At 52.4% G+C, this 117,824-nt stretch overlaps 4 protein-coding genes across 4 annotated transcripts; 3 read left to right on the top strand and 1 right to left on the bottom strand.

Annotated features, from left to right (window-relative positions):
• Nucleotides 1-14,680: 14,680 nt before the first annotated feature.
• On the top strand, nucleotides 14,681-17,693 carry HYI (hydroxypyruvate isomerase (putative); the record flags this gene model as incomplete). The annotated part of the gene is made up of 8 exons (XM_082002834.1): nucleotides 14,681-14,876; nucleotides 14,957-15,068; nucleotides 16,230-16,344; nucleotides 16,488-16,566; nucleotides 16,755-16,804; nucleotides 16,996-17,065; nucleotides 17,255-17,389; nucleotides 17,586-17,693. The coding sequence occupies 8 exons, from the start codon at nucleotides 14,681-14,683 to the stop codon at nucleotides 17,672-17,674; spliced, it is 846 nt and encodes a 281-aa protein (XP_081858960.1). The 3' UTR covers nucleotides 17,675-17,693.
• Nucleotides 17,694-18,924: 1,231 nt separating this feature from the next.
• On the bottom strand, nucleotides 18,925-77,190 carry SZT2 (SZT2 subunit of KICSTOR complex; the record flags this gene model as incomplete). The annotated part of the gene is made up of 72 exons (XM_082002831.1): nucleotides 18,925-19,068; nucleotides 21,653-21,721; nucleotides 22,134-22,250; nucleotides 22,553-22,858; nucleotides 22,943-23,054; nucleotides 23,324-23,446; nucleotides 23,755-23,938; nucleotides 24,216-24,429; nucleotides 26,793-26,867; nucleotides 27,282-27,362; nucleotides 28,734-28,824; nucleotides 28,949-29,154; nucleotides 30,912-31,037; nucleotides 31,380-31,459; nucleotides 31,686-31,953; nucleotides 32,405-32,587; nucleotides 33,078-33,208; nucleotides 33,502-33,629; nucleotides 33,746-33,878; nucleotides 34,693-34,790; nucleotides 35,233-35,399; nucleotides 35,585-35,754; nucleotides 36,119-36,316; nucleotides 36,438-36,626; nucleotides 40,275-40,359; nucleotides 40,982-41,146; nucleotides 41,557-41,675; nucleotides 42,117-42,228; nucleotides 42,461-42,578; nucleotides 42,966-43,068; nucleotides 43,183-43,335; nucleotides 43,451-43,580; nucleotides 43,826-43,943; nucleotides 44,181-44,319; nucleotides 44,528-44,602; nucleotides 44,983-45,103; nucleotides 45,242-45,580; nucleotides 45,651-45,836; nucleotides 46,217-46,280; nucleotides 46,398-46,514; nucleotides 46,770-46,908; nucleotides 47,275-47,556; nucleotides 47,686-47,767; nucleotides 47,952-48,044; nucleotides 48,127-48,292; nucleotides 49,724-49,982; nucleotides 50,437-50,549; nucleotides 50,760-50,964; nucleotides 52,362-52,503; nucleotides 52,993-53,105; nucleotides 53,226-53,423; nucleotides 53,918-54,031; nucleotides 55,460-55,574; nucleotides 56,067-56,235; nucleotides 56,487-56,587; nucleotides 56,951-57,029; nucleotides 57,450-57,674; nucleotides 58,088-58,293; nucleotides 60,849-60,963; nucleotides 61,316-61,468; nucleotides 62,102-62,244; nucleotides 63,514-63,643; nucleotides 64,271-64,502; nucleotides 69,545-69,715; nucleotides 70,778-70,988; nucleotides 71,168-71,274; nucleotides 71,746-71,905; nucleotides 73,942-74,073; nucleotides 75,955-76,125; nucleotides 76,471-76,644; nucleotides 76,818-76,943; nucleotides 77,161-77,190. The coding sequence occupies 72 exons, from the start codon at nucleotides 77,188-77,190 to the stop codon at nucleotides 18,925-18,927; spliced, it is 10,593 nt and encodes a 3,530-aa protein (XP_081858957.1).
• A 122-nt stretch (nucleotides 77,191-77,312) lies between these two features.
• Nucleotides 77,313-87,821, top strand: MED8 (mediator complex subunit 8; the record flags this gene model as incomplete). The annotated part of the gene is made up of 7 exons (XM_082003065.1): nucleotides 77,313-77,318; nucleotides 80,287-80,405; nucleotides 81,454-81,598; nucleotides 82,280-82,420; nucleotides 82,842-82,923; nucleotides 83,952-84,200; nucleotides 87,390-87,821. 7 exons carry the CDS (start codon nucleotides 77,313-77,315, stop codon nucleotides 87,452-87,454), a joined length of 807 nt encoding a protein of 268 aa, XP_081859191.1. The 3' UTR covers nucleotides 87,455-87,821.
• Nucleotides 87,822-111,870: 24,049 nt separating this feature from the next.
• Nucleotides 111,871-114,699, top strand: ELOVL1 (ELOVL fatty acid elongase 1). Its single transcript, XM_082002792.1, has 7 exons — nucleotides 111,871-111,928; nucleotides 112,372-112,562; nucleotides 112,704-112,784; nucleotides 112,989-113,045; nucleotides 113,374-113,479; nucleotides 113,635-113,771; nucleotides 114,194-114,699. Exons 1-7 carry the CDS (start codon nucleotides 111,883-111,885, stop codon nucleotides 114,446-114,448), a joined length of 873 nt encoding a protein of 290 aa, XP_081858918.1. The 5' UTR covers nucleotides 111,871-111,882; the 3' UTR covers nucleotides 114,449-114,699.
• The last annotated feature ends 3,125 nt before the right edge of the window (nucleotides 114,700-117,824 follow it).

Below are 117,824 nucleotides of genomic sequence, written 5' to 3'. Positions count from 1 at the left end.
TTGCCATGGAAATGATCACACTGTCACATGCTGACATCCTCCTACCCAGGGCACCTGGGTACCAGGCAGCCCAGCGGGTACCTGCTTTGGGGCTGGCAATGCTGGCGGGCAGGGGACCTGCAGCCCTGCAGTGAGAGGGGATGCGGCAGGAGCCGCATGGGTGCAGCAGGGGCAGGTAACCCACCCCATTGCTGAGAGGTCTTGCTGACAAGTCCTCCAGCTGCTAATTTGGACAAATGATGGAAAATGGAGCTATGCCCAAATCCTGGAGCCTGGCCTGAACCGCGTGCTGGAGACAGAGCTGCTTTCTCCTGTACCGGGATGGCAAAGAAAAAGGGACAGTGCAAAAAGCAAAGACCAAGTGTGGAGATGCCGTGCTCAGCAAAACAGCGGAGGGTTCGTCTGGGGTCATGTCAAAGAGCCCAGCGGGGAACCGCTGTGTATCCCACATCAGCCCTGTACAGCAGAGCCGCTGCCTCTTTGGGCAGGAGCAGAGCCTGGCAGGTACAGGCAGCAGCTCCAGCAGAGCACCACTGATTTCTCTCCAGCGCTTCACTTATTGCCACATGACATTTTGATTAAAAACTTGTTTTATGAGAAATTAAGAGGGCACGGTAGATGGATTAAAAAACTGCTCATGGACAGATTCCCTAGACGGTCTTGTTAGTGGGGAGGCATCAGGGAAGGGCCGTGCCAAGGAGAGGCCCCAGGGACCAAAACTGTTGATTGTTTGCACCAACAGGCAATGTGAGGGCGAAAAAACGTTGCTGGCGTGAGGAAGACCTGTGCAATAATAACAAGGAAGAAGATGGTTTGCTGCAGCATCACAGCCTGAGGTGCCGGGGCGAGCGCAGCAGAGCGAGCCGCAATGCAAGGGGTGACACCGGGGAGGTGTTTGGGTGGAGGCTTAAGGAAAAACGGGGTGTCCTTCCTAAAACAGATTTTAACACCGCTCTGTGCACAGGGCACATTAACCTCTGACTTTTCTAGCTGTTCAAGTGTTTCTGCCTTTCCGTGAGTGGTTGCTCTCAGAGGGAGGAAAGGATGGTCCTGGGGAAAATAGGCCCCGTCCCCGCTTTGGGATGCCGGGTCTGGCCATGGGCTGGGCACTGCCGTGACGGCAGGGCGAAGGCAGGCTGCGCTGGCCCGGCAGGGGTTAACCAGGGGGTGAGGAGATCTGCAGTGGGTGGTGGGCCTGGAGAGAGCCGGGAAAAGGAGAAAATCTAGCCTTGCCAGGGGCTGAGCCCCTCCTGCCCAGGGGCTGCGGGGAGCTGCGCTGGGGGCTAGGGTGAAGCAGAGGGAGGGCAGGGTGCTGCCCGCTGGTCCCCGTGGGCTCAGCCCCCTGCCCAGTATGGGGCACCCACCAGCTGGGTCCCCAGCAGCCAGGCTGGAAACGCCACACGTGGCTGCATGGCCGGGCTGGGGACTGCCAGGGCAGGACCAGCCTCCCCTGCCGGCACCGGCACCGGCACCGGCACCGGCACGGCGGCACCCGCTGCATGACTCGGTGTTTCCCTGCCTCGTTGCTTTTGATTTAGCAGTTGCTAGAGAAACTAAAAGTTGCAGTTTGGGGAGCATCTGCATTTTAATTAGTAATTACCAGCAGTGCTGCTCCAGTCCAGCTGTTGCCTGCAGGGTCCCTGCTGCCGCTCCGGGGCTGCTGGGGCAGGGTCGGAGTCCCTAGCAGGTGCCAAGGGTGGCACTGATATGGGTGCTGCTCGGTGCCCTCTGAGCTCCTGGTAGCCGGAGATGCCCTCACCCTGCCCACCCTGCCCTCCTCCCCGTGCCACCAGGCGAGCAGAGGGTTTAGCTCTGATGGCCCCCAGCAGGAGTGGGTGACTTGCTCAGCAGGGCTCCATGCGAACGCATGGGGGTCCGGTGTCCCGGCTGCAGCCCTGAGGGAGAGGAGCATCTCTGTGCCATCTGCGGCCGCAGCTGGTTTGGTTTGTGCCGCAGCGGCTCCCTCCCTCCCACTCCAGCAGCTTCCTCTGCTAATGCCTGCGCTCGTCCCTGCTCCTCCACCTGATTAAGTCCTCATGTGGCTCCACAAATGCTGCCGCAATGCCCGGAGTGGGGAGACCCGTGTGCGTCCCCCACCTGGGAAGCAGTTCGCTTGGGAGAGAGCCTGAGGGAGAGTCCCCGCGTGCTGCGTGACCTTCCCTTGCTCCCCTCCAGGATGATGCCCGCCATCCCCACGGCCACATCCCACCCCACGCCAGGTTCCCTCCTGAAATTCCCACTACGTCCTGCCCCATGGCTCTGGGACCTGCAAGGCGGGTGCAGGGACTGGGGGAGGACCCCCGCTGCAGACCCCCCTCTCAGCTGCTCCCACCCCCTCCCTGGCTCACTGGGCCGTCAGTTCATTTTAACAAGGCTTTAAGGCTTAAGTGCTGCTTGGCATGACTGGGAGAAATTGATATTTTGAGAATGAGTTTGCGAGGGGCCATGAATAATTCACGCCGGGGCGGTTCAGTTCCCATAAACAGGCTGCTAAAAAAACCAAATGCAGCGCTTAACAAGGAAACCAATTCACATCCTGCAAAGCTCCAGACCCCGGCTTAGCCTCCGCTGAATTTTTCATCTCCAGAAAAGGGTTCCCACACAGCGGTGGCAGCGAGGGGAGCCGGCCCCTGCGCCCTTTCCGGAGCATCCTGGGGCTGTACCTGCTCCCGGTGCCGGGATGGCAGCACAGCCCAGGGAACCCTGCTGGGGTCGCTGGTGGCCACGGCACGGAGGCCGTGCAAGCCCAGGCATCAGTGGCATGTCACCATCCCCATTAGGCCTGGTTTGATCTCTTTATTTCATTAGGCCCCTCGTTAAGGGCTACCCTGTGGGGTGGCGACAGCAAGTGCCCATTGCCATGGCAATGGGGACAAGCAGGTGAAGCTTCTCACCCCAAGGTGGCTCTGGGGACACCTCCAACCCCAGGGCAGGCAGCAAGGGACACGACCTGGCTGGGGTGCAGGGCAAGGGGCAAGAGGCTGGGGAGGGGAGCTGGGCTCACCCCCCCGGCACAAACCCTGCTGTTCCTCCAAGGAGGTCCACATGGAGATCCATGTCCCCCAGGAGCTGGAGGGGACAGGCTTGCTCTGAGCACGCTGCAAGGATGAGCATTCAGGAGGGCTCAGTGCTGCTGGTTTGGAGCACAGCGTTGGCACAGGGGTGATGGGTTTGAACTGGCCATGAATAAATTTAGGCTGGAAATTAGAAGCAAGGTCCTCACTGCCAGAGCAGCTGGCCCCAGCGTGGCCCCAAGACAGGACTGCCCAGGGCATGAGCCCAGGCTGGGCTGGAGACGGAGCCGAGCCATGTGTGGGGATGGATGAGTGCCAGTGAGATCGCAGCAGCTGGGCACAGGGCTGTTCCCAGCTCTGCATGCCTTTCCTCCTGGGTGCGTCCGCCCCACGCCGGCACGGCTCCGGCGTCCAGCTGCCAAGAGCTTTGTCCTCTGCACTGCATCTGAGGGACCTCTGTGCAACCTGGGAGTATCCCCTGCCCACCCCGCTGCCAATATGGGGAGGGTGGGGCTCCGTTCCCTTCCTGGCAGGGACAGGATGGGGTCACCTGCTGCTCCCATCCCTTGCACGGGGCCATTGGGAAGCACCTTGGTGGTCCTGCTCCCAGTGCTGAGCTGGCAGGCCTTGCGTGCTGGAGCCACTGCACGGCGACAGCAGCGTCTGTTTGCTGCCATCGAGGATCTGTCTCTCTCTGGCTGCTCGTTACTGGATGCCTTCCAAGCGACAGGGCTGGATGACACTAATCTGGCTGGTTTCACAGCAAGAGCCCTCATCAGTGAATGGCTCAGTGTCTGCCCCACCGCAGCTCTGCCGGGGAAGGAGGCCACCAGGGCTGGAGGCTGCCCAGGTTCGCACAGGGATCCTGGAGCATCCCAGGGAGGAGGGACACAGGGAGGAGAACATAGGGCCAGAGCCAAGCCGGCACAACCACAACCACTGGCACCAAGAGCCGCCTGGAAGGAGCTTGGGAAGACAGCTCTCCCTGCACCCCAGCCTGCAGGGGAGGCAGACACCGTGTAGCCCAGCCGTCCCCTGTCCCCAGCTGGCACGGCAGTGCCGTCACCCTGACAGTGCTGCCCTTCTCACAGGTTCTGGTCCTGTCTCCCATCCAGCTGAGACCCCCCGGGACCAGGATGCTGATGGCTTGAGGGGGAGAGATGGTGCCAGCCTCGATAGTGGGGCTGGAGCCAGCGCTGGGGCCTGGGGATGCCCAGCGAGGGTTGAGAGGGACAGCGTGGGCATCTGGCCCCTCCACAGGTGCCCGCAGCTGTGGCTGCAATCAGAGCTCTGCAGCCCCTCCGCTGGCCCAGCCGGGCTGGCAGGAGCCCGGCAGGGACTCAGCCTCCCCTGGGCTGAACATGCAGTGAGGGGCAGAGAAAGCCCCCAGCCCCCCAGCAATACCCCGCACCCTGGGGACAAGGACCCCCAAAGGCACTGAGGCCTGGGCCAGGAGCGCAGGGGGTGACACAGCACCCTGTCCTCTGGGAACGCCGGCGCCTCGTCGCGGAACCACGCGGCAATGAGCGAGGAAGAGCCCTGCAGCCCTGCCGCTGCGCAGGGAGAATTAGCGGTAATAAGTCATGATCATCCCCTGATGACGAGCACTTAATGTGTGCCGGTTCTGCTATCAAAGTGCCTCTTAAACCCCAATCGCCTTGTCGATAGTGTGGCAGCAGCTGATGGATCCCCAGCCGCCCGGCCGCCCGGCCAGGTCGCTCCCGGCATGCCACAGGCGGGAGCATCGATTTCCTACAACTGCAAAGAGGCAAATATTTGAAAAGTGATAAATAAGGGGAGCTGCCGGCTCGGCTGTGCGCATCAGCGCCCGGGATTAAGGCAACGAGGTGAGACTGCCCAATTAAATCCCAATGAAAATGGCCGCAAATTCAATTTTTCCCCTCGCCCATATCCATCCTGAGAGCTGGGGGGGCTGATAACACGGGGTTCATCGATTGGCACTGCTGGGAAGAAGTCTCTCTGAATTCAATTAGTTGGGAAAACACAGGGGACGGTGCGGGGAGCAGAGCTGGGACTGCGTGCCTTCATCCGAGGGGAGATGGAGCACCCAGCACCCGCTGCGAGTCACCACAGGGCCGCTGAACACAGTGCTGACAGCACCCATGGGTGCCCACACCGCCCTGGAGGGATGCAGCAGAAACATCGTGTGTTGCTGTTTCTCCTGGTTTGCGACCCTTGGGTGTCACCCCGGGTCTGGCACCCCACGGGCTTCTGCAGGACACGGCGGCAGCTGTGCCGGGGAATTGACTGTCCCGCTCCATCCCCAGCACTGATGGTGACTGACAGGGAACAGCTTGTGCGAAACTCTCTGCGTCCCCGCGCGGTGCCTGGCCCACGCTGACCTGCGCGAGCAGGACTGACCCCAGCGGGGATGAGGCTGCAGGTGCTCAGCAGGTCTGTGGGGCCTGCGGCTTCTCCTCAGCCCCTTCCTCCAGGGCTCCGGCACAGAGGGATGACCCTGCCGGGATGAACAGCCATGACGTCTCATTGCCTTGGAAACCAAGCAGCAGCTCAGAGAAGCCTCTCCACATCCTTCTCCTCCTCCTCCTAGCTGAGCCCCACTGGAAGGGGCCAGGGGATTGGGGGCTTTGGGGCTGTCCAGGCTGCACTGCCAGGTGCAAGCTGCCTGACACCCCACTGCCTGCTGCCTTCCTCCTCCCCGCATGTGAGAAGAAGTCCCCCATTAAAACACATGATGCCCAAATTAGCGTGAGTGATGAGGGGGGTCCCACTCCATCCCCATATCGGGGGCATGGCAGTGGGGTGGAGATGCAGATTCCAGCCTGTCCCTGCCACCATGGAGAAGAGGGTTGTGGTGATGGGCGAGAAAAAGGTTCCCCAGCCCCAGAGCAGGGCCATCAGCCCCACCGGGCTGCAGAGATGCAGCTGCTGGGGCTGTGGGGAGCAGGTGCCAGGTACCCCAGGGGGTGACAGTTGCCCTTACGGCCCCCAACTCTCCACATCTCCCCAGGCGTGGCAGCCTGGGCTCCCTGTGCACCACAAAGACAGGACCCCCAAGTCTGGGAGTGGGGGGCTGGGATGGCAGGATAGGGGTTGTTGGGACAGAGGGACGAAAGGCAAGAGGGTCTCCCCGTCCCCCCAGCAAAACCCTTGCACGGGCCACTGCCATCAGCCGGCAGCCTGCACCCAGGGCCAGGCAGCAACCCCTCACTTTTGCTCTCCAGGGGCATGGGGGGGCGGCTGCGAGGGAGGGGATGGGGCTGTCGCCCCGGCAGGGAAGGCAGGACGGGGTTGGGAGGCGCTGGGGCAGATGTGAGCTGCTCTGCCCCCGGGGGAGGTGCTTTTGCCAGCTGCGGGCACAGCTGGGGCCAGCTGCCGCCGGGCCGAGCAGGGGCTGCGGCCGGAGCGCGGGGGCTCAGCGCAGTGCTGCGGCCGGGGGAGCATCCTCCCCCCGGGCAGCCCCGGCCGCTGCCCCGCTGGCTCCGGAGCCGGCGCGGGGGGGGCCGTGCCCTGCTGCTAGCCTTTCCCTGCGTGGCACCCGCGTGCTGTGGGGTGCAGGAGCACAGCCTGCTGGCTGCCGGCTGCAGAGCCCAGCCCCTGCCTGCAGCCTGCCTTCCTGCGGGAGCGTGGCCCCACGGTCCCATGCAGGACAACCCCACGCAAGGCATCCCCACAGCCCAGCCTGCCTGCTGCAGGCTCAGTCTGCACCGAGCCTGTCCCCTGCCAGAACGGCTGTGCTGCCTGTCCCCCCCCAGCCCCACCATGACACCACAGCATTCTCAGCCGTGGGGGATGCTGAACCCCTCCAAAACAGTGGGTGGAGGGCTGGGGGGGCCCCACTGGCTCAGAGGACAGGACCCCCTCGCGGTAAGGGTGATGGCGGCCTCGTGCCGAGATTGCAGCAGGGCCGGCGGCGCACGGCCAGGGTTTGCTAACAGCAGTGGCACCTCGCAGGCAGTGCGTGCGGGCATGGGGCCACCATTGCTGGGGCCATGGGAAGGAGCAGGGTCAGGGCAGGTCTCTGCCTCCTGCTGCCATTTGCCTCCTTGCCCTCCAGCGATGCGACACCGAGTTGCCTGGTAACCTTCCTCTTCCTCCTCCTCCTTCTCCTCCCTGCACCCTGGGGATGAATATCATAAAAGGCTGAGTGGGGCTGGAGATGGATGGATGGTGGTTTTGGGCCTTCAGCCCCAGTTCTGGTGCAGGCTTTCCCGGCACAGGGGATAGGGGTCATGGTGCCATGGGGAGCTGCCCCAGAGCACTGCCGAGTGGGTAGAGGGGGCCTATGCAGGACCCATGGTACGGGCAGGCAGTGGCTGAGGCCCGTCCCTGATGCCTGGCCCCGCACACACGCGCCTGCTGTGCCCGCAGGAGCAGGCAGAGCCCCCCCAGCTGGGCATCCCCCCTGGGCTCCCCCCTCCTGCCTGCACTGTCCCAGTGTGGCTCCGCACCCCAAAGCTCTTGGGGCCTGGGCTGAGGCTTGATATTCCGCCCACTCCCCTACACACACTGGCAATTAGATCATAATTGTAATATTTGCATATTCATAACAGCTGAAATTAATTGCATTTGCATAATGGTAATGAAAGGGACTTCATTAATTACCGTTTTTTTCTGGGGATTTTGCATATAAATGGGTTCCATTAGGCAGGCTGAGCTGTGGTGTGTGCAGGGGTGGGACAGGAGCCCTGTTGCTGGACTGGGCACACTGGTGGCACCGCTGCCACCCTACCCTGCCTGGCCCACTCCGGAGTGCCCTGCAGCCGGGCTCAGCTGTGGCCTGGGGACTGTGTCGGTGGCTTCCCCTTGTCCCACTGACCCCCCCACCTGCCCCAGGCATCCCACCATATCACGGGGGTGTGGGTGCAAGCAAGGATGGGCACCGGGGCTGCTGCGGCACTGGGTTTGTCTTGCTCAGCGTTGTCAGCGAGGCTGTGGGCGGCACGGGGGGGGGCCTCCTGCAGGGACTTGCTCTGTGCGTGCAGCGAGGGTGACTGCTGCCACCAGCACCTGTGCCTGGGGTCCCCCCATGTACGCGGCTGAGCCAGGGGACCCCCCTCCTGCTCTGGGGTGATGCTCAAGGCATCAGTGCCTGGGGAGGGCTGGGGAGCAGGGAGTGGCCGGTGCGAGCAGGATGTCTCCTGCTGCGTCTCCTCTGTCACCGCTGGGCCCTTCTCAGGGGATGCACCAGCTCCGAGCCCCACAGCACGGCCCCAGCCTGCCCCGTGCCTGGCCTGGCACAGCTCCCTCCGGGCAGGGACGGAGGGGTGGGCAGAGGAGCAGGCAGGTGGGAGCAGGGCTTTGCTGGCGCAGCCATGGCCTCTCGTGTGCCAGAGCCCAGCAGGAGCAATACCCCGGCCCGGGGAGCTGCTGTGACCCCATACAACAGCCCCAGGGTGGCTCTGGCCACAGTGTCAGCCCGCTCAGGGCTGGCAGCCACGTGGCGCTGCCCTGCCGTCCCAGTCCCATCGCTCTGCCCCTCCTCTGGGGCAGCTCACGGTGCCTAGGGACCTCTGCCCGCTGGCTGTCACCGTCCCCAGGGCTGCCATCAATGTACTGTCTGGAAAAGCCCCAGATGTCCCAGTTGCAAAGGGAGGTGAAAGAGGAGACAAGAGCTGCCCATAGTCCGGGGAAATGGGAAAGCTGGGAGCAGAGGGTGTGAGTTGGCAGTTGGCAAAGGCGGGTGAGAAAAGTCTCAACGAAGCTCTTGGCGGCAGGAGGTACTGATTGCAGCAAACAGAGAGAAAACCAACTCCAAGCAACAGCCCAGTCTGGAGACAGGAGAAAGACAAGGAAGCTGCAGCTTCAGTGTCCCTCTGTCCGTCCCCGCAGGGTGAACACCTTCCTCTGCTTCCCAGCCTGCCTGCGTGCACGACTGGCTCAGCCCTGCGTGCGCTCGTGCCAACGGCAGCTGAAATAATAAACACGTCAGGTTTGGGGGAACAAGCTCCCAACCGGTGCCAGGAGGTGGCGGGTTTCGGTTTGGTCCTGGCCATGCGCTGCTGTGGGGTCAGCCCCGCCCGCACCAGGAGGATGATCTGGCCACGGGGCACCTCTGCTCCACTCCAGTGGGGAGAAGCTTCCATGGGAGATGGAACTCGTTGCCTCCTTATTGATGGCTCCTTTCCTCCCTCATGGCTGGGGAAGAGGCCTGTGGAATAAATCAGTGCAAGAGACAGATTATGGCAGCTAAAGACTTCAAATGAGATGATAATTGCCGTGGTAATGACAGCAAAGACCTGATGCTGCCGATAAGGAAACATCTCCCCAGCTCTTGGCTGGTGCCTGGCCAAGGGCTCGGCATGGGTGCACAGCTGGGGACGTCCCCAGGGACACCGCGGCCGGGCATCTCTGCCCTCCCTGTGCCCACGGCAGGGTCCGGGTGCCCACGGCAGGCGCTGGTCCCCGCCGCATCCCCGCAGCGGCAGGGAGGGGGCTGCTGGGGCCGGGCGAGGGGGTGCGAGGCGGGCAGCCCTGGCGGGGCCGTTTGTCTGGTTCTCCCGCCAGCTGCGTGTCAGCTCTAATTAGGCAAACTTCTGTATTCATTGCGAGCCCAGCCAGCGGAGAATTCCACAATTGAATTTTAATGCCCTAAAACCACATTACAATCAGCCTGATTAATTAAGAGGTGGCTTAACATGGTGACCGGGCTGCAGAGGGCCATGCTGGGGAGGGGTGCCGTGCCGGCCAGCTCCTGCACCCCACGGCATGAGGCACGGGGCTGCAGTGAGCCGGGGCCGGCAGAGCCGGGGCTGGTCCCTGAGCCCTGTGGGGATGGGAGCGGGGGCCGGGCTGTGCCCGGGGGTGCCAGCCTGCACGGGGCACTGCTCCCCCAGCCTGGGGAGGGCTGAGCCCAGACCTCGGGCACCTCGGCAGCCCCGGCTCAGCTGGGCAGGCGGCGGTGGGAGCATCCCCTTCCCTCCCTGGGCTTCACTCTCCCTGTCAGCGTGGCCATCAGGGCCCTCCTGAGTGCCCGTTCCCTGTGTCCCCACCACGTCCCTGCTCTGGGCGCAGGAGCTGACACTGTGCCACGTCAGGAGCGGGGTGCTCCCGGGGGGACACTGCTTGCTTTTGTCCGTGAGCGAGGACGAGCTGGGAGGCTCCTATTAATCTGTCTCTGCAGTGATTCCCCGGGGCACGGGCGACGCTGGCTAACAGGCTGCCACCTCCCGCAAGCCAGCTCTGCCACCGCTCCCCAGGCCACCGCTTGCTGTGACCGTGCCCAGCCCAGCCCGGGCCATGTCCCCACATGTGCCACTGCTCAGGGCAGCCTTGCCAGCCCAGCTGGGAGCTGTGGGCTCAGGCATCCTGGGGGGACCCTTCCCCTGCCTCTGCCACGGGCCCCAGGCGGTGGGAGCAATCCCCGCAGAGCCTTGCCGGGCTGAATTTGGCCGGGCGTCCCGGTCAGGGGCATGGTGCGGCCAAAGCCCATCCTGCCGCAGCGTAATGAATGGAAAAGGGGGGAATCCATAAGTGTGCTGTAAAGGAGAGGTTGCAGCCGGCGGACATAAATCAGAGGGAAAGTGGTAGAGGGATCCTCTCTCCAGGAGGGGCTGGCAGCGGAGGGAGGGGTTGGTGGCAGCATCATAAGGCCAAAAGAAATCTTGGCAAGGCAATAAATCCTGCAGCCGCTGGAGCTGCTCGAGCACTAATGATTACGCGAAAACGCCAGCCACGTTTAACAAATATTTCTGCTCTGTATTTGGAGAGAAGCAGGACGACATGCTTGAATCATACAAGAGTGATGAAGCCGTCTATTAATTACTGCCGGGAATGTTAAACAACATCTGCCAGCTCAGCGGGCCCAGGCACCGCCCGCCCCGGCCTCCTCCAAGAGCTGGAGGAGAATTTGGCCTCCTCATTAATTTCCCGTGAAATCTTGGAATAGCGAGAAAATCCCAGCCAGCTGATGGAGAGCCCACCCGCACCAGGAGCCGTGGGGACGTGAGAGTGCTTGGTCCTCACCTCCTCCTCTTGGCTCCGCTGGGGTTTATATCACATTCCCACCCTGTTCGATCCTCCCTGATGAAGAATAGCCATAAACTGGCAAAGATTGGGCATTTGTTTCCCATAATATGATGTATAGATTTTCTTCTACCTGAGTGTTTTTGCAGGCTGTAGGAAAGGGAGGCCTGAGAGGGGCAACATGCTCATTAAGGCATCACTTAGAAATCTTCTTCAGAGCTTTGGGAGAGGCTGGCATCTTTCCCTGCATCTCCCATGTGCTGCCCCGTGCCTGGGACGGGAGGGATGGAGGGGATGGAGGGAATGAGGGATGGAGGGGATGGAGGGAGAGGAGCAGCAGGAGGAAGGAGGAGGAAGAAGAAGAGAAGAAGAGGAGGAGGCTCCCGCTGGGAGGACCCCACAGGACCAGGATAAGCCCCAGCTAAGGCACAGCCCTGCTGCACACCATCATTAACCATTTGCAAGCCAGGCAGGTGCTTCGTTTCGGGAGGGGGAAACAGGCTGAGCAGCAAAGGGCACGGCAGACTTCGACAGCGATAAAGCAGGTGGCTCAGAAGCAGAAAGACACTAATTAACAAATTGTCTCTGCACAGCGTGCACGTACCGTGGTAAGCAGAGAAGGACCTGGCAGCGTGATGGATCCCACCAAGGAGTCCTCAGTGGGCACCGGGCCTGGTGGGTCCCTTTGGTGCCAGGTCCCTGAGCCAAACCCCCAGCAATGCCCAGAACCGTGACAACAGGGAGGTCGAAGAAATTCGGGTGGGATTCTGAGCAGGGAGGAGAGCTGGGGGTACATGTGCAACCAGCCGGGTTACGTTGCTCAGCAAGGCCTGCCCCAAGAGAGCCGGAGGAGCAGGGAGCTGGGAGAGACGCCCTGGCAGGGCCGGGGGGTGACGGGGCAGGAGACACAGCCGTCGGGACACATGGGCCTTGGGGACAGAGGTGAGTGGGTGGCTGGCTTGGTGCTGGGTCCCACTGGAAAGACTTTTCATTTCTTGGTCCCCTCTCCCTCATGAGATTTAATACAACCAAAGCTCTTGCAGCTGCTTCCATGAGATACCGGGTCACAGGCAGATTATTTTTCCCAGCCTTTTTCTACACATAAAAAGGCTAGAATTTACTCACCTATAAATGCCAAAAACCAAACATGGTTGCAAAAAATTGGAGTGCTTTACAGCAAAGAATAAAGTCCAGGGAGGAAGGGACACCAGGAGTGGGAGAGGTCTGGGGGTGCCCAGGAGGGACAGGGGTGACATGCCCCGGTGGGACGGTGCCACACAGCCACCCCAGCCCGCAGCACCTTGGCCCTCCCGGCGCCCAGGGTGCCCACCGAGCCACCTGGGAGCCCAGGGCCAGGTAGTTAAAATACAGAAATGTCAATTTAAATTAAAACATGTTTCATAAAGAGGGAGAGATATAAAAGCTTCCCTGTAGCACAATGAGCTGGGGGATTTATGGGGTACTGGGAGGACTGGTGCCCCTCACTGCAGTGGGCTCTGGGGGTCTGGCTCAGCTGCTGCTGCTGGCACCGCGGGGCACCCGCCGCCTCCCCACCCTGGCCGTCAGAGCGGCCAGAGCCGGGTCTGCATCGAAATGTCAGCTCGCTAATAAAATGTGCAGGCGGTGGGGTTGCTTGGCACCCGGCTGCCCTCCTGCACCAGCACCCCGCTGGGTACACGCCCCACCTCCCCGGGGGGACACGGGGGCTGGTCTGACCCCGTGCTCGTGCCAGACCCCCCAGACAGCGGGTGCTGGGCGCAGGCCTCAGCACCGGCGTGGCTGATGACTCCAGAGCCGCAAGTGGTACGGCGAGGAGTAAATCCACTGCGCCCTGTCAAGGTAAAGTGACAAAACACCGGCCCGCAATGCAGGAACCGCGGTTATAACAAGAGAAAATCAATGCGATATATTACCAGAGATATAAAGACACCATTAATGCTTCAGCGCGGAGCCCAGCAGCTCCGCAGGGCAGGTTTGCTGCGGGGGCTCCCTGAATTCCTGTCTGGCTTCCCAGGTCTCCCACACGCAGGGCTTGGCTGTGCTTAATCGCTGCTGCCCAGCAAGGGGCTTCCGCTCCCCCCCGCCGCCTCCTGGGCTTTGCCCCAGCCCAGTGCCCGGCCTCCACCTGGGGATGTGGCCAGGACTGCCGGGGCCGGCACGGTGCAGGGCCTCGGCGGGCGCCTTTCCAGCCCCACAGCGCAAGGACCTGTCGAGGCTGCACCCCCGGGCCAGGCAGGTGCCACCCTCATTCTGGGGCTCGCCGTGCCCACGGGGCTCTGCCACTCACCCGCCCGCCGGTGCTGAGCCCAGCACGCTCAGGCACCTCCTGGGTTTGATTGAAGGGGAAGAACAGCCCCAGAGCACCACGGAGCAAGGCTGCAGAAGGACGTGTGGAAGGTGCAGTGCTTTCCCGGCATGGCGGCTGCAGGCAGGGAGCGGGCTGCGTGCTGGGGACGTGTGCGCTGGATGCCACCCCCCGCACAGCTGTCCATCACTGGGGACAGTTTGGATTATTACTGAGAAGTTGAGTCAAGCTTCTTCTAATTGATTAATCAATAGCCATAATTGAGTTGAAACTCTTTAATGGATAGCTTTGCCGCTGCTTTCCCCTTTGCTGGCCCTGCCCTGACCTCCCACCAAAAACCTCTCGCTGTGTTTGGCCTCTGCCGTGGCGACGCTGCCACTGGGCTCTCCCAGGCTGCTGTTAATTGCTGGGGCTTGCAGCGGGCCACGGGGCTGGGGCTGCGGAGGGCTTCTGCCGTGGCCACGGAGGAGCTGGAGCATAGAGGGCTCCCCAATCATGGGCAGGCAGGTGAGAGCCCCCAGAAACAGGCTCAGCACAAGGGACTGCAAATGTCCATGGCTGATGCCACCTCTGCCAGCCACAGCACAGCCCCTGGGCAGCCACAGGCTGCGCGGGACACACACCTCAGCCGTGCAGCCCATGAGCTGTGCCTGGAGGTGCAGAGGGCACAGGGGATGGGGCACAGGGATGCGGGGCTGGTCATGGGCACTGCAGAGGCTGGACTCCTGCACACCGGAGCCACAGCTCTGCAGAAGAGGAGATGAACATTTTATGGTAAAATATGCAGAGCGTGGGACAAAAGAGAAAGCATTTCTCGCATAATGAGACACTGTTAGAGACAAGCTCCCCAGGAAACCAATTAACATGGTGCTTTGTGTATGTCAAGCCAACACCTGGCAATGACACCTTTCCCAGGGAGGATGCCAGCCGCCCCGCGCAATGGCCGCGCCCAGCACGCCCCTGGCCCCCAGCCCCTGTGATGAAGACAGCAACCCCACCTGTGTCACAGGCAGCATGGAGCTGCTCTGCCTGCTGGGGTGCGACGTGGGGCTGCTGACCCACAGGCGTCCCGTGGCCCCACGTACCGGCCCACGTGCGGCTGTGCGCTGGAGCCATCACCCTGCTGCAGGCTCACAGGGCGGTGTGCCATCGGCGTTGGAGCCGTGAGCTGCTGGGGAGAGGCTGCGCCCCGGCGGTGCCCCAGCTGCTGGGGGCTCGCTCACAGCCGGGGCCCCGCCCAGCAGCCCCACGGGTGGGTCGCTGCCGCCCGCGGCCGCCGCCGCCCACGCGGGATGCAGCGGCCGTGCTGCCCGCGCCTCCCGTCACGCGGCGCCGCGCTCCTGCACCGCCTCGGCCCCGCCCCTACGCCGCCAGGCCCCGCCCCAGCTGAGCTGGCCCCGCCCCGCCGCCCGCCATGTCGCTGCGCTTTTCCGCCAACCTCTCCTGGCTGTTCCCGCAGCTCCCGGCACTGCCGGCGCGGCTGGAGGCGGCGGCAGCCGCCGGGTTCGGGGCGGTGGAGGCGGCCTGGCCGGCGGGCTGCCCGGCCCAGGCGCTGCGGGCCGCGGCGGAGCGGGCGGGGGTGCGGATCGTTCTCCTCAACACCCCTCCCGGTACCGCCGCGTCCCACGGGCTGCGTGGGTGGGGTGCGCGGGGGTGCTCCGGTGCCGCTGACCCCGCTGCTCTTTCCTAGGGGACCAGGAGGCCAGTGAGATGGGGCTGGCGGCCGTGCCCGGGCGCCAGGCTGCCTTCCGCCAGGGCCTGGCTGCCGCGGTGCAGTACGCCAGGGCGGTAGGCTGCCCCAGGTAGGTGCGAGGTTGCAGCCCTGCTCCTGCGGCCCCTCGGCACCCCCCGACCCCGCGGCAGCAGGTTCCCAGCCCCAGCAGCACCGCGGCACTCTGCTGCATTCACGCTTCCCCGCTTCCTCTGAGTGGGCCTCGCCCTTTGCACCAGTGTGCCTCCATCCCGCGGGATTGCTCCCTACTTGGCTGCGTTGGGCGGGAGCTAGTTTGTTGCAGACCCCTGCGTTCGGGGCCACAGCCTTAACCTGCTCGGTGGGAGCTGACCCAAAGCTGGCAGGCACTCTCATCCAGCCCTGCCCTTCCCCGGGGTGGCTCCTCTCCGCACCTCTGCACGGCAGTCCCTGTGATAATCCTCCCTTTTTCCTCCCCCATGATACCAGTCGTTGCCCCCGGGACACCACAACAGTTGCTTTATTGGAGGCCACGCTGATCACAGCACAGCGGAGACACTGTAAGAGATGCAATTAGCCTGGCACAACCCCCTTCAGAAAACCAATATGGCCCTTTTATTCCATTTACTTTGCATCATTCTTTCCCTTAGAAATGGGAGTTCAAAGCCCTGGGGAGGACAGGGGCCAGGCAGGCCAGGGCTTGCCCAGGCCTATGTGCGCTGGCCTGTAATGGGCAGAGTGAAAAGGTTTTTGTTTCTGCTGCACACGTTCCCCAGACAGGCGCTGAAGAGCCATACTCTTGCCTGGCCCTTGAGCTCTGTACACAGCTTGGTGTAGGCCAGCACTGGCCACCATCCCCTCCCTCCTCTAAGCCAGCAAGTGGGGAGGCAAGGCCTCGGACCTGCCCCTGGCAGAGGCAGCACCCCTGCTGCCCATCGTGCTGGCCTCAGGGCAGCCCCAGGAGCAAAAGCCCAAGAAAGCTCCAGCCTTAAGGGTGAAGGAGCTGGAGGCAGCTGTCAAAAGAGGGAAGAATCAAGGTCTGTGATGCAACAGGCAAAAAATTCAACACTGTCTCTAGGATGGTGCAGGTTTGTGTCCCTGAAGCTCACTGGTGCCTGTTGTGCATCCTGCATAGATGGTTCCTCTTACCCCTTTCTGTGTCTGCTCCCCCAGCCTGGCCCCATGCTCCAGCAGCAGAGGAAGGTGTATTAGATTCAGCCAGCTCCTTGGAGACTGGAGCTGCTGCCTGTGGCTGACCTCTCTGTGTCTGTAGGCTGCACCTGATGGCTGGGCGGGTTCCCCTGGGCACAGACCGGGCAGCAGTGGCAGGCGAGATGGAAACCACCTTCATTGAGAATCTCAGATATGCTGCTGACCTCCTGGCCCAGGTAAGTGGGTAACATCCTGCCCCATGGGTGCAGTTCCAAGTACCAAGGATGGAGAATCCCCCCACCAGCCTGGCATGGGGAGGGAGCTCTCCCTACTGCAGAGGTAGCAGGATGCTCCACGAGGTGACATTACTCTGTTACAGGAAGACATGATCGGACTGGTGGAGCCTATTAACAACCGCCTCACTGACCCTCGCTATTTTCTGAACACCCCGCACCAAGGTAAGGCAGACATCTCTCCCCAAAGTCTCCTTCAAGAGAGGAGAAGGATCCCCAAGGTCTGAAAGGCAGGAGGTTGCCTCACCTGCAGGGAGATGCCGAGGGAGCATAGCTGATGAACAGGAGTCTCAGGGCTTCACCACAAAGCTTTAAGCCTGGGGGTGACGGTCTCTCATTTCTTGCACCCTTAGCTGCTGCCATCCTGGAGAAGGCGGGACGGCCCAACCTGAAGCTGCAGATGGTGAGTCAGCATTGAAGATCTCCAGGGTCCGCCCACCACCAGGGAACCTTGCACAGGCCCACAGGGGCGTCCCAGGGGTTGTGGGCTTGTTATCCCCTCCCTGGGGACTTGAGGAGAGACAAGGAATGTAGCACAGCTGTCTTTCTTCACTGCTGAACAGCTGCCCCATCCGTGTCCTCTCTCTCCCACAGGATCTCTTTCACTGCCAGATCATGGATGGCAATTTGTCACACAACCTGGAGGCGTACTTCCCACTCATCGGTAACGCCCTGCACCCAGACCGGCTCCTTTGTGGCCATAGGGCAAGGAGGGGCTTTGAGATGAGGCCATACTGCCCCACGCTCTGTCTGGCAGGGGACAAGGGTCTGCTCTCAGGTCACCTTGTCCCATGCCTAGAGAAGGCTGCAGGCAGGGCTGCCTTGGGCAGAGCTTCTCCCTTTCCCTCCCTAGGTCATATCCAGATTGCACAGGTGCCAGGGCGGCATGAGCCAAACAGCCCTGGGGAGTTGAACTTCCCCTACATCTTCAAGCTCCTAGAGTCCCTTGGCTACACTGGCTACGTGGGGTGTGAGTATGCTCCGAAAGGTGAGTGGGCCTGTGGGTGGTCTGAGCCCCATGGGCAGGTCCCAGCATGGACCAGTTGGCTGTGGACTGTGCAAAGGCAGGCATGTTCTGGGGGGTGGCATCGGGGTCCCTACCTGGGGATGAGAGCCCTGCCTGGAACAGCAGCTGCTCCAGTTTACCTGGGGGTGCCAGCAGGAGACCTTGTCTGTCACTGCAGGAGACACTCTGGAAGGTCTGGGCTGGCTGCACTCGTACTGGGATAGCCAAGGCCTGCAACATGGTGGGACCAGCAAGGCAGCAGAGTAAAACAAGGAAAACACTGGAATAAAAGTCAAAGCAATGGCTTAACTGAGGAGCATTGTCTTCTCTATGACTTGGGGCAAAGTTAGGAGCATCTATGTCCTATTGCCCTTACCCAGGCCCTGCTGAGCCAGCCTAAGTAGCTGGACCCTCATCTATTCAAACACCATCAGCAGCAGGTCATGTTTGGGGATGGCTTGGGCACTGCTGTAGTAGGTGACTTGAGGTGCACAGGAGCACCTCCACCTCCCCTCTGCAGCAGTGTCCAGTCCTCTCTCGGTTTCCAGTCCCCCATGTTGAGGGGAGCATTCACTTCTTGGGAAGGACATGAGTTTTCCCAGTCCAGCTGGTGCCTGGAGTTGTGGGAAGAGAGCTTTGGGCTTCCAAATCCTGCACTTCTCAAGGCTGCTGCCAGTGCCCAGCACTGAGCCTGCAGCAGGTGGGGAGAGTGAAGCGAGCAGCCTGAGCACAGGCTGCCCGAACCAAGGTAACAGGCTGGGGGCTGCCTGCCCACGGACACTTGGGGCTGACTGCCCTGCTGCTCCTGCTGCAGAGCAAGTACGAGACTCCAGTGCAAACCCAGCCAGCGCCGCAGCCAGGGTCACCTCTGCAGCCCCTTTGGGAGGCTTTCCCCATCCTAGCCTATGGCACATGAGTGGGGATCTCGTTCAGTTTATTTCACAGATATATCAATGGCTTTAATGTACATCTCCATAAAACCTTCCCCTGGTCCAGTTTACCCTTCCTGTCCCACTCGGTGCTCTCCTGATGAAAGCAGAGGGCTAAAAGTGGGCAGCCTCACTGCTCAGAGCCCTGAAGTCCAGGAGTCTTTCCGCCTAAAGCCAGAGCACTGTGCAGTGCTGCCCTGTGCAGAAGATGTGCTATGCGTGCTCCTCCATGCCTTCTCGGCAGGCAGAACATGCCTGCAGATGCCAAAGCCGTGTCCCTGAGAGCTGCTCTGCTTCAGACAAGCCATGGCAGCGAAGCTCCTGCCCTTACAGTTCAGTTCAAGGCCATTCAGTATCAAATCCACTGAAAACGGTACACCAAGGGTCACGCCAGCCAGCCAGCAAACAGCAGAGGCACACAGCCCCAGGCACCTCAGTTCGGTAGCCATGCGTACCAGTAGCTGTGCTGACTGCAGTGCCGGAGCACAGGTGCCCCCTGCAGAGGCCTGTTCTTCCCCATCGCCACCCACGGCACAGCCACGCCGAGAGGTCCGGTATGTGTGTCACTCCACAACATGGGTGCCAGTGCTAGAGCAGGCCTGTCCAGAGGTTGAAGCAGGCGGTGTTGATAACTGACTCCAGGTGGTGGTACGTGGACACAAGCTGCGGCAGAGGGCTCTCGCTGTTCTGGGGCTGCACTGGGAACGGCTCCCGGAAAACCACGGTGAGGCTCTGCTGAGGAGAAGAGGCAGGTCAGGGGACAGGATTCAGACGAGCACGGTGCAGTCCCTAGCCCAGGTGCGTGGGCACTTGCTTGGCCTTGTTGGGCAGATGCTGGGAAAAGTCCCAAAATGCCAACGGCACTAACCTAGTGCCTCCTCCCAATTTTCCTGGTGGAAAACAGGTGCCAGGGCTTGCCCACTCCTCCTGTCCCAGCCCCCACACATCTGCAGTTATACCAACCTCAGCAGCAGCCTCAGGAGAGGAGGGGATCCTACTGCCTCCACAGTAATAGGGGCTTCCAGGGAAATTAGAGGGAAATTTCTTCTTCTAAGGCGAAGAGTAGGAGTGCAACAAATGGGGAAGGGGAGGAGATTAAACGTAATAACTGCAATCCTAAAAATAAATTCTAGCTGTTCCATTTTTATTAGTGACTGTACTGACAAGGCAGGGCAAGGGCAGAGGGGAGCAGAGAACAGGGTTCAGAAGAGAAGGTTGCAGGAACTGAAGCAGAAGAAAAACGTGAGCAACTCAGTGCACCATGATCAGTGTCATGGTGGCAAGACACAGGGACTGGATGTTCTCCAGAGCGGAAATGTAGCACATCTAGTAGTCAGGGTCCCCTAACAAACTCGTAAAGCCATGAGAACAGCTGTGTAACTGCAAAACAGCAAATGCACCACCACCATTTAAGAGGGAAGAGAAAATTATTTGTGAGCGTAACTCTGGCAGCGTGCAAGGCTTTAGAGCAGGCTTGGAGAGAAAGAACCATGAGGAAAATGCAGCCCTGTGTTACCAAACTGATGTGCTAACGCTAGAGTTCTCTTTGATAAGGTAATATTTCTAGACAAAGGAATCATGGTATATCTTATCTGAGCTTCAGGAATAGTGCCTGATATAGTGCCACATAGGACATTTAAGTAATCTGAAAAGATAGGAATTAATGCAAAAATTAAGGTGAAGATGGTAGTGCTGAAAGGGGAAGTAGCAGGCTGGAGAGAGGTTACAAATGGAGTTCCTCCAGGACAGGTTTTGGGACTCACGTTGCCTAGTACTTTAATGAGTCTGGCACAAAGATGAGGAGCATGCTGATAAAATTTGAGGCAATAATACAAAAGAGGATTGGGATAATGCAAAAAAAGCCTTAGAGACTCTTGAGAGGCCACAGGAATGGGATGAATATTAAGCATGAAATACAAGGTGAGACACAGAAAGGATTTCTGTTATAAGATGGGAGTCACTGGGAGAGGTGATGGGAGAGTCTGGGTGTATCATATCAATGACCACAAGGTGACACTATGACCAGTGAGACATGACCATGAAAAGGCAAATGCCACCCTAGGCTGTACCAGAAGCACCAGGCAGGCACAGAAAAGCCTTAGCTGCAATCGCAGAAGGCTCTGCTGAGACTCCTCAGGAATACTGGGTGCAGTCCTGGCCACCTGTATTTACAAAGGCTGACCTGAGCCCTGAAGAGCTCTGAAGGGCTCTGAATGACAATGAAGCCATAGGAGAAGGGAAGGCAGCTTGAGAGCTCAGCTTGCTTAACACAGTAACACGGAGTTAGCAAAAATTCCACCTTTAGATGTAGAGGTGAATCTAGGGGACTGGGGAGGAAGCGGGTACCCACACAGTGAAGAGCAGTTTCAGCTCTGAGCTACTACAGGCATGAAGAGGGTAGAATTGGCCACCACAAAAGCTCCAGCACAAAGTGGGAAGGTGCAGCACATCAGGTGGCAGGAGGCACTGAGCAGCCTTCTAGCAGGCACCATCTCTTCTGTCTCCCCTACCTGCTTTAAGATGGGAGTGTGATTTATTTACAAAGGGATCAGTTATGCTGCAGCCTCTGCAAAAGAGTCATTGTGGACTGAAGCATCTTGTAGATCCTCTGCTCTCACACGGAGCTGCGTTCCCTGCAACCCATCCTATTCCCTGCCTGGGAGCAGAGCTGAAAGCAGAGTATTTTTGCCCTCAAGTCTGATGAACGCCATGGCCTGAGCAGGTTTGCTGTGACCCTCGCAGTGCAGGTCCCTTTTCTTTCTGCCCAGGTAAGAGAAGCCCGCAGCACTAGTGACCCCTGCCAGCCAGACCCAGTGAGCTCTGGCTTTGGACTGAATAGAGAAGAGCTCTTTAGCCTGGATAGACAGACAGCTGAGAGCATGATCCAAAAGCAATCCTGTGAAGGAAAAGGGGATCAGCTGCTCACCATTTTCCAATCCAGAAACAAAGGGGCATCACATGAAAAAAGCAGAAGGAGGTTCAAAAAACAAGCCAAGGAAGGTAGCTCTTCACCTACATTGCAACTGCATCATGGAGCAGCAAGTCAGGGGAAATCATGGATACCACAAATTAACCAAAGGAAATAAAGCTGCAGAAGGCTATTAAATAAATGCAAGGGCCACCTCTAGCTCAGGACAGGCCTGGGCCACAGTTTGTCAGATGTTGGAACAGTAATTAGGAAAGGTGTTATCAAGCTTCTTGACTTGCCCTTATTCTCCCCATGGACATTTGCCCTTGGCAACTGCCGGATGAATCTAGACAGACTCCCATTTTGGCCTGAGCCAAAATAGCTGCTCTTATGTTTCCAAGTTCTTACCGTCTTTCCTGAATGGGAATCAAGAAACACAAGAACGAAGCAATCCGTGAACTTCTGGTTGAGCACAACCTGTCAAGAGAGCCACAGCACACATTGCAAAGGAGACAGCACAAACCCCAGAACAGGGATACGAACAACACCCACCCAGGGACGTGCTGATGTGCAGGACGAGTGGCATGATAGAGCCGTGAAGGTGCAAGCCTGCCTGGCTCACAGGTGACAGTGCAAAACCATAGGGCTATACATAGCGTGAGGGTTTGGGTGTGAAGTGTTCTGCTTGCCTGGGGCAGACAAACAGACGCTGCTGTACCACGGGAGCACACACCTCACGCTGCACCAGTAGCAGAGTGGAGTACAACATCGTAACAGTGAACACATTGTCCTGGCAGCACACACCAGGCTCACACCACGAGAAGCCACAGCAGGCAGGGGCCCTGGGCAAGGGAGAGAGGCTGCAGGTGGGCAACAGGCTGTGTCTTACCAGATACTGGGTGCCAGTTTCAGCATTGTGGAAGTGCCGACAGCTCTGGGGAAAGCGGCTCAACAGCACTTTGATGAGGCTCTGGTACCAAGAGACTGTCATGGTGAGGAAGCATCCCTGCGGGCATGGAGAAGGGCCGATTTCAGCCTCCCTCTAGTCATGGCACCAGCAGCTGTAATGCTACAGTAGCCTTCAGACCCCAAATCAGATGCATCCATCACAGCCCAAAGTTAACCACTCTCCATAGACGTGTCCATGCAGCCTCCCCCTTTCTCTGCCAGCTAAGAGCTATGTTCTGCCTCCATCTTCCCACCAAACAGGAAGAGATGGGCCCTGCAGGCCCTTCAGCCACTCCCCCACTCCCTCCCCAGAGCAGAACAGCGGCTGCTGTGCACTATCACTCCATCCTTGCTGCTCACCAGCTGGGGGTCGACATCAGCAATAGATTTCCCATGCACGGCGTCGAGCAGCTCCTCCAGCTCCACCAGCGAGAGCTTGCCCAGCTTCAGCTTGTCAGAAGCCAGAGGCTCCAGGAGAAAGAGGCGCTTCCAGAGGTTGTCCCTACGGCAATGGCACTTGGCCAGCTGCACCATGCTGCTGAGCTGCTTCTGGGCTGAGGCCACCTCAGAGGCCAGCAAGGGGAAGAGCGGCGAGGTGTAGAAGAGCCCAGGCCCCAATTTGACTTGTGTGCCCCCTGCGTAGAACTCGCTGCTGTCCTCCACATCCTGCCACAGCTCCCGCTCTGCTGGCTGCTGCCGCCCCAGACTTGTCTCCGACTCGGCTGCCTCCCACGCCGCCCGGCCCACCACAGGCTCCAGCACTTCGCGCTGCAAGCGCGGCAGCTTCTTGAAGCGTCGCATATCGGCTGTGAGCCGGGGGAATAGCTCCCGCTGGCTAGTCATGATGACGTAGAAATGCAAGCTGAGAGCAAGGAGACACTTGTGACCGCGGAAACACTTCTTCCTTTCTCAGCTGGGCTGCAAATGAATCATGGGCCTCTCTGTCCCTGCCAGTAAGGGTGCTCCTCTGCCCAGACAAGTATGGATACCACACTGCCCAGTTCCCTGTGAGGATCCTCCCCAGAGAGCACCAAACCTGCCTGTGATGTCCCAGACAGAGCAATCCCTCCCACAGCCCTCCTCCCCAGCCAGGAAGCTTTGCTGTCATGTCTCTGGGCCCCCAGTGCTCACCGGAGCATGCGTCTCTCTGCCTCACTCTGCTCCTCAAATGGTGCTGCACTGTGACACACCAGGAGGGACACATCAAAATCATCATGATGACGCAGACCTTCAGAATCCTTGTAGGAGCCCGAGCTGGGAGCAAAAGCACATCAGTATGAATGGGACCTCACTTTGTTCCCCCAGAGCTCTTGGTCACAACAGAACTATTGGTCATGGGGAATTTGACACAGCAGAACTCCTCAGAAGTGCTATGGGAAATGTCAAATGCATGTTCACACAAGCACAGCACCCCTTTTGGCCATCTCAGAAAAGCTGGGCAGAACTGCTGCCTGGCACCATGTCAAAGTCAGCTTTGCTGGCACCTTGGGGCAGTGTCCCCAGGACTGCGGCGTGCCCACCAATCTCCGTCATCTCCAGGAATTTGCAGCAGATGCACTCACCTGTTCCAAATAGAGACCAGTGCATATTCGTTCTGCTCTGTGCCTGGTGTCCCCTTCTTGTTGTCACTGCCCGTGGCCAGCCGGGCCATGCGCAAGGGTTTCATGTGGTAGGTGTTGGCATGGTCAGCAATGTAGTTGTACAGCTGGTGTGCAGTGATCATGTTGGTGGGCAGGGCCAGCATGCCTAGTGGAGGGGGACATGTTGCTATCACAGGAGCACTCAGTGCCTCTTACCCAGTATCCTACAAAGTACTCTGGGTGACAGAGCTCTAGAGCAACCCACCTCCCTTCCACAACAAGGCAGCAAGGGCTTCCTCTGGAGCTGGGCCCCTCATGTCACTCTCCCTGTCATCTCCCTGGATACTCCCAGGGCCAGGTTTATTTGTAAAGCACTTGGGAACCTTTTGCCAAGTTACAGGCTGGTGATCAACCCCAGACTGATCACATGTTGAGCTACTCACCTTGGAAAACGTGGTTGCGGCCAAATTTGGGGATGTCAGGGTGGTGGGCAATGAAATCCTCCAGGAAGCTGGTGAGATGGTAGCCCTGGCGGAGGGTCATGTGGGAACCCAGCAGATACTGGTGGACTATACGCAAGTGGAAGTCGTAGCTGAATGAATGCACGTGCATGAGGTCCCGCACCTTGTCACACTCCTCCGTGAAGAGCATAGAGAGCTGTGGAGGGACAGTGAGTCAAGGCAGGAATGCTACCAGGCACCTCACACCCTCTTGCAAGGCCCTGCTGACAGCAAGGCATGGCAGAGCCAGTGCAACCACCCCTGCCCCAACACCAGAGCAGGATGCAGCCGAGAAGCTGTGTGCACAGTGCAAATAGCAGACCTGCAGGCCTGGCCCCAAGGGATCCAGCTTGGTCAGTCCTTCCACACTTGACCCCACTCCTGGTCTCCAGTGTAGCAGCATGGACTGATCAGCACTGCCTCCCTTTTGGCATGAGGTTCATCCCCGCCTTAAGCTGAAAGCCTCCTGTGAAGGAGGACACAGTCTCCTTTCAGCTGAGTGCTACACTGCCTAGTCCCTGAGCAGGTACAGGACATACTGGGGCTGGAGTCCCAGCAAGTTCTGCATCTACAGGCAAAGACTGACTCCCTGAATGTCCCTTTAGAGCAGGAGGCAGCACAGGGGCCTGTGGGGAGCAGTTGGACCCAGAGATGGGCAACAGCAGAGCTGCTAATGCCCTTGTGCTCAGTAAGTAACAGGGACCCACACTGGCTGCTGGGAAGCCAGATCCAGTAGTGGCTGGTGTGTCACAGCTGTGCCCAAAGCAAGGGTCCCTCCAGCACATGGCCATCACCTCAGCCCAGCATGCCAGTCCTTCACTGTGGCAGCACCAGCCTTCACACACACAACCCTGACCATGACCCCAGCACAACTGCAGCTACTGTGCCAGGGGACAGTGTTGGTGAAGGCCTCAGCATAGCCCTCATGCCAGGAGCCCACAGTTTTAATGTCTTTCGGCTCTCTGATTCCTTTGGGCAGATGACCCACACCGTAATCCCTTGGTTTAAGAAGGGGCAAGCAGGGAAAAACAGCAGGCAGGAGGCACTGGCACGAGAACAGGCTGCCTTCGCTCTCCGCACCACCCGCATTGGTGCTGCTATGAGCCAGAGGGCAACCTGCACAGCCAGGACCAGCCCAGAGAGGAGCCTATAGCTCCTCCCCAGGAAAGGCAGGGTGAAGAGGAAGAAACACAAGGCACTGCCCCCATGCCAGCACCTGGGGCCCACCCCATCCTCCTCCCAAACTGGGCTGCCCACTGTGGTATGTATTGCTACAGAAGGCACTGGCACAGGAGGCAAGAGGCAGCCCCCACTGCCGGGCGCTGGGGCAGGAAGGGTGGAAGCACAGTGGAAGGTTCAGCCCTGCACTGGCAGGTCCTGCCGTGCTCAGCATGGCAGTGGGAGAAGAGGACGTACCGCAGACTCAGAGACGGAGCTGGGTCCCATGCAGCTCTTGCTGCGAGCTCTGGCTGTAAGAGTGCCCTGATGGAGAGAGATGCACAGCCAGTGGGAAGAGGCACAAGGCACTGCCCAGCCCTGTTCCTGCATCCAGCCTGTCCTGCACAGGCCCAGGGTAGCACAAAGGGAGAGAAGGGGCAGAGAAGCCCAACTGCCCCACCTGGAGGAAATCTGGGCTAGTCCCACCGTGTGAGAAGGCTGGCCAGGCCCCTGCAGCAAGCCCCATGCCTCTCGCTCACTGCTCCCAGGACCATCCCCTCCCACTGCAAAACCAGGCAAGTCAGCCAGAGAGCGAGCCTGCAATGCCAGCTGCAGCCTGGTAACCCTGCCCTGTGCACATGCACGCTTCCCAGGAAAGGCTCAGCAAACACTCAGGGGAGGCCCTGGCAGGGTCTAAGCTTCGGTGAGCCACTCTTGGCATATATAAGACACAGCCTTGCCACAGAGCCACCTTGGAAAGGACAGTACGGTCCCAGACAGGCTTGGCCAGCCTCTAGACAGCCATGGCAGTGCCCTGGGGAAAGGCAGGAGGCACACTGACCCACCAAAAGAGAAGGGAGCAGGCAACCCCATGGTGCTGTAGAGCAAGGCACAGAGCTACCAAGAACCAGGGCTCATGGTGCAGAAAGTGACCTCCTTCGGCAAAGGGCAGCCATCCATGTTCACAGATCCCTGTTCCCATTCCACTTCCTTTTTGTTCCAAGGAAAGCACAGAGCTTCTGGCTTTCCATACACTGACTTTCCCTGGAGCAGTCATCTTTGCCAGGATTGCTCCTATTTCTCCCCAGCCTGCTCTATCTTGTTCCCCTAGCTAGGACAAGAGTCATTCTCTTGCCAAACCTCCCACTCCCTTTCACTGCACTCCAGATCTGCTCAAGTAGCAGGTCATGGAGGGCACATGGCTGCAGAAGGCTCTGCGTGGTTCTGCTTTTCCAGGAGGAGGGAACAGAGGTGTCCAGAACTTGCTGCACCTGAAATGCCCACCCTGTCCCAGAGATCACTGCCCTTCCCAAAGCAGCCCCTGACCCTGAGGAGCACCAGTTGTGCCTGCAGAGCCATTACCTGGGAGTTCACAGACTGTCCCATGGGGATCCGCGAGCACTCCAGCGCGTACTGCTTCACACAGAAGTAATAGCCCTGGAGGAGAGAGCACACGAGCACAGCACAGGCCTTGAGCCTCTCCAGGGAAGGAGAACAGTCCCCATACTTCACTCTCTGGGCTGGGTCCCAGACACTCTTGCTCTATGTTTTTGTCTCCCCTCCTGTCTGAACCAAGCTGGCCCAGCCCACGCATGGCTGAGCACAGAGCACCCTACCTGGTGCTGAGCCCTTGTGTCTTTTATTAGCTAGCCTCCAGGCAACTCTTACTGCTCTGAGCCCTGCAGAACCATCCCATGATGATCCACAGTCCTGCAGGACCATGAAAGAGGCAGGACAAGAAACGAAGAATCACATGTCCCTGCTGCACTCCTCCTGTTCACTCACTTTGTCACCTCTGAAGACTGTCCCCGAACCCCCAGAGATCGTACTTTGTTTCTTGTTCTTTCTTACCTGGAAGGCCAACTCCATCAGCACAATCCCACCCGGAAGAGCTCTCTGTAGATGATAGGTGGCAACAGCAGGGCTTGTGCTCTGGGAAGAGAAGGACAAAGCTGGAGAGGCTCTCTGGCACAGGAGAGTAGCCTGCACACCAGAGTGCGAAGCTGCCACAAGGCTCTGTGGCAAAGGTGGAAATAGAGGAGCCTCATCAACCAAGCAGACATGCCAGAGCTGACTGAAAAGAATTCTAACAAACCTAATAGCCTTCAAGAGAGCACACCAGGCACACTGCTCCCTTCACCTCCTGCTTACTTAGGACAGGGTGTCTTTAGAGTTCGAGGACACTGTGAGCTAAGGGGTGATGCTGCCCACAAAACCTCGCTCCCACCTCTCCCTGCTAAGCACTCCCCAGACCATCACATCTGCCTGACACAGCAGCTATCAGAGGCACTCAGTCTGGGACTCAGAGCTTAGCTGCCAGCAAACTCACTTGCCCCCTGTTAAGTTGTTCCAGTGGATTGCTCTCTTCTCATTTTAACTGCAAGGTGTTGTCTTGCCCACAATCCTGTACCAACATCAGCCAAAGGCAGGTGCCAGGAAAGTGTCAAAAAAGGGTGAGCAAATGCTACGTGCTCTCATCATCCCCGGGTGATTTTATGAGCAACAGATGGTTTGATGGTTTCTGCCTATCCAGCGACTCAGATGAATTCCTCTTCCAGGTACTTACCTATTCTCTCTTGTAAGCTCTTGTGTTCACAAAACCCACGTAAGCTCTTAGTGTTCATCTTTTGATATCAAAACCTTCTGATAAAGACCACTGTTACCTGCTGCGCACAAAGTAACACTCCCTTTTGCTTTGAAACTGGCTCCCAATACTTTCATTTGATGGTGTCTAGGTGTTGTATCAAATTAGACAATAAGGAGTCAATCCCTTTCCAGGCTAGAGCTCTGTCCTGTCCCTCCCTAGTTGCCACTTCTTTAGAAATGAAGAGCATCAGCCTGCTCACACCGTAGAGCCATTCCAGATTTACCTACTCTGATCTCTTCAACTTCATCTCACTTAACTAAAGATCCTTCTGCCCCCTTCACCATAGATGCTGAGGCTTTTCTGACAGGTAAATCTCCAGAATCACATCCAAAGGCAGATGTTCTGGCCCCAGGTCACCCTGTTCCTCTTCTAAGCCCCCTCCAAGATGTTGCTGTCCTTTTGAGATTTGCCCTGGTTCCACCCAGTCCCAGGAAGGGGCTGCAGGAAGAAATGCAGGAGGGCAAGGAGGTCTCATCTGACCCAACATCCCAAAGACGGTGCTGGTCTAGACAGACTCTTTTTTTGGCTTCAGTGCTTTCTCTGCCCTCTTACATCCTTTTCTGTCTGAAGCCGATTCAAAAGGCAACCAGAACTGCCCCTCACTCCAGAGCCTGACATCCACCCCAGTTCCACCCCTCTAACAGACATGCACTCACCTTTGGACTCCCCTCCGCTTTTGGCTTCGTGTAGGAAAAGGACCCTCTCCCCTCCACACCCATTGCTGCCAGAGCTCGGATCCGGCTTGTGCTACTGGAAATGACAGCAGAGAGCGCCTTGAGCAGGGGAGCCAATGTCTCCTGTTGTGCCAAACAGGGCATAGCTCAGTGTGTCGGCCCTTCTCCAACAACAGGGTTCCCAGAACGTCACTGACCTGCGAGTGGTGGGTGAGGGTGGCCGCACCTGGACCAGAATGAAGCCCATGCTCTGCAGGTACTGGATGTATTGCTGCAAGAAGGCATTGCACATCTCCTGCAGCCAGGGCTCCTCCTTCACTTTGCAGGGCAGCGCTTCTGCCGAGTCACAGCTGTGGCTGCGGTCCCTCCCTGAAGCTGTAGAGTCATTTGAGCGGTGGCGCTTCTAGAAAAGAAAATGATTTCTTAAGGAGACTTGCTGTGTCTGGTCCCAGCAGGTGACACTCATTCGGACACGAACAGCTGCTCTGGTTGAGCGGAGGGCAGATGTCCTTCTGCCAGAGAGCACCAACAGATGGTTCCTCAAACACTGTCATAGTGCATGTGCTGAAACACAGGATCCAAATTTTACCCAGCCATGGACTGACCTAACAGCACTTCAGTAGACTGCAGGAAAAGGTGCCCTGGCAGAAGGGGATAAGTCACATCTCTCCCCACAAAATGGCTTCCACAAAGTTTTAGTGTCTCACAACTGGTTCATGCAAAGCTCAACAGAGCTTCAACTCCTACTGCTCTGGCAAAAGTCAAATCCCCTTATGAATCCTGCTGACTTCTCAGGATTTACTAGTAGTTCAATAGCACTGAATAGGAATAGTGTTTCCTTTTAACCGTTTTCAGTTCTCCTTTTGGTGTCTTGAATAATCCTTGTCCTGGTGCTGTGAGATACTGAGGTTTCTTTACTTGATCTCTCTACTTCAAGCCTGTGGCTCTTCTACATATTTCTTCCTGCCCTTTCATTCACCTGCCCCAGGAGCAGGTCTCTTTACCTGGGGTCTCTCTGGCTACTCTCTGACCTTCTCTGAGCCTCTCTAGTTCAGTGCCTTTGTCACAAGATGCTTGGTCTCCCACTTACTATCCAGATTAAGACATTAATACCTTAGTTATTTTAGAAGCCTGTTGGAATATTACCCATAATACTAACACACCTTTCTGATGTAGTCTAAACAGTTTGCCTTTTGTATGCAACTGTTCATGAACTGAAGAAATCCACCGAGCCGTCTGCTCTGTACAAGCTCTGTAGCTAGTGTACAATACAGGAGGATTTCAAATTTCTGTCTCCACATTGAGCTCTGTTTTCCTGAGAACCAGGTCCCAACTCCCACAATACCTTTCATTTCACAGGCTACTCGGGTCCCTCTCGAGTTCCTTGCAGTCTTTTTCTGTTCTGACCAGTATGAACAGCCACACAGCATTGCAAAACTTGGCAATTCATATGTGCTGTGATAAATGATCTGGAGATACAGAACCCAATACACAATCTCGAAACCCCGGCTGCCAGGTTCTTCAAATTGAATAACCGATTTTCATTTTGCTCTATTCTAAAAACAAAGTGAAGTTTTCATTCTGTGATGATACTTTTCCTTTCTCTTCCGAGTGCTCAATTTCTGTTGCAACCTCTGTTTAAAGACCCTGTCAGCATTCTCTTGACATTTAGATAAATTACAACAGCCTGTTCTTTTATTCTGACACACGTACAGACCATGAACAGCCGGTGAGGGATCTGCACCAGTTAGAGTCTGTTGGGTTGCAACTTGCTCAGGATTCAGCCGGTTTGCTTTCAATTGTTCTAGCTATTTGCTGGGTCCAGGCAAGGTTTACCACAGCTGGCTGCTGAATGCATAAGGTGAAGTTTTGCTTCCTGAACAGATCAGTACCAGACAGCACTCTCTGATGGCTTTGCTAGAATTAGCCCTGAATTCCCTGGGTAGAAAACGGAAGTCAGTCTTTCCCAGGGATGGTGTGGCTGCAGGAGAAAACTTTGAGGACCCGAGGATTTTCTCAGTCTCCACCTTACAGGGTGCAAATTCATCCTGTAATGCATGGGTGAGCTCAGAGCAGCCCTGTCTCGGGAAAAAAAATTGCAAACCCATCCTTTGCCCCAGTGCACAAAGTCCAACGCCACTGGCACTTGCTGACACTCACCTTCCCCTCTACCTTGCCCTGCTGGTCAGTCTGGATCTGCTGCCGGAAGGCTGGGTCAAAGAGCAAGGGGGTAGCACAGTAGTGAACCAGGCGTGAGGACTGCTTCAGGGTCTCCAGGTCTGCCAGCTGCACAGCACGAGAAGAACACAGTTACAGCACACATCCCTCATCAAGCCTGGGAACAAGCTGTCTGCAACACTGCACTGCTGCGCAAACAGGGATCAAACTCTGGAGGGAACCCCCTGCTCTACAGCCTTTCCAATGCTGAACAGCGAGGCCCCATACCCAACTGTGGTGCCCAGAAACCCCAGAAGTTCATGCACAGAACTCTGCTCCACTGCCAGACACTATCCGCGACATACACCACGCTCTGAGCTCCCATGCTCCTCTTTGCCATAGGCAAGCTGGTGCTCCCAGAGCACTCTAAGAAGGCCCAGCCTGCTGCCCGCCCACCTGGGCTGCACTCACACTGATAGGCATGTTGGACTGCGCTGATCTCTGCTGCCAGGTAACAAAGAGATTCTCAATCTTCATCTGCTTTTCCAGTTCTGGAGGAAAGAGAGCAGCCACAAAAGTATCAAGCCACAGCCCCAAGTACTGCCACTCCCCTTCACTCCAACCTTACTCAGGCCATAACCCATCCCCTCAGCACCCTGGCAGGAAGAGCTGAGAACTGTCTCCTCCATCAGAACTCTTGTTCTGCTCTTTCTGAGCTCCTTTTCCAGGAGCAAGATGATTAGGGAGGCTCCCATGACATCGGGCCCCTTGCTTTACCTTTTCTCTCCATGCTCTTGATTTCCAGGAACTGGGCCCCATGACGAGACACAGGGTCAAAAGGTCCTAGCTCAGGCCCATGGGATATACGCTTGATAGTGGTAACATCCCGCAGAGCTTCGTCAAAGGGCACCACATCGGGATGGAAGTGCAGAGATGGCAGGCTGCGGGCAGAGCTGCTTAGCCGGCCTTGTTCCTTGCTAGGTGGGGGGCTGGAGCTCCGGATCAGTGCATCCACCTCCAAAGTGGAGTTCAGGAAAGGATTTGGCTCCTGAGCAAGGACACACAGCCATGAAAGCCTCCTTACTGCCAGCCTTGGAGCAAGGACCCACAAGAACAGAGTAAACCCAATTTTGGTCACCTGCAGACATATCTGTTGGCCTTCTCCATCACCAGTCCTGGGAACAGGCCTTGGCCCAGCATGGCCCTAATGTGCAGTGGAAAGCCCATTCCCCAGCCTCCTCCACCCTAAATAATCTAGTCACAAATAAGTGCTGCCAACAGCAGAACCTGCCTCCCTTTCTTCTTCTGGCTGTCTCCAAGAGCGGACAGCAACAGCCTGACTGGACACAATCACAGTCAGACACAAGAGCACCTGAGGATGCCTTGCCACCTGGCACACAAAAGCACAGAAATGTCTGCAACCGTCCTCAGACCTCCAAGCTTCCAAGGCCCCACCTGAAGGGGAAAGGACTGTCCTGCTCAGCATGGTGTCCTACCTGCTTGCTGTCCTCATGCCATGGTGTGTCCATGAAGCAGTGGTGGTGGAAGAGTCCCAGCTTCTGGCTGAGCAGGCAGTGCACGATGTGGGACCGGGCATTCTGCCACTGCAGCAGGCGAGTAAGTGAGCAGTTCAGATTGGCTCCCAGGTCTGGGGACCAGTTGTAGGTGTAGAGCGTCAGCTGGAGAGAGAGGAGGGGAAAGGAGGCTGAAGAAGCTGCTCAGAGGGGACCTGCATGGTGACAGAGGCTGCCCCAGGTGCTCTGGGTGGTACTTGCTGCAGCTCCATCCAGTTTCAAATGGCAAGGCTAGGACAGGGAGAGTGGCAACAGATCATTCATAGCCTTCCTATTAACAGCCACAGAAGTGGTGGTTAACAGCACAGAACAAGTGCCCAGCCTGATGTGGACCTTGTTGTGGGGAAGGAGAGGGCCACAGTGTGGCAGCTGAAGTCAGAGACGGCAAGGGCTGCTGCTCCCCCCAGTGCTGCAGGGAACCCCCAGCTCTGCTTGCAGCATGAGCAGAGACGTCCTGCATAGCTACGTTGGAGGGCTCCTGCCTAGGGAAGGTTGGTGGCCTGCAGAGGCACTCTTCCTGTCCTCTTTCTAGCCCTGGGCCAGTTGGGAACAACTTGGCATTCAGGAGACATCACCACACAGGCACCGTTGCTACCTTTTTGTCGATGATCTCCATGAAGAGGAACCTTTGCCGAGGTGCCAGGTCTCGTCCGACATGGCTTGGGTCAGAGCCTCTCTCTGCTGAGCTGAATTCCATAGCCTCGAAGCGCTGGAGCCCTTTGTGAGCTGGAAGAAGCCGGAGTTATGACCTTCAGACCAGTTCATCCCACTCTTACCATCCCACATGCCATAAAGGCAACACGACAGGATGTTGCACCACAGTACTACTCAGCTCATCTTGAAATAAGCAGTTATAAGCAAAATTGAGAATAAGGTCTCAGGAGCTGAAAACAGACAAACTCATTGCCCACCTCGGGGCACAAGCAGTCTGTCCCAGCAAAGCGGTGAACCCTGCTCATACATCTGCCATCCCAAGAGCCCCCAGCACACAGTCCTGTGGATCCTGGCTGGCCACTCACCCTGTTCTGTGCTGCAACGCCACTGCTGGAAGTTGCGTCCCAGCAGGATGAAGTGTCTGACGGCTGCAGGACGAGGGCTGGCACTCTGTCCAGGCTTATAGGGCAGGAAGGCAGTGCCCCGATGGCAGCTGCAAAGAAGAGCACCAGAGGTGACTGACCAGTGGAGCTAGAGTAGGACTAGAGGCTCGCACAGCTATCGGCATTTGCTGGTGCCAAACAGCTCCCTGCAAACCGCATAACTCACCAGATCTGCTCAAACACCTTGACAGTGGTGTCATTTGCCAGGGCAGTGACCAGGCTCACCACTTCCACCAGGATGGAAGACAGGAGGAAACGGGACACAATCTCCACTGAGCACTGCTGCACCGATGGGCACCCTGCACGGAAGAAGTACTGTAGGACAAGGTGCCAAGCTGCCCCAGAGCCAAGCCCTGCCTGCTTGGGCAGCAGAGGGGGCTAAGGGAGCCCTGTTGCAGGTGTGCTGACCAGAGCAGGCCAAGTTCATGCCTTGCCAGGGACTGAGGTAGGCAAAGCTGGAGAACAAGGAACTTATGCAGTGGAGGAGAAGACAAAGGCTGAAATAACCGCTGCTTTCAGGCTCTGGCCTGAAGTGGGACCTGGACCAAACTCCCTGCATGCTCTGAGCATAGCACTTTATTTCCCCACTTATTCCTTGTTGCCTGGCTTACTCCTTGCCAGCAGGAGGTGTGAGAGAGTATACAAACACTGAAGTGAGAGGTATCCAGAAAGCAGCCACACAGACCCACATCCCCCCGTATGAAGGGCATCCCACCTCCTTTCCCTCCCTGCAAGAGTCTCCCATGCAGCTCCACAGCCCCAGAAAACGTTGCAGAGGCTCAGATCCTCCCTCTCTGTGACATCTGGGAGCTCCTTCACTACCACAAGCCCTGTACTTGGAGCATGACAGATGTAACCACAGGCCTTAGCAGGTTTGTTCAGGTGCAGAGACACATGCCCAGACTCCCACCACAGCTTTTTAATGCTGATGCTGGCCCTGAGACCAATGTGACTCTGGTGAGGTCTGAGGAGAGACAGGGTGCGTAACTAGGCAGAGATCAGCAAGGGATGAAGGCAGATGGCTTAGTGCCATATAAGGACTTGTCCTCTGAGGTCTGGGGAGAAAGGCCCATCTCCAGCCCATATGGAGGAGCTGCGACCTGAGATACATACCCAGGTGGTTCATGAACGCCATCCACTGCTGGCAGGTTTGATTGAAAAGTGGGTGCATGGTACCTACATCCCCTTCTTCCAACTGGCAGGTTCGGCGCCTGGGAAGATGAAAGGGAAGCACAGTTATACCAGATCAAAGTCAACAGCAATGAAGGCACAAAAGTGCAATGGTTTCCCCCCACCCAGCTTCAGAGCAGAGCCTGGGGAGCTCCTTTTTTGGGTTGTTACAGCCCTTGAGCTTGGTCCCTCTGGGTCAGTAACCACAGGGGTGTCAGGTGCTGTGCAGGGCCCCAGAATGCAGGGAAGGAATCTCTAGCAGGGAGAACCAGCAGTGCTCCCAGCAGCACTCCAGCAATAAGGATCATGGCTTTGTGTGTGGAAGGCTAACTGGCTATGTAAGGGAGAAACTGCAAGGAAAGGGGATGTGGTCCAGAGGGTTAAGATGCAGACAGAGCCAGCAGGATGTCGGGCTGCAGAGCACTGTACAGCAGGCGGAGGGGAACAACACCCCCGGCTGCCCAGCCTGCACGCTGTGCTTGCCTCTGTGCCTGTTCCAGTTCAGCTGTGGCTGTGGCCCGATCCTGGCTCAGATGCTGCTTGACGCTCTCAGTCTTGTGCCGTCGCCTTGTGCGAGCCTCTTCTGGCCTCTCCAGCACAATGTCATCAGTAGTTTTGGGACTGCCCAGCTCTGAGGACTCTGCCTTGCTCTAGGGAGAAGGAGGTAAACTAATGCTGTGCAGATGCACAGCCCAGCTAGCACCCTGATCTCAAAGTCCCCACTACCAGCCTGGCCTCCTGACCCCAGCCAGATCCCTCCTCTCCATTCCTCCTGGCCTGACAGACCATAAGGACTTACAGGCCCTGCTCCCCACTGATCCTGCAGCAACTTTACCAGCATGTCCCAGAAGCTGCGGCGTCCCAGCTTGCTTGTGGGTGTTACTGGCTCCCCAGAGCTGGATAAAGGGGCAGAGGCGAAGTGCAAGGGTGGAGGACAGCTCCTGCCAGCCCCACCAGTGGCCAGGGCCAGGCCCTTTGTCTCTGACATGGTCCTCCTTAGGCCTCCTGTGGAGACAGAGCAAATCAGACTCTCCGGAGGCTCCCGCTGCGACACTGCTGGTGTCTCCATGTACACCACTGTGGCTGGCCAGAGCCTGGCTGGAGAGAAGGGAGAGAGCCCTCAGCAACACCCAGCAATGTAGATTCAGTCTTGGGAAGCAGACAGACCTTTAAATGTCTCTTCCAACCCTAATTTCTATAATTCTTCCCTGAGACATCACACAGCAAAGCCTGCAGAGGGGAGAGCCACTTCCTCTGTCCCAGCTCCCCCCAGGCCCAGCTCCCCCAGCACAGCCAGGCTCCCACAGGCCAGCGGGGAGGAGCAAGTCTGGCTGGGGGCTCGGGGTGGCCATCCCGGCCGGGCTCTCACCCGCAGAGCTCAGCTCCTCCAGGTCTGCGGCACCCAGGGGGCAGGCGGCCTCCACGCAGAGTGGGGACGGCAGCACGAGGAACTCCATGACGGCATCACAGAGAGCATGGCGCAGGGCCCCGCGCAGCTTCTCTGACAGCTGCAGCAGGCTGATGTTGCCCTTCTCCCAGATATCCAGGCGCACCAGCACACGGGGCTCTGCGGGGAAAAGGCCATCCTGCATCGCTCTGCACTGCCACGTTCACCAGCCCTCCTAGGTGACCCAGCGGATGTGGCAGCAGCAGGGGACTGGCAGCTTGTGGCCTGTTTCACTCCCTACCTGAATGCAAGGTGCCAGCCTCTGGCTGGTGCCTGCTGACTGCAGTGAGGCTTTCGAAGTCAGTGTCCTGCAGCAGACCCACAACGGGCGAGGAGGAAGGCAGCTTCAGAGGGTCAGGCCTCTCCCCATGGGGCAGCGAGATGGGGCTGCCGTGCTCATCCACAAATGCCAGTGCAATGCATGCGATTCCTGTTGGGAAGAGCCCGAGTCAGCCTCTGTCAGCCCAGCACTGGGTGCACCCCTAAAAGCCTTGCCTACAGACTGCCACCCCGCACCTGGGACCGTCGTGTCACCTCTTGGGTTGCACAGTACCACGTGGCAGGCAGGGCCCACAGGAGAGGACGCAGCCAGGGAGCGGAGGCTAGCTGTGCCCATGGGGAGCCAGGGTAAGAAGCGTGGTGCTTGGCACAAGGTGTCCCCATTACCCCAAGAATCTCTCTCCTGCAGTGTCACAGCAGCTTTTGCCTTGTCCTGCAGGAGCTTCCTGGGTTGACCAGCCCCATATACAAGGGGAGAGTATCTCCATTTGCCCCAGAACGGCCTTTATGCAGAGATTCAGGATGTGGCTCACCATCCTTATCCTCTTAAGGAGCAGAGTACAGAGCTCAGCTACTTTCCAGCAGCCCTCTCTAGGCTATGAAGGATCTTGAGTCCCTGCAGAGGAAGGCTGCATACATTGCACCTTGTTGCAGATTACACTTACAGCCCCCTCCCCTCTGTACAAGACCTGATCTTGAGCCCTTCTCCAAACACCCCTACCAGCAAGGCTGGGGACAAAGCAGGTTGACACATAGCATTAGCCTGGAGCTGCTGCAGAGTAAAATCCAGGCCCTACCTGTAGCCTCCCTACACTGAGCCCCACATACGCACATCAGGACAGTTCAGAGACGCAGAGCAGCAGCGTGGTGCTTGCTCCACAGCCCACTGCTGCGTGCCCTGGGCCATGCAGAAAGAGAAACCCTGCTACAGACTAGAGCTGAAACCGGAGCTCACTCCCCATGGGCCAGCTCACTGGCCAGGGCACGAGGGAAGCAGCAGCAGGGATGCAGTTGTTGTAAGGTCCAAACCTTGCTGTGACCCTAGACGCTCCCACCCCTTTTCAAAGCCCCTTGACCAACTAAGCCAGCACTGAGGTGACTGGATGGTAAAGCTGCCCCAACACTGCCAAAAGGTGATGCGTCCAGTTGCACACTACCTCAGCCCCACAGCACTGCTGAGCCCATACTCTGTCCTTCTCCATCCCAGCGAGGATGGGAGTGACACTAGACTCTGCTGCCACAGAGCAACCAAACTGCACCCGACTGAATCCACAGCACCGCGTGAAGGATGGATGCTCTCCCTTACAGGCTGCCCAGGGAGGTGGTGGAGTCGCCATCCCTGGAAGTGTTCAAAAAACGTGTGGATGTGGCGCTTCAGGACATGGTTTAGGGGACATGGTGGTTCTGGATTAATGGTTGGACTTGATGATCTTAAAGGTCCTTTCCAACCTAGTGATTCTGTGATTCTGTGATTCTGTGATCCCTGTGCTGATACAAATCCAGTCCCAGCAGACTGTGCCCAGGTCTAATCAGCAGCACAACCACTTGGTCTCCATTATTGCTAATGAAGCGGAAGCTCTGCAGCAACCTTTCCTCCGAGATGTGCCAGATGCAAGGGAGAGGGTACTGGGATGGAGAGAGCTGCTTCCAAAGGAGAGAGGAGAGCATTCAAGTCAGAGGGCAGCTCACTTGCACTCACACTGAGAAAAGGAAACTCTACACCTATGAGCACCCCTCCACTTGAAGAAAAGTACAGGAGCTGCCTTATCTCAGAGGTGCTCTGCAGCAGGCTCTGAGATGTCTCTTCCCCAGACAGGCAAAGGAACAACCATTTATCCAGCAACCAACAGAGAAGTTCATAATTTCCTAAATATCAAAGGTAGAGGGAACCAGGACTTCACCCAGAACAGCAAATCTACCCCACATGACAGTCAGTATGAGCTCTCCCATGCAGACTTTCTCACTTTAAACAACAAAGGGCACAAACTCCTCATCTGTCTGGCTTAACAGTCAGCTCGGGGCCCACCAGAATGACTGTTCATGTGAGTAATTGCAGGCTAAGATGTAGTTATTTCCCTCTTCTTCTGGATAAGTTCCCACACTGAGGCCCTTCAGCCTCCCCCTCTCTGGCAGGTTTCCCTATCATATCCATTCCTGTAGCTCCACTCTGCTTCAGTCCATCTCAGGTGAGGATGTGAGAACAAACAAGCACAATGTCCCACGCCCTCCTTGTATTGAGAGAGGGATCACCCATAGCAGCGCTTTCAAGCAGGCCAGGTCAGCAGCTGCAGGAGCAGACTCCTCACTTGCACGTGCTCCCCGAGACACAGCTGGTTTGCCAAGCAAGTGCCAAGCACTCAACACCCTGCAGCTGGCTCAGTCCCTTGGGGCAGAGATGATGGCTGCCCCTGCCCCACCAGCAGAAAGGCTGGCCTCCCTGCCACAGGGAACAAGGCTTCCAGTCTTGTTACAGCAGCACAGAGAAGCTGAAATGCAACTGCTAAATAACAGGTAAGAAACTCAAGACCTGAGCTCTGGAGATATGTGAAGAAGTTAGCAAGAGCTGCCAAGGACGTTACTGCCTGGTGCACTGGAATTCGGCTACATACTCCTGGAGCACATCCCATGGAGAGGTGGGGTGCTAGGGAGCTGTTACCTCTCATCTGTGAGAGACTCTGAGCCCCCTCTGACTGAGGTTCACTGGAATATAAAGTACATGTCTAGTGGTGCGGGGCCACTCTAGCCCCTTGGTATGCAAGGGAATCCCCCACCCTGGGCAGAGCCTCTGGGAGAGTGATGATGCTACACCCTGGAGCATGAAACCATGGCTGAAACATCATGACCTGTCTTCCTCAGGGAGAAGATGCCTGTTTGGACCTGTGGGGAAAAAAGAGTGAAGGACTTCTGGAGTTTACTGCTTGCAAGCCAACAGGGCAGCACACGGATCCTCAGCCGTCAGTGACTGCAGAGCTGCATCTCAAGGCAGGAAGTTCCGTTTGCTCATTTATCCAGCCAGCAGGAAAGAGGAGGCTCAGCTAAATGGACACACATATACAGACACACATATACAGACACACAGAGGAGTCAGAGCTGAAGCCACAACACAAGGGAAACAAGAACAGCAGGGATCAGAGGGGCTGAGGAGCTGCACAGGAAAGGGAACCGGAGTAATACTTGGAGCTACAGGTGCTACCTTGGAAGTGGGAGAGTGGAAAGAGGTGCTGCACAAGGTCCGACATGGTACCTACATAACAGAAGAACATTCAGATGGTGCACAAGAGGCACAAGACACACGATGGCCAGGTGACAGACCACATGGCCTGGACAAAAGTGACATGACAGCCTGCTGCAGAATGGGCCCTATCCAATCCCTCCTCCAAGCAGTCCAGAGAAAAGAGCCAGGATACTACCCCCACAGCCCATGCTCAGTTACACACAGCATTCAGCCACCCCTTTACAGCAAGGCTCCACCAACAATTGTCCCTGCTCCCCGCTCCAGCCTGACTGAGCCTCTGTGTCCCACACTTACTGAGGTCTCACTGTGTCTTGCCCCCACAGCTACTGCAACCTAGAGCTGCTTCCTTACAGCAACAGGCCAAGCTTACCAAGTTGCTCTGCGGGAGGCCTTGGCTTGCTCCACCACACATGCAAGGGCGTGCACCCTGCCCACCTCCCAGCTATTGGAGGAACATGCTGTCCTGACACTGGCACTCCTCAGTCACTCGGAGCTCTCCGGCATGGGAAGCAGCAGCTCTCAAACATACAGCCCCGCACTCTGTTTCAGAAATGCACACAGTACCTTTGCCACCAGTGCCCTGGCCACCCGGCTTGTTGTACAGGTACAGATCCTGGTCAGGGATGCTCCCACTCTGGTTGAAGTAATGCTAAGGAGAGCAAGGAAGAACAGTGACAGAGACTGGAGAACTTGCCTCAAATGGAAGCAGAGGCCCACATGTGTGCAGAGTTCATCCTCAGACCTGTAGCAAGCAATCCAGACCTACATAAAACACTTGCCAGCACAGCCTTGGCCACTGTTAGGCAGAAGTCCTACAACCCTGTGCACGGTTATATGGCATGATACATCTGGCCTCACCTTCTATCCTTGCTATGGCCATGCTGAAGGGGTGGGTAGCTGCTCCCAAACTTTTATTAAGCCTGATGTTTCAGTCCTTACATGTGAGGGAGCCATGCAAGGAGCCAAGCTCAGCTTTGCAAGGAGGTCTTCTCCCATGCTCCCGGGAGAAGATTGTGGGCATAACCTTTATGGCTGCTGCTTTTTGCACAGCAAATGACCACTTGTAACAAAGCAAGGCCTGTCCAAGTTTATACCAGGCCAAACAGGAACTGCTCACAGTTAAACTCCTCCAGGCTTCAGTATTCAGTGTCAGTTCCTCTCTGACACTACATGGCAGACCTGGGAACATATGACTGAGCTGCCACAACAAATGTCCCCGGCAGCAGGAAGAAGCTGGGCAGACTGCTGTCCCAACTCACAACCCTCCTCACCTTGAAGTGGTGCTCCACGTTGCTGTCTGTGTACTTTGGGGTGTGCAGGAAGATGAGCAGGTTCTGGCGCAGATAATAGGCCACCGCAGGCAGCCAAGGCAGCACGGAGGGTGGCAGTGTGAACTGCAGGACCTCTGTGGGTGGCGTCCCAGGGGGCTGGATAAACTGCAGGGAGAAGGCTTTAAAATTCAACTGAAAGTAGCAGGATGCCCTGGGGCTCTGATACTGATCCAAATTATGCCAGTTGGATATCTGAAGGGAGAGTGTAGCGAGCAGAACCCGGGCCCATAGACAGCACCCTGAGAAAGATGTGGGCAGATGTTCTAGTGGTATTCACAGGGAGGCCCTACCATGCTGCAAACCTCAGCAAAGGGGATCTCCCACCTACTCTGGCACTCACACAGTAAATACTTTGGTGAATGCTAGCCTGAGCAAGCACTGGAGCAGGGAATGGAATACAGTAAACTGCCCTGGCCTTCTCTATCCTGGTGCAGGAGAGGCTGGACAGGAGAGGTCAAAAAGCAGGAAAGCGTTATGGGCTCTGGGATGAGCAAAGCAGATATCCAGTGAGGTACCTCCACATCTGCTGGGGTCAGCTTGCAGTTCCGCACCAGCATCACAGTGATGATATCCAAAGTGGCCTCATCCAGGCGCCTGCGCAGCACTTTCACCAGCTCATCTGTGATCTCAGGCCCTGACAAGTAAGCAAAGGTACAAGCAGCTTTTTCACCCAATCCAGTAAGAATGACCACAGCTACCGCTCCCTGCCTGTTCAGGATGTACCATCCTTACAGTCACTTCCCACAGGGAACATGTCTTTCCCCACCATCAGGCATCTTTTTCTACCCATTCATGATCACAAAAGACTGCTGGTACAGCACGCAAAACAAATGCACTCCTGCACAGGGAAAGCTGGCACAAGCCACCTGGTCTGCAGGAGGTTTCATTGTGGGACATCGATCCTTTCCTCATAGTCCCATCCAGACAGAATGGAGAGCAGCTCTGGGCTAAGGAAAAGCAGCTTGCTCAAGAGATAACTTCTCTGCTCTTCAAGCAAAGAGGGGAGGGACTCGAGCTCTATGCCTCTGCTTTGCATCAGCACAGTCCATCTGCTGCCAGGTGCTGTAACACTTACCTGCTGGGGAAACCCCGTGGACCATCAGCTGGATATGCCTGTCTACCTGTCCCACAGGGCGGGTAGAGTCCACACTACGGCATGAGGCTGCATCCAGAGAGGAACGAGAACCCTGGAGAAGCAAAAACAGCCACATGGAAACAGTTTCCATGTGAATTCTAGATCCATCATTGTCTCAGGTTGTCAGCAAGGTCAGGCAGAACCCACTCACTGCTGCCCCACTCCACACATCTACAACATAAGCTTTATCCTACATAAAATCCAGGTTGCTGGAACTACTAAATTTTTCTCCACTCCTGTGACCAAGAGCACCAACATCCACTCCCAGAGAGCAGCACACTCACCATTAGATCCTCAGTGTAAATGGGCTCCTGGCTGCGTGTCAGTGCCAGCGAGCGAGATGCTGGACTAAGGATGCTCTCTGCTTCCCACACTTTCCCACTGTAGGTGGTTTCAGTCAGTCTGAATACAGGAGAAAGACATGTCAGCACCCATTCCCAAGGATGACAGCATCACACCTCCACAGAAGATCCACATCTTCCTTGCTCTCCCTTGTGCACTTTCTGGGGATTAGTCCTTACAGTACGGACCCTGTGGAAAAATTGCGCTCTCGCTCCCTCAAAAAAAAAAAATCACTCTTTTCCCTCCCATGTAAAGGCTTAGCACAGGGAGAGCAGGAAGAGCCTGGCTTGATGTGACTCTGACTCAACAGAAATCAGGTATTTGCTGCTTGGGTCACAGCAGGGTCCCTGAGGCTGGGCAAACACTTTCTGCCCCAAGGAGCTCTCAGTCTGGTGTAATGCATGTAGCAGGGCAGGGCCAGGCCAACAAGTCATGCTGGCTTCTTACCGGAGGTAGAAAACAGATTTAGTGGCACGTTCCTGGTAGACAAACATATTCTTCCTGTTCACCACAGAGAAGGCGTTGAGCACCGAGCGAAGTGCCTGGATAGCTGTGGGCAATGTGGGATGTTAGCTAACCCACACACCCTCCTCTGGTGTGCCAACCCAGCCAGAAGCCAGACTCTTGACATGCAAAATGATGGGGGAACATGGGCTGTACACACCTCGTGAGACTCCCATGTTGGGGCCCATCTTGAGGCGTGAATGCACATGGATGAGTGTGCTCCACACAACATCGCAAGCAAAGTGCCCTGGCATGAACTGCATGGTGGCAGCCAGGTAGTCCCGGGGCTGGTAGCTCTCCTCTACAGAGTAATCTAAAAAGAACATAGGACATAGCTGAAGCCATAGCATGGAAGTCACCATCTTTTTAGTTACCCAGAGGCAGGCAGTGGCACTGCTGCTGAGACATGGCCAAGGGCATATTCATACCATCTGTGGGCAAGACACGTTGCCTGTATGAAGTATAGGGTGTTTCACTTTTCCAGATATCCTCCTCACTTTCTGCCACCAGTAACGAGTTGCATATGTGGCTGTCATGCAGGTCCTGCAGCAGCAAGCGCTGCAAAGGATGAGAAAAGATTGGTTCTGTTGTTTGCACAGCCCGCAGAAGACAGCACAGAGAAGGGCTTAGGGCCAGACTTAGTCCCTTCTCCTTTGACCCCCAAGTTAAGACTCCACCAGCTGAACTGGCTTCCCAGGCCCTCCTCTGAGCTGGGCCCAGGCCAGACAACCTCCAGAGGTCCCTTTTCATCTAAGCTATTTCATGACTGGCAGCTCTGCTCCTGGCCTCTGCAGGTTTGTTACCTGATTGACAACCCTGCAGATTTCACTGATCTTCTTCACCACCACCTGGTTGAGACTCTGGCACTCCCCTGGCTGCTCCTCTTCTGTCTCTGCTGATGCTGCCTTCTCCAAACTCAGGCTGCTTTACAGGGAAGCGGAGAAAGGGAAGGGTCAGCAGAGCACCTGAACAGTGCCTGTTCCTGTGCACCGGGAGCAGGAACACAGTGGGGAAGGGTGGAGCCCCTTATGGAGCACCAGTCTAACCTGCAGCTCCCCACCCACATAGGGCAGGAAGGAGATCCTGTTCAGAAATGAGAGAATGGCAATAAGGTCCTGGTACAGAGAAGTTGTGGCCAGACAGCGGGACCCTCCTTACCGTGTGTGGTAATAGACCTCCACTCGGTCCTGGTGGATTTTTATGATGAGCCAGAAATCTGGCATGAGGGGACACCTGGGTTCCTGGTCGCTCATTAGTGCCTCCTCATACTCCGAGTCACTGCTTCCCCCATCGTAACCTGCAATGTATTCTCGTTTCAGAGTCAGGCTGCCTGGCAAGCCAGGCTTCTAGCTGGGCACAGCGGGCTCTAGGAGATCAGAGCCATTCACAAGCCCCATTAGGCTCAGGTGTCACCCCATCCCAGGCACACCCGTGTCCCCACACTATCATGTTGCTGCCAGTGTCTGCCTGCATGCTGTCAGTCACCCCTGCCCTGGCAGACTCACCCAGGTGGTCAGAATCCATGCTGCCCTGGCTTGACACGAGGCTCTGCACACGGCTGGGACGCTGCTTGCTGGAGCCTGCAAAGAGAAGGGGGGTTTGACCATGAGAGCGTTTGCTAAGTCCTTTCACACGACCCGTCTGCTGGAGTCACCAAGAACTTCATGTCATTAGGGATATCAGTGTGGCAGCACAGCCTAGTACTTGGGTTCTGCTAAGCAGTGAATTGCCAGCACCCTGGCAAGGAAGAAACCAACAGTGCAACACCACCAGTTCTGGTGTTTAGGGACTGGAACAGGAGTAGCAGTCATGCTTTGTATGCTACAGCCAAAACAGGGCCTTTCCCTTAAAAGTTCCTGAGGCTGCGGTACATGCTGCTGACATTCACAGCTCCTACCTTCCTTGCCCTGCGAGTCAGCCAGGCTTGCTGCAGATGGTGTCACCAATGGTGATTTCTCACTGTTGCCCTTTTCAGAGGAGGAGGATGGCAGTGACTGTATGGTTGTGTCTAGAGCCACCTCCTCCAGGGAGTCATGGCCAGGTGCTCTGCTCTGGTCAAGGCTCAGCGCTTCTCCTGGGACCTGCACACAAGTCAAGGTTGTAGAAATGACCAGAAAAACAGGCACAGAAAAGTCCGATCATACTCCTGCATCCTTCTACCTTCTGTTACCAGAGTGTCCCACACCTCCCCACCAACAGACAACCTCAATGTCTCTCACCTCATCCTGTGCATGGCTGCCTCCACGTATGGGGTTTCCTGTGTCTGGCATGATGCCTGTCTCACTCTCCGGCCACCCCCAGAGACCCTGGGCTTCTTCTGGGAGGACACAGCTTGCATGGTGTAGCTCAGAGGCCTCTGCCTCTGCTTCACTGCTACCCTCCTGGCCTGCCTGGCCCAGGGCTGTCCTGGTACCCCTTCCAGCTGGCTGCTGCAAGCAGGGTGTCCCTGAAGGGTTTGGAGCTGCCCGCCTGGAGTGCAGGCGGCTGATGGAGATGTAGTGGTAGTCACTACCTTCTGCATTGAGCATGTAGCCTGGCAGAGCCATTCTTCTGAACTCCTGCAACACAGGGAAGAATAAGCATCCCGCTAGCTAAGCATATGACACTGCCTCAGGGCTTTCTCTTTACCTCCTTGAACTTCTCCAGAGAGTGCTCAGGTCCAAAGACAAACTGGAGCAGCACCACCTCGCTGTGGCAGCTGGGCCGCCCCTTGGAGTTATAGATGTGGGTGGCCACTCGGTGCAGGATGGAAGTGCTGATGACCTGTGAGTGGCGCAGTGCAGACACAATCTCATCATCCAGGAGCCAGCGAATCTGAGTAGAGTAAGGACACAGAGCAAGACCTAGGTGACCAGCATTTGCACAGCTGCCCCAATTCTGATCCAAGTCCCAAAAGGGTGAGAGCAGCCCCTCTCATCACCTACATCTCATCTCCTTCTGAATGTACCTAGGAAAAGGTCTTTGGAAGAGAGGTCTGTCTGTCCCACCCCAACTGCAGTAAGAATTTTTTCAGGGCAATCCCACACTTTTGGGGAGCACAAGGCCAATGGCCTGTGTGATACCAGCAAGGCCTGAAAGTCACTTCAGTTGACAGAAGTTGCAGCTTGGAGCAGGCTAGTAAGTGTGGAACAGCAGTTGTACTCTGTGGCCACATTGCTCCAGCTAGAAGCAAGAAGTAGGCAAGGCTGGCTTACCTCATTCATAGTGGCTTCAATAGCCTGCCTGTGCACTCCAGGGAGGTTGGAAAGTGCAGGGTGCCTAAGAGAGAGGAGAAGAAGAATGAAACAGTCATTCTCATTCACACAGCCACCACAATGCAGCTCCTAAGCAGCAAAAGGAGGCCACAAGGGGCTTGTTACGTCTGCAGTGCCATACCTCTCATCTCCTGTGGACGGGAGCCGTTCCAAGTTGTGCATGATATCCTCATCTGAGCGGAAAGAGGATGGCTGCCCTGGAGAGCGTGTGAAGGAAACGCTGCTCTCCGAGGTGCATCTGCCACAGGAGAGAGAGCAAGCTGAGCATCAGCTTTTGAGCCAAAGACGATAAACAGACACAGGCTCCAGAGAGGGAAAAAGGATCTCCAGAGAAGGTGAGCCCATCTTGGAAAAAATCTTAGTTTTCTTAGGGCTGTGGGAGGCTCTGTGAGAAGGAGAATCCCGAGTCTCAGCACATAGAGAGGAGCTGAGACTGTCCAGCTGGAAACAGCAAGCAGAGGGTGAGTGAGTGACTGGGCCTCCTTCTACCTACCTGTTGTGGAGAATGTCTGCGTTCACAACTTCTATCTCCAGGGGCAATGTCAGCACAAAGATGTCCAGCGTCACACAGAGGTCCCCCAAGTCAATGGTATTCAAGCCCTGGCAGCTTTCCAGGCAGCTCAGAACCTCCCCTGAGGAGAGATCACAGACTAAGGGAATCAAGCAATAAACAGCTCTGCTTACACACATACACAGCCTGGTGGCAAGTGGTGTGGACTGCAAGAGGTGGCTGTCCCAACACAGCTGGACAGGCTCAAGATGACCACCATCCTCCATGATCCTTTCATCCTACCACAACTAATCACACAGCAAGTGGAAGACATGGTGAAAAAGCCCTTGTCTGATGCTGGGAGACCCTGAGGGCTCCGTATAGGGAGGGCTGGTCCGGAGGGACTGCTGTTTAGGACACAGAACATTTGTTCCAGGGGCTGCTCACCCAGCAGGGACCCGACAGAAGCCGTACTGCCCTTTAACCTCACAGCAAGGCTTGTTCTTACCTAGACAAGTTGGCAGGGACTGCACAGGCATGGAGCTGTGCTGACTACGCAGCTTCACTGAGCAGGTGAGGTGTACAAAGAGTGGGGGCATCTCCTGCTCCAGGAACTCCTGTTCATTGAGCGAGTCCCCTCCCAGAACACTGAAGGAGTCATCATCCTGGTTCACCGTGTTGGAGTCCGAGAGGGAATCTGTATCTGGGAACTCATGCTCCAGCTTCTCACGGTACTCCACCTCCAGCTCTGGGTCACTCTCTGTGGCAATGCAGCACCCAGACACAGTTCCTATTGACACAGGTTCCCTGTTAGCAAACCAGGCCCATGTCCCCACCAGGCACAGTCAAACTCTGAAAGGCATCACCACAGTGAGACTATAGACACTTTCTTCTCCAGGACAGCACAAGCAAATGTTACCTTCTTCAGCCGCCAGTTCTGCCTCTGATCCCTCCATGTCCTCACTGCCTTTCCTGTCTGCCTGATCCCGAGATGCCTCTTCCTGAGATGGAGAGAGGAAGGGCAGATACTAGCACCATGCCAGACAGTGAAGCAGGCTGTTTATGGGCCCCCCAGGGGCACAGTCTACCCATAGGTCTGCCAGCCCCAAACCCAAATTTGACACCAAGCAAAGCTACTTCCCTCCACAAGGACTAGGTGCCTGCCCAGGGCAGCACCATACCTACCTCCTTCTTGGCTGATGGTGGGCAATAGAAGAAATAGTGAGGATTTGATGGCACTGGCTTGAAATGTAAACTTCCAATTTCCAGGAATTTTTCCTAAAAGAGAAATCCCAAACGTGAAGCAGACATTTCACTCTAGCCTCCTGCAGGAGCCAAACTGAGCTCCCACATTCCTCACCTGGATAATTTTATGCAAGTCAGGGTGCGCCTGGCAAGGCTGTCCAATTTCCAGCAGCGAAAGCGGAAACTCTGAACAGCAGCTGGTGCCCATACTGCTCTTTGGCTCCTCCGTGGGGCTAGCAATGTTATGGGAGTCCTGCTCGCTGTAGTCCTCCATTTCCGCACTGACAGGATTGCAGAGAGGTCAGACAGGCAAATGGAGAAATGGGAACAGTTGTATGTATTCTGTACCCTGCAAGCATCCCACCTCAGAGCTCCCCACATCTCATCTATGTAAACATGATGTTACTTACGCAGCCCCTATCCTTACAGCCCCAGAAACCCTCCTGCCACCCACTAAGCCAGATAAGCGCTCAGGCTGTCTGAAGCCAGGCCAAAGGCAGTTTAACCATGCTGATCCCACAGCCAGGTACTCTACACCATGCTACACACCCTCCCTGGGAAATAGAGACACGTGGCTGAGTATAGGGACAGGCCTGGAGCAATCTGAATTACCCAGTCCAGGGCACCTCATAGCAAACACCACCCCTAGTGTCTTGGCAGACAGAGCAGAGCACAAAGCTCAGGCCATGCTCATTCAGCAGCTCCATGACAGAATTAAATCCTAAAACTCAGAAAAAGCAATCTGGGGAGTGAGATGTCATTTGGTCAAAGTACTATCCAGGCATTAAAATTAGTAATACAGATGACAGATATGGGTGCAATGTGTCACAAGCTGTATGTCCTTCAGTAATGTTTATACAATCTGCCATCGGGATAGGTGATTTGTAATATCTTATGAACAAAAATAAAGTTCCCACAGTTTTAATCTGGGAAAGTAGCACTTGAAGAAGTAGTCATCTGACCTTCCAAACACTGAGTATTCTTCAAAACCACAGCCTCATCTCGATGACTTACAGTATGAGAAACAGGATTGGGCATTCCCAACAAATGCTAGTGAATTCACATAAAGGAACTGAGGATAGTCAAGTGCAAACAGAGGACAAAGGACCTAAAGAGGGTGTTTCTTCAACAGATACTAAGGCACCCTGGAATAGAGTACTTTTTCCCCTCCTTAAGTTTCCAGAGGCAATACTAACCTCAGAAATACCCTAAGGAATAGCAGGACAGAAGTTTAGCATCGAGCATATTCCATTTCTGCCTTGATATTTCTCCTGTGAATTTTTTCCGAGTTTTAATTTAAAAAAAAAGACACTTTATTCATTAGAAAAATAGAATAAACCTGTCATTTTTACCATACTCAACAGCAAACTCAAATGAGTCAAGCATCAGGAGTTGCACATATTCTCCAGAAACAAGTCTTGAGAGTTACTTGCAGACAAACTGCCTGCCAGCTTCGGCCAGCTGGGACAGTAATGAGCAAAGACTACAAGAGAAAGCAACAGGATGGATGGCACCAGAGATTATAAAAAAAGAGAGGGTCCTGGTGGACACTATACCAAGTGGGTATCCCACTGGAAATATCTATCCTTACATGTGGCTCTGTTAGACCCTGCCCTACAACATTCCTTCTAGCAGGCAGTAGAAGATGCTTGAAGAAAGAATTGTCCTGGCCCAATGCTAAGAACAGAAGCAAGCCCAAGGTGGGCCCCTACCTTGATTCAGAGACTAAGACACCCCGTTCCCTAGAGTTCTGCTCCTCTTCTTGCTCTATGCTGCCTACTTGGAAGCTGGCTGTCTTGGAGTGTGTACGGAAATGCTGGTGGCTCTCTCGGAATGAGCGGACATGGCTGCACACTGTCAGCAGGAAGTTGGTGATATCAATCTCTTGGAGCAGCTCTTCACAGTAGTCCATGGCTGTAAGTAGGTCCTGGGAGCTGATGCTGTGTGACTGCTGAAGGCTCTTGAACAGCCCTACAGATCAAACACAGTGCTTGAGCACCCTGCCTCAAGGATGCAAAGTCACAGGAGTCAGTCAATAGCCACATGCAGATTTTCACTAAGTCCCAACACAGTGTTGCAGTCAGTGCAAGTGCTGGGAGACAAGACTCAGCCAGGATGCCTAATGCTACATGTTAGCCTGGGCTTGTGTCATGCCAGAGTGGCCTAGGGATCTGCTACCTAGGTGAGGGGAAAAAGCCAAAGAAGGACCCCACTCCACAGCACTGCACAGGTCCAGGAACAGTATATGATAGGCCCACAGGGATGCACAGAGGCATCTTTAAATCCCTCCTAGTGGGAGATCAGTCCCACAGCTCTTTGCTTTGCCCAGTGTAAGATCACAAGAAAAATGAGACATTGCTTTCTTAAAAGAAGATCCAGGGTCCAGCCCCAACCCTGTCTCAGCTCCCATCACGATGCTCCTCACCTTTCACATAGCACTGGTGGGAATGCTCCTGTAGCAGTGTGCAGTAACTCACCAACTCCTTATGTTTGTGGTCTAGCCAAGCAGCAGTAGGAGGACGTTCCAGAGACTGGGACCTGGAAGAGAGGAGTCACAGCACCAATGAAGCATGTTTTAGACTATAAACAGCTCTGGCGCCAGTAAAGCAGGGCCCTAGGCCATGCACAGGCTGTGACTGCTCTAAGGCAGAGAGGCCAAGCCAAGAGAATAAGGCAGGGCTAGAGCCAGCCTCTTGTCAAGGAAGCTCCTCTGTTTCCTGTCTAGGAATCAAGTATGGTTGGTATTACCTGAAAAAGATGTCCCGGGGAGGACGGTGTGCCCGTGGGCTGACAAGCTGCTCTCGTAACAGCTCCAAAGAGCAGCTGTAGATATAAATGGGGCAGCGAAATCGGCGGCACTCGCCTAGCTCAGATTGCGAGTTCTGGCGACAGAAGGAGATATGTACATCCCTCCGTGAGGGGCCACCCTGTTCTCCAGGGTCACGGCTCACTTCTGCAAAAGAAACAATCCTGAGATAAAGGCCCTCGATGGGCAACTTGTTCCTGGTCTGAGAGGTCACAGCCCTCACAGCAGCACCCACAGGTAGGTATTGATTTTACAAGCTTCTCACCACTCAAACCTCAGGGGCCATTCTCCTCACCCAGCACCCAACCACTCAGCCCAGTGCTTTGGCCACACTGAGCCCCCTCTTGGGCAGCCATGACTGTTCACCACAATCACCACCTTCTGCAGCAGCACAACCCTCCATCCTCATTGCAGACCTGGCTGACTGCACCAGGGGCTGTGCAATCAAATGCCATAATACCTCAAGACTTGTGTCCTTCTTCCTAAGACAATATGTTGCTGGTAGTGCCAGTCTGGATTATGACATACGTCACTGACTTTCCAGTGCAGCCCAGTACTGCCATTCCTAGTAGCTTCTATCTACCTGCAACCTCCTTACCCACAGGGAGCCAGCCTTGGGCCATGGGCACTCAGCTCACATTGCACTCCCTCACCCCGCCATGAACATCATGAAAGCTAGTTGAGGCTTCACTTGCCCCTCGTCCTGACTCTGACAGCTGATTGCCAAGCAGGAGCTGACAGGCTGTATCAGCCTGTTATTCCCCCTACCTCAATCTGCCCAACAGTGTGCTCGGGAATAGCAAGGATACTAATACTTTAGCAAGGTGCTGTCCTGAGGGCAGTACCGTGGGCTGGTGTTATGCTGAGGGTAGGTAATGGCACTGCAGCATCCCCTTCTTCAGCCTCAGCCCTGACTTGCTCTGCACAGACAGGTCCCAGGGTATCCTCTCCAGATCGACTTTCATCTTTTGGAGGTTTGTCCAACCCACAAGCCATCAGCTTCCGTACATCTAAAAGAAAACAAAATAAAATCACCCTCTGTCCATTGAGAACAGTTTAACCCCTCCATCTACATTCCCAAGAGAGCAGATGTCCCTGCTACCTCTTTGTGTGTGGAAGCAGCTCCACAGAGTATTTCCAGCTGAGCCTAGCAGCCTTCACCAGCAGCTCAGTGGAAGCCAGACCAATGCCAATGTCCAGAAGCAGGGACTCTCCCAGACCATCCCATTAGCAGTCTCCTTACTCCATTCATTAATAACTGTACTGGGAAAATGGTCCAACAGTTGCAGTCAGCAAACAACTCGAAGCCACATTCCCTGCCTGAAAACACTATATGGGCAGCACCATGTGCAGGGAGAGAAGAGAAAGACATTCAGCACTTTGCACTACCCTATTCCTGGCCATATGGTGCAAAAAGACTGAGTCTAGACTCCACTGTTCAATTTTCTTCCCATCCTGCCAGAGCTGATTCTGCTTTTGCTGCTTTCCTGAGGAAGCGCTTGGGACTGCTACCTCCTCTTGCTCCCCACAACAGGCAGCCTCACCTGAGAAGGTGGCTGGCAGGAAGGTCAGGAACACATGCTGCGGGTTGACCAGCTTAGCATAACATCGCCATTGTGGGGGAAAGGGCCCCGTTGTGTCACTCAGGGTCACGTCATCCTCAGGCAGCTCTGTGTTGCCAAGGCTCTGATGAAAGAGCAGAAGCTGGATAAGCTCATAGCACAGGCCTACCTTGAGGCAGGTAGCAACCACACAGAGCAAGTCCCTCCATGACTACTGGTTGGCACAGTGCTGAAATCACCCTGGCCACCCCCTGCACCACTCTCGGAGCAGCCTAGCTCGAGGAAACACAGCACACACAGTCAGAACGCGCTTAGCCAGCTTTGCTGGGGCCAGTTCTGACCTCCAGGTGAGGTTTCAGATGGTTTCTGAGAAATCTGTGGCACAGCACCAGCACTGCTGTAACAGGTTAGGCCCATGGTAAGCGCAACTATCCACACACCTACCAGATTCCTGCTTGACTTCAGCCACAGGCTACAGCTTGCATTGCTGCCAAGCGTGGGGAAAGCACCAGCCTTTCAATTTGTTCCCAACCCTTCTACTAACTCTCCTGCTCCACAACAGCTGCTGCCTTGCCTTCAGAGGGAACTCAGGAGGACAGCAGCATAGCAATACCTGCAGCGTACTTGTGGAGCCAGTAATATCCCTGGTGCCATTGCTGCCAACAAGATGATAGGATGCAGAAGCATCCTGCTGCTCCAGGGTCCCAGAGGCTTTCGGGGTTTCTTCTGAAATGGAGCACAGAGAAACCAACCTGAGAAACACCAGCTGAGGAAGAGACTTGAAAGCAAGGCTCCTGAAACACCCCAGCTTCCAGTGTCACTGCTGCTATTGCTCCTGGACTTTACCTGTGATTACAGGGAGTGTGAAGGGCGGTTGATGGCCATCACGATCCCGTTGCAGAACCTGCTCCATGAAAGCCACATGATCAGCATCAGCCATGGGGATCTCCCGGTCACTGAGGTCATGCTGCAGGCAGCCATGGAAGAGGTTTAGTAGCATTTCATTGGGCACAAACGAAGAGTCCTTGGTCACCTCCTCATTCTCTGCTCCAAAACAGAACCATGGCAGCTTCAGAGACAGCATCTCCACAGCCATCACTTGCCCAGACCCCCAGGAGACAGCCCTTTGCAAAGTGACACTTCCACACAGCCAGGAGTTTCCTCCAGCACCTCTGCAAGACTGACTTGGAGAGTGTTGAGGAAGCCCTGGAGTTTCAGCATCATCAGCCTCCACTGACTTACCCTGCTACTGCAACTGTTCTGGAGATGTTTGGGGCTAAAGACAAGAAACCATCACCCCAGAGCAACAGTCTAGGTTTAATGTTTTCAAAAGCAACTCTTCCAAAACTATCATCCCAGGAAAGATGGCAATATACTGGACAGCCCTGGGGCTGCAGGGGTGGGAAGAACAGCACTGAGCTACTGAAAGAGGCATGGCAGCTCTCACATGCCTGCTGCCCAGGGAGACAAGCACACAGAGCAGGGTGCCCATAGCCATGGAGGGAGGACAAGAGGAGGCAGGTGGTGGAGGCACCTACCTTTTGTCAGCATTAGGAAGAACATTTCAACCTGCTGGCACCTGGGCAACAGCTTCATGAGGTTGAACTGGAATGGGATCTCATGCACTCGAAAACCAGCCCCCATGTCTGGATCTGCAACAAGAACTGGGAATGTAACATGCCTGTGGGCACCACATAGCCCTGCCTCCCAGGCCACCTCTGCATGCATGGTGCCAGCCCTAAACACAGCACAGGTAGCACGAGTGAAGGTACACAGCAACGCTGCCCCAACTCCCTCTGCTTAGGAGGGAAGAGGGATACAAAGAATGAATGTGGGGAACGGACAAAGCCTGCTGGAGGCTGCAGCAGGTTTTGAGCTACCTACAGAGAGGTACCTCACTGGAAGAGTCCCCTGAGCTTATTGCCACCATCATACAAAGAGAGACAGGGAGCCACCACGAGGCCTTACACAGCTCATGCCCAGAACTGCCAGGGGACAAAACCTGAAAGTCAGTGTCACAGGTTAACACTGCTGGAGAACAATGACCACGCTGCAAGCCAGAGGCAGCCTGAACTACCGGCAGTCAGGAACAAGGACTCCCACGCTCTTGGGAGAGATATCCCATCTGGTAGGCTCTGCACACCCCTGCAGGCGTTTCCTGTCCTCTTCCTCAGGAAAGGAGTCTCTGCCCTCCGGGCCCTGAGCTTTCCTGGCCCTTTCCCCGTCCCACAGGGCCAGTGATGGGATCCAATAGGGTTCCCTCAGGTCCTGCTCTCAGCCTTTGGGATGATCCTGGCTCCCTCAAACCCACTCAATATCTGCTGTGTTATTCACTGCAAGGGCAAGCAAGCAAAAGATTTAGGGTGGGGTGAACTAATGACAAGAAAGCAAAAATAGTGAGGTTCTGGCTGACAAGAGTGAACCCCCAAACATACTCATGGAGTTATCAATGAACTATTTTAATCATGTCAGATCAGATACACAATCCTATACGGAAGGAAGGGGACAGAACAGACCTCCTACGGTCCCCTTCCCTATCTTTGTGGGATAATGCAGCATTCACGGAGGGTCCAGAGATGAACAGGACCACGAGAAAGCAAGTGTCCCACAAACTGCTCTGTGTCTTGTAACTCAGAAAAGAGAAGCTCTTCGTTCACATCATTTACAACTTCTGTACAACCACCTGCCCAGGCATACCCTGCCCATCACTGTATAAGTGAGCTCATCTTCCATCTGCTCCAGAAGCCAGCCTCACTCACAGAATTATAGAATGGTTGAGGTTGGAAAAGACTTCTGCAGGTCATCTGCCCCAACCTCCTTGCTCAAGCAGGGTCACCTAGTCATGTCTCCAGCCTGGGCAGAAAGCCTCAATGCTTTTTTGACCTTACCAGGATGAAGCCATTTCTCTGGCAGCTTATTAGCACAAGTGCAACAAAGTGACCCATAGCCATCAAAGTCTAGAAAGTCATTGTCAAAACACCTGTTCCACTTTCCAGAAACCTCTAACAGGCCCTGAGACATTCAGGGCCTAGCTGCCTCTTGCTCCATCAAACCTCCTAGGACGCACATACTGGACTCACCTTCAGTAGCTTTGGTGTCTGAAGGAGGGCAGACCCACTCCTTGTTCTGGCACAACTGGCTGATATACTCAAAGCTCAGCATGGTGGCAATGCACGCAAGGTCACGGGGATAGAGCTGCAATAAGCAGTCAAGGCTCAGCTGTATGCAGCAGAATTATTACCCCCAAATGTAGGAGAAAACAGTCTAAAAGTAAGAAGAGGAAACACCCATAATCCTATCCCCTGACTTGCCCTATTCTCACTCATTGCTCCCTCCCCCTCCACCATCCCTTTGGCCTCTTTTTGCCTTGTTCAGGAGGTGCATTTGCAGTATTGCCTGCAACCCTGCTCTGGTCCAGCTTGCTCCGCTCCAATGGAATGGCTCTTGACAAAGTAATTTGTATTTTCCCACCCACCCCAGAGCAGTATTGCACCTACTGCCTTGCAATCCAGAAACCTTTTCTGTCCAATAGCCCAGTTCCTCTTTTAGGAATCTCAGGCTCTTTTGTTAACAACATTCCCGTCTCTTCTGGCCCTCACTAATTCATCTGCAGCGTTGCAGTGCACTTGCAATAAACCCTTCTCTCTCCACAAAAGAGCCCATGCCCCTACCCCTTCAGAGACTCACCGCTTTAGGTATTTTCTGGTAGGGCAAGCCATGGAGGTGCTTCCAATTCTCAGCAGTACTGTGGACATGGCCACTCTGTGGCTCTACCCAGCATTCAGTGACCAGGTTCAGTTCTGTGTCCACGTCAATGGCCTCTACCTCCGTATCATTGTCATCATCTGTGGAAAAGCTGGAGGAAAGACATAAGGCAAGTCCTGCAAGATGGCACAGAGCCAGCAGCCCACTGCAGCTTCTCTCAGAGCTGTGAAAGCAGCCACACAAACCATAGGTTTGCAGGCAAAGTCCCAGCTAACTAGTGATCAATCTATGACAGCTAGTTGTCCGTACTAGACTCCCTCCTTCCCACACTGCATGCAAAGGGCAAGTCTGGAGCTATGACTCTGCTGCCAGCCCTCCCTGGGAGCAGGGCAACAGCCTCACCTGTCCTTGGTGGAGGTGGAGTGGGGTGGGAAGAGGATGTATTGGACGACACAGGTGTGCTTCTCCCTGCTGCTGCTGCTGCTCTCACTTGAGCCGTCAATCTGGAGGGGAGACGCTGCGTGAGCCTGGCCAGCAGCAACAACCCACACCTACCCAGTGCCCCCTACATAACACAGCCCTATCACCCAGCTCCACTAGTAGCAGTGGAGAGAGGGAGCCTGTCCCAGCCTCATGAACTCCGCCAGCACAGCATGTCTCTATACCAGCAAAGCAGCTCTCTCTGCAGATGAAGACAGGAAAATGCCCAACCCACCAGGTGCTTTACTTCAGGGGAGGAGGTAGGTCTCCCTGTACACGTCAAGGGTGTGTGCTAGAAGTGGATGGGAAATCCCATCACAGGACGGTGAATCCACCTCAGCAGAAGCAATGAAGGATTGTGTCCCCACTGCAGCACCCAGGCTCACCTGTATGGGCAGCTCCAGCACCATATTGATAATTCCATCCCCACTAGATGCAAAGTGGAAACCCTCTGACAGACGAACCCTGGCAACAGAGAGGCAGTCAGGAATGAAGGACTTGTCTACCCACGCTGCAGGCCTTAAAACACAAGAACGACTGTACCCTTCACCCCATAACACCCGCCTTCCCAAGACAGGGAGCTACACACAGAGAATGGGGAGCTGTGACACTTTGCGCAGGACAGCCTGTGTGAAGATCAGCATACTCCAGGCACAGTAACACCTCCTGCCCTTTTGTATGTTTTTGAGGACTCTCCTTTTCCTCAACGGCAGCTGCAGAACTGGATAAAGCACTGGCCCAAGTCGCTCTAGAAGCTGTGTACAGGACCAAACCCCTCTGCACCGCAGCTTCAAATGTTACCTATAAGGCCTCAGATCTACCCTGCTTTCTCTGCATCCCCAGGACCAGCTGGAGAAAGCACCCCTGTTCAGGTGTGCAACTTACTCTGTGAGCGTGGAAAGGAGCTGGGCTACAGCGGTGATGGGCACAGCTGGTGCCAGACCCGACTGGACACTCCAGATCCAACGCTGGTGATAGAAGTAGCGGGACAGCGAGGCCAAGGTGGAAGAGGCAGTGCGATTGGCCACCATAGTGAGCGGACCAGACACCGGGGGATGCTCCAGGTTGAGAATGAAGGGGGCTCGATAGTCAGAAGGCAGCTTCTCATACCTAGGAGAGGGCAGAAGTGTGGCTCACTGAGGTGGAAAGAATGTTCTGCTCAGGGCCAGAGCTGTCCGGATTTACAGCCTGCTTGCTGGGCCCAGGACAGAGCCCTCCAGCAGCACAGCACAGCTAGCCAGCACAGGATCCTGCTCAGACAGTAGTAATTAAATTTACTTCTGCAACATATTTGTTAGGAGTAACAAATCTGCCTGTCCAGCAAGGCCTCCTGCTGCAAGTCACAGCCCTCTCAGAGTACAGCTGCCATTCCCAGCCACAAACCCACAACCCAAGCCCACCCCAACAAGGACCAGCTTCACAGCACTCTCATCCTGCAACTGGCAGCACCATCCACAGACCCTCCTCTCTCCCATTTCCCAGGGCAAGGAGGCTGTGCTCATGGCCTGGATCTTCATCACTACCTGATGAGTAGCTTCTCCAATGGTTTGTGCAGTACAACGAGGCAGGGTCTGTCTGAGAAGGCTGACTGGGCCCCAGCCACAGGCGGAGACTTGGAGGGAGAACTACTGCCAAACATTTTCCTCTTTGCTTTTGGAGTTGCCTCCTTGCTCTGGACCCTGTGGGGAAAGCGCAGCTGCAAGATTCGGTCCCGTAACTCCTCCACTATCTGTCATGGCAAAAGCAAAAGGTAAATGTGACCACCTTTGTCTGGAGACATAACCTACTCAAAATAAGCTTCCAAAACAAGAGCCTGACTAAAAGGAATAGAACACTCCTTGAATATACAGAGGAACAGGAGTTAAAGGTCATTTCACTTCTGAGGCACTAGCAAGATCAAGATGACACAAGGCTCTTAGGTCCACATTTTAACAACTATAAATATTTTTAAAAGCAAAAGAAAGGTCAAAAAAACCCCAAAGACGATTTAAAGGCTGAAGAAATCACCTTCTATAACTCTGATGAGCATGCCAGCTCCTCCACAGAAGCAGTCTGAGTACCCACCCTCATTCCTCCCCTCCTCAACAGCCTACAGTAAATGTAAACTAGTACATATAAGATAGATCCAGGCTGTTCCTGCGGCTGACGTGTTCCCCCACTATTGTGTTCATGTGTCAAACCCTTATGGTAAAAGGTTTCAAGAGCTTATGTTATTTTTTAGGTTAATTTTTTCCAAGATACTTTCAAAATGACTTCCTGATTACTTTTTATAGTTTTTAGCAGCTCTGAATATGTTTCTACCCACACCAGCACCTAATCCCCACAATGCCCAGTGTTTTCTTTGAAATTTCCATGGTTAGATTTCTTTTTGTGATCTTTGTTCAACTCATTTTAATTTCTATTACCATCATAGGCAAACAGGAGAACAGCAGCTCTCCATCTCCTTCCTCAACACTAATTATTTCAGCAACTTTCCCCATCATTATTATGTCTTTTTCAAGAAAAAGAGTGTCCCCAAACCCAGATGACAAGCAGAGCTCTTTTCTGCACTACAATGCCACTTGGGTCCCCTTCGTGGTTTCATACTGGTAACACAGAATCTCTGATGGTGTTTAAGCTCCCAAATCCAAGATGCACTATTTTGCAGTTATCAGTACTGACTTCCAGCCACCACCATGCTGCTTAGGTGTCTACAAAGTACATAGGTTGAAAGGGAAGAGAAAACTAAATAGCTTTGTGCCACGTGCAGATTTTCCCAGCTCACTATCTGCAGATGAGTTCCCTACCCTTTGACTAGTAAAAAGACTGGGAAAACCACAAACAGCTTCTGGTTTGATGAGAACAGAGCACTTTTGCAATTTCCTTGCCCTGTTCCCTAAGACAGTTGCTGTTTTATGACACCTCATTCCTACTCCAGTTCTGCAGTTATGCCCTGTATGGAGTCTCACCAAAAGCCTTCTCAAAGTCAGACTGTACCAGGTACCTTCCTTTCCTTAAACACTGGAAATTTGAATAGCTCAACACAAAAACCCCTTCACCTTAAACAAAGGGGGCTAAGTTCTAATCAGCCTAATGCTAATCAGCTAATCAGCCCTATGGCAGGCAAAAAAAAAAAAGAAAAATATTGTGCATGACACAATTTATGATCTACATACAGCTCCTGCTGCAATGATCTGGAGCTTGCCCAGAGCTGCAGGGTATGGTGCCTGTCTCACACCTTCTTCATGAGACAGGTATTAACTTACACCTGCCAGAGGGAACTCCTTCATAAAACCTGTCACTTGGCATTACCAGCCCACGTGCCGGCCCAGCAGCCAGTGCCCAAAGCCTGGATCCCTTAAAGACATAAAAGGGCAGATCCTCCAGAGTGCCAGAGCATTTAGTGTTATCTGGGTTTATCATCTCCGAAAGATATGGTCCTTCCCATGTTTGTCAACTTCTCCTCAGACTAATATAACACTAAAGCTAAGTGAGACAAACCAAGGATTTCTTTCATGAACACAAAAGAACAAGGTTTGATGATAAACCTCTTGTTTATAACAAAAGGTTCACACAGCTTAATAGCAGGACACCTTTCTCGTACTTACTGTTTTACCTAGGAACACTTAGACTTGTCTCAGCCATTAGAGCTGGAAAAACAGTCCACAGTAACCCCATCTTCTGCATCTGACTGGGGCAGCCCATTTCTTTTGATACAAAGAGGTTATTAGAAGTCTATCTAGCAGACTTGCATCTCTTTAAAATATTATCTGGGTATTAGATTTTTTTCTCTCTCTGTACTGCTCATGTGGGGCATTGTTTGCATTTTAACTCTAACTCCTCCGTGCCCAAATGATACAGCATACACATGCAATTCATCACCTACTGAAGCAGATAGCCTAGAGAACACGTAGTACATCCATCATAGAGGTCCTTACAGATGAGTCAGACAAGTATTTGCTGTTCCTGACAGAGTATTGATTACACTTTGGTCACAAGGATAGACTAGATAACCTTTGAGTCATTTCAAGCCCCACAGTTGAATTAAGCAGTGGAAAAAACATTCATGTGACCAGCTACTCTATTGATCTTCAAGTCTTTGGGTTTAGATCTTCCACAGACTTAACACACAAAGCTTTGTCCAAACTGTCCCTTTCTTTTACAGTAAACTCACACCCATCTAAGCCTTAACATAGTAGTTAATTATTAGGAGACACCTGCCCACAGTGTCACCTGTGATCTACCCACCACTTCCAGAACTTCTTGCCCTGCTCCTACCCCAGGAAGCAGCCAGCCAGCTCTCACCTTGTTCCTGGCCTGTGCAGGTGTGCCAATAGGGAACCCCAGCCGGAGAACCATGCAGGGAGCTTTGGAGATGATCCGCACCACATAAAACGAGGAAGGTGTGGGATCCTCAGAGCTAGGGAGGAGGGATTAAGACAGGGCTGAAATAGCATGGATCTTGCTGCTCTGTCGTGTCAGACCAAATGGAGGCCTGCTCTGCAGAGCTCAACAGCCCACACAACTCGGCAGCAACGCACGTCAGTTCCAGTGCACAGAAACCCCCCAGCTGACTTCCCTCTCACCCTGGGCTGTGCCTGAAGTGCACTGGGAGCAGTTCAGAATATGCAGGGATTCATACCTGCTTGTCTTGCTCTTATCCTCTTCTCTAGATATCTGCTTCTGGCCCATCACAGCATACTGGACTAATCAGATCTTTGGTCTGGCCATATGCCCGATTCCCCACATGGCACTGGTTCAGAGCCACTCACCTGTGTATCAGTTTGACGTAGGAGTAGCCCTCCACCAGCACGAAGCTGCTCCAGTCCCGCAGCAAGGAGGTGAGCGCTGAGTGAGAGATGCGGCATTGGATGGTGCTGTAGCGGCCATTGTTGCCCGGCGTGTGCAGGTGCTTGGGCACAGGCCTGCAGGGTATGGCAGAAAGTCATTTTAGAACCACAGTTTCTCTTCTTCCTCCAAAGCTCAGAGAGACTTTGCTACAGCCATTCCAGCTCAGCCTTTGGTACATCAGCCTTATTCCTCCACAGCAGCCAGTATTCAAGCACCTCCCCTACCTCTGCCTGTTGGCAAGAGCCACACTCCCTGAGCGCACAGGGATCCTGCTCTCCCTCGTATTGTTTCTATCTCCCTCCATGCAATATATGGCTATTATTCACAGAACTCTGCAGTTAGGACCAGCCTCAGGAAAGCAAAGCTTTTGGGGAAGATGTTGTCCAGCAGCAAACAAAAACATGTGGGATAGCTGCAACTGGATGATCCACACTACCTGCAATCAGGAAATCCAAACCCAAGAGTGACTTCAGAAATGATTTATGCTCCTGAGAACAGATGCCCTCTTGACAAAGATGACTTCCCAACCCACAGTCCCTCTCAGAAAAATGAGCCTTCACTGTCCACCAGGTCCCACTGGCAAGGCCCTTCCCTTGGCCAAAGGCACCTGCAAGACAGCTGCAACTGCAACTGGACTGAACTGGACGCCCTGCTTTCCCAGGCTGGCCCACACTGTGCACGTGAGCTCAGCCCTGCCAGTTACATACGTGTCATGCTCCAGAAGGAGGACTATACGATGCATGTGCAGCCACCTCTGCCAGAAGTTGGCATCCATGGAAAGGATAGGCTTCCAGTAGGAGGCAAACTGGGAATGGCTTGAGTCAGACCCACTGTGCTGCAGGGATAGCACCTGAGAAAATGACAGGGCAATATTCAGTAAGAAACTGTCAGGTTCCACCCAGACAGAGCAGGAATTTCTCCAGTGGCTGAGCTGTGTAGGCCTAGAAGGCTAGCCACATCCCTGGCTTTCAGTAACTGCCTCTCAGCAGAATAACTAAGTGTGTTCAGATTTAAACAGGCAGTACAATGTAAGCAAAAATTAATTAGGTTCCTGAAATGTCAAGTTAATTAGGAATTTAACTACTTCAACCATGGAAAAGATGGCATATGTAATGGTATGCTTTCTGATTGAGGGGGGAATATATGGCTTGTGTCAGCAGAGCAATTAAACACTGCGATAACTCATCTGAGAGTGCTCATGCAAATAGGGTACCAGCAATGTGTGGCATTGGGCAACTCTAACATGTTTGTATGGTAACACTGTGATTCCACCAACTATAGCAACTCTGCTGACACAAAAATAAAGTGGTGGTTAGCCATAAGATGAGATGCTCCAGATGTACTGTTGGATACATAACCTACATAGTGAAAATTTACTAGGCAAACCTAAAGAAGTAAAGGGCTTAAGCAATAAAATTAAAGGGATAGTTCTCTTTAATTTAAGCTCCCATAGCTTTGATATCTGCTAGTCATGTTCTACCAATGCCAAGGACACTGCTAGCAGGGATAATATGCTAGCACTTCGGCTCAGTGAGCTTCAATGTGTTTAATTTTGCAGTGGAAACTATTAGCTCATATTTTGTTTAGTTTCTGCTGTGCAGATGACAAGTATCTCTCTTGCACCTTCCACATGAGTGCTCAGAGCAATGAGCCTATTAAACAACAACTATTCAGCACATCCTATATCTTCACTCAGTGGTGCTGAGTTACATCACCAGAGCACAAGACTGCCAGCAGCAACTCCACGCATGAGGTATTCACTGAAAAAGCATGGCAAAAGTAAGCATGTCAGCTTCACCATTGGTCTCACACATCACATCACTACAGCAAAAGGCTTCACAGCACACTTGGGAGACTTGCTGTGAGGCTTAGATGTGTAGCTGCAGCAATAAAGACATAGGGTGACTTCTCAGAGGGGGAAAAAGTATGAGATGGGATGCTCATACGCACTGCATTGCACCTGAACTCTGTTACTCAGCAGGACAAAGAGCAAGAGATGAAGGTTGAGAGTTACAGAAGATCTTGATTGCCTGTTGGGACTCAGCATCCCCTGGTGCAAGACAGAATAGGCAGGAGGGACAACCTATCCCACATTAAATGGGGGAGAGAGGGAACATACCGGAGTAGTGGAGCCTGGGGGGATGTAGAATAGGGGCACCCCGTTCTTGGTGCTCTCAGGAATGGTGAAGTGTTCTGGGACTGTGTCAAAAGACTGCAGATGAACCAACATCTGATCTGTCTGGTTAATACTGAAAGAGAAGAGACAGTTAGCCACTAAAGCCCAGGTTCCCCTCCTTGCTGCCCCAGTCAGCCCAGCGCCTGCACACACAGAACTCCCTACATATCGAGAGCCCATCTGTACCAACATAGCTTTCTAGGGCAATGCTGGGATCCAATGCCTGACTGCAAAGAGCATGTTAAGGGAGTTCAGGTGTAACAGCTTAATATATAAGGAGGATGATCAGAGTTGAGAATGAAGAACTAGAAAAGGAATCTACCGAATAGCAGGGAGTAACGGTCACCCTGGCCAGGAAATGGCTATAACCCACAGGTGCTTCAGGCCTAGAGACATGAGGTGTTGCTCCTGCAAGGCTGTGCTGTAAGAACACACCACCTCCATGGGATGGCAATCAGAGTTAAGGTTTGCATCACAGGATCAGGACTCAGGGGCAGCAATACCTTCACCGTGAACCAGTTCGAGTCTTTTCCTTGGCTAGACACCAAACTTGTGGCCAGTCATGCCTCTTCCTCAGACCACATTCCTTTGGGACCCTGAGTTGGGATTGCCACCTGCATAACCCATGCCCCAGCATGCCAAGGCAGGAATTTCTTTGTTACATTGGATACTGGGAACTGCTGGGGATGATCCGGCTCACCTCTGCAAGGTGTTCCAGAAGCGCCGGATGACTGTAGTGCGGTACAGACTGGTGATAGGCTTCCTCATGGTGCAACTGATGTCATGCAAGATGTCATAGCTTCCCTCCATTGTCACCTCCACCCATGTGCTGCGCTTTGATGGGTCCAGGGGCCAGGGTGTCACAGCTAAGTACTCTATCCTCATGTTATGCTTCCAAAGCAGCACTAGTTTCACCTCCAGCTGAGATCCACCTGCATTGAAGCAGAGGAATAAGTTCAAGTGCTTGTTTGGTACACATCTGAGCTTTATCTCTGACCAGGGACTCCTGAATACTGTGACATTGGTTGATCGCTATGAGAAGGACAAAGTAATCTAGCAACTGTTTGCTGTAGCTGAAGTCATTCTCTCTTCTCCCCAACAGAGGGAGGCTTTGCCATGTAGCATTTGGCAAGAACTCCACGTTCTTCCTACACAAACAGTATTTCATGCAATCTAGAACTTCAAGCATCAAAAGCTTTTCATCATGTTTGCCCTCTTATCCTCCCAAAGTTAAAAAGTTAAGAATGAATATTCACCCATTGTTCAAACTGTACATTTTCACCTTTTTCTTTAAGCAGGCCATTGCATCTCCAGCAAGATTAACACAAACACCTGACAGCAAGCCTCACTGAGCCAGAAGAGCAGAAAACTGTCACACTCCTGCTGACTGTGCATGTGTATTTGTACCAAAACAACCTAGGGAAACAAATGACTTTCTGTAACACTGCCACACTGCTGTTTCAACTGCTCAGTCATCTATTCTGATGTCCAGCCCACTCTACAGTTTGCCAGACTGCAGCATTTGTGAGATGAGTGATTGGATGTGCTGGAAACTGTCCGAACAGGTCATCAGCCTGGATCCCATGTTTCCTGCAGAGTTGCATTTGCTTCTGTCATAGGCATATCATGACATCCCCTTCACAGGCTCATTACACTCCATTTTAAAACCATCTTGCTTTTTGCTCCTATGGTCCCTGCTGGAAGGCTCCCTCAGAGTACTCTTCCCTGTCAATGTTTGGAAGAAACCTTCCAGAGTACATGCAAAATTCACGTTCAGTTGTTCTTTTGATTAAATTATTTTTATTCTGAGAAGGTTCATTTCCATAACATTGACAAGGAGTGTGCACTAGAGGAAGAAACCCTTACCCAGTTTCAGCTGTTACTGTTCAGGTTAAACCAAGCCATGGTCATCCACCTATGACAGAATATCCACTCTCCTTAACAGTCACAGACCTTCCTGCACCTCAAGAATTCATCTTTCCTGAACAAAGATGATCAAAGGTGTATACTATACTTCATGTGAGGATTACTAGAATTTTATTTAAGGTCACTAATATTTTCCACAATGGGTGCTTTGTGTTGCTAAACAAGAATTTATAAATTTGTTTCTTTCCATTTCGTACTGTCACCTCACACTTATTGCTTTAGTGCTTATCCACTGCTTTCTGCACAGTATCTTAGTTCTCATAACAAAGCCTTTCTACTTCATCAACAGCAAACATGACAAGTAAACTCCTACATTTTTTGCCTAGATCATTAATGAAAATATTTCCTACTTCCACCTGTGTTTCCATTAGTCATCCTGGCTTCACTCCTACAATCCAAAACAAGCAAAATTAAAAACACAGGCAAAATATTTGTTTAGTTTGAAGTCATACCTAGATGAATCTTTAGCTTGTTCTTACTGCAAAGCGATCTTTTTCTGGTTCTTGACTTTACAGCTAATAAAAGTTTTTGCTGCTTTGATTTCTTTCATGAAGTTCAGCTCTGATTTTTAGAAAACTCACTTATCTTCCCAATTACTGACACTGAGAACAGCCATTCTCACTGGCCAGCTCATGCCCAGCTATTTTTGGTGCTGGACTAATTCACAGAGGAAGATGAGGTTTTGAAAAATGTCCTCCAGGCTCTCCTCAATACACAGCCACACAAAACAATGAGTGAGATTTTTTTTTTTTTTTGTTACAGTGGGCAATCCTCTGCCATTGTCCCAGAAACAAACTGGAGAGGAGCTGAGCTCCATTACACACCATGACCCCACAGCTTCTCAGACATAGCTTCTCTCCCTTCCATACCTTTCAATCTTCCCCCTTTCGCAAGCCCTTCTGCATTCCTAACTAACCATAGTAGCCTTCTAAATGCCTAAATATCTAAAGTCAAACAGTGAGGGTAACCAGAGCACTTATAAATATCACAAACAACCTCTCCAGGCAACTCTGAGAACAAAGCTAGCTATTTATTCTATTTTGCCTTTGGCAAAGTGAAACAGAACAGCGACAGTGTCAAAGTCCACAACTGCACTCTTTCCTCTTTCTTCACAGCCAGCTGGCTCCTTAACAGTCTTTAGTTTGCAAGTTTTGGCAACAGTTTTTGGCAATCCAGGTTAATTAACTGTTCTTCATTATACACTTCTCTACAGAATGGCCCAGAAAGCCCCGATTAGCCAAACATGCTTCTCCTTAGCAGAGGCAGTACTTAATGTCTAAATGTCTTGATCTTTTGTAAATTCTACTTTAAGATGTTAGTTCAACAATTTTTCTGATGACAGCCAGCAACTCCCCAGAGCATTTAGCCTTTTTAAAGTATAAGCAACATTATCTAATACTATTCTGAAGACTGGCATAGAAATACACACTGAATTTTTGATAGTTCAGACATTGCATTTTTAAATTCCTTCTAAAAAAAACCTTAATCAAAATACACAGAAAGTATTTCTGGCTCAGGGAGCCCCTGAGCTGCAAAGAGAGTGCTCAAAGGGAAGAAAAAGGGAAAGGAGAAAGCTGTTATCATGTACATTTACCCTATTCTTACTCCTTCCTGTGCACCTGCCCATAGCTATTCACCACAGAAGGTAACTCATCCAGTGCAGCTGTTCTTCTGCTCTCTGCTCTTGTAAAAATTGAAGACCAATCGATTTAGCATTCCAAGGGCTAAAACGTGGCAGGAAGGTACCTACAGGAAAGTACAGGGAGCATGGTGAACATGTGGTGATATTTCTGATACATTCCTCCAGAGTCCAGAAATTTGCTGCTTTACGATATCCTCAGCCAGAGGCTGTAGCTACACCTTTGTGCAAAAAGGTGCAACATGAACTTGTCTGATTGCTTTTTAAATGATTCACGCCTTCTACCTCTTTCAGCATTTCTTTATAGGACTTCACAGTCACCAACAGCACTTCATCATTGCTGCCAGATTAAAGAAAGGCTCCAGCACTGTCCAAACTGTAAGTGAACTGGTGCACAGGAGGATAAAAGACACAATATTGGGCACAACTTGGACAGGAACTGACTTGTCAGACTGTTCCATAGACATTCCTACACAAGGAGAGTGGAATGCACCTGATCTGCCTGGATTTAAGGGCATCTTATCTCATGCCACACTTACAGGAGGTTAAAGCAATCTGCAGACATTACTAGAAGAGCTATCTCAATGGGAAACCTTAGCAGATTCTTACTTTTAACAGAAAACTCCTGAAACAAGAAAGGAGGGATATTCTTGGAAGATCAACTTTAGAAATCATCCTATCTAATATGATTGTTAGCAACCTTCACAAAAAATCTAGTTTAGATCCATTCAGTTTGTAAAAAGCATCAAGCCGAAAGACCTGCAATTCCCAGTCATGACACAGGAACAGTGAGTTGAACGGAGTGAGATGAACTTAAGAGTACTATTATGTGAAGAATAGCACATTTAGGGACTACCAAAGAAACAAATGAACCCTAATAAAACACCCCTAAGGACTCATCAGCTGGAAGCAAAGGTGCATGAAAGATGCAGGGATTTCTGTGCTAACAGTGCAGTGCAATCATGTAGAAAGCTCATGTGATTCCTGGTCTATCAGATATGGTATTTTACTTCAGAAGCAGGGAATTATTAGCGATACTGAACAAGGCACTGATAAAACCACATTTAGAACACTCCTATCAACTGTTTCAAGAAATATGAGACCAAACTGTGAAAAGCAAACAACTGAGGGGCTGCAGGGGGGAAGGAGCTATTAAGAGGAATAAACAGAACAGAAATCCTGCCTTTACAAAGGAGGCTGAAACACTGGCTTGCTTAACCTGCCAAAAGGAAGGCTACAAGGAGAAAGGCATTGCTCTTAAATATGTTTGTGCAATGCCAGAGAAGGAGGATAAACTTAATTAAGGATAATAAAGTCATACAGGTCTAATTTGGTCAGAGCGAGTTTAGAAAGGAAGCTAGAGAAAGAGCAATGAAGCTCTGGGACAATCTTCCAAGCAGAGCGGTGGCATAAGACATTCACATGGTTTTAAGACAGACTACAGTAAATTCATAGAAAACATCATATGGTAAGTTTGGAATGATTTTGGAGTTATAGCAGACTGATTTTCCAACATAAAATACATTCTGTGTACTAATATCCCAAAAAGAACAGTGAAGACACTGGATCACCATGTGTTGTACACATCTGCACTGTGTTTTAAGAATCCAATCCTCCAGGCTTTCTGCTGGTCATTGTGACAGTCAAAAATAATTTCTTCTCTTGCTTGCAATTCAAAACTTGCATTTGGATTTTTTTCATCTCCCCTTCAGTTAAAGCACTACCACTAGTCACAGCTGGAGATGGAAGGTTGGCAGAGTTTGCTGTCACTCCTTGGGATACTCAAACCCCTCAAAGTATCCGGTCAGCAGCTAGTTCTCACACTCCAGGTGCCAAAACCTCTAGCGAGTCAGATGAGAGAACAGGACCACTGGATGATGTTCTTCTAGTATGGGTCATGGTGCTGACTGATCTGGCATTTTCACCTATCAATATCCTTGTTTCCCCCAATTTCTTCCTTTGGAAGATTGCAGTTTGGAGGCATTAAATATGTTGTACCAGAGGGCTCAACTTTGTGTTAGTATTTTGGAGTGCATCTAGCAAAGGACTAGAAAGGGATGAAAAAAGGAGAAATATAGAGGAAATCCCAGAAAACTCTGCAAAACCCCAAGTTCTGTCACTAGTTTCCCTGCAATTGTGGGGACTCATTTCTAAGATACAGCAGGTCACAGTCCATCTGTCCCTCCCCAGGTACTTATAGCCACAGAGGATGAGCCCAACAAGTGCACAACTGCACAACAATACTGGGCAGTCCTACACCAGGCAGTTTTTCACAAAAACAAACTTACGAGTACATAAAAAATGGCTACTTCCTCCACAATATCAGCCACTCTGATGAGATGGCAAACCCTGCACTTTCCTCTGAACACTTGAGAACAGAGTCTCCAGCCCCCAACGCAGCACAGTCACCTTTCGTGATGTTGACCTCACGGATGCTGTAGCCCTCGCGCAGCCGGACTGAGACAATGCTCACAAGGTCAGCATGCACCTCCTTCTCAGTGTGCTTCTTCCTCCTCATCGCCAGAGCAGGGTTGCTGCTTGCAGACACCAGGTGCTCATTGAACAGTCTGTGCTGGGACACTGCAAACGGCAGAGATGGGGTTTGTGAGGGAGCAACTCCCCTCCTCCTCATCCTACAGCAACAGCCCTCCCAAAGCGCTTTACAAAAGCTGCCAGGAACGCTTGCTGGCCTGAAGAACAGTACGTCCTTCAGGTACCACTTACACCTGCTCCTGATTCTGCAACACAGCAAACAAGTCCACTAGCGTGGCCAAGAGGCCTGGGAGAGGAGTAGGGTGGGGTGCCAGGCCCTGCTTCCTCTGGGACAGCCTTCATGACAAGGCATGCGTTGGAATTACACATTTAGCCTAGACAGGCAGAAACTGCACAGCTGTTCCAACAGCCACATGGCAAGCTTTTGGGCTCTATCCCTCTCCCTGGAAAACCCTGAATTCCCAGGTACTTTCTAAAAGGTATCAGGATGTGGAAGCCTTGAGTTTAAACCACTAACATCTGATCTTTTTAAGAGTCAACATTTCCAAATCCCAGGCCAGCTCTCTTCAAACTTGTCACTGTATGTGGCTTTTTCTGCCAAGCTACAAAAAGTGCAGATGGCACCAGCATATCGCCAGGGCACAAAAGGGTGTTTCCGTGTTTTATTCTAACTAATCCCTCCTGGCATACTCTCAGTCACTAACATTCACAAAGTAAGACCAACCAAGAGAGGCGTTTGGGACAGTTCTCAGGGGTCTAGTTTTTCAATCCAAACTGCCATCTGCAAGCCCTATTAGGACAAGCTCTCCAGAATGTCCCCATCTGTGGGCTAGCCAGTGGGCAGGAAAGGTCGGATGAGAGCTTCTCACACTTTGAACTCTCCAAGTTCCAACACAGCGGGCTGAACCGCAGTTTGCTGAGTGAAATCCACACAAGGGGGAATGGTGCAAAATGAGACATTAGTTTTGCCCGATACACCCAATTCCTGGAACCAGGAGGGGAGTCACAGATGAGGCCACATAGCCCAATAGTGTCCAGAGCCCCCAGGAGGCATGGCCCAGAGGGGACAAGGGAGAGTATCAGCATAACCAAGCCTAGGGGAGTCACCCCAAATAGAGGCGATTGAAAGAGGACATGTACACTCCTCACCGCAGTAGTATTCTGGATTCAGGGACTCCCCAGTACGCAGAAAGGAGTACAGCAGAAATGCCTTGTGATACACATTCAGATCCAGGCTCAGGGGATCCAGCTCAGGGCAGGTGGAGAGGTAAGCACCAAAAGTGGCCATGGCAATGAATTTCATCAGTTCCACATTGGGAACGTGGCCAAAGCTGCAGTCGTATGAGTAGACACCGCCCACCTACAGGATGGATAAAGAAGATACCTGAGAGAGCACAGCAGTACTGAGGACTGGTAAAGGGCTCAAACAGGCAGTGAAGTCCCCTTTTCCTCTCTGGAGGTGAATGCCACCAACAGCAACCCACCTTCCTCCCTCCGGCCGGCAGCAGCCCCCACACTCCCTGCTAACAGCAGACATACCTGTACAAAGGAGCAGGCCACTGTGCCACTGCGGAGCTGGTTGAGTAAAGTCTCGCACACAGACACGTCAGGGACACTAGTCACACCATCCGTAATTATTATTATACCTGTAAATAAGGCAGTATCTTAGTGCATCTTCCATCTCAACCAGCTTCCACTCGCCCCATATATCCACCAGAGCGAAAATGTAGGCAGGGCAAAAGTAGAAAGGAAAATCCTGAGGGGTGTTTAGAGCTTCCTGGCATTCTGGAGCTGGCAAACTCCCCAGCTAGGTAGAGCGAAGCACTCAGGCAGGGCACAGCTCTGCACATACTTCGTTGTCCTGAGCAACAGTCACAGCTGTACTTCCTCACAAACTCCCTAATGCTGACACATGGCACGAGGCGCAGTGTTGTTCTCCCCATTCCCACCACCACAATTTGCCCACAGAGCACAGAGCAAAAGGTGCTGTTGAAATGTCATCCCTAACAGAAGGGTGCACGCACCCGACCTTATAAAATTAATAACAGCCTAAGGCAGGAAGAATACAACCCTTGGCAAACAACTGGGCAAACCTTAACCCAGAGGACAAAGCCAACCTGCACTGGAGTTGGAAGGCAGCAGCTGCAGTGCGAGGATCCCCTGCCGGACCATGCTGACGAGGCCAACATCAGCAGTGACAACAGACACACTGGGCTTCCTCCCAGATGACTCCTGAATGTCACCAGGGCTCTCTTGGCTCAGGGGTGACAAATCCACCTGGAAAAGTAAAACAAACCCACAGGGTCCCATGGGGCAGACTTCAGCCTAGCTCTAGTTCTCTCTCTCCCAAACAGCCTTCAGTCTAGCAGCCCTGTGGCACCACAGCCCTGGAGCACTTCAGCAGACTCCACTTCTAGCTTTAATTTCCAGGTGCTCTCAAAGTCCTGGTCACTTGGGCCCCTTAGAACAGCTGGGTAAGGCTGCTCAGCAGTGGAGGAAGGGGACAACATGCTCAGAGCTTTATTATAAGCTGATTTCTCACAGAAGGGAAAAGATCAGACACTGGGGTCACTAAAGCTCCTCTGCAGAGCAAAGCAGTTCCCAATTAAAGAGATGGTGAATACCTCTTTTTCCCTTGTCATTTACTAGAAGCTGCAGCTATTCAGCATCTACTCAAGCAAAGCCCAGAAATGCCAAAGAGGCAGAGACAGCTAGGTCTCACTTATGAAGCACTACAGCAGAGGGGGTAAGTAGCCACGTAAAGACAAAGCCTAGTGCCTATACATTTAACTCTGTTCAAACAGCACTCGTTATGCAGTGCTGATGTAAGTAAATGCAAGTAGGCTCCTCCTGCATCTTCTATGAAAAATATCCCCCAGGCAAAGCCTGAAGTTTGTATAATTACACTGGTGAGGAACCTACTGTGTTCATAGTCCACTCACCTCCAGAAGGTTCTGGCAGTTCAACCCTGTAATAAACTATTGCTTCATTCTTTACTGCTAATATAGAGAATGGGCGAGACCCCCTCCTGCAAAGCTACAGCTGATTGGAGCTGGGAAAAGAAAATTAGAACTAACTAAACTTTTGTTCTGCACAAATGGGAGCAGTCTGTGTCTGTGAGCAGAAAACCCGACTATCCATCACTTTAATTTGCCAGATGCCTTAAATTCAGACAATTGTTGACAATGATACAGCTAATGCAACTTCAAAAGTAAAAAAAGTTTCAGTCCCTGCCCTTCCCCTGGGGCCTCTCACCTCCACCCTACAGCCTGTGGCAGGACTCGCCGGTCCCTCTGGCCTGCAAGTGCGTCTCTTTCCTCCATTTGCATGGAAGGAGTTATAGGGTAGTTTACCATGAGAGAACTACTGCAGCAAGCAGGAATGCATACAAAGCACTGCAAAAACACCAGCTGGACACACTGGTAAAGGTATTTACTTCCTGCAATCTTCTTTCTGTTCCAGGACTGACAGTTTTAGCAGTCAAAGATACAAATTTCAGCTAGAATATGGGATTTGAAGTACTTCAGATATGCAATTGCAACAGATCACCAGTAGCCTCTTGCTCATCTGATTTTGAAACTTTTTTTTTCTTTTTGCCAATGATGCCTTTGACTGCAAGAAAGGTGCCCATAGATATGACTGTGACTGCCACATGAACATGACAGTATCACAATGTAACATTCACATTCTTCATTTCCAAGAGACAATCTTGATGAGAAATCCATAGACATTCTGAATCCCTACAGAGTCTCACTTTTAATTTCATCCTAAGCTATATTTTATAGTGCTATTATTAACTTGATGATACCTGTATCTGTGGCTACTAAACAGCATCTGCCACAGACTTCAAAGAGTATTAGAAATGGCACAGGCTGTTTATTCAGTTTCATGGTCAGTTTTTGTGGTAGCAAAGAAGTATTTTCATTCAAGGAATGTAACAAGGTCCAAGGGTATATTCACAGATATTTATAGATTAACGATACGGGCATAATCACCTCTCCCACCATCTTCTTCAGACAGAAAGCACATGCTACAGTTTGTCCCATGATGTATAAGAAGTCAGGCTCCTTCACTGCACAATAATCTTGGGGAAGGTAACCATTCTCATCAGTCTCTCTCTAAACACTTCCTGATTCTGCTTTCCTCAGTGTTCATATCTCATTATTAGATCCCACAAAGTTATCTTACAAACTCCTTAGCTGTTCCTTCTCCAGACCTATGCTGCTGTTCCTCTTGCCACCCCACCCCAGAGGAGCCTCAGAATGCAAATCTCCAGGGAAGCAAGAGACCCTAACCACCTCTGTCCTCCTTACCTGTGGTTTGGGTTCATACTGTTGCTGGAGCATCTCTGCCACTTTGTTCTCAAAGGCACATAGCTGTGTGTAAACTTGGTGCAGAAAGGCCTCTCGCTTCGTCTCATCCAGCTGACAGCCCTGGAACAGTACCTGGCCCAAGGACACACATCAGTCACCAGGTTAAGGTTTTATACTAACAGCCCGCAAAATGGTACACATTTTGGAAGGCAGTGAAGTTCAGACATGTCCCTGACAAAGTATAGATACAGCACAGGCCTCTTCTCGCTATTCCTGCTCAGCACCAACTGCCTGTGAGCAGCAGCGTCTCGTGGCACCTGCAGTGCACTCTGCAGCAGATGCTCACATCAGTCTTTGGGAAATGGCCTTCTTGGGCAAGAAATTTCTACTTCATTTGCTTTCTTCCAGCATAAACAGTTGTCAGGAGAAAGTGATGTGGGATCCTTATTAGAAGTCATTAACTCTGGTCTGATGTTTCTAAAGAATGCTCGTCTGTTCTAATCTAACTCACCTATAGACTGATGCAATTATCTTCCAGTAAGTAGCTGGATAAAGGAACAGCAAATTGAAATAAAGAAAAGAAAAAATTAGACTGGACATTACAAAAGAGGCTGAGTGATGTGACAGAGTGAGCCTGACACCACAGAAACTCCCCAAGATAGGCATGACCCTTGTGTTTACCGATGCCACCATTGTAGAGGCAATCTCTGTCCACAACCAGGAGGCAGAGAAGATACACCACATAGAAAAAGAACTCGACAAACAGGTGGGATGCTGCATGTTTTCCACAATTCCTCAACCTCAGATGGGCAAGATCTCATAGTGACACAGGAAACGTAAATGATTACAATAGAGACAGGCTTTTCTGGATGACTGATACACATATATGCCTTTTCCTCCATAAAAGGAACATAAAGCTTATCAGGTGCACGCAGAGATTACATTTCCTGGCCTCATACAATAAACGGTTCTTTAGAGAGATCCAAAGAAGAAAAACATAGCAACTTCAGAATGCTCAATTTAGTGTAAATAGGGGACATACTGAGGCAAAGCATGATGGCATCTGCAGGATTGCTGGACATGATGACACACAAAACTTCACTGGAAAATGGACAAATTCCTGCTATGCTTACTTTGGTAGGACCTAAGAATGAACCAAAGCGAGAGCCGCGCTCTTCAAGCACTGTATAGACCACTAAAGGCTGAGCCTCGCAGAAGGCTTGGGCAGATGCAGGGGAGAGAGAGGAAGGGAACAAGCTAGACTAACAGGCTCCTCCTGTTACCACCCACTTTCCCTGGTATTAGGAAAGGGATGAAATACACCATCAGAAACATGAAAATGATGTGAAAATACTGTGAGGTGGAAGGGATCAAGCATAAACTTTGAAAACCACACTGGCACCATAAACCAGACTTCAATTTATTAAACAGACCTGCTCTGGCTCAAGTAAAATCTCATTGATAATCTCAATATTGGGGCTGGCTGCTCTGTCCAGCAAGGAGAAACACATTCATACCAGCGCAAAAAGAGAGCAAGGTTTGTAGGAAGGGGCAATTATCTTTGAATAAACCACTGCTATATAGTTGGAGCAAGCACACAAGCTTTTGGACACACCAGCTCTTCTTGAATGCTTCAAGCTAATTGTAACAGGCCAAAAAGAATTAGTCAGCAGAAATTAAAAAAAACCCAACAAGACAACAACAAGCACACATACAACATGAGGGAAGTATTCCCTGTGGCTCAACTCTGAGACCATGCCTGCAGGCGGCATTCTCTGCCAGGCCCTGCCCGTCCAGAAGAAACCTCTGCTTCCTGCCTAGAAAGGAGAAGTTGCTCACATACACCTCCTCACCGCACCAGGCTGCACGTTTTAGTGAGACAAGTCTGCAGCATCACAGATAACAGAGCCCAGCTACCACATGCCCCCACTTTTCTCCCTCCGGGTTCACAGGAAGCCCATACAGGGAGCTGCTCACGTGCTGAGCCGTACCAAGGGAGATGCTGAACTTTACCTGATGGGACTGCAGGCCAATGATGGAGGAATATGCCTGGATGGTGACAAAGATCTCTGGCTGGTAGATAATGTCTGAACCAGGGATACGAAAGGGTCTTAACAATCCCACCAAGCATCGGGAAAGGGCATGAAACACTTCATCAAAAATTATCTCCCCTGTTGAGTCATCCTACAGAAACAGAGAAAGGGGACAGCTTTTTAATCTTCTAGGACTTTCAATCTCATTGCAAGTTGCCCCACTGTGCAGAGCCAACAGCAAACATCCTTCTGCAATGGCAGCTGGATAAAAATGGCAGCTCCCCATAAACGAAAGTCACACATTGAGCATTCAGCAGAGAAACAGGATCTATCATTGCGCTGCCTAGTTACGCGCACTGCATGCCTCCCTCCTGGGAAAAGCGAGACTTCTGCAAAAGTTAAGACCAACACAGAGGCGAATAAGCCTTCTCAGCAAATAAAAATGGGCCCAGCCTTTTAACACAGAACACCCCAAAGAGGCAGCTTCTGCACTTACCACAATCCCCGTGGAAGGGCTCAAATCAAGTTCAATCACAAATCGGTACTGGCGGGCCAGGAAAGTGACCCGCGTAGAGGGCACGAGGAGATAGGGCCTGGGCTGGACAGGCTCGTCTGGCTGCCACCCATTAGGCAGGATGCTGAGAACATCCAGTTCATTTTCTGACTTCACCTACAAGAACAAGTAAATGGTACATGAGAGAACATCAAGCCAAGCCAAAGGCAATATCAGAGAAAGGGACTGGGTTAAAATCTGCTGCCGGGTCCTGTTGCTCATGAGCGGCGCAGAACCAGTTTGCCACATCAGACCGTGGTGACACCATCCAGCCTTGGGCATCAACTCACCAGCTCCGGCTCAGGCACAGCCCAGATGACCTGATGGAGTCGGCTGAGGACCCAGGCGAGGCGCACATTGCGGGAGATGCGATAGTCTTTCTTCATCAGGAGGAAGACATGTCCCGCCTCCTCTACCTGCGGCGGGAGCATAGCGGCCCAGGTCACCCCAGGGCTCGGCAGGCACCCCAGGAGGGGGGTGCCCTCTCCCCCGGGCTGCTTCGGCCCCACACCCCCCGTCTTCCCTTACAGGCCAGGCCAGACCCACTGCTCCCCGCCGCGGCCCTGTCCCCCGCACCACGGCTCCCCAATTCCCCCCTCCCCAGCTACAGCCCTACCCCCGGCCCGGTCCCACCTCCGAGTCGGGCCTCTCGGCGGCCGCCATGTCCGGCGCGGCCCCGCCCCGCGCCCTCTGACCTCCGTCTCTGCACCCGCCCGGCCCCGCCCCCCGCGGCGCGCGGCTGACCCGGAAGCGCCGCTCTCCCATGGCAACGGGGCGGCGCCGTCATGCAGGTGAGGGGCGCCGGGCGGGGGCTTAGCGCGGCTGCGGCCCTTCCGGGGCAGCGGGGCGCGGGCTGGCTGGGGGGCGCGGCACGGCACGGCACGGCAGGCTCGCCCGCCCGGGCCGCTGTCGGGGCCCTGCCGCGGGCCTGTGAGGCCGTGTTGTGTCGGGGCCGGGCCCCGCGTTTCGGTGCCTCCCGCCACGGACGACCCGAGCTCCACGGGGCTCGGCCTGAGGCGGTGGTCAGCGCTCTTGCCGCCTTAGGCCCGGCCCAGGCGGGGGCTGCGGCCGCCGAGCGGCCGTTCCCCCGCCGGCCGCGGCGGTGGTTCCTGCCGGTCCTCGGCCCGTCTGCTCCCTAGGGGTCAAACCCAGCCCGGGCCGGAGACTGAGCTTGCCCTCGAGCAGCTGGTGCAACAACCTCCTCTTGCCGCACGGCTGTAGGGTGAGCGTGTTTACGGACACCTGAGTGCACTTCGCCTTCTCTGCCCTTGCTGCAGCCCTTGGTAACAGTCATCAAACTAAAGGCCCACCTACCCAGCAGCCTGGCTTTGCCACTAGCCGAGAAACTGATGCCCAAAAGAAGTTGTGAGAGCAAAATAAGCTACTGATGTAATGCTGTGTGAACTATTGCTAGCACATCCCTTGTGTTTTAATATCCTTGAATGATTTTTCATTGATGGAAGAAGGATCTAGGTACTTTCTGAAGTGCTGTGAATTTGTAGCATCCATAATATCCTACGGAAAAGAATTGCAGAGGCTAATGACAGGTTAACGGGCTGTAAAGATCCACCTCCTTTTGTTTGTTTGAAACAGCTACCTGCTGGCTTCATGCAAGTCTCCAGTAGTCCTACTGGAAAAGAAAGTGGAAATGGATTGTCCTGCAATTCTTCATCTAGAGGGGGTGTTATGTTGACTCCTCATTTCAGCCACTTGCACGTATTGGTTTCTTTTCTAACTGTTGCATCTATGGAACTGATAAATATTCTTGGTTATCCTTCTTGCCCTTATTTGCACATCTTCTTCCTACATCCCTTTTCAGTTGAAGGGACAAGAGTGATACATAATATTTGGGATGCAAATGAGGCCTGTATTTATATGACTATATAATGATGCTTAATTTTCTGTTGCTTTCCTAATAAATCCTTTTACCACTTTTACTTCCTTGACTGCTTCTTGAGCCTTGGGCAGATGTTTTCGTGGGTTACCCTCAGATAATCCTGAGATCATGTTTCTGAGTGATAACGTTACCTGCTCAGAGAATGTCATTATATATGGAAAGTCAGGATTGTAGTTTTTCTTTTCCCCTTGTTTTGCCACGTGCGTTGCTTTACATTTACCTACTCTGAATTTCACCTTTACCTCTCAGTTGCTCCATATCAGGAGGTCCTTCATCAACCCCTCCCATAAGCCCTATCTTAACTACATCAGGGCAATTTAGTATTGCTAACAAACTCCTTAACGCAGCGTTTGAATATAGCACGCGCCTGCGAGAGGCACAGCATTCCTTGGAAACACCGGTCAGTCTTACTGCATGCATGCTTTGCAGTGCTTACATCTGCTTCCAGCTCCTAGTGGCTTTGGAGAGAGCCTACGAAAGAAGGAGGCTTGGAGTACGCTGCTGCTGCAAGAGCAATGTGTGTGCAGTAGGATTTCATTCATCCTCTTGAGGGCTTCTTGGATAAGCACAGGCAACGGGCTGGGTGAATTGTCGTGGGTGCATATGCCTGACGCCCCTGCAGTAGAACACTGGCTACCAGCCCAACTTTTAATACAGGCATTAGTTAATCTTTTTGCACAAACATAGTGCACACAAACAGTTGTAGACTCATTTCTTAATGCACAGAAACTGACTAGTCCTGTCAGAAGATGGAGGAGAGTGCTTTTATCTCAAGGTGGAACACTCAGCAGGCTGCTCTGTGAATCCACTCTATACACTGGGGATCAAATTTTAACAAAGTTGACTCAGCTATTTCTTCTAAGGTGGTTAAGTGAAGTCAAATCTGGTCAGTGATTACTAAAAAAAGTCTTTATAGCCTTGTCAGACTATAAATAAAATAGAATAATTTTGTGTTCTTGTGAACATGGAAGATACCTGATAATCTCTCTGATGAAGCTCACACTAGTCCAGTGTATTCAAACATAACAACAACAAACCAAATAGCAAGCATGCCAACAGCCTGAATCACTCTTATCTGCTTTCCCAGTCGGCATTCCCTTTCTATTATTTGATTGTTTTGTCCCACCCTCCTCATGGTTATTATTGTACAGTTCTCGACTTATGAGCAGTTCATTAGGCCTGGGACTTTAATTGTAGTTTGCACAATACTATAGTATGAATAAGTTAGAGTAGATAAGATTCTAGAGGGTTTTTGCAAGAGTCAAGGATATGCCTTGGTGTCTTTGGCAACAGATCCCCTGTCCTGACACAGTCTGTCACCATCCTCCCTCACCCGGAGATGTCAGTGGAAGAGGTTATTTAAACAACGTAATCCAGAGCAAAAGGCAGGAGGTGATGTGTGCGTGCGTCGCTATGTGCAGTCTCTGTCTCCCTCTGGATGAAGACATCACTGTGCCCACATCTGCTGTCAGAAGAGGTTTGAGGGCATGCTAATCTACTTTGAGCTGCATTAGTTTACATGGCTGACAAAGGTGGCATGAGGTAACTTTGATGACTTTGCCTGATGTGGTAAAAAGCAGATACAAGTGATAATGTCTTCACTACAGTCATCTAGATCTTAAAGAGGACAGCTAGCCAAGGGTTTGTCTTGGGCATAAGTCTCTTGTCTAAGTGTTCCGACCCAAGGGGAAGGGGTCAGTGTGAAACCATATGATTTTTATCTCCAGAGTCTCTGTTTGCTTCTGCTGAAAAGGAGGCTCTGTAGGAGAGATTGGACTATGGATGCATGTGTGTGGATCCACAACACCTTGGGAAGGTGTTAAGCTTTGTCCTCATCCCTTCTCTGTCTTGCCTTTTTTTAGAGAGAGGAGAAGCAGCTGGAGCTGACCCTGGAGGCACTCATCAGTCAGGTGGCCGACCTGAAGAACTCCTTGGTCAGTTTTATCTACAAGCTGGAGAATGAGTACGATCGACTCACATGGTAAGGTGTCTCACAGAGCTGGGGGCACTGTTGATCACTGGTGAAGCTGTTCCAGACTCAGCTCAAAGGACCACAAAATACAATTAAAACCCATTAGCCTATTGTCAGTAGGTTTAAATTTGCTTTTCACATTTCTGCTGGAGGAACCACTACACATCTTCCACCAGAAAACCAGTTGAAATCCATTGGTTTCATACTGTATTGTAATAGAGTCATGCTAACACCTTTTAATCTAGACACTTTATGAGAACTAGACTTGCAGCTGCAGTGACTGGAAACTTCTTGAACAATATCTTAGAGACCCACATACATTATAAAATGAGCAAGGGTTCGTTCTGCATTTCTTGACCTTTCTAGCTTTTTCTGGCTCTGGTATAAACTGAGCTCTTGTGTTTTGCTGGTTCTCCATGTTTTACCAAGCAGTTAGAGAGACTTCCAAGATGGCATTCTCTTCCTGATGGAGCATAAATATGTTACGGCTACAGCTTAATAAACTATACAGTATCTTAGACAGTGTCTGCCACTGTAGCAAAGCTTCACAGAGAGTTTATAGTTAATGTTGCAGAAGGCAGGAGAGGTGATGAATCCCCCAGAGAGACCAAGCTGAAGGGGACTTCCTTGACAGGATTATCAGTTATTTTGCTTCATTATTACTTAGTATGGATAGTCAAGCTATAAATATTGTCTCTCCTGGCTGTACTGCTTAGGAGTTAAATTGTTTCTCAGACCTTGCTCCAGAATTGCAGTTAGTGATAAGGAAAGCATTGCTTTTGTGTATGTTACTGAAATCCCAAACAACTGCCACTTCCAGTGGTACTGCTTGTAATGTCCCTGAGATATTTGCAGCATTTGAGCTATTTTCAGTAGAGACTGGGATTTGTCCACACCTGCACATTCAGCCCTAGGCTTTACTGCTTATTGTCTGGAGTAGACTGATTTGAGGAATAATAGTGTTATTTCCTCATTTCTCAGCCATTTGAGTGAAGAAGAGATAAAGCCATCTGTGGCATCCCTTTCCATGTTCTGTCCTCTTTATTTGCTTTCCCAGGCCTTCAGTTCTGGACAGCTTTGCATTGCTCTCAGGGCAGCTGAACACCTTGAATAAAGTGCTAAAGCATGAGAAGACCCCCCTATTGCGAAACCAGGTTATCATACCCCTAGTACTCTCTCCAGACCGCGATGAGGAGATCATGGTAAGAAACTTCCCACTGAGGGTTGTCCCTGGAGTATCAGAAAGTGCTTGTGTATCTGCTCCAGCTTGCCATTCCTTGTGCTGGCATTCCTCAGCTCTGGGTGTAGAGAAAGAAAAGGTGATGAGTAGTTCTGTCTGGGAGCTGCTTTACTGCGGGTTTTTCACCTACTTTGCAGGTTTCACCTCCACTTTACAGGAGGTGTTCCTGTTCATAAATATGTTTTTTTCATTATGTTGGGGATGAAAGAAATAGTGTCTTCTTGTGTAACTGGGAGGTCTCCTTGCAAGCTTCTGGTTTTCTCAGCCATAGCTGTGCTGTTTCTGTCAGACATTGGCATCTAGATTTGCACTGTTTGTCATCTGACCAACATGGAGTATGTTACAGAACCTCTGGCGTGCGCTGGCAACATTTATTCTCTGCTTGAGTGAGAAAACATTTCAACTGATGGTGGCCATGCTGGTGGGTTTGCACTGCAGACCCCCATGGGTTGCTCTGACTAAACAGGCACAGTGCAAATTCCTAGACAAATTGTTGAAACTTCCTAATGCTCTCCAGATCAGGGTTTCCCCACAGCATGCTACTAGCCTTGTTCCAGCACCATGACCTGTGCTCTGGTCTTGAGCTGTCTGAGTGTGGGGCCAGAGGAGGAGGCTCTGAGTGTGGCTTGTCCAACTATTGCAGCGGCAGACAGAGGGGCGTGTGCCGGTGTTCAGCCATGAGGTAGTGCCTGACCATCTTCGAACTAAGCCTGACCCTGAGGTGGAGGAGCAAGAGAAGCAGCTGATCACAGATGCAGCTCGAATTAGCCCTGATGTGGCACAGGTAGGTGAAGAAGAGTTTGATACTTCTGCCTCGTAGTCCTAGGGCACAAGATACCTTTTAACTCTGCTTCTGCACCCTTCCATCTGACAGTTTTGTTTTTTGCTGTGTCCTTTTCTGTCTGAGATTTCTCCAGCTGATCCTAGCTGAGGTCTGGTTTCCTCCACAGTTTCACAAACCAAGGGTAACCAGCCTGCTGGCTGTTCACAGGAGGTGCAATCAGACCAGTCAGAGAAAGGCGAAGGCTATCCCATCCCCATAGTGCCCTCCTGCATGTGTTAGCACTGGGCTCTCTAGGCTCTGCTACCAAAATGCTTATGTTTGCTTACACAGATCCTGGGAAGAGAAAGCTTGTTCATTTGCCTTGCTGACTTGTACTGAGTTGGAGGTATCCTGGTGGTTTCTGATGGTTTTCATTTTGCAGAAACAGATCCAAAGCTTGAACAAAATGTGCTCAAATCTGTTGGAGAAAATCAGTAAGGAGGAGCGTGAATCTGAAAGTGGAGGTATGTCACTGAGGTGGAAGTGTCATACAGGTTCCAAGCAGCAGGCTTGAGAGAGTAGTGGCAAAATAGGTAAGTCAGAGAGCCTGAAGCATGGGAAATGCAGATGAGCAGCATAGATAAAAGCATTCCAGAAGATGCAAGATTGGCTGTCCTGGAGCCCCCTAATTTGAAAAGGGATCCTGTGGGTGTGATGTGTCCTGCTTGTGTGACCTATGCATGGCAAGAAGGTCATTCCAACCCTTTGCTATATCCCCCTTTGAGGAGGTGGTAAATATTTACCAAGAAAACATCCCAATCAACTTGGATTAACAAAAATAGCTGTGAAAATGCAGTGGCAGTGAATGGGAAACCCTTTAGCTATGTTCGGAACGAGTACACAGCATGTTTTTTGGCAGGCTTTTGTGAGACGTCCTCTAGATGATGGCTGCTTCAGACTCATGGTCAACCTTTTCTGGTTCTGACTGATGCTGGACATCCTTATTTTATTGGTCTCTGCCACCAGCTGTTCACTGTTCCTGGGAGTTCTATGCACAACTCTCAAAGGTCATGTGGGGTGTTTTTTGTCCTCTTTGACACACACATAGTGCAAGTAAGGACCCAAGCATAGGTTCTGTCTGATTTCCAGGATTAGTAGTGTAACTGGGCAGGTGTGTGGTAGAAAAACTTGCAGACACCATGCTGCTGCTGAGCCTCCAAAAGGGGATGTTGCCATTGTTTATCTAAAACACAGTCCTTGTTTACCTGCCATAGGATTCAGCATGGAGAGCCTTTAGCGGGAACATTCTCATGGGCATGGAGGAGTTGGCTCCCGCTGTCCTTCCCTGAGCAGTGTATGCCCTGCTCCCAGTGGATCAGCACTCTCCCTGGATTTTGCAGCTTCTTTGATCCTGCTGAGACTCTTGTAGGACAGCTTGTTAGAAGCTGATCTCTATTACACGCACCAAAATGGCAAAGTAAATTCAGGACCAGCTAAGCTACTTTTTAGACTTGATTGCTAAAATGCTCCAAAAACACTTCTTTTTCTACAGGTTTACGACAGAACAAGCAGACTTTCAACCCTGCAGATACCAATGCGCTGGTAGCAGCAGTGGCGTTTGGGAAAGGACTGTCAAACCGGAGACCCCCTGGCTCTGGAGGATCTGTCCAGTCAGGCCAACCAGGAGCTGGTGCCATCATTGCAGGTGCTTCAGGCATGCAGCAGGTCCCAATGTCAGGTGCACCAGCTCAGCAGCAGCCAATGCTGGCAGGAGTGCAGATGGCACAAGCAGGACAGCCAGGTAAATAAGTTGCCTATCTGAGAGCAATTGAAATGCAGGGAGCAAGAAAGATAAATGTAAACGTAGAGATTCTTCCACAGTCATCTTTCAGATGCAACTGAGTAAGAGGTTCCTTTCTGGCCTTCATAATATGAGTCAGGTTGTAACAGTGGAGTAATACCGGCTTCAGATTGGCTCAGAGGTTGATATGGATCCCAGCCGTCCTGCTTCAGCTTCTTAACTCACACTGCAATACCATTTTAATAATAGACTTAGTGAACATAGGGATCAATATGGAGGGAGATCACAGTGTAGTTTTGCAGGGATCTATGCTGAGGGTTTTGCTGTCAAATTTATGTTATGGGTAAGCAGTAAAGTGGAAAAGTTTGATGATAATGAGTTACTTAAGGTAAGAAAAAAACAAAAGCTGTCTGTGAAGAGTCACAGAAGGATTTCATGTATCAAGTGACTTCACTTAATAATAGTAGATTACATTTGTATTAAATATAAAATGAAACACATAGGTATAGCAATTTGACTTTAGATGTTCAGTACCTGGACTCTAACCTAGTTACTTGTATTTTGGAAATAGATACATGATATAATAGTTCTGTAAAGACATTAATCAGATGTTCAGTTGGGGCAAAAATGCAAACCAAATGTTAGGAATTACAAGAAAAGGAAATAGAGGATATCATTAGGCCATTGTATAAACCCATTGGGCACCCACACCTGCAATATTATGGGCAGTTCTGATCTCTTCTCTGCTACTGGGGATAGCTCTGGGGTAGGAAGGAGAAAGTATTAAAGCCAGTAAAATCCCAAATTGTATACAGCAGGTGAATGGGGAATAATTGTTCACTGTTTCCCATGATACAGAAGGATCAATGAATGCACCAATGAAAATACCGGCTTATAGATTCAGAACAAAAGGGAGATACTTTTCTGAATACTAAATAATTATACTGAATAGCACATTGCCAAGTGTGTGATAGATTTTATGTTTATAAAGTTTCTATGACATGGGAAAGTATATAAGTAGGTAAATGTCTGGATGAAAAATCAGTCAATGGCTAATCCTGAAGATACCATCTCTGACTCCAAGACCCCGAGCCACAATATATTAGAAGCTGAGGGGGTATTCTGCAGAGATACCACTGCAGGCTTGCCCTGTTCTGGTATTCCTCCTTGAATGTCCTCTGCTGTCAGGAATGGGTTTGGCCTGGGGGACCTACAGGCCTAACCCTGTATTGTCATTCTTATGTTCATGTTAATTGAGATTTTGGATATCGGATATCCTGATTGGTGTTTTCTTGCCTGTATAATGACTGTTGTTCAGAAATGAACTTGAGCAACAATGTTAATCCTAAGTTAATTATGTATTTATGTAAGAGTTAGAAAGTAATTTCCACTGTGATTTGGAAAGAAAGAAGGCCCCTGTGATTTCTGGCTGCATATCCACAAATGCTGTCTCCAGGATGGGAAGACAGTCACTTCTGTATGTCAAGCAGAATGCGCGGGTAACAAGAGCCCTTGCCCAGCCTGTGTTACTGGGAAGTTCCCCTTTGATAAGAGCAGCTATACTGGGTTTCACCAGAGGTCAGTCCCACGGTCCTCCTTTTGATAGTGCCCATAGCTGAGGCTGAAGAGTATCAGAACAAAGACTATCAGAACAAAGTATACCCTGACAGCAGTTGTTGTTTAGGGATTTTAAGCCAGAGTTTGGTTTGAGACCAGTGGGTATAGCAGCCATCAATTTCTGCAGTTCCTTTTGGAATTACAATTTTGACTTCTACAACACCTATGGCAATATGTCCCACAGCTTTATCGCATGTTTTGTTTTAAAAAATCTCCTTTTCATGTTTAAATCTTTCACCTGATAATTTTGTTGCATGTTTCCTTTTCACCTGTGTTGTGAGAAATGACAAATAATCATTCCTCAGTTACTTTCTCCATATTAGTTTTCATTTTTTGGAAGTCTGTCATGTCTTTCTCCCTTTTTCCATCTTTTTTTTTTTTCCACCAGCTAATGAGACCTATTCCTGAGAAACCTGATCTAGTTGGCGACATCCCTGCTCATTGCAGGGAGGTTGGACTATATGGCCTTTGAAGGTCCCATCTAACCCAGAGATTCTATGATTCCGTTTAATATGTCTTTGTGTGAAAATTATAGTATGTCTTGGACCATCCTTGTTACTCTTACCTGCACCTATTCTGTTTGTTTTCAAGACTGGGAACAGCAGAACACTCACAGTATTCCAGATGTGGGTGAACCATACAGTCACTCTTCCTTTTGGAGTAATGTCTAACAGTATTTGTCTACTGATTGTTAGCACTGAAGTGATATCAGATTGCCTGCCAATTCATTGCAGGCAATGACCTACTTTGGGTAGGTTTGAGAAAGTTTAATAATCATTATCCTTTTAGCCATTTGCTCATCAAATCTTTTCTTGTCCTGCTGCACTACAGTTTTAATTTTAAGAAGCTGTCCTTCTTTTCTGTTCTAATTTGAACACACATTCCATTTTCTGAAGGAGTGTTCTTTGAACATCCCTCTGTGCTGCTCTTCAATCACTTTTTGTTTATTTTTCTGATCATCTTAGGTTTTGTACACTTGTAGCACTGTACACTTATTGTAAGCTGCTAGTATGATGTCTTTGAACACACTCCCATGTGTGATTGGTATCAGCAAAGAGTAATAATGCCCAAGAAGTAGATGTGATTAAGAGAAATTAAGAGATCTGAGAGACACTTACTAATTTAAATATATGCCCTGACTATAGATAATGCTGTGTGGAAAGGGATACAGGCTCTTGTGTTTGCCTCTCTGAAATGGAAGTGGAGATGAGTCTGGGTACTTCTGTAAGTGCTGCTGCCAGCGACTTCTGTGAGACTGAACAAGTCCCACCTTCCTGTAGGAGCCTTGTTTAAGATGGAAGAAGGATAGAATTTGGGGCGATAGCAGGGGGATACAGGAATTATCAAGGAGATTTCTCAACAAAGATTCCAGTTTGTAGAAGAGATTGATTATGTGATTGTGTTAGGTCAGAAGCTGGAAGATGCTGTAGCAGGTAAGCCTAAGTGTGGTACCTGGAGTAGAAGAGGAAAAGCACAGACAGGGTTGTGATGAGTCTTGAATGCTCCTGAGCAAATATCCTCTCATACGGCTGATTTTGCACTGCTTTTTCTTTTTCTTTTTTCCTTCTCCAGGAAAAATGCCGAGTGGCATAAAGACAAACATCAAATCTGCCTCAATGCATCCATATCAGAGATGAGCTGAGATGAACCAGACCCAGGGAATGGCAGTTACCAGCATTGCTCCTGTTGCAGCCACCACGCCTGGATTCTTTCTACGACTTGCAAGTCCCTTCACATATCCACACACCTTATCCAGGGAGATAGGGGTTATGAGGCCCTTCCTGGGTTATATTTAGTGCTGGGTGTCTTGTGTGGAACTGCTAGTGGCCATGTCTTCAGGACACAAGTAATTCTCTGCTCAGTCAGAGCAGGGGACTTTGCTTATGGTATTGATCCCATCTTCTTCAGGTCTGGCCTGGAGGACAACTACTCTTTCCTGAAGAATCTGAAGAGCCACATGGAGCACTCTGCTCCTTGTTTCTGCTTATTCACTCAGGATGTTCTTTCCTTACTCCCTCTGGTTGAATAAATACCTTGTTATGCACACTGTGAGACACTGGTGTCCATCTCTTGGGTCATAAGGACTCTGATTGCCCTTTGGGTAAGGCTACAGAGCAGCTCCAATCTAAAATACACAGAAAATGTTGGAGGTTGAGTGCTGGAGCTGCAGGCTTATGCATAAAGAGCTGTTATAAAGTGAGTCAGCAGAGTACAAACATAAGCAATAAACATCTTGTTCATTGTAAACCCATTATGACTATTCCCCAGAAAGCAAAATACTCGGAAAGACTACTACAAGGCCCACAGCAAGAAGGCAACATTTCAGGAACAGAAGCACAGAGCTTTTGTATTCTGATGCTGCTGCAAATCCCAGCTGGATCTGATTTCAGTTCCATGGTTCTCTGCTTCTGTGTTTCCTATAAAGTTTCTTAGCTACTTGAGGATTAATAGGTCACTTCAGAGAGGTATTTCAATCTGCTCAGGACCATGACACCTCTGAATTGGCCAGGCTGTGAGGTTTGACCCATTCCTCTTTGGAACTGGGCATTGTGAAGCCATCCCTGTTCTACTTGCTGCCCTTGAGCTGTAACATATAATGTGCCTAAGGAAAGATTCCTCTGAGAATAAAGGGTGGGGGTGCACGCCCACCGAGCATGTCAGTACATACAGCACTATCCTAAAGACAACCGTTGTGCCTCTTGCTGCTCTTGCCTGGACTTCCCTTTTGACTTGTGGTAAAAGTCAGCACTGTATTTTACTCAATAGCATCTGTCAGCAATCTTTCGGGTGAGGAAATCTCCACTCAGCAGATACAGCCTGCAGCTGCTCCTGCACTGCTTGCCTCTGAGCTAATCAGACCCAGCTTATTTGTGCAGGCTGTGGACCATTCTCCCAAAACAAAACCTTCCACAAAGCTGTGACTAGGGCAATTATGGACCTATTTTGATGTGTGGACCCTTGAAAAACACTGACCTGGGAAGTAGAAAGTTGAGCTGGAAGCACAAGCAGCTTATACAATAAGCTCACTGCGAATGAGCCCAGTGACGTGTCTGCAATGGCACCAGCCCAGCCAGACAGATGGGATTGCTTTTTGCTCCTAATGAACATGGAGCTGCTGGCTCTTTCGGGAGCCGCTGACTGCAGTGGGGAGCGGATGTGAAAGCAGGGGCACGCTGCTGGCTCCAGTGTGAGGGTTTTGTGAGATGCCTGGAGCCCTATGGTAGGGGAGTTGGAGCCTGCAGGGCTATGCCCTGTGATGGGCTGAGCACCGTGGGGATGGCTGTTCCCTGCTCTGTCTCATGTCCCTGCTTTGGTTGGGAAGGAAGTCAGAAAACTGTCAGAGGAACGTGTGTCAGATCCCTGGCGCTCATCATCCATGGAGCCTGAGCAGGAGGATGCTGCTTCGCTTCATCTCCCCAGACTGGCTTCCTTATAAAGCTAAAACATCTTGGCACAGGAGCACCGGGGCCAGCAGCTGGTCGGGGTGATTCGGGCAGCCTGGGAGGCAGGCAGAGCATGGCTGCCTGCTACCCGCGCTAACCTGGCTCTCCTGAAAACGCCTCCAGTGGGGCAGGCGAGACCTTTCACACACTTGGACAGGAGGTAGGGAAATACAGGCAGGGTTTTTTTCCGTAGATTACAGAGCCGGGGAGGCCGGCTAGGCTTGCCAGCGTAACTTCCTGCATGACACAGGCTGCCCTGAATTAGTTCTTGAGTAAATTAGAGCGCTGTTGTTAGGACAACAGTTGATCTTGACCTGATAGTCTCTGCTACAGTGGCTGTTAGGTTGTTCTAAAGGTTAATTTTTTTATTGCACCTTATACTGAGGCTGCATTTCCCTTCAAGTTGCCGGATCTTCTCAGCCAGGGAGTGAGCCCCTGAGTTGTTAGTCCCAGAGAGAGGAGTTGGATATTATGATCAAACTTTCCTGATCCTTTTTTAGAATAAACTGAACTGATGAAAGTACCTTTTGCTTTAAGGCATATTTTCTATTTTCCCCCTCTTGGCTCACATCCAAATATTCTTATGCATCTGTGTCCTTTGGGACTCTGGACTAGGACACGCTATTCTAATTGTGGGAATGGGAATTTCAAATGCAGAGCGACTTCAACCTCTTATCCAGTCGCTGCCAGTGCTTGAATGTTTAAACAAGGAACAGGAACAGGCCTTTTACTCACAAAGTCACAGTGGAAATTCACGGTCCACTCCTTGTTGCTGTGGCCTGCAAGACCAACAGGGATTCACCATTCCTGGTGCACAGTGTCAGAACAAAAGCACAGCCCTGCTGGGCCAGGGCACCTGCTGCGGCAGGGGCCAAGCAGGCGATCGAGGAAGCACCCTCTCCTCGCAAACATGGGATGTGCTGCCGCTCTGAGCCCGCAGGGCTTTTTTCCCTGCCTTGTCCAACCCCTTTTTGAACTTGCCTCTTCCTGGCAGGATGATTTTGTCAGGGAGAAGGCTGAGCCCCAGCATGGCAAGCACTGCTGGGCTGTCTGGGCCCCAGCACGGGTGAGGGAGTGTGATAGAGAGCATGGGCACTGTTTTTTTCTGACCCCCAAGCCCCCCCTCGGTACCAGTCGGGCTCTAGTGCAGAGGTTGGACACCTTTGCTGCCCAAGGGCTCCAGATCACTGACGCACCCCCGGCTCCCAGGACAGCATGCTTTACCTGTCATGACTTCGTTTCCTTCCAGGCCATCAGCTTTACACTATTTAGCACTCCCTGCTAGAAATACATCCTTGGTGCCAATTCCCCAGGGAGCATCTCTTCTGCTGCCTCACACTTGGCCAGGTCGCCGGCGCTCTTGTTCCTTGATTGCACACGCTGCCGTACCAGCCAGCTTGCTCTCCGGTATTTAAGAGTATGTAGTGCCACAAAAATTATCATGTTAGTTTGACAGGTTTGTTGTCTGTAATCCCTGCTGATTGGTATTTATATTTCTCTGCTTTAAGTCTTTATTGATACAATCACATATTTTTTGGTCATTATTTTGCATGGGATGACTGTCAAAAAGACACACCTGTTTACAAGGCCATCCTGTTTACTTTTTTAAAATGATGGCATAACATCAGCTTGCTTGTTCTCTGGAGCTTCTCCAGGCATCGTTGTCATGCATGAATTGTTTGGATTTTTAAAAACAGATTTTAGGGTTTTTTTTTTAATTTTGAGATGCAAGATACCCAGACTGCTGAGTTTTTAGCATTTGCCTTTTGCAACTGTTGTTTAACATCTTCCTGAGTTACTGTTAGAGTGGAAAGCATTTCACCCGCGTGACAGGAATGCTTCAGCTGGCTTCCTCCCAAATGCAGGAGCAAGATATTTATTGCTTTTCCTTCCTGCACAGCTATCCACAGTCCCACCGTTCCCGGCCCGTATCGCGCATCCAGCCGTGCTGGGTGGTGCCTGCAGCCTGTCCCGCTGCTGCCCTGGGCCAGCTCGCCTCTGGAAGCCGTGAAGCTCAGCGTGGTGCCACCAATTCCCTGTTTCTCTCTGCATCCACTGATCAGCACGACTGACATCTGCTGCGTATTTGTTCTCTTGTCCCATCCCCAAGCGGAGATGTGCGCACAGGTGTCTTCTTTTGTTTAAAAAAGAAAAACATAACACTTTTGTTTGTGTTTTTAACCTACAGATCTTTTAACTGGGTGTCATTAAGCCTTTACAGTGGAGGTGAAGTACGTAAGGTATGAGGGGAGATGTGACCGAAAAGAGCAGGGGGACAGCTGAGGGAGGGGAACCTCTGCAGTTCTCCACATTCTCCACACTCTGTACCGCAGCTAAGGCAAGGAAGGGAGGGTCTCAGCGTGGGCTGGGGGCTGGTTTCCATCCTCCTGCTAGGGTAGGACCTTTCTGACAGAAACATCTGAGACCAAAGGAGAAGTCTTTCTGGTGGCTGGGTTGAGGGAGCCTGAGCACTTTTTTATGCTAAGAAGCAACATAATGGTGTATGAGCTGCCAAAAGGCAGGAAGCCAAGTTTTGCATCTGCACCACTCCCAAAGCAGCTTCACCTGCAGCTCACAGAGGAGAGACAAACACATGGAAACAGCAGCAAAACATCCCTTTGAACTGGCCATTGAAAAGCTCAGGAAGTGCTTGAAAGTCAAAGGCACAAACGGAGGGAAAGCGTCTGAGTGGTGGAAGCAGAAACCCCAGGTTGGCTCTCTGCTTTCTCCTGGGCTCTCCCCATAAGCTTGGTGGCCCCAGGAGAACCAGAGCATGTCTATGTGACAGCTGATGCCTGCAAATGAATGTACAGGTGCCTTGGAAAAATCCCATGGAGCTCCTCCTTCCAACTGAGTGCAATAAATCTTCACTGGTCTTAGAAGTATGTTGTTACCACTTTGTACCTCACAGAGATCCTGTGGTAGTAAAAGCATACACTTAAGACACGGCGTGTTTGGATGTGCTTGTAATATATGCCATAAAGATTGTTCAGACTGATGTGACTCCACAGTTTGTTTATTGTCCTTACGATACTGTAGCTCTCTGGCTGGATCCATGAATATTGCCTTGGAGTAAACCTGCACCTAGAAGTTAATGAAAACCTTCTCCAGTTTGCTCAGGGGTAACCCTGTACATAAGAGTAATGCAAAGTGTGCTGGCTGGCCCTTCTGAAGGAGAAGCTTTTGTCTCTTTTTTTTTTTTTTTTTTGGTATGTGTTTTTTAAAGAAAGGAAATTACTGCATGTATTTGTCTGACCGAGATGCATCTTTTCCGAAGTCAGGGGATCAAGAACTGTGGTTCCCGCAGCGGCTATCTTGTCACTGCTGCTCAGATTTTGTCACTGATTTACCTGCTTGCCATGAGGCTTCTCCCTTTGCTACCGTTGTGTCCAAGTGGTGTCTGCACCGAATTAGCAGTGGTGCTAAGGTCCCATTTGGCATGGCAAACTTTCCTACTAAGTGAAGACTGTGTCCCAGGGTATTTTTGCATTACTTTTTTCATTGAGTGTTTGCTGGCCATCCTTTGGGACAAAGGGGCATCATCGCTGTCCATGGGTGTTATTTTGAAGCTGCAGCATTTCCCAGGATGTTCCTCTTCTGAGCCCAGATCTCCCCCTTCTACGCCCATTGCCAGGTGACCTTGGTGGTTCAGTCTCCCCCTGTCATGTGCCAGTCTGGGCTCTGTCCGCCCTGGCATGCACATCGAGGTGCGCTGCTCCCATGGGAACTGGGCTTTGAAGCATGCGGTGGATGTTTACGTGGAGTTTATTTTTGGTACTGATGCAGTACTGAAGTCAGGGTCCTGCTGTGTGGGATGGGAGAGATGGCTCTTGTCTCCCACTCTGCTGCAGCAGCATGGTGGGACTTCAAAGGACTGCCTAAAGAGCTAATGGCAGCAGCTAATACAGGACCAGTTTGTACACCCCCTGAGGAATGCATTCTGCGTGAGGCCGAGGAGCCGTACGTTTGGCTGTCTCATTTTTGTATACGTAGGTTCCCATGGGCATCGCAGCGATAGAAACAGCCATAGTCATCATCATCATCATCGCAGCGAACCCCGTTTTGCTCCAGTCAGCGGAACAATGCACCGGGCCATGACTCAATAGCACGGGGCTCTGGGAGAGCACACGTCATGTGCAGCCCTACACCACAGAGCTCGGGGCTGGGCAAGGAGCTGGGCAGCACAGGTCTGTGGGCAGGAGGAGCTGGGCAGCAGGACCCACAGCCCTGGGCTGCTGAAGACCCACAGCAGCTGCCGAGCCAGGAATGACTCACATGAAGCCTCTGCGACCCACTGTCGCTCCTAACTGCTTGTATTCACTCGTATAGGGAATAAAAAAGCCAGGAATTAATAGGAATGCTCCAACCCACATTTTGTGCACGCAGATCCCTTTCCTTTGCTTCTTCATGTCCTGTGCTCCCTGCTGTGTCTTGCTGGAGCTCTAGTGCAAGATGCTTGTCCCAATACACAGTGCAGGCATGAGGGCATCCAAGGAGGCTTGTGATGTTCACCATCAACAAGAGTTTTTGGAGAGGTGAGCATTTCCAAAAAGGAGGCCACTATGTTCTCTGTCCACTATCTCAGACCAGTTTACTGCATATGTCTGTTTCCCTCCCGGTTGTATCCGTCCCTTCAACGGAGGTCGGTTGGTCCTGGCTGTCTGGAAGAAACACTGCAGCCCCTCATCAGGGGAGCTGCCCCACTGCTATTGTCCCCTGACCCCCATGCCCCTTGGCACAGGAGCCCATGGCAGGAACTGCCACAAGTTCTCTCATCCCTCAATTTCCTTTTCCTCCCCACCCACCGTGGGTCTCAGGGCATGCACTGTGCTGCTGACTGCACCGGTGGAGAACCTCAGAAGCAGAGAAGATGCCAGGCAGGCCCGGGAGGACGGCAGCCCCTGGGGAGCAGGCAGTGACCCCCGCCAGCCGGCAGCTTGACAGGCCGGCAAAGCCCAGCCCTGGCTGGAGCTAAAACACGGCCTCATTTCACAGCAAAACAATCCCTCTTTGTGTGACCCGTTCTCCCAGAACAATCCTCCGCTCTGACAATGTCCTTTCTGTGGCTTAGTCCCTGCAGGGCGACCAGCAGCGTGCTCAGCCTGACGCCTGGCAGCTTGCACCAGCGCCTGCCCACAGCCCTGCAGCCCCCGGCCGAGGTGCAGCACCTGGGACCCCTGGGCTGGGCAGCCTCTGCTCCGGCCTCTGTGGCCACTTCAGGCCAAGGCAAAGTCTTCTCAATTGCCTGGAGCAATTGGGAGGGGATTTTCTCCTGGCTTTGTTCACTCCGTCCAGCTGCATGGCGCTGCTGCACCATGCGTTCGGAGGACAGCCCTGGGACGCAGTTGTGGAGTGTGGCATGTGGGTGTCAAGTCACCAAATCTGACTGTAATCCCAACTGCCTGCCAGGGGTGGAGAAGTCACCCAGCTTTGCCAAGTTGCTCTCTCAGGCTCCAGGCAGTCTGGGACAGGTTGCCGAAGCCGATCAACTCCTGTGGGCTCTAAATCCCGGAGATAAAATGAAACGGTTTCAGATGGAAAGGGAGATTCTGGGGATAAGCAGGACCAGGGCTTTCCCATCACCTGCATTTTCTCTCTTCAGGAGCATGTGCCCATGAAACAGCCTTGAAAGCTCCTTGAGAAGGGGCAGTTTTCAAGTTCCTACCACAGACAGAGCTCACAGAGCTGTTGTGATCTTCTGCCACAGCACACAGTCACGAACACTGGCAGTGGTGACCAAGGACTCCTGTTGTGCTGCATGTGTGGAAGCCCTCAAACCTCCTGACCCTTTCCAGCCTCCCACCAGTCCATTTTGGGCCTTCTGCTGGCTCTGGGGATACCTTATTGCAGCTGGCCAGGACTTGAAGGGGGCTTAGAAGAAAGATGGGGACAGACCTTTTAGCAGGGCCTGTTTGATAGGACAAAGGGTAATGGTTTTAACCTAAAAGAGGGCAGATTTTGACTAGATACAAGGAAGAGATTTTCCACCATGAGGGTGGTGAACCCCTGGCCCAGGTTGCCCAGAGAGGTGGTAGATGCCCCATCCCTGGAAACATTCCAGGTCAGGTTGGACGGGGCTCTGAGCAACCTGCTCTATTTGAAGGTGTCCCTGCTCACTGCAGGGGGCTTGGACTAGATGACCTTAAAAGGTCCCTTCCAACCCAAAGAATCTATGGTTCTATGGTTCTATGCTGCCATGCAGAGGCACTGAAGAATGAGCTTCTCCAGACTTTTAGTCTCCTCGGGTGCCTTGCTCCAGCCATGGCTCTGCTGCCTGTTCCCCACTCAGGATTTGTGTGGATTTGGAACAAGCACTGTTATTCCATAAGGTTATCCTATAGGCCACAGGAACAAATGGGGATGCTTTAGCAGGTCCAGAATAGGCTGAGGCTTCTGGTGTGTCTGTGGAGGACTCCAGCGTGTCAGGCATTGCTGGGGTGATGTTGGGGCCCCACAGAGGTCAGTGTCAGGGCTCACACCAGAGAGGCTGATGGCTTTTATGCAGCTGATAAAGAATTTTCATCCCGGCAGGAAACCGCAGTTGCGCATGCTGCCCACCCTGGCTGGAAGGCAAAGTCCAGCAATTAAACACACCAGGGTGAAAGTCTGCCATCAAAGCATCTGTGCTCCAGCTCACCGCCGTGGTGCCTGCAAGATTCTGGGTGATGCTTCTACCTCCCCTTTTATCTCACGATATGCCTTTTTTTCCAGGTGATGTTTTAAAATAAAACTACAGCATCATGTTACAGCAGGGATTTCAGCGGGGTCACTTCATGCCTGCTGGCTACAGAAATATTATGTGTTGTTTCCTGGTAGCTTGAGGGACTTCTACACACTTTGGATTCCAGGACTGAAGGTATTTCTTCTGGCTGAAGGGGAAAAGGGCAACACTGACAGTGATGGGGTAATTGGCCTTTACTGCCTGGATGATGTAATCAGCATAAACAGCAGACAAAAGTTCGCACAAGATGAGTCACTTAATGTTGATATCAATCGTGGAAGGAGGCAGCACACCAGCCTGAGCTTAGCAAAGCATGCGCACTTCGGCATGGCCTGTCTGCGCACCTCCATTTGTTGAAATCGCAAACTGACATTACAGCATTTAATGGTTCTTCAGGCTCCGAGTAGTGTCATCTGTCTCCACTTTTAGCAGCCATGAAAGCATTGTTTTATTTTCTCAGTGTAGACAGAGGTGGTGTAGGAGCATTTAATGGATGTTTTGTGGTTGCCAGCGTAACCAACTTGTCATTTTTTGTCATGGAGTCACAGAGAAGGCGTGCAGCAATGATGTGTAGCTAGTGCTTTAGGGTCCAACCATGGGAGAAAGGAAGAAGGGTTAAACAACTTTAGAGAGCCAGTTTACATTCAGTGCTTTTATCTGATCACATACAAAATTGCTGGCTTTTCAAGATTAAAAAGAAAAGGATGGGAGAATCTGGAAATTGTCTTTTCACGCCCCAACTGTAATAAGGTAGGTGAGTTTTCTAACTATGTATGTCAAATACATTACTGAAAAATTACAGGGCCAAATGCATGTGTTTTATTTCACTAAATTAATTTTGTCCTTTTATTACCTTTTAGATTTTTCAAGTTGAATAATGTCAATGTTTTTTGCCACATAAAAAGGTCATGATTCAATTTTTCAGCATTTAAAACAAATCATAGTTATAAATTCAGTGAATAAGAGAATATAAACTTACTATATAAATCAGACATGATAAAAAAAGATACTTTAGTTCCCCAGAAGGCCAGGATTTTGAGAATTTCTATCTCTGTGATAAAAACTAAGAAACTTAGCACCTGGAGGGGCTGAATCCCCGCCTTTACCCTACCCTGGTACCCTACCCTACCCTGCGCAGTGATCCTAAGCCAAAGCCACTCTTCATGACCGGCACCAGAAAAGGTGCAACACTGAGAAACTGCATCAGCATCTCTCATCACATGCAGAAGAAATTACTGTTACTAATCCCTAAGGTCATAACCTTTAATTGAACTTCATTCCTTTTTCATTGCTTAGTTCCTCCAGACCTTCCCATCTGATAGCCTGATAATCCTCTGCATTGATGATGGCTTCCATCTTCGTGCCTTCAGCAAGTTGTATTAGTGCACGCCTGCTTTTTGCACCAAGACAGAACAACAAGGAGAAAGAGAGGCACACCTAGGTCTGCAAGAAGCAAGGAGAAAGCAGAAAACAAGGACTGGTGGAGGGAACGGAAAGGAGTGCAGTGACTTACACCCACCTCCATCTGATCGGATGTCCATGTTGAGAAAGATCAGCAGCACCTCACTAAAGCTACAGTGGCAATGGTGTGTTGTTCTCCAGGAAAAGCAATGGAGGAAGGAGATTACGTTCTCCCAAACTGGAGCCTGGCGCAGCCCAGGCTGCTGCGAAGAGGAGCACAACAGCCAGATTGTTTCCCGAACTGCAGGTGAAGAGTTAATGGCCCGTAGGGCTTTGCCCGCTGCAGGAACGGTTGGTGCAGGAAGGACACCCCTGTGCAGGCGCGTGACGTGATCACCGCCACTTCGGCAGTCCAGACTGCAGTCAGAGCGACATGCTTGGCTGGCTGCAAGCAGCTTCTCGCCCAGATTTCAGGTCACACGGGCAGGATTCAAGATGGAAGCAGAAGATTATCCATTCATAAAAGTCTCTCTTCAGACGCTTGGGGAACATCAGGCTGCACAGAACGGGTCATATCACTCTGGCCTTGTCTCCCTCACCCTCACCTCCCTTATTTTGGAGGGATTTTCTTTGCCACGTGTGCTTGCGCTACTCTGCTTCCAAAGAGGCCAGAAGGCAGAAACCCGGCTCCGCAACACTCAGCAGATTAGTTAAATCCTTGCTGGAGGCCCATCCCCAAGGATTGGGAGGAGACTCTGCATCACCCCCCTGGCCAGCTGTAACTGGGCCAGCACTGCGCTGGATCCACTTGCCCGCTGCCAGGGTGCTCCGGCAGACCAGGGTCCTCGCTCCAGCTGGAGCTCCAGCCCAGGCTTCTGCAGGTCCGGGGATGTGGTGGGAAGGGGGAACACCGAGGAACTGCAGACACCTGCTGAGCATGAGAAGTAAAAAAAGGCAGGCATGCAGACAAAGATAACCCAAGAAGCAAGTAAGTGTGAAAATAAAAACCTACTAATATAGGAGAAATAAAATGGTAAAATGTATTTAATGTGTTGGAGAATTAAGGAGAGAAACAGAAGCTGTGGTAGCAAGGGAAAACTAAAGAGCAAATACCACACAGGAATAATGGTGGAGGCAGCAGACGCAGCAGGGAAGTAGAGTCCAGGACCAAGAGAGAGGAGAAAGAAATTGTATTCAGAGCAGAAAAAAAGAGAGTGACCTGGAAATTTATTCCAATAGCAGGAAGAGGCTGGGCTGTGCAATTTGGGGCTCACTGTTAGAGCCTGACAAGCCTGCCAGCAAGGGTGGATCCAGAGAAGGAATGCTTGGAGAAAGCTATGAGATGTGGGATACAAGGTGGAAAAGTATCTAGTAGGGAGTGTGAAGGAATCCACTGGTGATGTCTCATTTCATGACAAACAACATAGGAAGAGTACCACTGAATTAGACCACAAATCAACTAAAAATAAGAGTCATGGAGCAAAAGAAGAGGAGAACAAAAAAAAAGTGAAGAATAGCAAACAAGACTGATGCCTATACTTAACAAGGGAGAAAGAATGATCCAGACAGCTGCAGGCCTGCCAGTCTGATGTTAATACTATTCACTTAAAGAGTAACGCAGCACATGGACAGGAAATGGAAAGTGGGATAAAATATAGTCTGTTATGTCTGACTAACCTGATAGTTAAAAAAACCTTTCTATAAAGCTATAGGCCCTGTGTGGCCTTCAGGGAAGCAGCTGGGAACCTTGGGACCAAGTGGGAACCTTGGTGGATGTTGGAGTAGAAATAAGCACAGGAATTTCATGTGTGAAAGAGTGGTTAAGGTCAAGATGAAAGCAGAGCCTGGTGAAAGGGAGTATATCAGGACATGCAGAAGGTTACTACTGAGGTACTTTGTGGATGTTCTTATGAATTGATTTCCTTAAGGATTGGCACAAATATTAGGTGTAAGCTGATGAAATCAGAATGTTGTGGTGCATTGGCACTGTAAGGGAAAGTAAAGGAATGCTGTACCACCGAAAAAAGGCATGAAAGTCACCAGAAGTGCAGTTCGTTACTTCATTTGGGGGACTTTGTGAGCTGCAAGCACCTGAAGAAGAGGAGTTACAGGAGTAACTGGCCACAGGGTGACTCTGAGCTGTCACTGCAAAGCAGGACGGAGAAGGGTGACTACAGCCCTCGCTGTATCCAGATGGGGAATTGTCACCAGATGAGCAGAAAGTCTGCGACGACTCCTGGTCACCTGCCTTCAGGAAAGGAAACCTGAACAGCAGCATGGCCAGAAAAGTTACCACGGCATTAGGTGCAGAGACAGGCTGGCTAGTAAGAAAATGCTGGAAAAACTTGTTTCGTCTTCCATGTAATGGCTGAGAGGGAGATGATTGCTGTCTACAAATACATTGGAGCATAAATACCAAGGCAAGGACCTATGTGAGATAAAAGACAACCTTGGCATAGGAATAAATAGATATTAACTGGCCATGCATCAAATTAAGCTTGAAATGAGAAGATGATTCCTAAAAATTAGAATAGTGAATTCTGAAATCGCCTTCGGATCAGACAAGCACGAGTCAAAGCCCAGCCACTTTTTAAGACAAAGCTTGGTAAGTCTGTGAAGACAACACAAGATGAAATGGAGCTGGAAACAGCATGCAGTCAGACTTAATGTCTCTCGGGTGTCCTTCTGTCCTGTGTTTCCAAATGCTTGCAGTAGCTGTTGTGGTGTCACTGGGAAAAAAATGCCACGTATTGATCTGTAGTTGGTTGTTTCCTAAAAGTGTAAGACTGGAAGAGTCTTCATTGACCAACTTCAGTCAACCATCCAAGTTGAGGGCCTTCAGTGGACACTGAACTCTTGTGAAAGAGCATGCACCACCACCTGTGAATGACCAGGATGCTGTGCCTTGGCTGCAGATGATGACCCAGGCTTTGCCTGGTATCTGCCCACCATGCTGCTTCTTCGCCTGCTGGGGGGACTGCAGGCCACCCTGTGGGAACTCGCAGGAGGACTGGGACTCCCATTTGAAATAGATGTCAAGATGGCATTGCACTGCGGCAGGTCCAGCTCCACCTCACGAGCACCAGAGACGGTAGAGGTCGGTGTGAGAGCAACACCAAGACCCTCCTTCCGCCATTTCCCTCATGCCCTCACCACTGCTCTTGAGCCAACCCTCCACACCCACCCAGATCCTGCCCAAACCCGAAGCCTTTTCCCAGCCATTTTCCATTTTCTCCCTCGAGCTGCTGCCCCTCCACCCCCTCGGCCTCACCAGACAGCTGCCTCGCCCCTAAAAATCAGCTAAAGTCGCCCCAAAACACAGCATCGCCCCCCCGCAAAACGTCAGGGTGCGGCGCAACCCCGGCCCGTGAGGCGCTGCCGGCGTGGGCGTGGCTACGGAATGTCTGGGCCGCGGTGCCAGCGCCGATTGGCCTCGAGGGGAAGAGCTCCGCCCTCCAGGGCGGAGCTCGCCCCCGAGGCCAATCGGCAGCAGCGGGGGGGTAGGGCAGCCCTATTTAAGGGCGGGGGCAGCCGTGGTGGCGGGCAGAGCGCGGTGCGGTTGGGGGTGAGTTTTTGCGGCCACGGAGGTGCTGCGTGTACGGGGCGGGATCCCGCTGGGACGGTGGGTGCTCGGTCGGGCCCTGCCTGGTGGGGCTGGGCAAGTGGTGCCTGGTCTTTCCTAGGGGTCCTGTCGGGGGGGGGGACACGAGTTTGGGAGCCTTGGGAGGTGGTGGCTGAGCTCGGTGGTGGGTTACGGTTTGCTGTTCGTGTGTGCTAGAAGGTGTTTTGCGGCTGCCTGCTAAAGGTTGTTGTGGAGCAGGGGAGTGCTGAGGCCTTAGTGGGATTTAGCTGCTTTGTGATTGAAGCTTTGCCTGCTGGGGATGGTGGGTCCTGCCCTGGTGAAGCCATGTGCCAGCTTGGCACCTGCTAAGCAGCCTGCAGGAGTGGAAGAGGCTGGAGGAAACTTGTGGCTGTGTCCTTGTCACCTGGGATGCTCTGGGGCACGAGAGGAGGTGGGTGGTATCCCCTTGCCAAAGCAGTGGAAGGATGAGTGAGGAGGCCGTGGCCTGATGGGCGGGATGGGTATTGCAACACGCCCTTGGCAGGTGGTGAGGCTGGGTGCGGCTGCCACCAGGCAGGAAGGCGCTAGCGGAGGCTGTCACCCCGCCCCCGGAGTGGGGGATAACTATAATAGTGTGGATCCTTGTGACAGGCCAGTGGTGTGCAAACCTGCCTCTATTAGAAGGAGGAAGATAAGCAGAATCCAAGTTGGGTTGTTGCAGTGGTTTTTAAGAGCACCTGGGTCCTGATGGTATGAGGAGCTGCAGTGCTCCCCAGAGCCCCTGGCTCATGGCCTGGTGCTGCTGCCCCAGAGCACCCTCTGGGGTGTGCAGGGAAGGGTGTGATTCCCTTCCTGCAGCTGGGCTGCCCTCCTTCAAGGCTGTTGTATGCCAGAGCTGTCCCCTCTGCACCATCTGGTTGCAGTGCTTGGGATGCTTTCCCAGCCTGCCAGGAGGAAGGACTGTCTCCTGTTGCTGGTTGTGTGCCAGGGCACAAGCACCCTGGCCTCTGGCCTGGCAGACCTTTGCCTGGTGGCTGTGCTGGGGCTGCCTCCCTGCTGCTGGCAGAGATGGGCCCTGGGCAGGGGCTTGTTTCCTCTCCGGGCCATGATCTGGTGGCTGCACAGGGGAGGGGATCGCCATGGCTGTGTTGGCACTTGGTGGGGCTAGGGGCAGCTGCTGTGGCTGGTCCTGGCCTGCCCCTCCAGCAGGCAGCAGGGCAGGCCGCGGCCAGGGCTTGGTGGAAGGTGGCTTAACCCTTTCCCGCGACGGCGGTGCGGGGCCTCCCTGAGGCCAGCAGCCGCTGGGATGTCACGCAGTGGCCCTTCCCCGCAGCCGCAGCCCCGGGCCCGGCCGTCCAGGCCCCGCTGGCGGCAGCGCCAGCGCTCGGCCGGGCCGCGGCCCCGCGCTTCCGGGGCTCGGAGCGGCGGTAGGCCCAGGCCGTGCCCCGCCCCGAGGCCGCGCTTCCCGCTCCCGGGCGGGGCGGTGGCGGGAGGGGGTCCCCTGCGGGGCTCGGCGCTCCCCCAGCCAGCACTGCCATGCGGGCCTGTGCTGGAACCGCCTCGCTGCGGTTGGGAGCAAGGCCCGTGCGGGGCGCTGCCCAGGGACCTCCCCGTCCTGGTGCGGCCGCTGGGATCGTCCCTGGCTGAAAGCTGCGGGGGTGTTGGACAGCTGCGGAGGGCCGTGGTCTGCTGGGGTTCTGCTGCTGCAGGGCGAGAGCAGCCTCCGGCGGCGGCGCGGGCCAGTCGGTGGCCGGAGAGCTTTCTCCTACACAGCCCTCGGCATCAATGTACCATTGAAATGGCTCATCCCTCCTCCTCCGGGCAGGGTGGCAGTACCAGGCCTCCCCCACTGCTGTGACACAATGTTAGCTTTGAGTGCCGGCTCGTGTAGGTGCTTGGCCTCCCTCTGGCCCTTGCTCTGGAATGCTGGTGGGATGAGGAGGTGACTGTCACCCTCCTGGTGGCAGCAGTAGGCTGGCTGCAAGCTCACCTCGGACTGGTGTGGTCATGCATAGGGATCTGCACTTGCTGGGCAACTGCAGGTTTAATAACTGTGGCCAAATGGTCCTCTGACCTTCCACAGGCAGTACTGCACTTGGTCTGTAGGTCTCTTTGACGTGGGCACGTTCCCCTTGTAATGAAGGGGCAGTTGGGAAAGCTGCTTCTTTTTGATCTTTGTAACAGGCTAAATGAGACAGGGTGAATACATAGACATTGCAACAGGAGGGGAGGCTTTGGGGGTGGCAGTCCGTATGCCTCAGTGCCCAGGCTCCTTCCCACAGGGGGACTGTCGGGTGCTTTCCATGTGACTGACCACCTTGGTTCTGGAGTCCTCTAAGGGCAGGGAGAAGTGGGGCAAATACCCTTTCCTATGCTTAGTGGGCTGTGTGGGATTACACTGGTCTCTTTCCCTGCTAGTGCATTCCCTCAGAGCATCTCTTCTGCTCTCGGATGCCAGGATTGCCTGTGTAGCAGCAGTGCATCCATCCTGCTGTGCTGCCCCAAACTGACCACCTTCTCTTCTGCCAGAATGCAGTGAGGGCAGATTCCTAGCTGCATGGAGCTGACCATCCCACCAGACCTGCTGGGCAGCTGCTTTAGGATGGTTTAAAGAGTCAAACAGTTGGCTGAGCCCTCGGTGCATAATTGAGACTGCTGTATCTTCTCTCTTTCTGAGGAAGCCCCTCTAGCTCATGGATGTGAGCTGCTGCTGACAGCCTGTTGCTCTGAGAAGTAGCATGATGCCAGCTGTTGCAGCATCTACTTGCTGCATCTTGCTGTGGGGATTAAGCCATGCAACCCACACAGCCTGGGCCTCTGCAGTCCTGCCCTGTGTTGTATTCTCACCTCTGTTTCCTGAAAGCCTATTAGATAGGGGGGATTATATGGGCCTTCAGGGCAGAAATGTAGTGTGAGAGAAAGTACTGTTAAAACTGAGGCTAGGGGAGTAAAAGCTTACTCTGACCTAGAGGTGTCTCTGTGTGTTTTGGAGATGAAAATAAGTGAGCTTATTCAAGGTGCATAGTGTCTCCTTTCTCTCCTGGTGGAGAAAAGCTTTGCATCCCCTGGAAGCTCTGAAGCTGATGTCAGAAGCCGTGTGCATTGCTGCATGCTTGGCTTGGCACTGTCCTTGAAAGTTGCAGGGGAATGCTTTAATGTTTTCTGTTGGGGTTACAGCACAGTCAACACTCAGGCTGAGATCCTTCCTTTACGAAGAAGCTTACAGGAGTTATTGAGACTGGTGCCTGTGATGGCCCAAGAGAGCATCTGTTTCTGTGCTTTTGTATTGGATTTGTGCTAGCATGTGCCCTACTGGCTGTCAGATGGTGGGAGTACTTGGGCTGGAAAGTCTGGTTCTTGCCAGTTAAACAGGTGAGACAGCCTGGGCTCCTGCAGGGAGGAGCTGGTCCCCAGGAGCCAGGGCTCTTCCCTGCAGGAGTTGTGGGGCTGCTCTTGCTCAGATGACAAGTTGCAGCTCCCACAGCCGGCTCCCCACCAGCAGGCATGTATCTGGGTGCTATTTGAGACTTCAGTGGCTTGGGGATGGTGGAGGTGGTAGCCAGGTCTGATGGTTCTTGATTTCCCTTAATGTCTCACAGGGTGTTTAATTTCTGGTTGATTCTTCCCTGTGGGATGGATCAAGGTGGTAAGCTGTTGCTGTGGCAGCAAGTTCTCCAGCCTTGCTGCAAGGAGTGCTCTACCCTATGGATCAAATCAGCTAGCTTGCTCTCATGGTTTGTTAATAGATTTGCTCTGTATACATACAGGTTTGTATCTCATGCTGCTGCTACTTAACCCTAAGAGGCTTTCCCTGTCTGTACAGGACCCAGCAGCAGGAGCAACAACCCTGGCTTTGAGTGGTTCATCTCCACCTGTGTGGAGATAATCAGGCCTAATGCTCTCTTTTTTGTGTGTGTGGAGGGCTGCAAACCCTGTTAAAGGTGGTAGCTGTTAAGCCTTATGCCTATTGGGATCTGTGGTGCATATACTGTGCTGCTGGAGTTGACATCTCTAGCATTGTCAGAGAATGTCCCTTTCTTGTTAGAAGGTGGTCTTGTTCCTGCACTACCTTCTTGGTGCGGAGCATAGAGGGGCCCAAAGCTGATGTCATGGTGAGTTCCAGCCAGTGACCCCTTGTCTCAATGAGAAGTGGCTTTGGGCTCACACTTGAGCTTATTGAATGGTCCAGATAGAGCTGTTGGAAGGATTTCAGGAGTCTTTCCTTTCTGCATTTAGCTTGGTAGACTTTTAATGTTCATCTTGCCTTGGTATGCCTGTCCCATTAATATGTAGGCCTGGATGGGACAGCACAGTGATTATTACTGTGTAACGATTACAGACACTGCTGTGGGAACTGAGGTGAAGCCTTGTAGTGAGGCACTTGCATAAGGATTAAAGCCACAGAGATGAAGGCTGTGGTATGGTCTGTCCCACAGATAGGGATGCTCCGTGTTCTTCTGCTAGAGGGCTTGAGGTGGCTTGACCTGTTTCTAGAAGCAGGTGTCAGGAGTTGGTCTTGCTCAGTCTAGCCCTGCCTGCCCTCCTCTGTCACCTGCCTATTTCTGTCCTTCCTGAGTGCTGTCCCATATATCTTGGGTGGCTGTGGGGTGCTATCCCTTCAGAGAAGGAGCCCAGCCATCTCTACCTCCTTCCCCTGGTCACCTAGTGCTGCACAAGGGAGTGGACACAGCTAAGTGTGGCTAGCTTGGAAAGGAAATGCCTTATTTTCCACTTCTGAAGGTATCTTACCCTCTGTTTCTTTTCTTTCTTCACTTTGCTCCTTTGTTCCTTGCTGTGTCAGACTTTCTGCCTGATGTTGTCTTTTTCCTGCTTTTTCCCTGACTGTTCTCATCTGTACTGATATTGGTGCCCTCAATATGGAGCCGCCAGTGTTGAATGTGATAAGGACTAAGCCTATTCTAACAGCTTGCCTGATCAGCTTGGGGAGGTGCTGTCCCTGAAAAAACACTGTGCCTGCTGTGCATACAGACCTTTTACTGCAATGTGTGCTCTTGTGGGACCTTGAAGTCTGATTACCTGCCTTCGTTTTTGTACAAGGTTACCAAGTACCCTATTGCAATGGGCTTGCTCCTTCTCCTGAAAGCTTGTGAGGTGCCACAGTGACTGCCAAGGCTCTGCAGAGCTTGCCTGCTGATCTGGGAGTCTCCTCTTGCTCTCCCTGCTTCGAGCAAGCATGGGAAGGGGAAAGCTTAATTTCTGCTTGTAGGCTGCTATCCAAAGGCCTCAGGGTTTTACAGGCACTGTGAGATAGTAGTAGGGTATTAACACACACTTGGTGAAGATGGGGAAACTCTTCAACTTCAGACTGCCACTTGGAGCCAGTGTGCCAGGAGCAGCACCCAGCCAGTGTCACTCCTGCATCGGCTGCAACAGCAGCTCTTGCAAGAGCTATTACATATCAAGGGTTTGAGAGTTTGCATCCCTTCTCTGTGAACACAGTTCTACTCTACTGACTACAAAGTACACTGATGTAGAGCATGTGGTACCAGGCTGTTAGCCATGTCCTTTGACACTCAGCATCAAGTAGCTGAGCCAAAGGAAGTGACAAATAGATGTGATTCAAGTAGGAAAACTTACCTGGTGGTGTTAGCATGAAATTTCCTTGTAGACTTTGTATTTATGTTGTGGGCTGAGAGTTCTGGGACTAGTTGTCCTCAAACTCTAAGCAGAGTCTGTCCTGAGTCCTCAGAGCCAAGGTGCCAGGCCAGGAGGGCTCTAGTTTCCTGCTCTATCCTAATCTGCTGGTATGACTTTCCACACTTGAAACATAGTGGCTTGTGCTCTGCTGCCAGACTGGTCTTGTGTGCCCTGTAAGCTGGTGCATAGACATCTCTTTAGGCTGTGATTTTTTTCTCTTGAGGGAAAACCATGACTTTAATACATGGACAACAGTGCCTTAACTGACTCTTCAGTGAGATGGATGAAATCGTTACCAGTAATGCAGGTATACTTGAATACAGCTCTCCTGTTGAGTGGTCTGCTGCATGTGCTTAAGCTGGTGTCCTGAGATGCTGTGTGTGAAATGAGTGTGCACTGGCTGGTTACAGGCCCCTCTCCCTTTTTGCCTGGGCACAGAGTGGCAGAAGGAGGAGGTCCAAATCCAGTTTTCTCTGCTTCATGGTAAACATCAGTCTTGGTGATCTCACTGCAGAGTTTGTAAAGAACAGGGTGCTGCTGCTGCTCAGGGCTGGCCAGGCTTCTCCTCCTTGTCTTGTCCTGACTGCCTTGCTGCTTGTGTGTTGTTCAGGGTAGACATGGTTTTGTGTTCCTTGTCTTGCTGGATTCACTTGTGCATATACTCAGCAGAGCTGCTCCTGGAGCTGTGGCTGATAGCTCTTGGTGATGGTTTGAAGTGCTACCTTCAGTGCGTGCTGGGTGCAGCCCTGTCTGTGCCTGGGCTGGAGCTGCCAGACCCTGCCTTGGTCAGTCCCACTCTTCCACAGTGACAGCTGCTGCTGGCAGATGCCTCTGAAACACAAGTCCCCATAGCTCTGCTGAGAAACATGCTCCCTGGGTGCATAGAGCTGCATGCAAGCCTTGCTACACCCCACAATGACTTTCTGGAGCTCCAAGGAGCTGGACAGGTGTTGTGGTGGGGAACTGGGGGAAGAAGATGCCTCTTCCCTGGAGACTATGGAGCTCAGAGCTGCACCAGGCAGCAAGTCTTGCTGCCAGCTTGTAGGTCAGGGATGAGGGTTGGTTTGATCTCTGGCCAACTGGTTATCTCCTGACCTTTGAGGGTTGCTACTCCCTGGGGAGCCCCACAGGGGCCAAGCCTGCTTTAGCCAGTTCAGCAAGGGCCCTGTGCCAGCTCTCCCTGAGGTGGCAGCTCTGTGGCCACCTACCAGACAGTTTTGGTGCTGCCTGTAATTAAACTAGTGGGGAGATTAGGGTGGCTTGCTTTCTTGCTTATTACAGGACTGATTTCTGACTTGAATGCTGATGGAATAGGAGTGTTGGATGGCTGGGGCTGAGTCTGTTGCTTATAGATGGCTGCTGTGTGGGGAGAGATGCACCCTGTGATGCTGTTAACAAAACTAATTGGGTTGAGCTCTGGTCTGTCAGTGTCGTGGCTCACAATGCTGTGGTTCTGACTGCTCTTGGGCTGCTGGGACTGGTTATAAAGAGCCTTCCTGTTCTTGCTGAAGTAGCACTAATTAGCTGTATAGCTTGTTGGAAATAATGCAGTCTACACATTGCTTGGTGTAAGCAAGTATCTAATCCTTGATGTTGGTTACTGGGGCAGAATGTGGCCTGGTACGCTGGCTTGCAAATAGTGGGAACTTTCTCTCTGGGATGCAGAAGTGACACCCTGTTAGTGAGAGGTGGAAGGAGATATGTTGCAAGGTCTCTCGGTATTGTGTAGGGTGTGTTTGGGCCCCAAGGGTTCCTGGTGCTTTGGGATGCTTGGACCTGTTTGCTTGACTTCTCTTCAGCTGTTCAAGGCTCAACTTTGGGTTCCCCATCTCCTCCCAGTTCCTTACCCAAGAGGATCAAGATCCAGGAGGAGTCAAAGGAGAGTATCCCTTGTGCAGGGGGGGAGGATACCAACCACTGAGCTGTAAGTGCCTGCAGTGTGATGTGCAGTATAGCATGAAGGGCAGTAAGAACAGATGCCTGGCTGGACGGTGAACCCCTCTCAAAGTGCAGAGGGACATTAAGGGCTGGTGGTGTACACAGAGGAAATGGCAGAGGTGAGCTCAGGTTCCCAGACACTTGCTGTTCTGCTGGAAGACCCCTGCCAGCTGCAGAAAGGCTGGAATGGAGCCATGATGGCTCCAGCAGGCCAATGCACTTAGCATCTTCCTGCTTAGTGAATGTAATGCTTGGGCCTGCTCTACAACTGCCCCTTTGCAGCTCAGCTGCCAACACCCCAAGGCCAGTGGCTGCCCCTTGGGAAACAGAGGAAGGTGAGACATACCTGCATCTGCTCACTAAGCAAGGCACACTTCAGCTGCTGTCTAATGCAGGACCATGTAACATGCCGGTGTGTGTACCAGGTCTTTGGGTCTTTGCAAGACCTTGGGGGTTCCCTGTAGATGTGGTTGCTCTGTTAGCTGAATGCAGGAGGATGTTCTGCCTAGGGAAGCTGTGGAAAACATGTAGGCCCTTTTCATAAGGGCATGTAGCATAATCCTGCTAGTTCTGCCCTCGTAGAAGTCCTGGTGCTTGCCCAGAGCCCATGTTCAGGACAAGTTCTATCCCTCCCCTCTCCCTGTTGCATGTGTGGCTGTAGGAATGCTGGAGGTGCTTCACGAGGCACAGCAGTAAGAGGGACTTGTTGCTGTTCAGTGATGGGGATTTCTGTGCTAGTGCTAGGTTGAAGTGGCCTCCCACTCCTTGGTGGGATAGTTGTCTGGGTTCAGGGCTGCTGCCAGAATGCCCCTTGTCGGTGTGCTCTGTGCAGCCTTCAGCAGGTCTGTCAGTGCAAAACTGCAGTGTGAGTCTTCTCACTCAAGTCCCCAGTGTCCTGGGATGCTGAATTGTTTTGAGCCTGTGTTCTAGCTGGCCAGTGGTGCTGGAGCCTTGCTGGTATCAAGGTCAGCCAAGTAATCCATAGTGCCTGAGCTCAAGTGTTTCCCTGCAGTGTGAGATGTAGCTCTGAGCTTGTGGGTGACTGATACTATCTTCTTATCCTAGCCTGCCCAAAATAAGCAAGTGCTGTGCAGGAGTTGTGTCTCTGCCCTGGACCTGTAGTAAGGCTGACTCATTCAGCTTGATAAGATAAACACAGAGCTTGAATAGTTAGGTACCTGTGCTGGGAACTAACTCTTGAGGGCTCTTCAATCTAGCAAATAAAGGTGTAGCTGGATGTAGTGGTTGAAAGCTGAAACTAGACAGACAAGTTTGGAGCTTGCTCTAAGCCATTAAAGCAACATAAAGCTCAGCAGCTTTCAGGACTTGTACTTACTGCATTTCCCACAGCTGGAGATAGAGTGGCTCTCAAGGATGCTATAGTTCCTGCTATACTCTTCTGGCCTCTGCTGCATGTGGAGAGTGGATAATCTTGGCAGTGTGCAGGACCTTAAATATTACTTGTATCACAGTGACACTACAAGTGAGTATTACTTGCTATTAAACACCTTGAAACCTTGGGTTGAGAAGGTGAGCACCTGTTCTGCTGCTGGTGCCCCTGAGGTGTGGGGATCAGTTCTGAGTGGGCTTTGCCCTGTTGCTGCAGCTGCCTCCAAGGTGGCATGAGGAACCACCTTCTGTGCTTTTTGAAGCACCGCAAAACTTCTTGGGCTCTGTCCCTGGGGTTGTGTGGCTGGACAGGCTGCTCTGGAGCCTTGCTTGGAGGAATGGGTGCTTTGGGGGGAGGGGGTGAAGGAGACCTGTTCCACCCCACTGCTGTTGCAGAGAGGTTGGGTGGCACTTCCCAGTGGGGAGGAGCACACGGGGCAGGCACAGTTGCTGCACTAAAGTGATTTGCAGAGAACAGTGAGCCAGAATGGTGTGTGCCAGGCCCCTGTGACAAGTGCTGCCAGTGAAGCCTGTCATGTAGGTGCTTGGTAGCACTACACAGGTAATGTCTGCTGCTGTCCTGCCTGGGTCCTAGCTACAGCAAAGAGCACTTTCAGCAATTCCTCTTGCAGCAAAGCTGAAGGAGCAATGCTGGTGCTGGCTGGTGAGGGCTTGAGGTGGCAGTGGCTCCTGGATACTCCCAGCTGGGACCTTACTGGGAAGAAGGTTACTCTGTCTTCAGCCTCCTGGCTGCTGCTCTGGGAGGGGCTGTGTGCTTCCTGGCGGCAGCAGCAATAAACCTCCTGGGGAGACTGGGCTGGGGACCTGTTTCCCCAGGCTCTGTGTGGGCAGTGATTCCTGTGCACCTTCCTGCAGGAAGGGGTAGGTGGCGTGTCTGGTAGCAGCTGTGGGGAATGCCTCCCTTGCAGATGGATGAGTCAGGTGAGGCTGAGACTGTGCTCTGCCTCCCTGTTGCTTTGGTGTCCTGTGGACTGGGGAGATGTTGGGGAGTACAGGGGGCTGGGTGAGGGTGTTTCAAACTTCCTTGCAGCAGCAAGAGCCTGGGCCCTTCCTGCTCTTCTGGAGAGCATCCATCTGGATTGTTGTCTGGTGTGTGTTTATAGTGGGGCTGATGAATCGGGAGCATGCCACTCTTTCTCCTTGCAGGCTTATATCCTCAGGTAGCAGAGAAAGCCACAGAAGGATGCTGTCCCCTGTCTAGAAGGGGAATGGAAATGTCATTGCGAAGTAGGATGCACCTAGCCTCTGAGGTGCTGGGTTATGGAGTGGTAGTTCTTGTCAGAGTTTTATGCAAGGATGTGAAACCAGGAACTCCAAGACCAGAAACTGGTGTTTGTTTCTGAATTGATGGCTTTCCTTTCTCATGCAGTGGTTCTGCCAGTGATGCTGGTTGTATTGCTTCTCTGGTGGGTATCAGTGGGCAGGAGCCCAAAGCTGATCATTAAAGGTGCTGCTTTGTGGAGAGTATGGGCCAGCTCTGCATCTCCCTTCGAGACTTTGCACCAGGGGCAGGCAGAGCAGTGTGCTGGGTGGGTATGGGTGGCAAGGTTGATGGCAGTATCATGGTGGTTGTGGGTGATAATGCTTGAGCCTGTGCAGCTGGAGATATCGTGCTGAGGTTGGAAGCTTTCCTAGCTACCTTGAAATGTTAGGATCCTGCCTTGGAAGGACTGCTGGTGGTGGATAGTGGGGTTCCCAGCAGAGCTGGGGAGACAGGGCCAGGCTCAGTGAGAAGTAGGGAGCATGTGGCTCAACTGGAAAATGGATGCTGCTGTGTGATCAGCAGAGAGCAATGCTGGACAGATATACATGACTAGCTCTGAAGCTATGCTTGAAACTTGCTGATCTGCAGGGCTGTGCTCTGCAGGGTGACCTCCTGGGAAAACTGCTGCCTGATCTGCCCTTCTTCTCCACAGAGATACTGCCACCACCATGGAGGGGATTGTGACCATGTATCAGGACTTCATGAAGAAAGCAGGTTAGTGTTTGGCTCATGCCACCTACCCTGCAGCTGAGCATACATACCTTACAGCCACAGGCACAGTGTGGTGGTCTGTAATCACTGAAGCAGTCTGGGTCTAGCTGCATCCTGCCTCTGCCCTGATGTAGATGCAGCTCTGAGTTTGTTTTGGGCTGGCTGTTATGAGGTGGTCTTGCCTCAGTGCCTGTGCAGGCCCTTTTGGGGCACTTGTGTCCTCTGGGGCAAAGGGTCTCCAGGCTGCCCTGCAGTGTGGTGTCAGGCTGTACCTTACTGAGTTTGGCTGGCTTCACCAGCCTCTGCTCCCTGACTGTCCCCCTACCTGTACTGCTGTCCTAGGAGAACAGGATTGCCATGTCCTTTCCTCTACTCTGGCAGTAGCATTGCTGGCAGCAGATTGGGGTGAGGGTGCTAACTGCCCTGCACTGTGGCTCTCTCTGCAGACCCCCGCATTGCCAATTATCCACTGATGCAGTCCCCGTTCCTTGTGATGGGCATCCTTCTGGGATATGTGTACTTCGTACTATCCTTGGGTCCCCGGCTAATGGCTAACAGGAAACCTTTAAACCTGAAGAAGTTCATGGTGCTATACAACTTCTTTCTGGTGGGACTCTCACTTTACATAGTCTATGAGGTGAGTTGTTGCCAGTAGCCTGTGTGGCATATATAAAGCAGTCCATGCAGGTTGTGTGGGTGATGGGGAGCCTTCCTGCACAGGGCCTGAAGTGCAGTGGGTGATGTGTTGGGCCTCACTGTGCTGATGCTCTTGTTGCAGTTCCTGATGGCAGGGTGGCTTACTGGGTACACCTGGCGATGTGACCCTGTGGACTTCTCGCAGGACCCCAAAGCCCTCAGAGTGAGTTCTTGTCCCTCTCCCAATAAGTGGGGATGGCCTTCAGTGCTCCTGTTTGGACAGCAAGGTCACAGCTACCTGCCTCTTGAGGCAGGACTTGCAGTCCCTGGCTCCTGGTTTCACCCCTGGGTTACTGTATGGAGACCCTTGGTCTCTGGGCATGCTCAGGCTGAGGTGGGTCTCTAATGTTAACCTGTTCTGTTACAGATGGTCAGTGTGGCTTGGCTCTTTGTCTTCTCCAAGTTCATTGAACTGACAGACACGGTGAGTCAGTTACTGAGGAGGCCTTGTCACTGCTTGCTGGGCAGGGAGTTGGGGCCCAATGTACTTGGGATAGGTGCTTTCTTCAGCCCTTCCAGTCTGTCCTGGCAGTGCTTCTATCAGGCATCACTGCCAAGGAGGTCACTTGGGGATATTGCAGAGGCCACTCTTGGCACGTTATAGCTCTGGAAGCTGTGAGGTGATGTAATGTGTGCTGGCAATGCACTTGGAGAGGGGAAAGCATCACTGAGATCAGACACTGAATTAGTGGCCTGGCCTGCTCTAGCTGCTCCCAGGGCTGCAGGTGCTTGATGTTGGACTCCCATTGCAGGTGATCTTTGTCCTGCGGAAGAAGAATGAACAGGTCACATTCCTGCACCTCTTCCACCACTCTGTTCTGCCTTGGAGCTGGTGGTGGGGAGCAAGATTTGGCCCAGGTAAGATGGGAACTGTCTGGGTATACAGCTTGGGGACAGGGTGGGGTTAGCCCCAGCATGCTGAGAAGGGTTTTATTGTCCCTGCTGGGCTCCTAGGAGCTCTTTGTAGTGGTAATTGCTGTGGAGGATTGACTAATAGAAATCTGTCTTAACAGGGGGAATGGGCTCATTCCATGCCATGATCAATTCCATGGTGCATGTTGTCATGTACTTCTACTATGGGCTCTCAGCAGCAGGACCTGCCTTTCAGAAGTACCTGTGGTGGAAGAAGCACATCACAGCCATCCAGCTGGTGAGTCTGTGCTGTGGAGCAGAGCATGTGCCCTCAGCTTCTGATGTGAGGGGCAGGCCAGCCCTTGTACCTATGAAAGGTGCAGCCAGCAGCTGTAGTTGGCTCTTCTGCAGCCTCTCACTCTGGGTTTCTAGCAGCTCTGGCCCACTGTGGGCCTCCGATAGCCCTACCAGCCTGGTTAGGGTGTGGGTGCTGCTCAGCCTGCTGCCCCTGGGCTGCAGCCATGCTGAGAGGGTGAGAGGCACATGCTGCCTTGAGGCTTGTGCCTGCCTCTTCCAGCTGCTGCTGAGTGCACCTCACCATAAGGACCTCCAATTCAGAGTGGGAAAGGAGCCTATTTCTTTCATTTAGAAAGAAGGTCTCCAGTGGGATCCCTAACCCTGCTCCATGAATAACTTGTCCCTGCTCTGCCTTGCTCCCAGGCACAGTTCGTGATTGTCTCCGTCCACATCTCCCAGTATTACTTCATGCCCAGCTGCCAGTACCAGTTCCCCATCTTCATCCACCTCATCTGGATTTATGGGACCATCTTCTTCATCCTGTTCTCCAACTTCTGGTACCAGTCCTACACGAAGGGCAAACGGTTGCCCAGGGCAGCTCAGCAAGCAGCCCAGCACAACGGTAGCAGCATCCATGAGAATGGCACTGTCACCAATGGCAAGGTCAAAGCCAACTAGAGGGCAAAGCCCTCCCAGAGCCAATGAGAGCCCCGGGGCAGAGGCAGCTGGGATCTGTTCCCCTGCTCCTGGGTGCCACTAGTCAAGTGCCTACAGACTGTTGTATCCCTGTGCCCAGCCCTGCTGTCCTCTGTCTGCATGCCCAGCCCCTCTGCTCTGAGCAGCCTTGGGCAACTTCTCCTGCTGCTGGGAGGGCTTGTGCTGTTTCTCAGTGTTGCTGAGCAGAGAGGCAGCTGCCTGCATCACAGCTGTGGGGCTGCAGTCCCATTCCAGTATTTCCAAAGGAACTTCCCCCAAGTGCCTACATCTGGCCCTTCTGCCTGGGGGCCACTTCCTTCTGAGTAGGACCAAAAGAAGAGACTTGTCCCTGTCCTGGTGCCATCTCCTCTTCCCTGTCTTATCAGAGCCTGTGTGGATGAGCAGACTTGTCCCTGGTTGCTTGCTGCTGCCAGCTCAAGCGTGAGTGCTCCTGCTCTACCATGCCTTGTGCCACCTTGTTCTATGCCACAGTGCTGCATGTCCCTTCTGGTCCATGTGTGCCCAGGTCGGGGGGGGTCCTGCCCTGGTGTATCTGTGCTCAGGTGTGGCTGTGGAGAATGTAGGGGCAGAGTCTGTGGGACTTGAGGGCCCAGACCTGCCCAGTACAGTACACATGCCCTGTGCCTAGTACATAGCAGGGATTGTGACAGCCTGAAATGCCTCCCACACACAATAAGCCCAGGCTGCCTTGCCTTTCTGTGCCTGGGCTGGGTGCTCAGTGTGTGCTTTAGCCACACTTACCTGATCCTGTATGGCAGATGGTGGCTTGCTCCAGAGTGTGGGAGGCCCAGCTTAGCCTTGCCTTGGACCACTTCCATTCCTGCAAACTTAAGACTTGAGCAATAATTGCCCCTAGAAGCAGCTCCCAGGCTCTCCTTTCTGGGACCAGCCCTGCTTGGGACCAGCGTGAACATGGCAGAGGATGGTTGTAGCGTGCCCTGCTGTGGTGTAACAGTGAGTACCTCTTGCCTCTGTGAATCCACCTGGGTGAAGGTGTGCTCTGCCCTACAGCAGGGCAGTGCAGCAGTTCTCCTGGGCCTGGTACCCATCACCTGCTCTGTCTGTAACCAAAACTATGCTGGTGGCCTTGAGGATGAGGTGAAGGAGCCAGGCCCTGTCAAATTGGGCTGCTCTTCTATCACAAATAAACAAACAGAAGGAGAAATGGCTCTGCCCTCTTGTCTTTCCTGGCTTGCTGTGCTCAGAAGCTGTTCCAGGTTCTGGGCCCTGCCCAGTGTGGTTGGAGGCAGGGCTGGGAGAAGCAGCTGGTGTAGCAGGTTTGTGTGTTGGGGGAGAGGGTGATAGCAGTGTGCTGATGAAGCAGATGGCAGATTGTTTCCAAAAGCTTTGGTAGAGCAGTGCTCAGGGCAGGAAGTGTGTCAAGGCTCCTGTTGTGAAAGTGGCTCCACCCTGCAAAAGAATGGCTGGGGTGGAGTGTGGGTGTGGGCTGGGGCCTGGGCCAGCAGCCTAGGAGGAGCTGCTGCTTTTCAGAAATCCTGGGGAGCTGGTGTGAGGGAATAGAGACCCTGGAAACCCAGCTGATGGGGAAACAGCAGTCTGCTTCCTGCATCTGCTGAAGCTGCTGCCATCTGTGAATGCCCCTGTAGTGTTGGATCTGTGTAGAACCTAGCTTAGGTTTGTGTTGCTGCTGCCTTGTTCCTGCTATCAAAGTGCATCTTGTCCACTTGGCCTCTGTGCTCTCTGCTGCCTGAGACAGGCTTCCCTTTAGCAGTTTTGGGGTGCAGTGCTGTGTTCCCCATCACCTTGCAGAGAGGCTAGCCTAGGTGCTGATTCAAGCCTCGGAAAAGGGATGGGTAGCTGGCTGGGCTGCTCATGGCTGGGAGGAATGTATTAGCCCAGCAGGCCTCCAAAGCTGAGTCTCACTGCAGGTCTGGTTGGGGTGTGGGAGGGCTGTAGCAAATGTCCAGCCAAAGCCCTAGAGCAAGTCTTGGTGTGAGAGAAAGCTCTAAAGACCCTGCCTGAGCTGCTGTACCACCTCAAGGCCATTCTCTGAAATGTAGGAAAAACTTCAAAAGTAAATGCTGAACTGGTGTGACTACTATGTCTTACTGCATATGGACATCACCCTGTTTTACAGGGCTCAGTGCCCTTGTATGTAGATAGAGCCCTGAACTGGCATTGGGCTGATGGACTATGTAGCATTCTCCCAGTTGTTGCTTGCTTCTCTGGGGTAAGGACTAGCAGGGGACTTAGTGCTGGTCCCTGCAGAAGGGGTGTGTAATGCTAGTTCAATGCTCAGAAGTCACCACTTCAGGAGCTATAGGTAACAGTCCAGCCGAGATGGATGTTTTCCTGTCTAGCCTCCTTTTTCCCTGCAGCTGGCTCTTGGTAAAGACAGGACTGTCTTTGCTTTTGCCCAAAATAGTAACAATACTTTAAACTACTGGTGCTTGGCACTTTAAAGCAGGCTGTTCCCTAAGTGTGCTTTGCTTTCCCTTCCTTCCATTGTTCCCATTAGCTGTGATCTTTCCATGGGCTGGCCACAGCACTTGATGATTTATACCCTGTCAGGGCCAGTCTGGGCTGCTGCTCCAAACTGAATTCACACCTTATATGGCAGTGTTTCCTGGGCCTGCTGGGTCAGTGCCCAGCTTCATCCTCCATTCCTCACTCCACCACAGAAACCAGTCTGGGGCTGAAGGAAGACACTGCACTACCACCATCTTCCTGTAAGGCTCAGAGGACTTTCAAGGGCTGTGTAATGCACAGCTTCTGGGGGTGGGTATGTACTAAAGGAGAGAGGCAAGACAGGCTCTGTCTGAGAAAGATAAACTGCTATTAATTACATGGGAGTGAAGAAACTGCACCAGCTTTCAGGCATGTAAAGCCTTTCTTCTCCCAGGGTCAGGAACCAGTGGAAGCCTTAATCTGCTGTAGGGCCACAGGGCAAGTCTGTGCTAACTCCCAGCATCAAACTGCAGGGATGTGGAGCAGGGCTCCTACAACAGCAGCACAGCTCTGGGGAAGAGCCAAACCTTCCCTGTAGATTCCTCCCGCCTTCCTCCCCTGCTCTTCCGCAGGTGGCCAGATGAAGATGCACCAGCAGCCCTTGTGGGAAGGTGCTGGGCTCAGCTGCTGTGTGCTGGTTTTTGAGACTGTGCCCTGCCATCAGCAACAGGTGTGGAGTGCACACTGGCTGACTGGGGCACAGCACAAGCTGCTGCCAACACTGCCTACCTTCAAAGTCTCCAGTTGGCTTAAAGATCAGGAGGCAGAGCAGGACCCTAGTGCCAGATACAGTGTGGTACTGGGCAAAGAAGGTGGTAAAAATCTTGAAGAATAATCTCCCCTCAGCTAATCACAGGCCAAGGTGCTA

Source organism: Phaethon aethereus (genome assembly GCF_964289735.1).
Source record: "Phaethon aethereus genome assembly, chromosome: 8".
Lineage (NCBI taxonomy): Eukaryota > Metazoa > Chordata > Aves > Phaethontiformes > Phaethontidae > Phaethon > Phaethon aethereus.
Note: the sequence above shows the minus strand (reverse complement) of the source record. Positions and strands in the feature narration are given on the sequence as shown.

What these genes read in the sequence shown, in the direction of transcription:
- ELOVL1 (XM_082002792.1), top strand. Translation starts at nt 111,883, where the DNA reads ATGGAGGGGATTGTGACCATGTATCAGGACTTCATGAAGAAAGCAG. An exon ending in GGACTTCATGAAGAAAGCAG is followed by an intron (nt 111,929 to 112,371) that starts GTTAGTGTTTGG and finishes CTCTCTCTGCAG; the next exon opens with ACCCCCGCATTGCCAATTAT. An exon ending in TCATTGAACTGACAGACACG is followed by an intron (nt 113,046 to 113,373) that starts GTGAGTCAGTTA and finishes CTCCCATTGCAG; the next exon opens with GTGATCTTTGTCCTGCGGAA.